This window comes from Sinohyriopsis cumingii, chromosome 18 (assembly GCF_028554795.1).
Source record: "Sinohyriopsis cumingii isolate HCF-2022 chromosome 18, ASM2855479v2, whole genome shotgun sequence".
NCBI classification, from domain to species: Eukaryota; Metazoa; Mollusca; class Bivalvia; order Unionida; family Unionidae; genus Sinohyriopsis; species Sinohyriopsis cumingii.
The window spans coordinates 65,822,175-65,966,353 of record NC_142978.1 but is presented as its reverse complement, the minus strand read 5'-3'; the positions used below and the strand labels follow the sequence as shown (position 1 = coordinate 65,966,353).

General features: G+C 36.2%; 3 protein-coding genes across 5 annotated transcripts; 1 reads left to right on the top strand and 2 right to left on the bottom strand.

Moving 5' to 3' along the window:
* Positions 1 to 25,804: 25,804 nt before the first annotated feature.
* LOC149776821 (glutathione S-transferase theta-1-like) lies at positions 25,805 to 33,008 on the bottom strand. The gene is made up of 4 exons (XM_089942648.1): positions 32,855 to 33,008; positions 31,359 to 31,446; positions 27,892 to 28,045; positions 25,805 to 26,209 (listed from the first exon to the last, which is right to left on the bottom strand). Exons 1-4 carry the CDS (start codon positions 32,964 to 32,966, stop codon positions 25,862 to 25,864), a joined length of 702 nt encoding a protein of 233 aa, XP_089798774.1. The 5' UTR covers positions 32,967 to 33,008; the 3' UTR covers positions 25,805 to 25,861.
* Positions 33,009 to 45,934: 12,926 nt separating this feature from the next.
* On the bottom strand, positions 45,935 to 99,733 carry LOC149776820 (AP-1 complex subunit beta-1-like). 2 transcript variants are annotated; one of them, XM_089941534.1, is made up of 21 exons: positions 99,596 to 99,733; positions 96,954 to 97,026; positions 94,873 to 94,978; positions 94,160 to 94,295; positions 90,721 to 90,966; positions 84,438 to 84,562; positions 79,971 to 80,039; positions 79,442 to 79,508; positions 77,621 to 77,775; positions 70,191 to 70,331; positions 69,680 to 69,845; positions 68,489 to 68,577; positions 68,055 to 68,157; positions 66,113 to 66,211; positions 64,464 to 64,720; positions 63,674 to 63,983; positions 59,025 to 59,170; positions 57,888 to 58,017; positions 53,373 to 53,544; positions 47,558 to 47,712; positions 45,935 to 47,140 (listed from the first exon to the last, which is right to left on the bottom strand). In XM_089941534.1, exons 2-21 carry the CDS (start codon positions 96,988 to 96,990, stop codon positions 47,066 to 47,068), a joined length of 2,784 nt encoding a protein of 927 aa, XP_089797660.1. In that variant the 5' UTR covers positions 96,991 to 97,026; positions 99,596 to 99,733; the 3' UTR covers positions 45,935 to 47,065. The 2 variants fall into 2 exon arrangements, with proteins under 2 accessions (XP_089797660.1, XP_089797659.1); XM_089941533.1 differs by lacking the exon at positions 99,596 to 99,733 and adding an exon at positions 99,287 to 99,433.
* LOC149776819 (peroxisome assembly protein 12-like) lies at positions 99,696 to 132,532 on the top strand. Of its 2 annotated transcripts, none has more exons than XM_089941537.1 (8): positions 99,696 to 99,829; positions 109,017 to 109,125; positions 112,742 to 112,848; positions 118,878 to 118,958; positions 121,005 to 121,225; positions 121,995 to 122,166; positions 123,404 to 123,492; positions 131,080 to 132,532. In XM_089941537.1, exons 1-8 carry the CDS (start codon positions 99,710 to 99,712, stop codon positions 131,195 to 131,197), a joined length of 1,017 nt encoding a protein of 338 aa, XP_089797663.1. In that variant the 5' UTR covers positions 99,696 to 99,709; the 3' UTR covers positions 131,198 to 132,532. The 2 variants fall into 2 exon arrangements, with proteins under 2 accessions (XP_089797663.1, XP_089797664.1); XM_089941538.1 differs by having other exon boundaries at positions 99,818 to 99,842.
* Positions 132,533 to 144,179: the final 11,647 nt, after the last annotated feature.

The window sequence follows — 144,179 nt, the reverse complement described above, 5'->3', positions numbered from 1 at the left end:
GGTGGTATCGGTGTTATCGGTGGTGATATTTCAGGCCAACCTAGTACGGATCTTATCGTGGATTGATAGATATCAACGGCATAATCGGGAGAATGTATCTCAACCGTCGAGGATAGCGTCGGTTCATGAACGTTAATTGATATTTTTGCTTCTTTTCCGGTTATTGATTTTATTCTACGCTGAAATTCCTCATTGATATCTTCAATCTCATAACTACCAGTGGGTATTCCAACATCTATCCAGTCAGGAGAACCATCTGGTTTGTTCTTGTTAGCAAATACAAGCGAATTATTTGCTGGTGTACCATGAAATGATTTTGATCTGATATTTGGCCAGCTGTAATATACCCGTAATTGAGCTAACGCTATTTCTTTTACTGGAATTGCAGTAGGAAAATTAATACTAAATTCAGGATCAGATGAACTTACCGAGATCATCGTTATCTTTGGCGGAGTTGTGTTAGTCACGATCTGCTGCAGTAATTCTGTCATTATTAATACTTATATCTTTAATACCGATACCTTCGTCATATATTTTAGTTATCATTGAAAACTCGAAATCAGATATAATTCCATCACTGAGACTTGCTGATAACAACGAGGATAATTTCGAGTATGCTACCGTCGCTGTGTGTAATTTTATTATGTAATCGGATAATTTTTCGTTCGTGCAAGTACATATTATTTTTGCGATGATATTGAGCATACCTGCAATCGTTGTTGCCGCTGAAATACAAATAGTTACAGCTACTGGTGCCATCATTGTCACCGCTGATAATATAACACCCGTTCCAGCAACAGCAGCGGATACTGAATAAACAATCACGTCGACGATAACTAATCGTCGTCGATATTTTTTTACTTTTACTGTATATTGTTCGACTTGATCTTTTAGCGCCGCCTGCCATTCACGCGCTTGATTGTACCTGTATTGTGCACCATCCATATATTTTTATGCAGTAACCAATTAAGGTGTTTCAGCTACAAATTCCAAACACCACCAGTAAGATGTTGCGGTTAATTTCTTATCAGCTGCTTCCAGAATAAATATTTCTTCAGTTCCGCTATTTAATACAATAGATACAACCCCGGAAAACCTGTCGGTGGAATGACGTCATGGAAACGTTGTGAAGATCTCAAATCGCGCAGCACTGAACACGGACAACCTGTACACGCCAGTGACTGTTGCGGTATATTTGATAGTTTTATTTTGCTGCGACCACGTTGCAAATCCCGATGATACCGTGCACACGATGTTTGTGATATGTCCGGGAGTTATTCCAGCTGGAATTTTAATCAGACCAGTTTTGTTAACGATCTCAGGAATTCCCGCTACGATGTTTTGCTGTGTTTGTTTAATCGTGTCTAGGTCAGTTTTGATATCAACGAGTTTCATGTCAACGGCGTGCGGAGTGCCGAAGAATTTATCTATAGATTCGTCGGTTTTTTGAAAATTTCTTCAAAATCTTCCAAAAGCGCCTACGTGAACATCATACTCAGCCCGTAACGTGGATAATTTATTATCTACGGTACCATAGCTAATGTCAACATACTTTTTCGTTGCAGCATCTTCACCGGATGTTGGATCTCCTAAAACCACTATTTTATTTCCGTTCATACTGAGTTCACCCGTCATTGTGTCGCCGGTGTTTTTCACGCGATTAGCAACGCTTCTTGTAATTTCATCTCTGATGGTTGCAAACGACATACTTGAATCTCTGATTCTGCCGCCGTCAGTAAACACAGGAATATTATCTGCAACTGCACCGAGTACTCGTCGAACTATATCATTCCATCTGATATTGCTCGTTTTTAGTTTACCATATCGATCTTGAAAAATAACAACCTCATCTGGGTCAACTCCAGCCAGGTTCATAATATCAGCAAGTTCATCTTTAGTCGCGTACTTCGACAGATCAACGTCGCCGGATGTTCTCTTAACACGTGAAGAAGATCTTCCGTAAATATCAACCATTATAATAAGACCTGTTGTTTTAAACGCTTTACGCGAAACGAATCGGTTACTTGTATAATCATGCACGACTTTATGTGGTGGTTTGGATGATTTTGATATAGCGTCGAGTACATTAATTACTTCACGGCCGCATATTGGCGGATCTGTCATTGTTTGTGTGGGTAGCGTTGAATACCAAACTTTGGAACCTCTGGTTGTTGCGTGAAGTGGTGCGACATACTTGATAAATTCAACGGGTGGAGCTAACCCGTACGAATCAAAATAAACGATTCCACGTGGATCAACCGCGTATGATACCCAATGAGTACCGGGTCCTGAAGTCGAGTCTAGATTAATAATACCCGTTTCAAGTTTATTCGGTTGTTTTGGTAATTGATCTCGCACAAAAACACCTCTAAAAGCTTATATTTTTAATTTTTTAGCGGCATCAAGTAAATCAAAATTTGATGTTGGAGTATCTAACGTGGAAGCCTCAGACCTCTTCCCCAGCGAGATCCGGGTAATCTTAGACCGCGTCCCTTTTTTTGTATCCACTTCCAGTTGCTTTCTTTAGAGCCATTCCAGCAGCTGTTCCAACAGCACCTAACGCGGCTGCTTTTGCTACGGCTGGAGCAGCAGCAGCTATTAACGCTGGAATAGCCGCAAGAAGTGGAAATATACCACCGGTTTTAAACATGTCTTTGATGGCGCTCGGGGAAAGATGAAATTGAACTCCAGTTTTTGATTCTAGGGCTTTATTGAAATGTTTAATCTGATTATTTGTCAACGATAATTTGTTTGGACCACCACCAATCTGATCTCGTTTTAGTGATATTTTAGTTCCGCATTTGTTGGCGGTTTTTGATTGAAGCTTTTTTACCTGACCAGGAGTCAGAGTAACATTAACATGACCATACGACATTTTTATATAAAATATATTTTTCTAAATAACATGATTAAATATTTTCCACTGGTGCATCAACGACTCTCATTCGACCACTACCGCCTTCAAGTAACATGGCTTTATCGCTAAGTATGACCGCGATTGCTCTGTAGAAGGCACCAGCACCTGGTGGGTTAGTAACACGAGCTCGAAAGTGTATATCAACGACAGATTCTTTGGATAAATCAAGATGTTCCAATGAAAAATAATAAATCGGATATAGACCTGTAAAATCTAATTGTGATATTTGCAAACCATTATCTATATTTTGATCACGTCCCATGAATGACATTAAACGATGATATGCACGCGCTACATGATTTTGATCAAAATTTAACAATATATCTTCAGCTGGTTCTTGATGTCCATTTATCCGTAAGAAAACTTCATTAACTCCAAGGTTGTCAAATATCATATGTGAACGTTCTTGATTATTCGTCCGATCATTATTTTGCAGCGCAATAAAAATATGTCGTGGTGAAGAAACACCCTGTTGTGATGCTATATGCCATGTAAATAAACCATTAACATTGCTTTGAATAGCATCTGTGGTTACTGTTAACCATGATAGCAATGATTTACCGCCTTGATCCATAAAAGAGAGTAATTTTTGTTCCTCAGTAATAGATGGAGTCATTACTGGCATCCACAATGAAAGTTTTGATATATTTACTTTACCATCAGCAACACCAGCACCTCGCCAGATTGCATCATTATCATCACCTTTTCTTACGAGCACAATTGTGTGTTTAGCTCCAAAGATGACCTTTCTAACATTTCTGCAAAATCCAAAGATGTGAGATAATGGAATTGCACATGAAAAATTTCTGCTATCTCCCGACAACGCTGCTCGGCGTGTTGCATCCTAGGTTGTAAGTCGCATTGACGCTTCCTATAATATCAAAATCAGCACCTGGTCTGTCTGCGTGTTCAAAATCAACTGGTTGTGGATTAACTGCAGTATTTTGTGGTGTCCGTATTTTAGTATACTGAACATGATCAGCGTTGTTGGTAATATCCTTAGCAAACATCATTGTTGGACAGGCCGATCTTGTGAAGTCGTCAGAATATCTCGCTAGACCAATTATTGTTGTGGCAGCATCAACATCCTTCTGAATTGATTCAATATTTTTTCCATCAATCATGTATGTGGCGCTATCAAACAACGCCATAATCCCGTTGTTGACAAAACCAACACGCAAGTTGATACCATATGGCGTATTAGCTACAACATTCGTTACAAGTCTACCTTCTACTTCAATAAACGCCTCAGCGGGCAAGAAATATCTACTTGTATCATGAACCTGTAATTCGATTCTCCCACGCTGATTTGGTTGTATTGCGTCATAAGAATAAAACTGATAATCACGTACAGATTCAAGCTTAAGGACAAGGGCCTCCATATCAAAGGCTGGGTCTGATTCGCGCTTTAACATTTTATTATAATTACCATTTTTCCAAATGATGATCATCGTCGACGAAGACCGCTTCCTGCTATTAAATTTGCAGTTATATTTTTTTCTGCCTCTTCAGATATCGCCGCTAGTTTTTGATTTGCAGCCTGATTTATTATTTTACTTACGTCTGCGGGCATCACCTCAGTACTTGCCAGTTTCACCGGTGGTTGTTGTTTTCGTCGCAATAATCGTGCTAGTCTTTCTTTGATCGCCGAGAACGCCTTACCAGCAACATTGACAATTGCTCCAGGCGCTTTATCACGAACAATATCAATAGCTTTCATCGATAATTGTTTTGCAACAGGTATTGCTTTTGGAGCTATCCTTGTAAATAATCCCTGAATAACATCACCAAGTCCATCTCCGTAAGTAGCTCTGTAGATTGATAATCGTGAGTTTACCGCTCTGACCTGCATGGGTTTACGATGATTATCATGTATGATCATCTTATTTTTATTTACCATTTATTTAACAACTAGTCATCAGCAAGTTCATCGATAAGTTCTCGGTAAACGCCGATATCCATGATACCACCTTGAAATAATCGCCGACAAATATCAGATGCTTCATTAATTATTTCTGGTGAATTATTTCCGGCACGTTTTCCTCCTATGAGAACCTCTAACCGTGACACATCATTAATGATATTATCAGGACAAATAAAATTATTTCCCAGACCACTGCCAGTAGCTCCTTCGTCTGATTTCTTAGATGGTGTCGTTCTAAATAGCTTTTTAAATTTTGATAGCGATGAAGAAGATTGTTGTTGTTCCATTTGTTGCAGAGGTTGAGGAAGCTGAAACTGGGAGAGTTGTTCTCGTTCTAGTTGTTTCAGTCTCTCTCTAAGTTTTTTTACTTCTTCATTAAGATTTTTATATTCTTGACCTCTAGCTTGTTTTTTGTTGTAATATACGCGATATATATATTTAATAAGATTATCATCATTTATTTTTTCATGACGGGGTTTAAAAATATCAGATTTATTAAACATACTATTTAATATTTTTTCGGGTAATTGTTCTCTTTTAGTATTTCTAATTTCTTCAACAACTCCTTCTTTGAATCTTGCAATCAAATCTACGTTTTTTTCTACTAGTTCGGGTTCATGTGCATGCTCTTTTTGCACGTCGGCGACTTCAGCACGAAGTTTTCCAATACTTTCAAGTATTTCCTCACCAACAGGTGGAGGTTGAGCCACAGCTATTTCCATGGCTATGCCAGGTGGAAGATCTCGTAAAATCTTCTTTGTTTGTTTAGTTCTTCTTGCTATTTTTTCGGTTTGTTCCGCTGTTTGTTTTGATACCGGAAGAAGATCCTCTTTGATGACTGTTGTAACTTGTTCAGTAGCTGCAGTGACGGGCTTAAACAGTTTTTTAGTGTCTTCTTCGTACTCAACTTGTGCTTCTTGTTGCGCTTGTAGATTTTTTCTAAATGAATCTCGCACGGGAAGAAATTTTTTAATTGCTTCTAATCGTTCTCGTGCTATTCTTGCAGTATGAGATTCTGGATGTACCATTATTTTTAATATAACAATTTTTTAATTAATATAGCATCAGAGAGGGGTGATGATAAAATTAAATTGATATCATTAATATAATGAACAACTGTGCGTGGTTGCGTCAAGGAACCACTAACAAATGTGATAAAAAATGTCGTGGAGAATATTGTAAAAAACATAATTATCTTATAAAGAAAAACCCTCATGTTGGTCCACGAAGTTGTGTTGGTTGTAACAACGGAGTTAGAGGATTATATCAGATTTGCAAAAATTGCGGTGGAGATCGATACAGAAGTTTAATGATATATTACAGAAAAAGAAAGAACATAAATCCAAAAATAGAAAAACCACCATCAGAACTTGAATATTACTTGAAACATAGAACAAATTCCCAGGATTCAGATGAAGATTCCCAAGATTCCCAGGATTATTCTGAATAACATAGCAGCGGGGGGGGGGGGGGGGGGCTCGTCTACAATTCTGTTTGGGACAAACAATAATCGTAGACGTGGGATTGACCTCTATGAAAGGTCACTATTTTTTTGGGTCCAAACACAAGGGTGACCACTCCCTTAAGTGGTCTGTTCGCCCTCCCTGCTGCTCCTGACATTCACGTGAACTGCTCAGCTATTTGTTTTAAAACATAACCTGAAGCCTTTTTATGTCATTGCTTTTCATTCCGTCCCATGCAAAGTTTTTGTTTATGACTCGAACTTTCCAATTATTTATTTTTTCCGAGATCCGTTTAATTTACTACAGCGTGGAATCAGTTTTTCGCAAGGAAATTTTAACGTTTTGAGCTCAAAATGAAAAACATACTGGATATTAATAAAACGTAAGGATTATTGTTCGAATATACGCATACAAGGACACATTTTGTGACTTCAGAAATTCCTTTCAAATTATGTTTTGTTGTACTAGTGCATTATAACGACATTATCCCAGAAGTGGCACATGCACAATTGTGCGCACGCCACTATAACACTGGACAACAAATTTTTACAAAAGTCATGTTACTGAAATAAAATTAGTCAATTCTTATCAATTTTTATGTGCTGAACACGAATATGACAGTCAGATTGCAAAATTGGCTCTAGTTTTTTTGTAATCTGCAAGAAATTAATGTTTACATAACGAAATGCATTCCAATAGTAAAAGGTCAACTGTAATAGCCTACCTATAAAAAATCAAGTCATTGACTACATCTTAGATTTCTTCGCCTGTCTCTTGTACAGCTGTTCGGGAGCATCTCTGAGGAGTGTCCAGCAGTAGTCAGCCAGCATTGTAGTGGACCATTTTCCCTGGTATCTTTGTTCCATTGTTGCGATATCTTGATGAAAACGTTCGCCGTGTTCATCACTAACAATACCACAGTTGCTAGGAAAGAAATCCAAATGGGAATGAAGGAAGTGAATCTTTAGAGACATATTGCAGCCAAGTTTCTTATACTTCATCAACATGTCTTCTACTAGTTCCTTATAGTTTTCTGCCCTAACATTTCCGAGGAAGTTTGTAGAAACTAGGCGAAAAGCATTCCATGCTTGTTTCGCGTCACCTTCCAGCAAGTTGTTGAACCGGTCATCTTTGAAAAGCTCTCGAATCTGAGGACCCACAAAAACTCCCTCTTTAATCTTTGCTTTGCTGAGTCGAGGGAATTTTTCATGCAGGTATCGGAATGCTGGCAAAGTCCGGTCAATGGCTTTCACGAAGTTCTTCATCAAACCTAGTTTGATGTGAAGGGGTGGTAGCAAGATTTTCTGAGCCTCAACCAGAGCTGGGTGTTGGATATTCTTCTCTCCAATGGCTACATTCTGCCTGTGAGTCCATTCCTTCCTCATGTAGTGCATTTCCCTTGCTCGGCTATCCCACTCGCATAAGAAACACATGTATTTTGTATATCCTTGCTGCAGTCCCATTAAAAGGGCAACTACCTTCAAATCACCACAGAGGTGCCAGCTGTACTTGTTATACTCAATGGAATTCAGTAGCTGCCTTAAGTTATCGTATGTCTCTTTCATGTGGACAACATACGCTACTGGAATAGATGGAAGAATGTTTCCATTGTGCAAAAGCACAGCCTTGAGACTCAGTTTCGAAGAGTCCACACATAGTCTCCATTCTTGTGGGTCATGAGTGATTTTTAAAGCATTCATGAGGCCCTCAATATCGGAACAGAATATCAGATTACTTTCCTTTCTGAAGAAAGGCTCCAATTGCTGGTGGCGCTTTCGATATGCAGTAATTGTGACATCTTCTTCTAGAAGATTCCATTGTTGGAGTCTTGATCCTAGCAATTCTGCCTTGTTCTTTGATAAGTCCAAATCACGAATCAGGTCATTTAGTTCTTCCTGTGTTATTCTGTGTGGGGTTGATGATGCACCACAGTGAAAATCTGGATCACTGCATGCTGATGGACCAGCAGAAGAACAGGTCGACTCACCTTTGTCTTCGTCAGATGAATCAAGAGAATATTCTGCTGGAGGTTCTGGAATAGGAAGTCCCTCACCATGTGGAACTGGTCTCAATGCAAAACGGAATGTTTGGGTAGACTATTCTCGACTTCTTTCGCTTCGTTATTCCGCCGGAAAGAGGAGGAACCAAGCAGAAGTAACAGTCATTTAGGTGGTTGCTTGGCTCTCTCCACACCATTGGGACTGCAAACGGCATTGATGACCTTTTGCAATTCAACCACTGTGAAAGCTGTGTTGTACATGTAGCACAGCATATATGCGGAGCCCAAGGCTTGTCTTGGTCACCAACCTTGCATCCGAAGTAAAGATGATATGCCTTCTTCACTTGAGAATTGATACTTTTCTTCTGGTTGGCAAATGTCACTTCCCCACAAATATAGCAAAAATTGTCCGCGGTATTAACACACTTTCGAGGCATTACTGTTCTTTACTGTACGTAAATGGATAAAATAATAAGTTTTATGTAACAGTAGCTTGAACTGTCTCGCACAACGTCTAAAATATTTTAAATGCTGAACCTATCTGATTGGGCTTTATATAGTACACTGCTTACGTCAGCTTCAGCAGCCGCCTGGCATTAGTATAATAGGCCTACACATGTATAGTACACTGCTGACGTCAACTTACTTCAGCAGCCGCATGGCATTAGTATTGCATTGCATCAGAAAATGATGCAATCAACTGTGGATGATGTGAGCATGATGGTATTATGCAATGTTACATCATTATTCCGGATGTTGCTGCAGTCCTACTGGAGAAATTTACACAGTGAAACATAGAAAATGAGGTATATGAATATCTTCAAAACGAGAGCCAATACAAATTTTTCACGGTTATATTCGTGTTCGGCACACCAAAATACTACAGATTAGGGCCTTTTCAAGTCAGTAATGATTTCACTGTTGACCAGTGTAATTAAACTCAACAACAATCCCCAACTTTTATATCAATGAAGCATTTGCAAATTTTTTCATGGTAGAGGACTAAAATCTATCTTAACAATCCGCTAAATATTAATTCGTTGTTCTTGTCATCTGCCATTTGTTTGTAAGCTGATTTCAGGAAGAGTATGATGTAGCATTAATAAAGCATAACACCACAGTAGCATTCACAGTACAGTCCTATTTTTAGATCTCGACGAATGCTTGTCTAATCCATGTCATCAAGGCGCTTCTTGCAATAATAGCTTTGGAAATTACAGTTGCAATTGCCCAAGCAGATTCATGGGACAAAACTGTGAGCTAGGTAAGTTTGCCTGACAATTAAGTGCTATATTAACTTTCTAACAATTTTGACATTTTTACAGTGTACTTTTTAAATACTTTATCAAAATATACTGCATTAGTTGATACAAAAATTGTTTAAATTGTTTACTGTGGCAACATTTTAGTAACTTGGTAAGTTGAACCTGCCTTCCTGATCACTACCTCCCTTGCCTCAATTGAACACAAATAAGCGTGCAACGCGCGCATGAAACACCTAACATAAATAAAAGCAAACATAAATGAATAACGAGTGGCACTATGGTGTCAGAATCCTTACACAATTCTATCAAGAGGCCTACAAGAACTGCCCAGTCCAGCAGCTAGTAGAAGCAGCTAACTACATTTTTACACTACACAGCTACCATTTCCCCGAAATTACCTGAGAGGAAAAAGGACTGAGGAGAAATGTAAAGAAGCAGAAGAAAAACGGGGAACTTTTGCTTAAAAAATCCTTCTAAGGGCTATCAGTATTGCCTAGTATAAAGGGAACCATTTTGGCTTGGTATCCAGTTTCGATAAAACTATCATGTACACTAACTTGATCCTTCAATCCACCGCTTCAAACTTCAGACCCTTTATGACCTAACAGTGACCAAACATTTTATATGTCACTCAGACATATTAGTTATTAAAATATTGTAATTATTTTATTGACATAAACTTTGTTATTAATCAACTTGATGAGATTTCTTCATTTTTGAAGTGATGATTTATTCGGTGTTTATCAATAGTGTCTCTTCAGCACAAATAATAAATGCATTCCACAAATTAATTGGGGGGGGGGGGGCGAGAGGTCTAAAGCGTTCGCCTTTACCGATCACTACCATCTCACCTCTGTCAGCTTGGGTTCGAGTCTCGGGCTTGGCCAATGTGGGTGTATGAGAAACCTTGCCAGTAGCTTCCCGTGGGCCGTTGATTCTTACTGGGTTTTCCAGGTTTTTTTCTCCACCAGTTATACTGACCGCCATGTATGGCCTATCGTTCGCTCAAAAATGGCGTCAAACCCAAAAACAGCAACAACAAAAAAGTAATGTAAATTTTATTTCTGGCGAAAATAAGTCTCTTGACTGATATGATAAGATTTATGTTCCTCATTTTCATGGATTTATTTGAAACAATTATTAGATTGTTGATGCTGAAATGTGGATATGGTCCAAGTAAATTGATTGTTTTTACTTACCGGAAAGCGGATTCTGACCGGTACGTAAAACTATGGAAACACGGAAAACTTATGGTTGTAATTATATATGACATGAGTGTTGCATGTAACTGTGCTCTTAAATGCTACAAAAAGTTGTTATTCTCATGGAAATACCTTCGCACATGAACAATATCTTAATTTCTTTATAGTATATTAAGTAGGTCATAACAATTTTCTATCTGAGGGTTGTAGAGTGTTAACAGTGATTTAGCTGTAACAAATCGAATTTTATCTGCAACATGTCAGCAGAATAAAAGGATTTTTGTGACAGTAAAATCACAATTAGCACCCTTAAATCTTCAAAAACATGACTGTCAAGAAAACCTTAGGACATTATCGAAAATGTTCTCAAACATTGCAACAAAAAACTCTTTTGCGTCATCTTCGAGACAGACAGATAGACAGACAGAGACAAAATCATGTCAACACTATCGTCAAAATTTGCGACAGTAAATCATGGATTGTACTGCCGCTAGTTTCGACTAGCACGCGGTGTATAATGTCAAGCCAATATCATAAATTACTAAAACTTTGTTTCCCGATTGGTTAGTGAGTGACGTCATTTTTGCAACGGTGATGTCATTCACATAAAATATGGTCTAAAATGAGCATGGAAACTCCTCTGAGCTGTAGTGATTGGTCGGTGTCACAACCCCGCTATTTTATTATAAATAATACTGCAGAAGGTGTGCATTAAAACTGGATGTCTCTGAGCCCCCAGTCAGTAATGTTGACACACTAAAAGCATAGAACAACTCAAGGTTGAATAGTTAACAATTTTATCAATAAGAAAGATCAATTCAAATAATTTCCTGGCCAAAAGTCTTCAATTTCAAATTTCAATAACAATTCTAATGTAAAGCTTCAGTTGAATACTATTTTGACACAATAATAACCTGGTTAACCAAATGCCACTTTACATTTTAATTCATCATGTAAAAGTTAAAGGCCCAATAGTGCAGCTTAGGGTGTATTTTTATGATCTTATTTTGACATTTATGTATATTAATTTATTAAATACTATGCACAATGCAATTTTTAATTAATATGAAGTACGTATAGTTTCTCATTATGAAATACGAGCGCTCGAATATCTTCGTACGTTGCCTAGCGGATCTAGCGTCTCCATCTTGAACCGCGCTCGGCCGTGATCGGCAGATCCCAGAAAGAATGAAAGTAACCTATATTTGCATAATTACATGCTATATAGTGTGTACACCGAAGCTAATGGCGTAGGAAACAACCACGCTACCAAACCGCGCAACATGTTCAACAACGGTGAGTACAATATTCTTCTATTTCTGATCCCTTTCCTAATTACTTTGTATTTTGATGGGAATTATTGAAATTTGTTTAGAACTACCTTTCATAGCTATATTTAAATAGTTTATGTTGCACGCGAATGGTTTAAACTGACGTGCTTTGTAAAGTATTGCAGCAAATCCACTGATATTCTTAGGAAGTGACACTTCAGCACCGTAAGTGAATTTGTCCATTTTTGTCATTGATAATTTGCATATATTCAAATATCTTTATGTCAGTAGTGTTTTGCACATATTAGTGAATTGATACTTTCATTGAAGGACTATCTGTTTTACCAAGAAATGCACTCACCCCCCCCCCATATCATTTGATAAAGACCTCATGCACACAGATACCATACAAAATACAGAGGCCACCTCATTTATATGGCAAGTTTTTCTGACACCAAATATAATACATGCCATCATACATTTTGTCTTCATTATGAAAGGCTACCCATTTTAAAAGGTGCAGAAATGGTCTCCTTTTAAGCTGGGAATCAATGTATTGAATGATGTAGTGTTAGTTGACTTAGTATATCAAGAAACCATATTAATCAAAATACATACAATGATGTAAATAAATGCTGCTGGAAATTTAATTCATGTGACCATCTAAATATAAACTTGCTAAACATATTTTGGGTAAAAGGTGTTCTGCACAAGTGGCATACAAACAAATATTTAACATTGGTAAGGTCGACTTAGCCTTTTTACAATCAAAGTAAAAAAATTATAACTTTTATTTAAAACAATGCACAATGGTAACAAATAAAACCATACTATCTTACTTTGGAATCTAGCAATTAGACCATGCTAAGTAGCCTGATTGCAGTTAAAAAAACAAGAACAAAAATTACACCTGTGCAAAATTCATTTATACCAATTTAAGTCTTGCAAAGTAATGACTACACTTTTATTCTTCTGTTTTAAACTTGATGCCTGCCCGGAATATTCCGAAAACCCCAAAATCTATAAAGATAATAGTCTATATTTTATATCATGATCAACACCAGGACTTAAAGAATCCATTTAAATGTCTTACTTACCCAGAATTTAGAATAACATGAAGGCATACAAAACAAATATAATCCCTTCATATGTTATATAACAATATGGATAATGATTTTGACTGACCATTCTGCTGGGCATTCAGTTGTCCACCTCTGAACAGATGATTACTGCAGATGATTTCTGTAATAAGAATTTTACTTGATGCAATGAAAATTTTGGAATTTCTTTCATTCTCTGAAGAACTCGTACGTATTCCTTGAGCCTAACCTTACAGATTTCATGTACACAGTATGTATGGTAGAAAGGTACTCAAGAACTGTATATGGGCTATGTTACACTGCAGCACATTACACAAATGTAACAGCTGCATATGAATATGAAACTTTCCCTCTATACAAATAAAATCAAAATACTGCATACATTTACACACAAAATTACACAACTTTGGTAGCTAATTTTACAATACAACATATGCAACCACTGGGGAATCTATTTCCAATGTGGAGTTACAAAGATTGATACCTAATATAATTACATTATGTTTGAAACGTTGAAGTTTCCATGGTATTATGATTTTAGTTTTAAAGCATTTTATACCACATACATACAGGGATTTTGCATGCTTAATATCTACACCAAATTTCAGATTATAAAAAAAGTGGAGACAGATCCTTTTCTTCAGATTTTGTAGTTACACCCCAGCTTTGTTTTTTGTGTGCCTTAGGTTCAAAGCAGTGCGGTTGTTATCATCCCGTGCCAGATATAGAATGTGTGGAAAATGCAGGGAGATACCGCCAGACCTAAAAAGGTGTGTTATGAGACAGCTCTGTATATCACTTCTGTCGGTAATGAATATATTAGCTTTTGTGTGGAATTTGTACTGCCTCCTAATGAATTATTCATAATATGCTAAAGAGGGTATTTAACATCAGAATGTTCAAAACCTTTTTCAGAGACCAAATGAGACAGATTATTTGTCTATTTATTTGCTATCACTGGAAATGAATTTTGAAATTATCAGATGTCCAATCAGACATACATACATATGCAAAGGTTACGGTTGTTGTTTTTTTTTTACAGTTGACCCCCATCTAGTAGATTCTTTTCACTACCTGGTTTCCATGCAAGTACTGAATTATGCTGAACAAATCTAAGATGCTGATGATAGAATGATAATCAACTTTGTTGTGTAAATATCTTCATATGCAATCAGAGGTTTATATTTGATCCAATCGTTTGAGTCTGTGACTTCCAGAATGCTCAAAAAGTACTCGTACGACTCTATGGTCTTAAACTAAGTAACAGAAAAAGAGCAAAAACCGACAAAATTTGTAAAATTCAACAAATAATTTATTTGCCTAAAATAGAAAGTGAAAATATAGAAATAAATTACAATATTGGGAATTAAATCCTAGATAGTCCTAAAATATTTATCACAACTCCAACGTATAGAGAATTCTAAATGAATTCCAGTTGTGTTCCAAATGAATTACGAGCTATTGTACTGATGTACCAATAACCTTGAATAATGTTGATATGCTAACAATAAATGTATCAAAATGATATGATCCAAAAGATCCTTAAATGAATTCACAGTAATTAAAAGCAAAGTTGATTAGTCCTAAAGTTTATGAGCACCTTGTAATTCCAATGAATAATTGAAATTTTAAAAAAGTCCTCTCAACTGGGCACAATAATTTAACACAACTAAATGACTGTCTCCACTACAGATATTTAAGGTATCTAAAGTAATGATACTTCAGTTATTCACTACCTTTATATAAAAGACTAAAACACAATTTCAGAATGAGGATGATGGTCAAATATTCATTTCTAGAACATTACACTTGTCAACAAGGTTGGGTCTTTTAACAGCCAACTAATCAGAAATCGGGTGAGCCAAAACTTTTTAAGGGGAAACCCGTGACCTCAACTCAAATGATTTGAAATCCCATCAAATTCGTCAACAAGATTAAATTTTACACCTTGAAAGGTCTAAAGGCCACAATAACATGTTTACTCAAATTAAATTACCTCATCCCAAAGTTTAAAAGAAATGGAGCAAAATTAGTTATTTAATGTTTTGTCTACTCAATGACCCCTACAATCTGTAATCATAAAATTAATGCTTAATATGGGCAATCATAACAGTACTTGGAACTGCCCATCTTAACTTAAGCTGTACTTAATATCATTTCCAGCTGTGATGGAACTCTCAGTGCTCATATACACATATATATATATATATATATATATATATATATATATATATATATATATATATATATATATATATATATATATATATAAACATGTGCAATTTTAATCCCATATTGATATATGTTTACTTTAATGTGGAATCTGGTGACATAGCATGAATAAAATTTGAATAAGTGAATATTTCTATTATTGTTTTTATTTATATTATTTTACATTTTAGGAATAGCATATTAAATTGTAATAATTTTTCAGGATTTTCAAGTTCTAATACTGGATGAGGCTGTCCTGCCCATAGCCAGTTTGTAATGGCCTCTAGGCTCGCATGAACATTGATACTTTCTTGTGTTTAAGATTTTTTTATATAAATGAATATAAGCGACATTTCTTTGTTTCGTTGTAACTTTACATAATATTACCTCTTTATTGCATCATACCATAATGACTTCGTTAAGAGTTTTTAAAATACTAGTCTATATCTGCCCTAAAAACAATGTGGGCAAGAAGGTCAGATATAAACACAATACGTTCATCACTAGCCCTCTAAGTACTGATTTACCAGTCGTGACACATGTGCAGGAAGTAGAAGGTGGAGAAAAATAGCTGTGAAGACCAGTTTAACCAGCACAGTATACCGGAACCTATTCCTCTAATGAAAACAATTAAAGTAAACGAGAGAAAGCAAACTTAATGCTATTGTTTTCTTTTTATAAAAATGTGTGGATTCTGCCTACTTGCAGATTTTTTCAAAAAAAATAAATAAGCATTACTTTTGTTACATTATTGTTTTCAATGGAATGACAGTTGTAGCAACAAAAAATAATCAATTAAAAGTTACAAGAAAATAATAATTTTTTACGTTCCTCACTCAGTAAACACAACTTTAGTTACTCAGTGTGTCTTTCACTCTGTGTATTGCAAAGGAACTGGACCAGGAGTTCATGTGAGGTATGTTGAAGTAGTGGCCATTAGTTCTGATTACTTGGTTGAATCTGCTGCTACATTTTTTGTAACTTTGTAACTTAGTAATTTATAAATTCAATCTGTCTCTGCTCTGTATTAGTCAAGTCAACACTTAAAACTGATTTACTTAATTTTAGCAACAGTACATTATGGTAACAAAACTGGCACATAAATAAAACTACCTTGACTGCAGCTCAAAACAATAACTAATAACATAACAATGGCAACCTACCAGCCTGTATACTCTGATAACACTATAATATCCTTTCCTAATCATTACAAGATATCTTTTCATTATTGTTGCAATCTCAATGCTTTATAATGAATTTACTAGTAGTTGAAAGATGTACAATAAAGCGTAGCATCCAGCCTATGATAAACACGAGAGATGAAACATTTACAGAATAAGTTTTGCAATCAGCTTATGAAAACCGTATGAGCAGTACAACATCAAACATGTATCATGTGTTCTACTCATTTACATGCACAGGTTATGAACCATTAGTGTAATCAATGTGCTAGTCCAATTACTCCAAGGTGTGTGTGTGTGGGGGGGTATGGCATGCCACAAATGGACAAAGATATACATGTACATAAATGTACGCTGGCAAAACCACCACCAACAAAATCCAGATGTATCAGTGCCAGCAACATCAGTTCTAAGTATCCAAAGCCATCCGAAAATGTTGGAAAACAAGCCATGCCAGCGGAAACGACCAGCATCAGAAAGGACCAACAAAATATTATCAATGACAAATTGTAGAAATGAATGTCTTAACATATTTGCACATTTATTCATTAATTATATATTTTTCTCTCGCAATTTTTTTATTTTATAACTTGTTACTTTATAATTTGCATGCATTAGTTTATAAATACCTGTTTCATTTAAATCGGCAGACTTACGAAAACACTGGCGTTTAATTGAACACGAATATGTATTTTAAAAGAGTAAATCAAAATTCTTTCCATACCAAATTCCGAATTCGCAAATGTAGGCTGTAGATGGCTGATACAGAACTTGGTTATTCACTATAAAATAGCAAGACCTAGCATCCTATGGATGTACAATATATAGCGTATGTCCGTTACGATTCTCATGCAAAGTCGTATTTCACTATTTCGTCCAACTCATAGAAGTAAGTGAACTTGGTAAACAACACAAATACACATTCATAATGCATCGCAACATTTAATATTACATTTAATTTCAGGAACATGAGCACACACGTTTTCAACGTTTTACTCAAGCATCGTAGCGAAGTTGAACTTGAAACATGTGCTTATATCGCAGACACCTTACTTAGAGACGATATGAATGCAGATCATGAATTTGGTTTAATGCCGAACAAGAGAAAAACTGTCATGTCAATATCTTGTCGATTTCGGTGGATTTGGTATAGATTTTGGTGGATATGGGTGTTTCGTTTCACGGACCTTTACACCTTAAATGGGCATAGAACACAATTAATTTTACTATATGTTCTCTACATTTGTTTCTCAATACTGACCTTTCCACTGTGCGACAATCAATACAAATCATATGTTAATCTAAAATACCTTCAAAGATGACTTCACGGTGAAGTTCTTGTCAAAGGTTCACCTGCATTTTTTTTAAGAGGCTGGATTGTCAACAGAGCAGCATGTAAACAGAACAAGATTCCACTTCCGGATCATCACCAAGGCCTAATTATTCACTGTGCACTGTCGCCGAAATACACACGGAAAACCACATCCAGAGCTCATATTCTCAAGAATAAACAATTACCTTTAAATCTCTACAAAAATGCATAAATATAACTCTTCTATCACCACCAAAATGAGAGAGGAAAAAATGTTCTAAAATTAGGTTAGAACTACATTCGTGGGTACTGAACTGGAAGTACTAATTGCGACCTGATTCCAAATCCTTCGTGCGTGCGACATTTTTGTTTACTATAGATATTTAAATTACAACCATGTGACTCATAACCATCACACTAGACGAAGATGACGTAACACTCTCCTTCCTGTTCGGTATATACGTATCTGTTTGTTTCACCTCGCCTAGTAAGTTGCTTCCTGTGTACTTTGAGCCCCTTCCTTCTACCTTGCCCCAGTCCATTTAGAGGGATCAGCTAATGTTCAAGAAGGTTAGAGCACTGGTGCACGAGAGATTGGTCATGGGTGGCGTTACTCCCGTTTTGGGTCCAGTTCCTGCTTTCAACCAGTTATATCTCTCTAACATATTTCTCTTATTTCGGTAACCTTCGAAAGAACCAAATTGAAAATGCGGAACAAAATAGTATGGGGACAAAACTGCTTGAAAAGGCGCAGGGAAAACAACGTTTCCTTATGTTTAGACCTAAAACAATGTCTTTATCGGGGACGATAAAGAACATACAACACACATACACACACAGTGACGCACGTAAAAAAAAATATTTACATTTTGGCACAGAGAAACAAAACTGCCCGGAATCACGAAAAGGTCTCAACTATTGTTTAATCGTTTATCTTTCCTTGTTATGGACGCTTTTATCCAGTATGTCATCCAAGGAGTTATTATATGTTATGCCTCCTGGATGCCGGAAGCTTAGTGTCTTTGGTTAAGTTCCAGGATGCCCGCGACCCGTTGCAGTATATTACTTCTCTTGTGATTGGAAACAATAACGTCAGAGTCAATCTTGTAACAGCTGCAGCTGAACCGAAAATGAAGTTAAATTTTCAGAACGGCTTAACAGAATATCAAATTTATCAAAAGACTGCGATCCTTTCCATGACAATACATCCTTCAAACCATTCGAAAGCTCTTGTATACGTGTACCAAACTGCATTCACAACCGGAAATGTGGGAAAAACTATAAGAGGAAAGTTATTATGCATCTCACCAACGGGCATGGCATAGAAAACGACACGTTGCATTTGTCGGATATGCTTAAGAGTGATGGTAAAAAGATAATAAAAATAGGACAAGGAAACTATATCGATCACATATCAATGCTGAACCTTGCCTCCTATCCTTACATGTTTTTCCATTTGGGGGAGAATCAATTTACCGATGTAAAAGTTTTGAGATCTCTTAAAGCCCTGTCTGAATACGAAGTATGCAACGCGTAATTTATGCTTTGATAAAATCAGAATCTAGTACATAATGCCATTGCAGACTTCGACTAATTTGACTCCCGAATAATCAGAAAACGCCATGTTATTCAGCAATAAGATAGCATAGAACGTTTGTACCTATTTCTCGTTAGTTCATTTTGTTGTGCACTGTCATTCTGTCGATTGTAAGAGCATTTGAGAGTAATAACGATTTGATTCAATTTTAACATAGTTATTGGTCGACGACAACTACAGGGTTAGCTCCCCTGCAAATACGTTAAATGAAAAGGCGGACATTTTTTTTAATCATTGTTGATTTAAGCAGGAAAACTGAGACATGTTCACGCATTATCCTCCATATTTCTTGAATGCAGCTTCAATGCAGCTTGTCGTATTTACAATACGACAAGGTCGACAGAACCCAATAGTAATCACGTCCGTCCGTCTCTCAGTCTGTCCATCCGTACCAAATGTCAGTCCGTCCGTCAACAACTTGGCTTCTGCAAGATAAATTTATTGGGAATCATTGGATTGTAAACAAAAATGGTATTTAGTTGAAGAGACCTCGAACGAGCTCGATGTTAAACTTTCTATTCCCATTCTTAAGAGGAGTTCTTTCCCCTGATCACATTCCTAACTTTCGTTCTGGCAGCTGAATTTTACCACGGTTTGTTGGATTTCGATCAAATCTGGCATGCATCTTTATACTGATGACCATGCATTATTTCGATTTTCAACGTTTCACCGCGTCATTCAGAGGAGTTATGCATCATATTTGCTTATCTTCCTGACGTTGGTTTCCACAACATAAATTTAACAAGGTCTATTGGTTTTCAATCAAATTTGGCATTCTGATTTACTCCAGCAGGACCTTGAATGTTCTTCGTTTCCAGTGTGATACAATATCATTTACTAAAGTTATGTCCCTTATTACCAGTCCTCGTGACTTAAGTTAATGCAGTATAACTTTACTAAGTGTTGTTGGCTTTCAACCAAATCCAAATATGACACGCAGCTTCGTACCGATGTTTACTTGAATGAGTTTGAATTCCAAATATTCATGACATTATTTTCATGACTTATAGCTCTTATTCGTCGTCTCGACTTTGTTTCCTGCAGCATAACCTTAGCAAAATATTGTTGAATTTCAACCAAATATCGCTTGCAACTTTGTATCGATGAAACATTTAATGACGTCAAATTTCAGCGTTCCCTGGCGTCACCCAGATGAGCTATATCCCAAATCTTATCTGTCTTCCTCATTGCAGCTTCAATTTACCACGGTTTGTTGAATTTCAACCATAGTTGGTAGGTAGCATTATATTGATGAAGCCTTGAATATGTCTGATTTTCAACATTACACGATATAATTTACGGGAGTTATGGCTCCCCCACCAACCCATCGGATTGCTTATACTCCTGACTTTAGTTTCTGCAGCGTAACATTACCAAGGATGGCTCGATTTAAACAAAAGCTAACATGAAAATGTGTCGAGTTTGACACTGCTACTTGATGCAGACGCATATGATAACCTCTATCGGAGTTTAGGTGGCAAGGTTCGGTCTCAATAATGTGGGCTGTATCGTTTATGCTTCCATTTACTCCCATTTCCAATGGGAAATGGAGAAGGCGGATTTGTTTCTGCGTTCTTTCAGTATGAATGTCTGAGTATTTTATCTTCTAATTTGGTGGTCAAAACAGTATGCAGAAAGAGGAAATAACTTTTGGGTGGCTGCTTTTTCGAGAAGAGCATGTATCTTCTCTTGAAGATGTAATGTTTCTGCCTGCATCTATGTATGACATTTATCGCGACATAATTCAATCGTACGTTTCACAAGTTATTTTCTGCACATAAAACAATTTTCATTGCTTATAGTAATATTTTTTCCAATATATGAGTGTGCGCAACAGTTCTTGATGTTTCTTTGAACACACTTTAATGGTTCTGCCGTTCTCTTTAATAAAGGTCCACGTGTCTAGGAGTTTTTGAAATGTCATGGGTTCGGTTAAACGTTGATTAGAACTTCACATCAGTTTTAACGAATATTTTGGCATTACTGAACACACACGACTACATCATCTATAGTGTGATGTTCTGCAGCACTTTGAAGCATCCGAAATTATTCTTGTTTCAGTCTCTTTCTGGATGCTGTACAGATTTTGTAAAGGTACTGATCAAGTAGTTTTTATTTGTTTTACATTTAGTCCACCTTTCTTAGCTGCTTTTCTTAAGAGAGAGGAATTGACGATTCTGAGCACAAGAAGGGTATTAAACATATGCTATTTTAAGAAGAATATACTATTAGAAAAACATCTTCCAGTTTTGGGAAAGCGATTTATCTGGACAAAGTATTTTTATTTCAATGCTGTCTGATCCTTGGCGTCTTGAACCTCAAACGACTTAAAAGCAAGTTTCACATCATATCGATAAAACACCACATCCACATACAATTACATTACCTATCATTCAGTGGCTTCATTACAAAAATCTAGTTTTCTTACCAAGCTCATAAAAGTTGAAGCGCCAGTGATTCCCAATATCTGGATAATACTCCCATTATCTGGATAATACTCCCATTATCTGGATAATACTCATTCGATTTATTTATGATTCATGCAGTCCTCTATTAAACCTTTAGGATCAGCCTTGCTCCACTTATGCATCTTTCTTAGCACTGTACTTTAAGAGTTTTTCTGTGTAATCGATATATTAGGAAGAGTAGAATAACAAGTTCGTATTCAAAGATCATACTGTCCTTTCGCTATTGCAGATATTCAACGTAACAATTATCTGTCAGCCTTTAGTGCTGATGGTGATATTCTTTTCCTATTGGACTATAAGAGAGCCAATGGTCTTTATTTTTATTGTAAATATTCCAGCAAGCAAAGGATCGCTGCTCTCATTTAGTCCGCATCCATTAGAAGACATCATTGCAGTTGTACCTGTACGAATGATATTTAGCATTTCATTGCATGTCTCTTCGCATAAAAGTATAACAGACGTAGTGTTCACTAGCCAAGTTATTCACTACTGAAACTATTTGTCATCTTGCCAACATTTGTTTGAATGATCTTTTAGACATAATCCTTATCTCGTTTTTCCTTTATGAACTTGATATCCGCACACGTTAACTATGTTGTATTCACTAATGTCTGTGGTTGCAGTACACATTGATGCACGTGTTCCTTTCTGAGCCTTGAATTGTATTTTACAAAGTGTTACGAGTCTATGCTCTTAAAATAAGTAACAGAAAAGAGTGAAGACAACAAGCTTTGTAAAATTGAACAAATAATTTAATTCCCTAGACTACAAAGTAAAAATAATAAGAACAAACTTACGGTATTGCGAATTAAATCCAAATAGTAATCCAAGAATTAAAACACAGGTCCTCTCAATGAAAAGTTCTAAGTGAATAACAGTTCGAATCCCGATGAAAATCCAAAATGGAAGGCGATGACGTATGCAATAGTCAGCGTTGTACTGATGTGTCAACAGTCTTTTGGTTAATCACAGAAAATATTATCCCAGATTTTGAATTCCGTATAAATTCCGGTAAATGTCTTTGTCCAAGAATTAATTTAGAGCACTTCAGTATTTCAAGGGAAAGCAATCGCTTAATCAATTAATTTTAATATACATAATAAAGAAAATTCATTTCAGCAAGAAACGAATCCCTACCCCCTACTTAAATGCTACTGTAATATTTCCCTTAAGAAAACTGGTAAATGATTAAAAATATATATCTAGTTACCGAACTAACCACGACATTAAATAACTAGGGTTAAGTAGTTATGACGTCATATAATCTAATCGCTGACCTATTTTAACTGATGACACCCAGCCCCCAACTAGTATACCCCATGCAAGCTATCCATAGAAATTATATATGGGGTGATTCAGAAAAGCAGGCAAGATCAACAGAAGGCCTAAGAGCTCATGTGAACAAGCTAATTTTTCGTGAAAATGTTGCATATGTTCAAGGTCATAAAGAATTTTTCAGCTATGGCTATTAAGGTCACAAAGCGAACGATAGAATAAGTCCGGCTGAAAAAAGGAAGCAGAAGATGTCAACATATTGGGCATTTTGAGAAGTGCCATTGGATATTGCTGGTGTTTTCACTTCTACGGTAAATGTGGATGATGTTGAATTTATCTTGATCGAAAATGTGGGACAGGCTACGGATCTTGGAATTATAAAAATTGCTGTTAATATGGTTAATGCAGGGACTGCCCAATTGTTCAAAAAGTATGAAGATGTTTTCAAAGGTGTGGGAAAACTGAAAGATTTTTCAACTGACAATCCCAACTGACCCTGAAATAACACTAGTCATTCAACATTTCCTAAAAAATCCGTTCATGTTTAGAGACAAATTAAGCAGAAAATTGGATGAACTTGAACAACCTGATATTATTGAGATCGTATCTGGACCTTGTTCATGGGTCTTCCCGGTCGTTGTTGTTCCAAAAGGAGAAAACGCTATTCGTTTGTGTGTGAATATGCGACGGGCAAACAAGGCAGTCAAACGAGAAGTCCATCTGATTCCAACTATCTACGAGCTTATGCAGGATATGAACCAAAGTCAGACCTACAGCAAATTGGAAATACGCTGGACTTATCAGCAGTTGGAAATTACACCAGAATCTCTTGAAATAACAACATCTGTGACTCACAAAGGGTTATATAGATACAGCGTTTGAATTTTGGAATAAGATGTGCACCTAAAATGTGCCAGAAAGTGATGCAACAAATTTTGCATGGTTGTGAAAGCTTTCACAAGATCATGGATGATCTTGTTGTTCATGCAGAAAATCCAGAGGAGAACGATGAGAAACTTGAGAGCGTTATTCAATTGTTAAGATATAAAGGACTTACATTAAACCGGGATAAACGCCAATTAAATATGTCGAAGTTGGACTTCATGGCTCATGTGTTATCGGAACGGGGGTGGGGTTGGCCTGCCGAAGTTAAAGTGTAAGCGGTTCAAGATGCGGGTGATCCAAACAACGCGACCGAGATTAGAAGTATTTCAGGGCTCGTCAACTTTAGTTTCAGCATTTGGCAGAATTTGATGGAGATGATGCTGAAGTTCGAGATCGCGACAATGAAAATAAAGGAAAATGTAAATTATATGCTGACAATAAGTGGAATGATGTGGAAAATGATTTAAAGTATAGGGACTTGGTTCTGGTCAGGCAAGATCCGCAAAATAAACTGACCGCACCGTTTTATCCATTATCGTGTAAAATTGAAGGAAAGACCTGTAATGCAGTTGTGGTAGAAGCCGAAGGTGCGCAATATAGGAGGAATGCAACACGCGTTAAGTGGTTCAACGAAAGAGCGAATACCTCAAATTTTGATGCACGATGTATACAGGGCAAGTGATTTACCAAAACATGCAAAGTTTCTATTCAAACACATCATCTAGTCAGGCGGAAACATCCAATGAACCCATCTCTATGGAACATTTGGTACCAAACGCGTTAGATAAACCAGCAAGTCGAACTAATCCAGTTAATGAAGGCATATTGAAAATCGCAAAGGCTGACTAGCGTGAGGAAAATGCTGGAAAAGTTTAAAGACTGTTTTGAATTAAGTCTAATGGAGCATAAGAGATGATATATTTAATATATTAAAGGTGAACAAAAGTTTGTTTATAACGTGTGTAGATACACTTAACCTATGGGCCAAATAATTAAAGCGGAATGAACAATGATAATACTAGGCAGTTTATGGATGTCATAAACCGTGAATTTATTGCGATATAATTTTGTGAACTCTTTGCATTCAATAACTGATGTATTTTTTTAAAGAAGTGTAGTTTTGTAGATTTAGTTTGGTTCTAAAAATATATAAGAAGGGATGTAATATCTACGAAAGAGTTGTACTCGAAATATCTTGAATATATTTGACAACAAATATAAATATAACATATATAAATACCAATAATACTTTATCTGAATGATAAATACTGAGACAATGACGTGTCCCTAATATCATTTTAATAGTTACTCCCTCTGTCTTGTTGTTGCGCATGTGTATTAGGACAGTGGGAAATAAATGCTATGATGGCGGATCTTCAATAGTGAATGTGTTATTGGTTAAATCTGAAGATATTGATCCAAAACGTTATATAACGATGATATAAAAATATCGAAGTTCAAAATGACATTTGATTGTTCTGAAACTGATAGCATCGCAGCAAGGTGAAAAAGATGGATAAGTGCCTTTGATGTGTATGCGACTGGAATTTCAGATGAAGATAGAAAAGAGCACTTTTGTTGCATACTGGTGGTATGGATGTGCAAGACATATTCTTTACACTTACTTGTTGATTAAATCTGACGATATTGATCCAATACAATATTATCGATCATACGAGAGAGAGAGAGAGAGAGAGAACAAACGTGGAATCAAAAATGACTATGTTCAGAATATTAACTGTATTTCCTCATTTTATTATTAACAGCAGGTTACAAATCTCATAACGCAAATCACATTTTTGCTTTCTGGCTAGACTGTGCACTAATAAATCTTTCTCTCATAGCATACAAGTTTGCATGTGCCGAGTCAAAATGAGGCTGAAGCCTCGATTTGACTCTCTCAATCCAGGCAGCCACGACAGCATTTGACTGGTATACGTCTTCTTCCTGAACCGCCACTAGTTGCATAAGTTCGCAGACGGCCAATATGTCGGTCACGGAGATATCTTGCCCACAGAGGAAAGATTTGCCCTTCAGATAGTAAGTTTCCAAGTGACCAATATTGACGGAAAGCGTGGCTTTGGCTTGATCCACCCTCGTCTGGTTGATGGGCTTCTTCTCTTGCCGAGGAACAATAACCTGAAACAGGATGGGTTTACTGATCTAAAGTGTTTTTTTAGACGTAAAATTCGAACTCCATATTAAAATTTAAATATGTCTACAATGTGTCACTTCATAAACGTGTGTGTGTGTGTGTGTGTGTGTGTGTGTGTGTGATTTGTATTTGTATCGTAGCTTGGACAATGTAGTCATATCGCTGCGACGTCTGCACATTTCGATCACTTGGGGCCTCATGCCACAGATATGTAGTCTAATGTCCAAAACAGACACATAATCCTGACACCAGGCCGACCAGTACTAACACTAGCCTCTTAATGCTGAGCGCCAAAGCGAGTCAACTGCTAATACCGTTTGTACGTCTTTGGTATGACTTGGTCGGGGTTCGATTAAAAGATTAACTAGAATACACGTATCGAGATCATAACGGAGTAATGGGTTCATGATTGATTGGGTGTACTCGTTTTCTTTCTTCATAATATACAAATTGAAAGCAACTGTGGTTTTATATGTTACGTCATAGACTCTAAGATGGAAAAGAGCGTTTATTGTTGGGGCGTATTTTTGTTCTGACATATGATTCACAATTTAAAATCCTCCAGTTGTATATCTGGCTGTTGCCTGGATATGATTCTATAACCGAGTCTCTGGAATCAGGAGACACTCCCATATTTGTATCCATCGTTTTTTGACTCAAGCTCCACTGTTTATCGTACTTACACTGCAATTATCTCAATAATTTTAGCGTTTAATTAAGCCACATGTTAGGTCAAGTAAATGACACAGTTTCTCAATGATGATGTAACACCCATTAATCAAACAATTAATCGCGTCCAGGAATTGAACCTCAATTTATTTTCGTTTCATGGCGGGCAATCTCTCTCTCCCTCCCTCCCTCCCTCTCTCTCTCTCTCGCTATATATATATATATATATATATATATATATATATATATATATATATATATATATATATATATAGAGAGAGAGAGAGAGAGAGAGAGAGAGAGAGAGAGAGAGAGAGAGAGATAGTTTCAAGGATTTAGCCACATTCGATTTCCCATTGGCTCCACTCCTACCGATAAAGTCAAAATACCAAAACTTGGACAACAGGACAACATTCGCTAACCCCGTGTTTCACCTTTCTATCTGTATCGGTATACAAAATCTTTATTGACTTTACACACGTGCGTACGTACATTCAAACGGACGGGCAAACGAGCGTATCCCAATATCATCGCTCTTTCTTCAAACATCGCGGATAAAAAGGCATATCCATTACCTTCCTGTTCTCTAAAATCCCAGTAACATTTGTGAATGCATCCATGAGCAAAAACACAAAGATAACCCATAAAATCGAGAATAGCTATGATTATATTATCCATTGAGCAGTTCAAATAAAGTTCTTTTTCTGCACTTAGATAGACTCTGTGTCATATTTTCTTCATTAGTTAAAGTAAACAATTTATAAAAAAGTTTCGCCTTAACGATAACAAAAATTAAGAAATACATAGTGAAAATCCCGTCGTCAAGCGAACATTACAATTGCCTAACTTCGTCCGTTTTGCTAAATGAAAATAAATTATTAATTTTTGAGGTGAAGAAGATAAGAAAAATTGTCACATTGACGAGTCGTTTCTTATCACAGTCACATGAAAAGTGTGCAAAGAGTATCATCGAGCCCTACAGCTCACAAATACCTACTTTCTCCCGAAAGATGTTGGCCTCGAAAAACCGTATATTTTGATGTTGCCAATTCAAATACTCGTCTACACGGGCCTGTGCCCTGACATCACTCCTGGGGTACCAGTGTTCTGCAACATTGTACTTCAGACTCAGGTACCTCAAAATGGCTACACTAAAAAGTAAAAATTAAGATCGATTATCCAACGTTTTCCACATTTCGTTGAAGTAATCCCTTCGTACGCAATCACCTGTATTTAGTAATCTCTCTCTCTCTCTCTCACACACACACACACACACACACACACACAGAACCACTCCGATGGCCTATTGGTTAGAGTGTCCGCCTCGCATGCGGCTGAGTCATACCAAAGACTTAAAAAATGGTACTAACAGATGTCTCGTTTGGCGCTCAGCATTACGAGCTTAGTGTTAGCACTGGTCGGCCTTGTGTCAGGATAATGTGACTGGGTGTGACATCATGCTTCATGTCTGCGGCATGATGCCCCAGTGCTAGATATTACTATAAACTGCCACAATCGTAGTGATATGACTAAAAAATTGTTGTTGTTGTTGTTGTTGTTGTTATGGGGTTTAACGCCATTTTGCAGCACAAGATAGGCTATACATGGCGGCCAGTATTAATGGTGGAGGAAGAACCAGGGAAAACCCCGGAAAGAACCACCGACCCACGAGAAACTACCGGCAAGCTTTCTCGCATATCCACATTGGCCGAGCCTGAGACTCGAACCCACGCAGACAGAGGTGAGATGGCAGTGATCCGTGACGGAGAGCGCTTTAGACCACTCGGCCACTCGGGGCCCCGCTGAAAAATTGTTAAAGCTACGTTAAAAAGCTCTCTCTCTCTCTCTCTCTCTCTCGCATGCACACACAAACATTTTTCAAGCAACTGTTTACTGAAAATTATAGCTGTGCTTTTTTTAAACTTCCCATTACTGCATTCAGTTCACTAGTCTTAGATAAGTGTAATTTATACATTTATTGTATTTAGTAGGGGGAGATAAGAACATATGTTCTCAAGCAAGGTCATGTTCCACAAGGGCGTTTGTTAACGTCTCATGAGAAATACAATAGCACGAGGAAGTCACCATGATTTGTTTCCTGACACGTGACAATCATTGATACTGCTCATTCTGAAGGTACAATAAAATCGTACTCTCGACTGCAAATCCCAATACTCCCAGACATCCATTAGCACTATATGGGTATACTGGTTCATAAACGATAAATGTAAACATATTTATAATGTATGCAAATCCATTCTGTAACGTACCACAAATGAGTTAGCAAGTAATTATTTTTCACCAATCCACATTTTCGTCTCATGTTGCTCACTCGACCATCTTACACGCACCTCTGGACTTGCACGTGTCCCCCTCCTAGTGAAAGTGCCACATAAACATGTACACTGATAATATCTTAGAAGCACAAGGTGAGATTGAGATATTGCAAAACAAACATGTGAGCCTATTACATTTGTCAGCTAAATGTAACAAAAATAAATAAAAGTAGCAGAAAGAGACCAAAACATCAAATCATTTTTGTTCAAAACAAAACTTATATGCAGCAATTATTCCGGAATTCGATTATAAGTTTATAAACATTGTGTCAACAGCTGTGAAGACCAACAACAATAAAAGGATCCAAAACATCTTTAAAATGAAGCAATATTTAAGATGATATTGAATATTTGTATATTATTTTTTTTTTTGCGCACACACACACACACACACACACACACACACACAGCTTACAAATGCTACGCATGACATTAAAGTTTTCGGAGAGTTGAATCTTGCCCCATCGTCAAACTCGTCCTGAAGTATGCTTGTTAGGGAAGTGTTAATGGATACTGAAACACATTTGTCAAGAACGTGTTAATGGATACGGAAGCACATTTGTCAAGGACGTGTTAATGAATAGATGGTTCCCAATAAGGTCGCTAGCAGACAACATTCTGACAGTTTACCTGGACGACGGGCAATGGGCCATCCCTGTAGTACGTACGTAAAACTCGGGCAAATCTTGACCCATTCCCTCTCCCTGTACACATGCGTATTTTGTACACACCCCCCACCTGCGTACGTACGCTTGACGCACCCCCCCCCCAATTTTATAGAACGGCCTATATTTAATCCACGCAGAAACCATAAAGGATTAATAATAAAGTGTTTGATCAAACAGATAGTCCACCCACGTTGAATGTCTGGTTGCATTAAATAAATAAGCTGCTTAACTTGAAACAGTTTGTCTAGTGTCCGCTAAAATTCAAACGTCGAACATGTTACGTATTAGACAAATTATTATCTAGGTTTCACACCTACACCCCGTTTCCTATGCGTACGTACATTATCAGTAGACCCTCTCCCATACGCAAGCGTATGCATCTGGGTTACCCCCTCCCCCTCCATGCGTACGTACTAAATGGATGGCCCCAAGCTGGCAGTTTCTTCTATATTCGATCACCGAAATAAATCTAGATACTAACAGTAAGCTTGACTTGCGTTCTGTTTATGAATGTAAGTTTCGTAAAAGTATACTGATATTCAATGAATTTATTTCAACTTCCAAATACCATATAAAGTCAACGGTAAATCTGCCAGCTGACCACATATATGACAGATGATGACGTCATTCAGGAACTATCTATACTAAAGCACATTGTGAAGGACGTGTTAATGAATAATGGAACACAGAACCTAGTACCATACATCATCGTCTGCTTGTTTCATCTTCTCCACTTTTTACTGATGTTGGTCTATTCATAATTTGTTGATTTAGCCTAGTACGTAGAGCCTCGGAGTAGTAATCCATACCCGACCACCAGTCGTCTGCCTCGGTGTGTCTTTGAAAAAGGCACTTAGCTCCCATTTCCTTGGCACAATATAGCCAACAATGTAATAAAAGTGTCGTTAAAACAGGCAAAACACTAACTTGATTTGAAGATAACATACAGCTGGAGTGAACTATACAGGGTATATGCTCAACTCGATGGTTGTCAAGGCAGCACATGCTGCGTTTCCATCCTGCTAATTTCTTTCCGAGTGTCCTCGTAGCTAAGACGCATTCAGCAACATTTACAATCCTTGTAAATTGAGGAAGTTGGTTGTTGTTTTGAGTTTAACTCCATTCTTCCGTGCACGATATTATATACATGGCGGCTATTATAACTGGTGGAGGAAGAACTCTGGAAAGAACGGGAAGCTACCGGTAAGATTTCACACATGCCAATATTGACTTGAGCCCGTAGGTTGAGAACAAATGACGATTGCTTTTAGGTCCGAATTAGCAAATTTACGCATCTTCTCAAAACCAAATTGTTGCCTCGGTGCACCTTATAATTACATAAAGTTCATAACAATATTGGCCCTAGTTGAATCAACCATGTTTTCCGTTGACCTTTCTAAGTCAAAATTCAGTATAAACACGAGACTAATCCCTTCAAGTCAAATGAGAAACATGTTTACCTCTCCGTCAGAATAAATCCATCGTCGATTATGAATGGAACCTTTGAAAATGGATTCAGTTTCTTAAATTCTTCTGTATATTGTTCGCCTGCAAGCATAAATGATTCATTTTTGTAGTACAATTTAATTATTTAAGATATTACTTTGTACTTTGGTGAAAGGTGTTTGCTATTGCTTGGTTTAGGAACTGCTTGAAAGACGTACATTTAACATTCAGAACAAAGTTATTTATATAATTTCTTGAATTTAGCCAGAAAAAAAATTCGACGAATGTGACAGAATTAAAGTCTTTCTCTGGATAATTTCCTCTGAGATTTACTTTTTTATCAAAATAAAATACTGGCATATGAGAAGAAAGTATGTTTTCAAAATTAATGTTGGAATTGCAACACGGTTTACTCCTGTGGATAATTGGCAGTGCCAAATCTAGTCACAAGTTTCCCATACATTTCCAGACTCGCACCCCCTACATTTTGCGACATGTGTCATAACCTGTTCATATATAAGAAAAAGCAAATTTATTAAAACTAATGTAATTTTTTAAACATGCTAATTTATTTTCAGTGAAGCAGTAAGGGTGTACTACCAGCACGGATGGAATCAATAGAAGTTTGAACTCTTTAGAACTTCATTAAGGTTTTGACCTTACTCCCTATAATCTAGAATTAATAGTAATTATAAGCCATTCTATGAATGTAGATTATTTTATACGGTCAATCGTGATATCTGGTGTATATGCGAATTGAGACATGATGGGGGCCTTCCATAGATCTGTCAATATTTTAATATCTGTTTTTCAATTTCTGCAAATAAAACATCTTCTTGAAACTATTTCAAAAATCAAACTTATTAAACTATAATACGACTGTTTTTTGTATAGTTTTGAATGTTTCTGTGTATTTTGTGTGTTTTCTAAGACCGATCCCACCCACCCCAAACAAAATTATCGGGTGATGTGTCTTACGTTGTAGGACTAACCCACCTCACACAGTGAACGGCGTTCTACTTAACATTTATCCGACTTCAGATAGCCGCTTGTAGCTAACTCATCGGGTCAGAAAGTAGGACCGCCCGTGGAGCTTTATGCTACTGCTAGTTCCACATCCCTGAACCTTACTTGGCACTTCATTGTCTCTTGAATTATGAACAGATGCGTGACCACATGACTATACTTAGTTATGAAATACACGTGGAGTTGGGAGCAAAAAGTGGCCAGGTCCGACAAAAAGAGACTTACATGTAGAAAATATATATTAACTTTGACCCTGAATACCTCCAAAAGTATTTACCAATTGATCTCCAATTTTTCAAGATAACTCTTTTTTATATTCAAAACAATAGGTCTGCACAATTCAATATGCAATTAGTAAAGATTAGTAAAGATTTTTCAAAGCAAACGAGAGTGAGCGGGGATAAGTACAAAAGTGGAACTATTGTCTTGATGATTAAGAAAAGGTCGTTACTTTGTATGATTACCATCCCTGTATATATCTTACCTTTCCTCAGCGATACTTCCTTTGCCTCAAACTGGATCTTGTTCACCTTAAGGAAGATGTATATGGCGCGGGATGGTTGGGAAAGTAAGTCAAAGTACAGTTGAAGCACCATGTTTGGTTGTGGATTGAATAACTAGGCCTGTGTATTTAAACGAATCGCATGCAGTATGTGGGTCAAGGTAATAGGTGAGCGGTTCAGATAATGAACGTGAAGACGAATGCATTTAATATACGCGATGAAAATATTTTTGTTTTTATATCTAGCCCCTGCGTGCCTGTCTATCTGTACGTATATGCTACTTAAATATGTATGAGCGTATGTTGAACGGTTTGGCGGTACATTTAGCACGTTATTTATATATTTTTATATCAGATTGATAGGTGGGTAGAAGGTGAGTAGGTAAGTTCAGATTGTTGGGATGGTTTATGACGTATAGGCCACGATAAAACCATAAACATGGGTAGGTAGGAAACTTTATTATGATGTACCACCATTGAAAACGGTGGACTTTTTACGAAATGCAGTGAATGCACATTTTGATCTCATATGTTATAGATTTTATACATTTTTTTTACATTTATCGTTATTATATATATATATATATATATATATATATATATATATATATATATATATATATATATATATATATATATTAAAGATTTTAACAGGTTTATATGTTATCTTTGCAGTTATTCGTTACTAAGTTTATTTGGATGGGCTGATATTCGTATAATTTTATTTGCAATTCTTTATATTTAAATTTTGTACTTTTGTACTTTTATTCGGCGCCATATGTCTAGTTTGTGTTGACGTGCCGCTCAACCATAATACACTGTACATACTCTTATGCTTATGTATCTTTTTGTTTAAAATTAAACCTTCCCATTGACATAATGTTCAGAGTTAAAACAAGCGTAGCCAATAAGATGCCAGATCGCATCATTCATTTACATAGATGTCGCTCATGATCAGACTTGTCCAATATGTGGATGGCATAAGCGTACATTCCAATTTGGATCAAAGCCTGTACAGTTATGCATATATAGGCTCCACCAATCAGACACCAGACTACCTATTGGTATGCATATATTCTAAATCAGAAACCAGACAAACTTATAAGTATATATCTATATATTAATAATAATAATAATAATAATGAGGACTTTCTATAGCGTTTAATCTTTAGGCGCTCTAAGATCTTTACAACATAAGACAACACCTATAACATAACAAACATATAATGATATTATTACAGAAAACAAACACCATGAAATTAGAAAACATTAAACATGCTGTAAATATTTAAGGTAGGGAACATTATTAGGTCTTTAAATTTGTTCTTACAGTCGAAATAAGTGAGTGTTAAGAGCACTCTTGAATGGTATCACTGTGTCTTTGTGTCTAAGTTCAAAAGTTCAGTGGGCAATTCATTCCACGTTGCTGGGCCCTGGTATGCAAAAGAACGTTGTCCATATGACTTCGTTTTCGTAGTGGGAATAATGAGTATACGATTGTCAGAAGAGGAACGTACGTATCTTGCTGGTGTATACACATGGGGGAGGTCGGATAGGTATGTTGGACTGGAGTCCGTCAGTGAAACGTAGCACAGAGAACAAATTTTGTGTTTGATTCTGGATCAAACGGATAGCCAGTGTAGGGTACAGAGCAGCGGGGAGGTGTGCTCTGAGCGTTACTCTAAGTATGATCCGAGCAGCTGTGTTTTGAACTTACTGAAGTTTCTGAAGTAGATATTGAGATGAACCAGACAGAATTGAGTTACAATAGTCCAGCCTTGAAAGTGCTAATGAACATATAAGTGTTTCAGTGGCATGAACTAAAAGATATTTGCGAATGAAGCTGATGCGTCTCAGCTCAATATATTCAGCCTTGCATATGTTCATGACATGTTGGTGCAACGTGAGAGTACTGTCCAGAGTGACACCCAGGGTTCGTACTGACTGTGTGAATTTAATGTTGGTGTTGCTGATATTTATTGTTTGCAGTAAAGGGTGTGACTGAGAAAGTCTTTGTGTTGTGATCAGAATGGCCTCAGTTTTATCATCATTCTTCTGTAGCTTGTTACATGTCATCCATGATTTCACATCAGAAATGCACCTCTCTACACCTTGGATGGTAGCATCAACTTCAGTTGGGTGGCTAGATTTGTATATTTGGGTGTCGTCAGCGTATAATTTGTGAGACATTGGATGGTGATCTATGACACTTGAGAGCGGCTGAGTGTATAAAATGAACAGAGCAGGTCCAAGAACAGACCCCTGTGGAACACCACAACATAGATTAACTGGGTTGGAGTGTATTCCATTTGCCGAAACAATTTGTATCCTGTTGACCAAGTAGGACTTGAACTACAGTAATGCCAAATACATGCTGGAGACGGTGAAGTAATATATCATGGTCTATTGTCAAATCGTGCAGACAAATCAAGGAGGGTGACGACTGTAATCTTTCCGCTATCCAAAGCAGAGAGAATGTCACTAACTACGTTTAGAAGAGTAGTTTCACTACTGTGGCAAGGGCAATATACAGATTGTACACTGCTAAAAAGACTGTTTGAATTCAGATGAGATACAAGCTGGGATAGAAAGACCTTTTCTAAGATTATTTTATGTATGAATGGGAGATTAGAAACTGGGCGTTAATTCTTTAAATCGTTATGGTCGAGTGTTGGTTTCTTCAGCAGAGGCTTTACAATGGCGGTTTTGAAAAATGATGGGAATTCCTCGGATTAGAGAGAGAGGTATTAATAACATCAGTTAGTGAAGGCAATACTGGATCTAAGCACTCAAGCAGCAACGATGTTGGAATTGGATCAAGTTCACATGACTTTGGTGCACTCTTCATCACGATTGTAGATACTAAATCCATAGAGACAGACATCAAATGCTGCTAATGGTTGCCGCTGAATTCTGTATCCCAACTGTTACGTTTGTAGGCTCGAATAAACAGCAACACAGAAAGAGTGAAAACAACAAGTTTTTCAAATTTAGCAAATAATTTATTTCCCTGGAAAAATTCTGTACAATGACAGCAGAGAACTTATGGTTTTCTAGAATCAAATCCAAAATTAATCCAAGAATATCCAAAAATAATCCAAGAATAATCCACAAATTAAATTGCAAACGTCCTAGTAATAAATGTTCTAATAATTTCAAGTTCGAATCCTGATGGAAAATCCAAAATGGATGACGATGACGTATGCTGTAGTCAATACTGTGCATTATGTACAGTTCCTTGTAGAAATACAAATAATGACATTACAGTGTTGGAAATCCAAATTAAATTTGTAAGCAATGTCTTTCCAAAATTTCTGAGTGAGCACTCCTCAAAGTATTTCCAGAGAAAAAAACAATTAATCATTTTGAAATCCAACTGATCTGAAGAAAATTATAACTCAAAATCTGGCTACAACAAAATAACTTGACATCAGTGCAAAAAGCCCAAAACTGAGAAATCTGTCTCCACGCATCTCTATTAAAACTAACAAATGCGCAGTAATGGAAAAAATCGGAATTGCAAAATTCAAAAGGGGAGGGTCACGTGATCGGGTTTACGTCAGTTACACCAAAAATGCCCCTGACGAAAGCCAATCATTTTAAAATAAAATAGAACTTGTTTACCAAGGTTGCTACAAATTCTGAAATAAGGTCAGCGTTTAGATCAACACCTAGTGTGTACAAAAAGAACGATTCAAGTCAACCGATTTTCTGGAAAAATATCATTTCCAATGAATAAATTTACATTATAATAGCATATAATAGAATAAAATTGTAAAATATTCAAACAATTAAATTAAAATAAATATGAATTAAATCAGATATATATAGCACAACTATATGATGACGACGAGTCAACTGAAATTGTGTTGTCAAGCTTATCTCTAATGGTTTGTACTTTGTCACGGAAGAAATTTGCAAACAGGTCCGGAAGGTCGACTTCTCTAGTTGGAAGTGGTGTACATTTGTTCCTTGACATTAACTTGTTAGTAACCACGAAAAGCTCTTTGCAGCTGAAACTTTCCATAATCTTAGTACTGTAGTGGGTTGATTTTGCTGCATGGACTATGTTTGTGACGTTCTTCTTAGCGGCTTCATAGATTTGCTTATAAATAGTGAGTCTGGTGGAAAGCCAAAACCTCTCAGCTTTATGGCGGTCTCTTAGCAGTGCGGAGCTGGTCCCTAACATTGCTATACCATGGAGAACACTTTTGAATTGATACTCTGCACTTGGTGGCTGGGACATGTTTGTCGAGCAATGAACGCAGGCAGTTATCGAGTTGTTCTGCTGTAGGAGGTAGGCAAGTTGTTTGGTTTGCTTGGATGTCATTCATTAGTTTGGTTCTATTTATTCATCAAAGAGGTTTCTCTTAGTAGAAAATACAGGGTTTAGGGACTGATATGTCAAGATGGCATATAATGCAGAGATGATCTGATGCAAGTTCGTGGGATACCAGGGAGGAACGTATAACATTATCATCAGGTCTAAGAAACCAGTCTAAAATGTGACCATGTTTATGGGTGGGTTGGTTAACTGACTGTTTGAGGTTGAAGACATTAATTGAATCTAGAGGTTTTTATGTGTTTGGGTTTCCGGGACAGTCAAAGTGAACGTTGAAATCTCCAAGAATAATCAGGTTGCCACCTATCAAATTTCCATACTCCAGGAGATTCAGAAACTGCTCCAAAAAGAGATATTTAGTCAGCTTGTTTTTTCTACTAGGAGGGCGGTATAGGCAGAAAAATGGACTGCCCTTTGTTCCAGTGTAAGTGTGGTTTGGATTAGTTGAAACGATGTGTTGTAGAAATTGAAAGTTCTGGTGTGGTTAAGACGTTTGATCATGGAGTTCTTTATGAAGACAGCAATTCCATCTACGCGAGAGTAGCGGGGGAACGACTTGATGGAATAACCAGTGGGTGTTATATCCGTGCACTTGGGATCATCGCCTGATGTTTTAGCCATGCTTCTGTCAGGAAAAATACGTCGATATTCTGATTGTTGATAAAATTAAATATTTCTGTGGGCTTTTCCGGTGATCCTACTGATTGGGCATTGAATAATGCAGTACGCAGAGTTACCTGTTGGATAGTTGACACAAAGGTTGACGATTTAATAGGGATTCGAATTAGGTTATCTAAATTAACGGGCGAATTTTTAAATTGTTGAGCCGGAAAGGGCATAAGGGAGATAACTGGAATTTTTCGTCCTGTTCTATGCCGGCCACTTTGAAACAACGTTTCTTTTTTCGCTTCTGTTTACATTTAAGTAATGATGAATGTAGCCCCAGTTCGTTTAGTCTAGAGCACAATGTAGTGTGGAGAGCCAAGGAGTGATCATTTAAAGCAATTAATGAGGGTCCATCATATCATAAACGGGTTGACTGGCGAGTATCATGTGATGGCGGTTTGTTCAACAACAAAGGAAGTTGTAGCAGTGGAGCAAGACAGCTGAGAAAAAGTCTAATTGTTCTCGTTTCCAAAACAAGGAGATGAAGAAATACATACGAACTGAACAGCCAATGCATGATGAACACAATAACGTAGACGAAGACAGGCAACAAGCACATATATCATGAAAAACGGCACAAAAAAAACCAAAACAAAATAGAACAGCTACTTCAAGCGGGTTAAGTGATAGCGGCCATCTTGTACAATTATGTATCATATTACCATAAAAGTATGCATATATACTGTGAACAATTTTAAACGATGCAGCTTATTTATTTTCATCCCCTCAACATTCACCATCGGCATGTACCGAATTTGGCAGGGTAGTATGATAATGTAAAAGGTGTTGAAAGGCTGTTCAACTTGCTATATAAATTCGATCAAAGTTTATTTAGAAACTAACTCAACTGCCCGTCCTAGGACGGGAGAGATAAAAGAAACTTTCTACATAAAATGTAAAAATGTATTTAAAAAACATTAAAAGCTTTGGATGAGCGAGTTTAAAAGAAGTTTGGACATAAAATAAAAAGAATATTGTTAAAGAATAGGACCAAATTGGGATGCCGCCGCGAGTTTCGAACTCGGGACCTCTTGTTTGGCAGCTGGGACACCGAAAGAGAAATGTTGGGCTTTAGATATAAAGAGATAACCTGAATGTCTGTCTCGAGTTGAATCAATCAGAGGGCTATCACCTCACTTTCATGACATTCATAATAATAATACTCATCAGAAGTCAAAGCAATCATGCCAAGTTTAATCAAAAACTGTTCACAATAAAGTCTCTTGAATTGCAATAGTTGTTCGTGAACAAAGGTCAAACACAATGGTCTAAGGATCTTTTGAACTTTTTCAAATGACCAAACATGTATTTTTTATTGGTTTCAAAAGCATTTTGACCTCCATTATGCACTGCTTCTACTCGCTTGCAAGTCCAACTACAAACTGTACAGACCCGACTTTAACTCGCATAATGAGCTGGCAGTTCTAGGTCTATGAAGTTTGTAAGGAGTAATCAGTAAAACAAACTACATTGACCTTGATCTTCCTGTGCATTATGCGACGGCAGATCAGGGTCTTTGTCGCTTGCAGTTGGACTCGACTTATAAATAAGTATAAGTGCATTAAATCACGTGTAGCGTTCTATATTTCTTAGGGTGTTTCACTAAAAGTCTCATATTGTTCCCTTCACATTAATACTGTTGAAAATCTTATTCATTGATTGGTTTTTCAAAACAATACAACACTAATAAAGAATTAACATTGTCATAAAATCCAGAAATCTCTGGACAAAAACCAGAGTCCCATATTGTTCAACACCAGAAAAAGACTGCCAGCTTTTCAATTTAAAACTCAATTGTTTCCATCTTTTCTACGATCTCTACATGTAACGAAATCTCCAATATTATCAAAAGTGTTACAACACAAATATTGTTGAATTTCAAGTGGCAGAGAAACTGAGAAATTCTGTAATCCTTGGACTTAATTTTGCAGAACCTTTTGTCCCATTCAAAACTGTTGGGAAAAATGTATGTCATTTTTTATTGGAAGTGGGGGTGGGGAGGTGTTGGATTGAATCCTGTTTTAATTACCCATCGTTAGCACAAAGAGTCTTAATTCACTCAAAGGGTGAATTACAGAACTTTCTCAAAGGCGATCTTGCGTCGCTGTCCATGTATAGTCACTTTCATCTTTTTCGAAGACGCAGACTACTAGTGGGATATCAATGCGAGGTGGGTGGAAGGAGGGAATCTGGCAATCCAACCCCCGCCCCCAACAAAACAAAAAATAAGAAAGAAAAAAAATTCAATGTCAGTAATAAGACCTACTTCTAGTTCGGTGGGAGACCGAGGACAAAACTGGTAACATAAAAACATGGAAATACCCTTACGGTAGAGGTGTTCACTAATGAAAGATCGTATTGACTTGGGACACCTTTTGTGTCATGAACATAGGTCGTAGAGAATATATTATAACTTCGCTTTGGTACACCAAGGAACAAATGTAGGAAGAGGTTGTGCTGGATCGCCAAAGTGCGGCTATCACTTGATCTCCAAAGACAAATGAGTAAGATAGGCCCATGAAGTAGCAATAGTTAAATTTCAGGAATGAAGGGTTCGTCTTGTAAGGGACTGATAAGCTATTTGGTTGTTGTTATAATCCACCTCGAATAGTACATGCCGCAATATCAGCCAAACGTTTTAGAGGACGGAACACAAGCTTCCTATCCGTTCTTCTCCCTTAGAAGCTGCCAAGTAGATCTGCCTAATTGGGCATAAAGTCAATCTTAATCACCCTAATAGTGGAGCTAACGAAAGAGGCTGGTTTTGTACTACAAAATCTGGTTAGCAGAGGAGAAACCAGCTCATAATTTGCATTGAACCGCAAACAGGCCGACTCCAAACGTTAAACATGTGGCTCACTCCTTCGTCTCGCGGAGAGCAAGAAAACAGTTTTGAGGGTAGCTTCACCCCAAGGTTCAAAAGAGTTTTTGTTCGGTAAAAACAAGCACACACCTGAGATATTTCATATATACATTAGAGAGCTAGACAACAGTCTATGGAGCTTTAAATACATGATCAGACCAACAATACGAGAATCCAAACCGGTTGCAGGACCTAGCGAAAATCTGATCGTGTTGGAAAGGGCTGCCCTATAGCCCGTGACAGCAGAAAACGAGTATTGCCTCTCATTAAAAATGAAGAAAAGAAAATCTGCCAATACAATCGTATAGAGGCAAGGAGAGTTAACACATTTGCTACTACACCAATCGCGAAAGATTCTGCACTTGGCATCACAGACCTTGGGCGTCTCCTGACCTGAATGATGCAACTGGCAACTTGCTGAAAACATATTCTGGTGGATATATAGTTCGTGATAAGCCAAACTTCAAGGTTAAGCATTTGTGGGTGGTTATGCAGGCGGTTGTGTTGCGACAGAATGTCCATCCTCTGTGGCATTGTCCTGGACTGGTCTAAAAGAAGGTCTAGAAGTTTCTGCTTATATGGGTTTAACGTCATTTATCAGCACATGGTAGGCAATACATGGCGGCCAGTATATTTGTTGGAGGGGGAACTCGAGAGAACCACCAGCCAAAAAAGAAGCTACTGGCAATCCTTCACACATAATCACGTTGGCCTAGCTAAGAATATGCAGAGATTAAATGGCTGTGATTTGTAAAGGCAAGCGCCTTATACCAATTAGCCACCCGGGGCCCGATAGGTCGAAAATGAGCTCATCTGCGAACATAATTACTTTCTGAAGTTCTTAAGGGATCATCCTGATGGGTGGAAAGCCGTAAGCGATTAGACGATTCCACTTCAGGTTGAAAGCGTCCACTGCCCAGGTTCTCTGGTCTGGGACTGGGCAAACGTTGTTGTAGGATTTAACGCCATTTTTCAACACAAGATAGGCTATACATGGCAGCCAGTATAACTGGTGGAGCAAGAACCCTGGAAAACCCCGGGAAGAACCACCGACCCACGAGAAGCTACTGGCACTGGGCAAACGTAAAAAGAGAGCTTGTTGTTTAGCCTTGTTACTGTAAGCCATTCGTGCCCCACATCAGGCGCCATTGTAGTAGGTGTAGCATTATTTGGGAGAAATAACAACGTTACGTTTCCGTGGGTTCTTCTACTTTAATCAGACTTGATGATGACTAAATAAAGACCATGAAGATGAAGACAATGAAGAAAATGAAGACGAAGATGAGCGCCCTGTAGTACTTTGGTGCGCAATAGTAATTTTCTTCGATACAGTTCTTCAAGTATCGAGTAACATGTTGCACTCAGAAGTTGAAGCTGACTCCTGGAGTGTCGTTGGAGGAATGAACAATGGAACGGGGAACTTGTTAAAGTAATCGTCAGTTGCATGTTAGACATGTACAATGCAAGCAACTCCCTACTCACTCACCACGCGTACCACAGAACATGTATATGGACAATATACGTTACTGTATTGAATCTGTAACACCAAAATAATAACTGCACACAAACAATACCAGTGTTTTCCATCACAAACCACCAGCGGTCTCCTCCAAAGTATGAACAAAGAATCTGCTACGGATTGTTGCAAAGGCCATTCCGTTAGGACAACCCTGCCTCTACTGAACATCTTCTGTTTGTGATTGAGCTGACTCACCAATCGTCCATTATCCTTAACCAAACCTCTAAAACGATAGATAGTTTGGCACCTACTGGAATTAAAAGAAGAGAGACACGCCTTAGGTGAGAAAACGAGTCACCAGGTTTTTTGGCCCCTCCCCCCTTTTCCTTAGGAAAAGAAGGGCCAGTAAAAATTTCCCTTCGCCTCTCAAGCAAACCGTGCTAAGGCCCGTACGCCTAGGTGATGTCCGAATTCGACATTTTTTCACTCGGGCTGCGTGGCTTCGAGGAATTCACTGCTAGCCGCTAGGGGGCGGTCAGGGTGACCCTGCTTCTTGGCCGGTTTCGACACGTCATGAGCAGATGCGAGAACTGGTGTGGCCGATTGTTCAGGTCCTAGCAATCCATGAGGGTATGCGACCTCAGAATAGGGTCTCTGCATCCAGAATAGCAGCCCGCAGAAGGTTCTTACTGTGTTCCAGTGAGATTTTGGCGGTGATCAAAGTAACATCCCTGCTGAGGTGGAGTAACTCTGCTGATAATACCATGAGTATGGACAAGGGGCAAATCGAAATACCTCAGTTAATGCCACCAGCAAATTCTGATGTGCGGTTGGCAATAGCCTGTCCTCTTTCAGCCTCCTTCATATTTGACCTAGTCTTATGTTATATGGCCTCCAGTGGCTGGCTCGAAAGTGGGCCCATGTCCCAGAATAAATATTTCTGACACTCTTGCTTCCAAGGTGGGAGGAGAGTGAACTCTATAACACTAGATGCAGAGATTGGAGGTCTGAACGTGAAAGGGGGGGGGGGGAATGACCATCCCCTATGCTGCCTAGCAAACTCCTAGCCCTTATTAAACCCCAGAGAAAGCTTCTTGACCATGGACAAGCGGGGAAGTAAAAGGAGATCTATGCAGGAGGCAGCAATGGAGAGACTTTTTGTCTTCGGACCTAGAGGGCTTGGGACACAAGGACGATAAGCGTCAATGACCACCTAGGATAATTATTAGGAGGGGGAAGAGGATCGGAAAGGAGGCGCACTGAACTTGCATGATTCCATGTCGACTGACAGGGAAGTCTTCGCCTTGTGCTCACTTCTGGGAGTCAGGACTTCGTGGTCAAGTGTCACTCTGCTGCGGGGAAGACCCGAGTCATGGGGAACCACGTCCTATAACTCCCGACTTGGACAGAGGGGATCGTGTCCGGTGACAGACTCAGCAGGAGATACTTTTATTCTCTCACTTTTTAAAGAAAAGGTGGGCATTGTTATTCTGCCCATCCTAAATGGTGACAGACTAACAGACACTTGTTTGGCTAACACTGTCATAAATAGGAAGCTCCATGATGGCTGCCTGTCTCCATATTTAAATAGAAAGTTCCTTATACTTGTACGTAAAATTAGAACAGATATTTTATGTGGACAGAACTTGAATACCTCTGAATTGTGCAGTAATATGGGGCATACAATTAATGTTCCGATGCATCTGCAAGCTTCTTCTGCACCTCTGCATTCCCAGGTCTGAAATCAGGTTATGGTACATACGTGGGTACATGATATACAACCAGAAGGTTCTCCAGTTCCCTCCATCTACAAAACCACTTGCTGTCAACTACTGAGCAGTCAATGTCATCATATGTTTGTTAGGACTTGTAGCCTAAACTGATGCGAAATAAACTTTCAACTTGTTTTTAAATTTCCTTGTCAGACTTTATTTCACTTTACTATATGATACATTCAACGCTATATATCCATGATTGTGCTGATGTGTCATTAACTTCTATACATAAATACATGTGATTCACTTTGCACTACATAGCCAGGATTGTGTGGATGTGCCATTAGACACTCTATTTAAATAAACATGTAAGACATACAAATGGAACTGTAATCTCAAATGGACCAGTACCCTCAAAATTGTTCAGCAAGAAATTGAAACAATCTTAAAACTTTCACATATTATTTATAATATTTTCAAACAACTGTGATTCGACTTGTTTTTATGATAGGGAATATCAACATCTAATAACAACATAAATGGCATCATAGCATCATGTAAGGTTAATCCAAATTGACCAAGTATGTAAATGTATTTCAAAAGTCATTTCGCTAGAATAATCATTGTTTTGTTGAATAAAATCTGGATTTTTGGACACATGATAAACAGGATCTTACATGCGATCATTTCAAATGAAATTTATTAAACGGGCCTAATATTTCATCTGAATCACTTGTGCAAGATCCTCCATATAGATGAAGTTTGCTTGCACACCTTGGATCGGCTAAATTTAAAAAAAAAAAACCTGCTGTCCTTTAATACTGTCCTTTCAAAACTGATCCATGCAATCTGTTGGAGTTTTATTCCATACATAGAGAAAACTAAATACGTGTTTATTTTCAAGTGGGCACAAACAAAGAGGTTTTTTGCAATACACAGACAAAACTAAATATGCATTTTGTTCAAGTATACAGAAATAGTTTAATACAGCATAGGATTATGTCAAGGCTGGTGGGCTGAAACGTATATTCCTAAGCTGTATCCAGCAAGTTATTTCTGCAAACTTGGAACAAAGGACTTGTGTTCTTTTATATTTATCAATATCTCCTTTTTATTCACACATTCTCTTAAATTAGTTTAATGTATACTTCTATAAATTGGATTAGGCAATTGGCAACTAACTCTAACTTTCTTGGTGGCTGATATCACTACTTACAGTACTTAGCTATTTTCACAGCAGCAAAAGTGGCCAGTTTCACCAAATATAGCAATAATCATTCCCAATAATTTATAAGCGGAAAAATGTTGAATATTTAAAGTTGTAAAAGTAGTCATAGCCTGGGTGTGTGATACAAAATCACAGACTGAACATCTGTACCAAGATCAGCCATGTAAGATTAAATGGGTATGTAATAAAAATTCTACTCTTTTTAAATCATGAAATTCAATAAGTTTTCAAAAAGAGAAACAAAAATTTATGAAAATCTTTAAGCTTTGATTATTTAAATTGAATCAAAATAAATTGACAAAATATCATTGCTTTGTAATTATCAGCTCAGGTTCAAGTTTAGTGTTGTGAATACATAACATGATAACATAATAACAGATGCACATGTAAAACATGACCACATAACTTAATGTATCATGAAGAATGTTACTACATAACCTAATGTAATTATTGTGATGAAAATGATCTCCTAACTACATATTAATGCATTATGTGAACCTGGTCACATAACTAATTATTAATATAACTGTTATGAAAATCATGACCACATAAATAATTATAAATGTATTATGAAGAACATGACCACATAATTACAAATGTATGTGTTTTGTAGAATCCAGAATTCATGTGTATTCTTAACACATCTAGTTCTGCAAAGCTTCGTTCAAGTGATCCTTGATGCTTCAATTGTCTCTCAAAGACAGGTGATCTTAAATGTTTGTGTGTTTGTAGTGTTTGTATGTGCATGCATTTTGACTGGTTCAAAAGAAATACAAAAGGAGGCAAAAATGATTTCTTGTCAATAACATTTATTATTACTCACCATTGAGTACAAAAGCATACATTTGTCTACCTTACCGCATTTCGCCATATAAATTTAGGCAGACTGCATACACTTATCCGAATCACTAAAACAGGTTCTTAATTCTCCATAGATATATGCAATAAACATATGGCAATGATTGCTACTCTGACACTTCTATAGGTATTACATGAAAATGGAATGTTTAACCCAGATAGTGAGAAAAGATTACTGCTAACTACAACATAGACCCTGGTCTGCCATCACACAATGACAGCAGATCAGGATCTATAATATTTGTTCTATTGATTACTCCTAACAAACTGAGTAGACCCAGATCTGCCAATGCATTATAGGATGACAGATCTGGGTTTGTGAAGTTTACAGTTTAACTGGATTTACAAGTTGAGTATATATGGCATTCTTACCAAAAGAATACAAATATAATTTATGATTTACTGTAAATAATAATGTTCCTGGACAACATTATAATAAATCGATATGATCTTTAGATCTGAATCTAAGACAGACTGGCATTTCATACAAAATGAATAAGTCCAAAGCCTTAAAAACAAACTGCAGGTCCCTGTATATTTGCTCTGTTTAGAATGCTTCGAAAATCTATCCAGTTTGTTTTCTATATCCAATTAAAGGCAATATTACAAAAGTTTTGCTGACTTCCAAACTGCAAACTATTCACTGAAATATACAGTTCAAACATAAAACACAGATAGATAAAAAGATTAAATATCAAAATTTTCATGAAATCATAATGGTTGAGGCATTTCAGCTGCCATCCAATATTAGGAATATTTGGGAATTTTCTTTTATGCAAGTGTCTTAGTACAGTATACATCATACATATATAACAGAAAACAGATAGCACATTTATGAAGGAAATGGACACAGATAAAAAAACCACCTATATATTCTTCAGTTAAGTTCTGTACAACATTTATCCCAGTGTCTCATGTAATACAAAGATATCTCAACCCTCTAATTTTCTTTTCGAACTAATCTTTTCTTATTAAGTCAAACTAATCACAGAATTTGGGTTGTAGAAAATCCAGTTATTTTTCAGAATATATGAATAGAATCCCAAAATTGAAATAAGGTCATTAATTGTGAAGAATTGTTTCATAAGCTCCATGAATTCCTGAATAGACATCCATTGCTCTTCCTTTCAGGGACAGCTGAAAAAGCAAAACAGAACCTTAAAAGTCATGCATATCAATCAGACTCCATACCTGAATAAACAACCTTTAAAGAAATAATATTGTTATAATGAATCTCTATAAACAATTCAAATTTGATTAATGAGATACTTGAGAAATGGTTGCAACACCAAGATGTAAAGCCTGAACAATTATAAAGTAATTCAATGGTGAATTCTACAAAAAACAAATGTTGGCAAGACATAAATACCAAGGAAATTATCATAAATGAAAACCATGACCATTTACATTTTCAGTAAATATATACTTTTAAAGAAATTGTAAAACTGAAAATATACAGTTCACACTGTTAAAGATGATTTGGCATGAAATAGATGTTGCCTTTAATACTAATCGGAAATGGATTAATATAATAATTATAAAGCTTGGTCTTACCGTAAAATTGGGATTTCCTGGTTGTATCTTCAACTCGGCTAGAACCCAGATTCCATTTGTCAACTTGAGTGATTGGTACAACATGTCTTGACCTTCTACATTTCGCTTCGCTATTGTAAAGATGTTATTATTCCTTAATTTCTGGGAAACAGTATCTGAAATAAACAGACACTAGGTGCTGAATATATTAACACAGCCATTTCACACTGAATTGGAATTGATACAGAACAATTCTGTGATGTTGCTATATCAGCAAAGAATAAAATGAAGATATGTTCAGATGCAACATCTAATGGAAAGGCCTTAAGGATGCATCTTTATGAGAGATCTTGAGGTATGTGATAAACTGATATTGAGGATGGATCAAGTGTCATCTTAGGGATGCATATTTACAACAAACCAAGAGATATGTACTGAAACCAATACCATGAGATGTAAATAAATTTGTATTGAAACAATCAGAGCTATCAAAAAACATGTAATGAAAGCAATCTAAAAAAAAATAGGTCAGTGTTGTCCTTGAAGATATATCTTTATAAGATATCAGGAAACATGTACTGAAGCCAATTTCATGGATGGGTCAGTGTTTGTCACTGAAGACACATCCATACACATGTAAACACTAGTGGAGTTATATCATAAATAGAGGGTTTTAATAAATACTTGTAAGTATTTCAAATGAACTTTAATAAATGTGTTGAACAAAGTCTGTCCTATGCAAGAGCTGATGACCCCCAAAAAGAAATTGAAATTAGTTAACAGATTTTTTGTTTCATTTGAGCAAAATTCTGTTAATTACATGTCAAAAAATCATTTCAATAATAAAAAAATTAATAACAAATTGAAATGACTTCTGAAGTACACTTGGATGACTAGGACATTGTGCCTTTGCATTGTTGTTAGAGATGAAACAAGTAACGGAACATTCCAATCAGAATACACTTTTGACGACATTTTGTACAAAGACACATAAGGCAAAATATAACCTATGATGAATTAGTCTGCGAAGGAACCTAAAACCTGCTACATCATCTAAAATACAAACACTCACAAGGTAATCGTAACATCAAAAGTCTGAATAGTCACAGAGATCACTATATTACAATTTCTATTTATTGTTATTCAAGTGCTCTGGTATAAACAGTGTTTAGAAAGACAAGTTGATAAAGAAAATGCTATCAAAAAAGCCTTTTTATGAATCAATGTATCCAAATTTAATGAAATTGGTAACATGTCAGTAAGATTTTTATTGCTCAATAAATTACTTCCAAGATAGTTTGTTCTGATAGTCTTGCATTTAACTTAACAGGTTATCAAGCATTACTGGCCATATTTATCTACCATCCATCTATATCATTGAAGGAATACTTTTGGTCATACTGAGTTTGATGGTTATCATCGTTGTGACTCAGTCTTGGGAGACCATGTGAGTAGTGCCCTTGGAGTTTCGTCTGTCTCTGGGGTTTTGGCATCATCTGCTGTGGCTGTGCAGGCCTATGCATGAGTGACAGTTCCTATTGCAGTTGGTGCAGACATATTGGGAAGTCTGAGTTGCTGCCACACTCTTCTTTCTGTCACGTTTCTCTGCTGCCAGCTGGCCTCTCCTCATGTCAGCGACTGCTGTGCCCTTGTGGACTGTGCCACAGTCCTCGGCGTGCACTTTCCAGCCGTCGGGTGAAATGTTGCATGCCTTCATGTCCCTCTTCTACAGATCCTTGAAATGGAGTGAGGGGCGGCCAACTCTTCTGGTGCCAACGGCCAGCTGTCCATATAGGAGGTCCTTTGGCAGCCTTCTATCCTCCATGCATTGGATGTGTCCCAGCTATTCAAGGCGGCGTTTGTTCAGCAGGGAGTACATGCTGTGCATTTGTGCATGCTGCAGGATCTCGCTGTATGAGGCGCGGTCTTGCCAGCTGATTTTCTGGATGTGTTTCAGGCACTGTATATAGAATGAGTTGAGCCAGCACTCTTGCCTCATGTAGGTGCTCTAGGTCTCACTTCCATATAGGAGGATGCTGAAAGCGCAGGCCTGGTAGACTTGGATCTTGATGTGCCCTGTCAGCGTGTTGTTTTCCCACACCATCTTTGTTAGTCAGGCCATGATAGTGTTTGCCTTTCCAAGCCTTCTGTCCAGCTCCACATTGAGTGTCAGAGTGTTGCTGATGGTTGACCCCAAGTATGTAAAGTTGCTGACTGCTTCCTGGGATAAACCATCAATTTTGATGGTTCAGTGATGGCATCTTGCGTACTGATGTTTTTTTTCAGGCTGATGGTGAGCCGGAACTGCTTGCAGGCATCAGCAAAACGGTCTCCCAGTCTCTGGAGGGCATCCTTTGCATGGGTCACAAGAGCATGCAGGTCGACAACAGACATATCTTTTCCCTCCGTCAACTCCAAGAAAAGAGCAAAAAGCAAGGTCTTTGCAACATGATAATCTCTTTCCATGCCAATATGAAGGGAACAGTCCTGTATGATGGATCCTTCTCAGACTCCTTCCCCATGAACAGCAGCATAAAGCAGGGCTGTGTGCTGGCGCTGACCCTTTTTGGGATCTTCTCCCTGCTCCTGTCCTATGTCTTTGGCTTGTCCACTGATGGTGCTCATCAGGGAGATACTCTCTGCTGACGACACACCTCTTGAGACTCAGTTTGATGGTAAAGAAGGAAAATTACGCCTATATTCATTTGAAAATTTCATAATCACAAAATACAATTTATTCAAGACCCATAATATGTGATTTAATTGATTTAGATGCCTGACTTTACTGACTGTATTTTGAATAATGCAGCTTAGTGAGTGTGGGGATGTCAATTAATACCAAAAATGGACAAAATAAAAGAATGAAAAGAGATGGATTGTATAGTTCTTTTTTAACATCAGCAAATATTTAAATTCTACATTCAATGAATATCTGAATAGGAAATTTGATATCTGTTCCAACTCTATGATGTCATCTTTAACAAGTATGATAACCTTGGAACATGTGGCATGTTTTTTGGTGTGGTGGTTATAACATAACATAATAGTTTTACAATGGGCCCGAAATACACAATAATAATGCACATATTGCACCACTGGTCAGATAAATATTATACACTCCAAGGTAGCCTATTCCTGTTTATCAAATGAAATTAGTTGCACTAAAACTTGGCCAATAATCAAACAGCACTTCTCAAATCTCTTTCAAGATGATTTCTTGTGAAATGTTAAGAGTATTTTAATTTCTAGCAATTTAAGTTTTTACATGGCTTAAAAAGCACTCCAAAGTCATTAAAAAAAGGTTTAAAGGTTGGTCTACATTTCCTTGTACTATCTTTAGTTTGATATCCATCCGAAAAGTAATGGTCATTAAATCTAAGCACCCCAAAATCATTAAAAAAGGGTATTAGGTGGGTCTACATTATCTTGTGCTATCATTAGTTTAGTATCTATTACTGAGTAAGGGTCAGTACATAGAAAAAGTACCTTGTCACAGGTTGTCTATAAAACAATACAGTATAGACAATACAGAGCTGCGAACCATCCAGACTTGCAATTAGTGAAAAGAGGGATAAAAATTTGTGTATTGTCAAAACAGTGTAAAATTATACCATGACACTAGCTCCATCCACTTTGATGGCCAGTACTGCATTATACGAAAATCCCAAAACAAAAATAAAACATTTTTTACACTAATTAAATGTACAAATTTTTTGTAGCCAAATTTACAAAATACACAAACTTCACACTATTTGTCATAATGCTGTGGCAGACTTGAACTTCCTCAATTTGGCTATGGTAAATTTGTTTTCAAAACAGTTCAGACTTCTTGCCTGTTGTTTAATCTTGGTGACTAAATTTGTTGCAAATTTCAGCACCTAAGAAGGCACTAAAGTTTGTCTGTCTTATTTTCCTTACAATAGGAAATACTCTTTCACTGTCACTGTTGATGTCAACTGAGAAAGGCAGGTTGTGTTCAACAAGAAAACTCAAACAATGCTTCAACATTTGCTGTTGCTGTTGTTATTGGGTTTAATGCCATTTTTAAGCACAAGATAGGCTATACATGGTGGCCAGTACAAATGGTGGACAAAGAACCTTGAAAACCCTGGAAAGAACCACCAACCCACAAGCAGCTACTGGCAAGCTTTCTCACATACCCACATCAGCCGAGCCCGAAACTCAAAACCACGCAGACAGGTGAGATGGCAGTGATCCATAACGGAGAACACTTTAGACCACTCGTCCACTTTCAGCATTTGTAGCTTGCAGGATTTGAGTAGGTGGCTTAAACTACTCCAGAGCTGAAATCTGCTTTTCATTTTTCCAATATCTGTGTGCTTTTTGCAGGCTGAGTGCTTTTTCACATTGTTCTGCACATGCCCACTGGGGCTTGTATCGTTGCCTACAATTTGTCATACATGTACTATATACGACAGATAAATTATCAGCAACAATGAGCCTCTGTGCATATTACCTATTCTAAAATTTGCGGCATACTACTGTACGAAAAGCATAATGTACATTGACGTCTGATGGCTGAATGTTAAGGCCAATTTTTGGTGTACTCCAATCTATATTTCATTTTTTGTGGAATGCATATCTTTTCCGTGGAGGTGAAAACATAAAACTGTCGTGTAGCTTAATTACGAAATGGTAATAATCCATGAGATGAGACGTCAAACAATTAACGATTAGTGGGGTTGGCACATGCGTGGAACCATATAAACTCGAGCAAATTATGATACATGCTGATCTTTAAATATTTAAAAAATTCCTACACTCAAAAGGCTGTCTTCATTTGGTCTTTGTTTAAACAAAATTACAGTTGCTGCGATTATGTACGTGTACATGTATTGAAAACAAAAATCAGTTGGGCCCCGATTTTCTTTATAAGTATATGTAAAACTTCTCTTCTAAAACACAGATTATATCCTTTACAATGCTTGTTTCAGGGCAACCCATAACAACTGGATATAGTTCTACTAACATCGCAACTAGCAATACGGGACTCTTATGGGTATCAGTGACCACTGCTGCTATTTTGACTATCACTTAAAGGGATAAAATTTATTTTCTTCATGGTTTAAGCCAATTAAGAATTCAAGAATTCATGATTCTTTTGCATGCGGCGTGAATCCATGAATTGCTACCTTGAGTCCTGACATTCATGCCAAAATCGTGAGGGCTGGAAGGTCTGATAATATCTGAGAATGAGAATTTCAAAAATTCACTAAAACTGCACAGGTTGAAGATTTTGCAATCATCCTTGTCAAATATATCTAGAAATTAATATTTTGGTGAGCAAAATTCTTCAGTATAGTACAATTACCGAGATCACATTGGACCAATAGCCTGCAATGCTGAGTTAAGGCAGGTGTAAATAAACAAAGATTTCCCCAAGGCCTCACCAACTTCTTGTTGACTTTGTAATTTTCTTTCACAAGACTGTTACTGCAGTTAGTGAAACCATACGAGTATTTCTCTTTATATTACTTAATAAAAGGCAGAAGCTGCAACCAGGTTAATTTACATCAAGTCTTGCACAGAGCTCATAGTGCTATGATACAAATAGGTAAAAAGTGACATCAATGAAATCAAAATTTGCCATCAAAGACTGTCAATAATCCTGGAAGCTGCAATCATTCCGCTACAAAATTATTTTACTTACTATTTCAAAGCAACATACCTTAGCAACAGTGCAACAATGTTTGTGCCAAACAGATAATACATTTTGTAGCATCTGCACTTTCCACCATATTGTAAACTTTTAATAGCAAACTGGATTTCATTTTGTGAAGGAACAGAAGATGGAATCAGCAGACTTATTACCTACCTCCATTATGTTGTACATTGTTAATAGTAAACTGAACTTCATTCTGTGAAGGAATATCTTTCCATGTGGCAAGGAATACCCGTTTGTCCATTTCCCCATCCTCTACAAACATGACGTGCAAGGGGACAAGACAGCTCAAGTAAAATACATCAATATTGTTCTTCACAGCAACCTGAAAAATACAAAAGCAAACTTGTCTCTTAACAAGAGATGATGCTGGGCCATTTTCTTATTAAAAATGGTATCATCAGTTCCATGTTTGCATACAGGACTTGCAACCAGAAGGGCAAAGGCTTGAATCTTCAGCCACCATGGTGTTTCTGTGCAAGATACATTACACCTATTGTCTCTGCTTTAGTTCGTCTCTATATTTAAATCTGCTTTGCTTACGAGTGAAATTTCTAATTTTTTCTAATTTTTTATTTTATTTTATAGTTTTAATGCCATTTTTCAGCATATGACAGGCTGTACATGATGGTGGAGAAAGACATTATGGATTGAACCAATGACCCCATAAGCTACTTGCTAGCTTGGACAAGCCAAGACATGAATTTGTGCAGACAGAGGAGATATGTGTGATTGGAAAAGGTGACTGCCTGTAGACCACTCAGTCAGCTGGGGCACCTGAAATGTCTGAAATAGGGAACTTAAAGAGCTCTAATACACATATATGCCAATAATACTGTAATATTTTAATTTTGATAGGTTTTATGCCTTACTGTATATACCTGTGCATAGTTCTTTTGTTGTTTAATGCCATTATTCAGCACAAGATAGGCTAAACATGGCGGCCAGTATTAATGGTGGCAGAAGAACCCGGGAAAACCCCCGAAAGAACCACCGATCCACAAGCATCTACTGGCAAGCTTTCTCACATAACCACATTAGCCGAACCCAAGACTCGAACACATGCAGACAGAGGTGAGATGGCAGTGATCCTTAACGGTAAGCACTTTAGACCACTCAGCCACTTGGGGCCCCTACTTGTGTGTAAGTTGGATCCAAATGCGAACTGCATAAACCCAGATCTACCATTGCACAATGCCCCAGCAGATCAGGGTCTAAGCTGTTTGAAGCTGGACAGGACTTATCTGGTGTTTTCCAATCTTTAATTTTCAATTCTAATAATTTTAGGACACTAAATACAAAACAAAAGCAAAAAGAACAGATCTCCATAAGAAAGAAGACATGCCACAATAAAGAGTGCCATGAGGCAAATGAGATTTAGCATTCATAATTAATAATTCATTATGACATTATTGCAAATATGACCATTCATAAAGGCCTAGTTTTGGACCAGTTTCAAAAATGATAACCATCACTTATCAAACACTTCATTACAACATGGTTCCAACTTTGATTTTATTAAGTGCAACTTTATAATAACTAAATTATCATCACAACTGAATGGTATAACAACAAAAAGCAGAATTAAAAACCAGAACAGTTTACTGCAACAACAAAATCACTGTGACCAATTGCTATGACTTCATAGATCTTGTAAAACATTTTCTTGCACACTGACTAAAGTATTCAATTATTTTATTTACTATTTCAAAGCAACATACCTTAGCAACAGTACTAAAATATATGTGCCAAACAGATAATACATTTTGTAGCATCCACCCTTTCCACCATATTAATTTAATCTGCAGGATTAATCTGTGGTCCAGAACCAGTGAATTAAATCTAAAACAAGTAAACAAGGCAACATCTTGTTTAAAAAGATAATAGACTGTATTTACATGTGAGCCAAATAAGCTCAATTAAGGTGCTGTCTGACACCATATCAAAACCATATCTTAAATATCTCCCAAAATCCTACAAATTAGGCTGCGTGTTTCTACTTGGGTACTTGTTCTATCATGAGTATAATTTCAACCTGGAGTTGGTCACTGATAATAATAATAATAATAATAAAAGTAGCTGTAGTATCAGTATCAGTTATTTTTGTGGATCTAAATTTTAGTGGTTTTGTTAAAAAAAGACAAAACTTTTCATGGGTACTTAAATTGATTGCTTTGCTTATCAAGTTTCCATATGTGTAGTTATTTATTTTAAATGTGTGCGTGATTTGGAATTTTAATGTAGCTTTTTTTATAATTTTTCAGTCATATCGCTACAATGTCTGCAGTGTAACAGTTTATAGTGATGTCTAGCACTGGGGCATCAGGCCGCAGACATTTAGCATGATGCCCCACCCAGTCACATTATCCTGACACCTGGCCAACCAATCCTAACACTAACCTCTTAATGTTGAGCACCAAGCAAGGCAGCTGTTAGTACCCTTTTTGCAAATCTTTGTATAGCTTTTATTTTCAATTTAGAATGCAAAATAAATACAAAACTATGCAACAACAAATGGTAGTCACTTTAGTGAGTTAAACAATACTACCACCTATATGAACACAAATAAAGCACCTGTCAAGATCAATCACTTACACTCAACATCAAAGAGAATTGACAGTAAGCTAACTGGTTCCTAAAGTACATGTGTAATATCACTTTCTTACATCAATGTTCATAAAGCTGACCCAAAAATTACTTACTTATGACCATGGGATTAACAGAATCGCTTAAGAGTAGTAAAATACAACATAGATCCCCATTGGTTTGGATAAAGTCACTGTTCAAAAGGTGAACCAAACACATGAATATCTGATGTGTTCAGAGCCCATCAAAGTGTGAAAATGATAACTAAACTGAAATACAGTGGAATCACTCCTTTGATCCTGCTACATGCACAAACCAAGATCAACTGCTAGGCTTGTTGTTGTTGTTGAGTTTAACGCCATTTTCAGCACATGATAGGCTATGTATGGCGGCCAGTATTAATGGTGGAGGAAGAACCCGGGAAAACCCCGGGAAGAACCACCGACCCACGAGAAGCTACTGGCAAGCTTTCTCACATACCCACATTGGCCGAATTCTAGACTCGAACCCATGCAGACAGAGGTGAGATGGCAGTGATCCGTAATGGAGAGCACTTTGGACCACTCGGCCAATCGGGGCCCCAACTGCTAGGCTTGAGGCTTCATGAATCAAGCCAATTCATCATGAATGGCTAATTACAGTAAGCACAAAAAATGTGTGAAATATCTGACTTAATTATCCAGGAATTTGAGAATGTTGGACTTGTTTATTCCAACAATTTAAGTAATATTTACCAATCATACATATGCAGACCTGCCACTTTGACTGGAATGAAAATCAAGATGCCAAAGAAAAAAAAGGGGATCTGGAGAAAAAAATCATTATGCACAAAATATTTAAAAAGGAATTAACAGCTATACTGTCTTATGCTATTTACTCAAGATGAAAATGTATGCAACAGTTATACCATGAAAATCTATATATTTTCCATTTTTATCATTTATGCGGATATATAGTGTTAATACAATTAACACTTTCAATATCAGCATAAAAGATGAAACAAAAATGATAAGAGTTTCATGGTATGACTGTAGTGTATTCGTCATGGAATTTCTGCATCACTTTAGCTTTCTTTGCACAGCCATCGTGAATCAAAAGGCAGTTTTAAAACTTTTGTTTTGGCATTTTATAAAATTAGGATTTTGGGCACAAAAGTCTGGAAATTGGGCGTTTCAGATTTTTAAACAATTATCCCAAGTAAATGAAGATAAGTGGCAGGTCTGCATATGTGTATCAACAGGCTTGATGGGCACAATGTTGATTCAGTGGTTTTTGTTGAAAAATCAGTTCAGTGTGAGCTTTAATGCTCTGCATTAATTAATGTACATACATAGTGTTTGTACTTCAAGCAATAGCTCTTCTATTGTACAGCCATATTGTTCAATGGAATTAAACATGCATGCATAAATGGGATACGCTTTTACAAGGATTTAAACTTTCTGACAAGTTTTGTTTCATGAAGAATCAATCTGAATAACTATTAAATCCAATTTTCATATAAAAGGATCATTTAACATTCTTTCACTTCCAGTAATACTAGTGTTTGAACACCTTATGCCTTTTCTCCTCTCTATTCTTACCCATGTCATACCATGTCAATTTAAGAAAGCGAGCGTGAATTAAAGCTACCAACACCATGTAGACAGATGTGCATTGAAACAATATAAAATGCATTATAATTCTATTTTTAAAGGGTTAAATAAAAGAAAGATATAAAAGCTAATATTACCAGATTACAGAAATGACGTTGATTTATCAAACAGCTTTATTTATCTTGAGGAATGACAGAAGTAAGAATAATAGACGGTTCTTTACTATTGGTGGCTATTTATTTTTTTAGGGCTTGAAATTCGTCATTTATGACAACAACAAACTCCATGAAATTGGTACCCCATGAGTGATACTACAGTAGTAGTAAAAAAAATTTAAATAATAAAAATAATAACAACAACAACAACAACAACAATAATAATAATAATAATAATAATAAAATAATAATAATAATGATAAATAAATGAATCTTTTAATTTGAAATAAGACATATGTAAAGGAAAGAAGCGGGATACAGAATGTCCTGTTCACCTGTAATGATGTCAGGGGATCCATCTTCTGCACTGGGCCGTTGGTACTCAGTGGCAGAGATGTGCTTCCACTTTGGTTTGGAGGCAGTGGTGAGCGTATGTGTAGTGGTTGTGCTGGCATCAAACCAAAGCTGAAAGTAAATACAAGTACTTCTTTTTAATCCCTTTGTTATTACACTTATCTTCTCTATCATAAAATCACTGACAAGGCAAAAAGTTATTATCTATTGATCTGTACGATGAAAATGGACAACTATAAACCAATTTTGGGGGTAAAATGTTTTCTCATTAACACTTATCTAACCAGGATACATTAGAAGTATGTCCACAACTTCACAAATCAAAGCCCTTCCATGTGAAAAAAAAGACATCAACCATGTCTTTGGCTTGTTTAATCAATGAAAGTGCTAAAACATCATCTGCTTGCTGAGAACAAGTAAGACCCCCACTGGTTATGGGAACTGGTGTCAAACTTTGGCATTAGGTTATGGGGATTGGTGTCAAACTTTGGTATTAAGTTATGTGGATTGGTGTCAAACTTTGGTATTAGGTTATGGGGATTGGTGTCAAACTTTGGTATTAGGTTATGGGGATTGGTGTCAAACTTTGGTATTAGGTTATGGGGATTGGTGTCAAACTTTGGTATTAGGTTATGGGGATTGGTGTCAAACTTTGGCATTAGGTTATGGGGATTGGTGTCAAACTTTGGTATTAGGTTATGGGGATTGGTGTCAAACTTTGGTATTAGGTTACTAGGGAACTAGGGAAGCAGAAGTGCACTTAAGGATGTAACTGCATGGAGGAGTTGGGAGAGAGTGCCTATGTTATGACCAGGTAAGTATTATCAAAAAAGTATATTTTACTCCATAAACTGACTTCTTTTGCAAATATACTACCAGATCATAAAACCTCAGGGATTATTAAGTTTGAAAGAAAAATTATATTACTGTGATTTACACATATGATGATTAAAAATCACTGTAAACTTTCCATTAAATGGTTTCAGATTCTCTAATAAAAAGAAACTCTGTTCATAGCATCAAACATTTAATATTTTTAAGTACATTCTATGTACACAATCAAATATTTTCACAATTTGTCCAGTTGTTTAAACTCTATATTGATACATTATAATTACCTATTTTTATTAAACTGTATAGCAAAATCTCCCATGTTCTGCATTGCTTTGTTCGTAAATGTTATTTCCATAAATATTTGATTCTGTTTTCTAGCAAAGGTTCCCATAATTTCCATTCCTTTGCCTTTATTAGCTGGTAACCAGACCTGGAAAATAAAAAGATATCTAGCATTAAAACCTGTAAATGCAAATAAGAAAAGGTGACTAAGCTAAAACTATGCTATATAAATCTACATGGTGGGAAGGAAAGACCACTTTTCTTCAGGAATTCCAACACAATAGTCTGAAAAGAATCAAAATCTGGGAAAAAATGATTCCCATACAAATTATGTGCATTCCCCCTCTTCAGAAAAATCTATATGGAATAATCCTCAGGATCATCTAATCCCATTTGTCAGATTTCAAATTATCTACCACATTTATACTAGACTATTGTTGCAAATATCAATTAATTAAGGTTACACATATCAAATTATTGTGGTGCTTGTTGGGTTAATCTGATGTTCTAATTTATTTGGTTTCTACAGAACTTGATGACAAATCACCACAATCTAGAATATATAGTGCCATTACCAACACAACAAGAGTCCCTATCAGAGATGGATGCTCTACTAACTGCCAAGAGTTTCCAGGAATCAAAGACGGTTTCTACTGTCCTTTTTATTCTTTTTCTTTTTTAATGCAAAACATTGAAACCTTCTAAGATATTCTGAAGAAAGCAGATCTTTTAGTAATTGTAATTCTTCAAGATTGCATTAACATTTAGGAAATAAATCCTCTCATCTCTTGAATCCAACCCTATCGCCACTAGGTGGCTAACATATATAATAAATATTTACCAGTTGAAGCTTTAATGAAACATCACTAAGGGTGACTGCAAGGCTTGAAAAACTGATGTTTATGTGAGTGCTATACTGTAATCTGATCGTATTAGTATTCTCAAAGAAATATTATTTGCTAAAAAAAATTATTTTGTTCTATTCCACTGAATACATTTCCAAATCACATTAATGTTAGAAGAGTAGGTTAGACAGACAGAAATGCATGAACATCCAACCTGTACCATGGGTCCTCAAAAGGAAATATGACTGCAGCCCCAATATGACTGACAAACTGTTCCCCATACATCATGGCAGCATAACCAATGGTCACATAACACACAATGTCAATAAACAGGTAATGAGAAATAAACAAAATTTTCTTACCAAGGAAAGATCAAGGCAAAACCTGTGAAAGCTCTAAACCCATGCCTGCGAGAAGGCTGTACTTCGAAACACACCTGCTTCAAATCCCATCTCTGTGACACTAGATCTGAGACAGAAACTCTTCAAGGTTAACTGTGCATACCTGCTAATGGCTTCAAAATCTATTGTATTGATTATGGGTGCCTATTGCTAGAATGAGCACATCGTTCACCCAGAACTTGGCAGGGTGGGTTGGGGGGCTATCAGAACCATTTTGCAGGTCTCGCTCCTTGTTTGTATTTATGCTCAGAATATGAACAGTTTGAGGAAATGGTATAGGTCCAAAAGCTGTCCTCTGCCCAAGCCTCTAAATCTGGGAGGAGAGATAATGGCATACACCTTGCCATTCCAACGGATCCCAACTTATTCTGTCTTAAGCTGTAGGGATGCGACTGTTGCTGATGGCAAGGCTTGAAGAGTAGTTGTATATACGACTGGCACCATTATCACTTAGGCCTATATAACCCACCCAGCCAGTCACAATGATCATCTATTCTGGCTGAGTAGTGACATGACTGTGAAGATAGTAGTTGTATATATGAATGGCACCATTATCACTTATGACTACAAGAAAACCACAAGTCACAATGATCATCTAGTCCGGCTGAGTAGTGACAAGACTGTGAAGACAGTAGTTGTATATACGACTGGCACCATTATCACTTAGGCCTACATTAAAAACCCCAGTCACAATGATTACCTATTCTGGCTGAGTAGTGACAAAACTGTGAAGACAGTAGTTGTATATACGACTGGCACCATTTTCGTTACTAGAAAAATTCAGGAGGTGTATATACAAGATCCTCAATATGTCTCCTGTGGTAGCCATATTGGATGTTTGAGTGGCATGGCACCATTGTCATTTAGGACCAACTCTAAAACAAACACGTGTGTAAAGTTGTATCAAAATATTCCCAGTAGTTTAGGTATAGCGATAACAAATGTGTATAAAGTTGTATCGAAAAATCTCAGTAGTTCAGGTATGGTGATAACAAACATGTGCTAACAGATAGATAACATAACACGCCATCTCATAAAATTAGAGCTAACAATGCCATCAAAAAGTGTAAAAGGAGTCATAAAAGTAAAATGTGAAATGAATAAAGATAAAACTTGCAAAGGTATAATAGAGTAAAAAAAAGATAAACACTCCACAGATTTCAAAATACTACATCCAGTGTACAAGATTATGCATCTTATATACAATAAAATCAATGTATGTTAAGTGGAGATTAATATGGTTTAAGGTAATCATCAACTGAAAAGATCATTTTCTGGTCAATGCCAGTCACACATAACTGGACACAATGGAGGCAAGATAACATCTTGTGGCATTCAGAACTGGTCCTCGGTATGGTACAGAATCTGTAAAAAGTCCATTCCATCAGCATTTTCTGAGAGTTTATGCAATCACACATCTGTAAAGTACCTTCTAAGCCACAGATGCTCTTTAATTGCAGTTTTGATGGCAGAGGAAACAGATTTCTTAATTTTGTGTGTACAAGGTTTTACAAAAATCTCCAGATCATGGTCTAAGGGTATGCACCAAGTCTACTGAAAACAACATTTTTAGTAAGCTATACATCTGCTGCAAACACATTTTCCTGCAAGCCTACTTTATCACGTTTTAACGGAATACTCTACATTTCTCTTTCAACATTTTAATGTTTCACAATTGCTGCTGTATATAAATTATTCTCCTTAATGTGTCCTCTTGTGATTGAGACAGTTTGAATTTGACATTAGCTTGACACAGTACCTGCCAATCACGTTTGAAGTATCAGTGTTCTTACCATGGCTTAATTACAGATGTATCACAGTAATATTTATGTTTGCACACACATTCTGACATAACAACTTTCAGTCATAATAGCTTAACTTTAATTTTGTTACAAACATAATGTTCTACAGCTTCATATACCCTGGGATGACAAACTGAAAGGTAAACCAACTGGCCTATGAATAACTTATGAAGTATCCAGACTGCTCCGAAAATTCTAATTGCCCACCAATGCTTAAAGGTACCTTGATGAGATCAGTGAAAACATTAGACACTCACACTGGTTATCTAAAAGATAATCTGGTTTTGGTGACACTATCATCTTCATAGCTGCCAACCCTCCAGGCTTGCACTTAGTGAAAATAGGGATAAAAATTAGTGAATTTTGACATGAATTTGTGAAGCGATCTTTGAGTTCGGGAATATTTATCAGAACAAATGCTTAGCATGGTCTCCAGTTGATAAAGGTAGATTGTGTTCAACAAGAAAACTCAAAAACAATGCTTCAGTGTTGGTAGCCGCAGGTCTTTCGTAGATGGATTAAAATATTCCAGAGCTGAAATCTGCTGCGAGTTCTTAATTTTCCCAACCTCTATGTACTTTTTGCTACCAATGTGCTTCCTCACATTGTCTCTGCCACCATGCCCAATGCTAAAATTTGTGGCTCACTGCTTGCAAAAAGCATGATGTATGTCGGTGTTTGATGGCTGAATGCACAGCCAATTTTTGGCATATTCCGACATTTTCAAGATGTGATGCCGAATGGTAATTCAAATCAGTGTTTGTGGTGCATGTGTGAAGCCAAATTCCAGTTAGGCCCCAGTTTCTCTCAAAAGCATTTGCAAAACTACTCTTGTACATATAGATTAAAATATGCTAAAATGCTTGCATCGGGACCAACTGTACCAATCAACTATAGTTCCACTAATATCGCGACCAGCAGTACCGGACCATTTTGGCAACTGCAGATATCACAACTAGCGCTTAATGGGAAATCGGTTATTTTATTAAAGATTTAAAATAACTGAGAATTGCAGAATTTGTGATTTTTTTGCATGTGGGGTGAATATGTGAATCGCTAAAAAAGTTGTGAAATTCATGCCATGAGGGTTGGCAGCTATGCATCTTTTTGAATCAAGAAACATTTTCTTATCTCAATGAAAAATGAGCAGTAACTTAAATGTGAAAAGTTGTTGTTGTTGTTGTTGTGGGGTTTAACGCCATTTTTCAGCACGATAGGCTATACATGGCGGCCAGTATTAATGGTGGAGGAAGAACCCGGAAAACCCCGGAAAGAACCACCGACCCACGAGAAGCTACTGGCAAGCTTTCTTACATGCCCACATTGGCTGAATCTTAGACTCGAACCGCCGCAGACAGAGGTAAGATGGCAGTGATCCATAACGAAGAGCGCTTTAGACCACTCGGCCACTTGGGGCCCCAAATGTGAAAAGAAATGTTGGCCAGTTGATTTTCTACATGATGATATAAATGTATACTATGCTGAGAAATGATGAAGTTGTGTAGTTCCTCATGTATTTGATGCATTTTCTGAAATAAGTTGAGCTATCATTTTTGTTCAGTATACATCCATACATACATAAATTAACCAGAAATTCAAATACCTCCTGTGGTGGTACATAGGATTGTGACTGAGGCATTCCAAATATATCACCAAGTCCACCCAACACATCTCCTCCCAAGGGAGATGGTCCCAGCAGGCTATCCAATCCTTCTCCAAGCAGATCCATAGCAACTGAACTCTGGATTGGGGTTTGTGAAGTTAAGCCAGAAGGAGGGTACATCTGTTGCATGGTTGGGCCCCCAAGGTCCATGTCTAGCAAGTCCCCTATCAGGGAGTCAGCCCCAGGGATGACTGTGGGTTGTGGCTGCTGAGGGACCTCTGCAGTGACATTTGCTTCATCCACATTTCCACTGAAAAGGAAAATGATCATGAATTCACTATGAATATAACAGTCATGCATACAAGAGCAATGACTACACAACAATATATAGATATATTAGACATTTAAACATGTCTTTCAAATAAGCACTTTTTAAAGCACAGCAACCATTTCTACAGCTGATGATACTTCTAAATGCATAGGATTTCAAACTAAATGTACATTCTCAAGTCAAACCAATGACTGTATTATTTTAAACAACACATATGCTCATTTATATTTGTATCAATGATCATTTTCTGTTTACAGCTGATGTGTGAATTTCTTTTAATCTACACCTATAATTAAGGGGAAAACAGATCCTTATATAAAAAAATTGCTAAAATCGATAATTCTGCATAATATTAAATATTTGTTTTAAAAAACGTAAATATTTTTCTCCACGCAAAAAGAAGCTAATTATAAGCCATGAAAGACCCTTGAAAAATAAACCTGCTTAAGCTAAACTTACGACTGAGATCTTGGTGGAAGCACACGTCTTAATCCAGCTTTACCCTCCACAAAAGCACTAGGGGGTTTGTGATACACTGAAGCCAGACTTGCTATGTGACAGATTAACTCATCCAGAAGTGTTGGCTCAATGAGGTCTGTTTCTTCAGAAATAAGTGGCTTCTCTGCTAAAACTACCTCCTTGGCAGCAGCAGGGTCAGTGGACAACAAACGCCAGTAGATATATCCACGATCACGAAGATCAGGGTTGTCACTGTCCTATAACATCAAGAAAACATTGGAATAATTAATTACAAAGTTCTACATTTTTTATTCATTGACATTCAAGTCAAGATTTGTATGATACTTGGATACATTTTATACAATCCAAAACACTTATCATACACATATATAAAATTCTTGTTTCCTTGCTGGCAGACACAAGAAAATTAGTTCCTTGTTGAAAAAATGGATATATGTTGAATGATAATAATGAACTGTTGGTAAAGATGTACATATACAGTGTAAAAAATTTCTTCTATTTAATTATTATTTAGATTCTCTGAACTGGCATTACCTAAGTTTGTATTTTATTCTAATCTAAGGCATGTCCCTTAAATTCTGTTGCATAAAGTAAAATTATCCTTATCAATCATATAAACCACAAGTATCCAAACCATGTTACTTTACTGTTTCTTGACAAGATCTGACAGCAGTAGAGTTTACGTCACTTTATTGGTAGGAAAACTACATGGTCTGATGATCTTGAGACAGGACAGGGCTTAATGGTAGGAAAACTACATGGTATGATGATCTTGAGACAGGACAGGGTTTAATGGTAGGAAAACTACATGGTCTGATAATCTTGAGACAGGACAGGGCTTAACGGCACATCAGCACATTACTGATTACCTGGTGTTGATTACAAGATTTCTGGAGATTTTTTAAAACTTTATTTGCTTAATGGCACTTTTAATGTTGCTGGCTGTATCATGCCGAGGAAATGGGAGCTAAGTGCCTTTCCCTAGGACACCGAGGCAGCTGACCCAGGATGGCCTAGGTAGGTACTGAACCTGTGACCCTTGGATTACAAGTCCAACAGTGTACTGAACTACCAGTTCCCTTGATTAAAAGGTACGTTGCAAAAATTATAAATATTAAAAATCCCATCCCCCCTTCACAAACCGTAGAGCAATAAATGTGTGTGTGTATGATTTGGATTTTTAACGTAGCTTTAACAATTTTTCAGTCATATCACTACAATGTTTGCAGTGTGACTGTTTATAGTGATGTCTAGCACTGGGGCATCATGCCGCAGACATGTAGCATGATGTCCCACCCAGTCATATTATCCTGACACCAGTCCTAACACTAACTTCTTAATGCTGAGCGCTAAGCGAGGCAGCCATTAGTACCATTTTGTAAGTCTTTGGCATGACTCGAGCGGGAGGGCAATAAATACAAATAAACATATACACAAAAAAGAAAGGTAAATGGTAAAGATGTTGAAATTCTAAAACAAAATAACAGTGAAAAAACATACAATTCTTAAAATGTATAATCACATTTTTTTAGTATATAAACCAAACAGAAATCCAATACAAACTGTAAAGTTATCTTTCTAGTGAAAGTGAACAACAGGTAAATTGAAGCAAACATTTTAATACATACCTGGGTGGCCAGACTGAGTACTTGCTGAACAAGCTCCTGGGTATCTGTTGGTCTCTTGAGGAATAACTTGACAATAGCTGTTAGCAGCTGCAACTGAACCTGAAAAATTTAGTTACACAAAGCTCTATACAAGTTAACTTTTGAGGCTGGTTGGGAGGATAAAAAAAATTCAACATCGTGCATTGTGAACGTCTGTGTATATCAAAAGTATGTTAAATGCCTTGTAGAAATTTTATGTTATTAAACTAGACAAAATCCTGAATCAGATACATTTCACATCAACAACAACACTATAATTAAGGATAACATTACTTTACATTTTAAGGGCTGTTCCATTTAATATCTTGGAAATAAAAGGCATTTTCCAATTTGGACAGCCAGCCCCAGGTGTAATTAAGGACCTATTATCAACTTCTTCAGAACTCTAAATTATTTGGTACCCTTTCATCTTCAACTAACAATTTTCCCAAGTCTTCTAGAGACATAAATTTTGTCTGGGCGATTCGCTGTCTGGATGACCATTAAGTCTGAATAGAATAAACTGCAATGAGTGGATCACAGTAACTGAAAGGTCTTGAGAACTGGCACCTGGCTAATTTACAGTTTAATATCATTATTACTATTAAAATAAAACTGAATCGTTATATATTAGCCTGGTTTATTATTATTATAATTATTATTTACTATATAAATGTAACTATTATATAGAAATCTATTATAATTATTACTTTAAAATTTTTAATTACTATATATAATCCAGGTTTATATTACTATTACAACTTTGATCATGTATATACAAACCTGGTTTATTATTATTATTATTTTAAACCTGGTTTATATTACTATTACAACTTTAATAATTCATATGCAAAACTGGTGTATTAAACCAGATTTAAATAACTATTACAACTTTATTTATATACAAACCTGGTTTATTATAACTCAAAATTTTAATTACTGTGGATAAACGTGGTTTATTATAACTATCAAAATGTTTAATTACATTATATAAACCTGGTTTATAACTATTGTTATTATTACTTATATTATTACTACTATCATTATAACTATAAAAAATTATTATAATTACCACTATCAGTACAATTATAGTGACTAAAAGTTTCCTCTTTGTTTGGGTCTCATTCTCTTGACCAAAAAAAGTCCATATTTAAAAGAACACAGACTGACTCGTCACATCTTTAATACTAAACTTTATTTTGCTAGTAATGAAATCTGTATTGTTATGTCTCTTGAGTGATTACTGCTGCTTTCTTTTAACAATTAAGAATGAACATTTTATTTAAAAAATAACCATTAAAGAAATCACAAGCTGACCATTTGCATTTATATATTATTAGATGTATTAAATTCAAATATGAATAGACCAGTTTAGTCCCTGTCTGCCTGTCAATTTATACAGTAACATTAATTAGGTCCTTTACCAAAATACGCTAGCTATCTGTATGAAAGCTAATCATGGTAACAGTAAATAAATTCATGACCTCATTAGCACACTTCTTTTAGCCAGAACTCATACAACAATGATTCATTTTTAAGTAGAATGCACTACAACCAGGCATGGCTCTTTGCTGAAAGCACTAGCTAAAATCTGCTTCAAAAATCAAGATTTTTCTTGAAGACTACCATAATGCATGCCTTTTATCTCATTACCACTTAACTTTTGTGGGTCAAATTTGAATCAAAATGGATTTTACACTGGTCTAATTGAATGTACATATATTAGGAGGAAGAATCTCAATGTAGATAAAGGCAGATTAATGTTCTAGTATACACATATATGTTGCACACAATGTCTATGACATTGCAGGCATGCTTTTATCATGATTAAATGTAATCTTTTAAAATGAACACAAATAATACTGTTAAATAAAAAGTGCAAGAATAACACTGTGTGTACACACACACACACACACACACACACCTGAGGATTCTCATCTTGGAATCCCTCAAGGAAGCTCTCCAGAAGTTCATCAGCATTATCAATTCTTTCTGCATACTCGCCAATGATCCAGATCATGGAAGCCCTAAAACAGAAATGGACAGTTTGTTGCTACTTATTATCCTACTTTATCGAACATTTGAGCAACATATCCATATATCTTTTCATAAATTTGGATTCCCATATCAGGTCAAGAAATTACTTGATAATTTCACCATAAAGCTTCAACATGCGCTACAGATTTATAATCTAAGATACTTTCACAATAGCGGAAATAGCATCAATACTTGCAAAGTAATTATGACCGACTACCTTGCTTTTGGCTCAAAGTATGTATGACTGATTACTCACATCTGACTGAAAGTAATAATGGTTGATTACCTTGCTTCTGGCACAAAGTAATTATGACTGATTACCTTGCTTCTGGCTCATCTAGGGTATCCAGATTCTCACACAGTGTGGCAATGATGCTCTCATACTTGTTGGGATATTTTCGGAAAATGTCCTGAAATGACCAATTACAATGTAGTAAATTAACGATTTTTAACACACAAAATTATAATTCCTCAATGTATGTGCTTAAATGGATATCATGATACAGAAGATAAAGGTAGCTGCTAATGTTATGGTCTTTCCATTTAGGTCAGATTCTAATACTGTTGCCTGAACAGTCATGAAATTTGATAGGTCCATTCAGCGTGGAAGGTACTGCTCTTACAGGCAAAAGAAGGCCACAGTGAATTCTTATGGGGAAATTAACTTCCAGTTTTTCAATCGGTCAGCTGTGCTATGCAGGACTTTGCATGTTTGTGTGTGTGTGTGTGTGTTTTGGATTTTTAACATAGCTTTAACAATTTTTCAGCTGTATCACTACAGTATCTCCAGTGTGATAGTTAATGTCTAGTATTGGGGCATCATGCTGCAGACATGTAGCATCATGTCCTACCCAAACACCTTAAACTGATGCCAGACACACCAGACCTAACACTAACCTCTTAATGCTGAGTGCCAAGAGTGGCAGCTGCAAAACTATTTTTATAAGTCACTTGTATGACTCAGCTGGGGTTTGAACCGGTGACCTCCCACAGCTATGCCATATTAGATAAGTTTATTCTCTTCATCTGTTAGGACAAAAATCACACCTTATTCACTTCAAATTTTACACTTTCTGTCTTCTAAACCTAATGTTGCTGTAACTTTTATATAAAGATGCATCTTATGAAAAATCGAAACCAGTTACTTACTTTCCTGCCTTGTCTATACTATTTTTGGATTACCATATTTAAAGATAACACTGTATGTACTCACTTATAAGCAAGGTCAAGCTGCAAACAACAAAGACCCTGATCTGCCACTGCAAGCAGATCAGAGTCTATGGTGTTCATTCAACTGATTACTACTAACAAACTGCACAGACCCAGATCTGCCAGTGCATTATGAGACAGTAGATCTGGGTCAGTGCAGTTTGCACTTGGACAGGACTTTTATGTATGGATGGAATTTCTGTTGGAAAATAAAATGGTTAATAATGTTGCTAATTATACCAACCCACCAAAATGACCTCAATAACATGAATTATTTACACATGAAGCATGTAACTGCCTTACCTTGATGACAACAATAGCCTCCTGTACCACATAATTGACCTTGGTCTGGATCAAGTCCAGTAAAGTGCTGACACAGCGTTCTGCAGCCTGCTCCACCTTGATTGCGCATCGACCAATGGCTCGCACTGATTTACGCACAAAGTCGACATCCACCTCTGTGGCATATCTAACAACAGGTAAAAAATACAGTGCCTACTTTGCAATGTTAAGATATATGATAAATGAATCTTTGACTCTAAATGAATGGATGAAAATTGGCAAAGAAATGGATCTATAAATTTCTGCTATCATACCAGGCCTTGTGTATAATATCAACATTCACTGTAGAATCAAGCATTCAATTTGCTATGAAAATGGAAGTTACATGATTTTGCACCTACAGATCACACCACCAAAAAGAATAAAAGACAGCAAGAGATAGAAATATTGGGAAAAACAGCTCAAATTAATGTGCTATATTGTGTGTTCATGTGTACATATGCATGCATGCGTGTGTGCCAGCCATACTTACTCTTTTAGTTCAGCCAGAACTTGAGCTATGTTGCCCTGGTTGGTGAGTCGAATCATAATGTCCAGTTTCTCAAGTTTAACATAGATGGGGTCATTGTATTTCACAAAGAAGACTTTCATTTCATTTTTCAAGATTTCAGGTCTGAAAAAAGTACAAAACACTGATGTACATGGATCGGCTGATATGTTTTTACCATAACCTAAATACTTCAGAATAATAAGGCAATTGTTTATTATCAAGATTATGACAGAATGCTACTTGAGAAGTAAAAGCAAGTAAATAAATTCTTATATAGGATCTTATGACATAAGCCATTTAAAAATTGGAATCTTATGTCCAATTTGAACAGATTAAACCAGGATGTAGTTCAGGATAACACAGCTTGTCTCTATGAAGCTTTAAGTAGTCTCCAGCAGTGATTCTAAAAAATATTACGCAAAAAGAACCCCATTCAAACAATGATGATCTTGAGAACAAAATGTTGACCTCTGTGACTGGATACTGAAGACATGAAACAATAAGGATACAGATACTATAATGAACTTAATATATAAAATGAAAATTTTTCTTGTAAATTTGGTTCTCCATTAATAGTTACCTGATCACAGTAACATTAGGGAAATAATCTTCCTCCTGAATTCTAAACGACTAAAATTAGTATTTTCTGTCTGCAACATAAAGACAAAAATCAATAACTATTGCCCAATACCTCCCCTTGCTGCTATTAGGCATTACTATTTTTAAGCTGAGAAAAATAACGAGGGCGCTTGCATAGTGGGGTCACTGGGAGGGTTTTTAAATACCGTGAACAGGTAAGTATTCTCAAAGAAATATAATTTACTAGAAAAATGTGCCTTGAATACATTCCCTATCACAATGACATCTGAAGAATAGGTAATAGGAGGGAGAATGCTGAGCATCTTATCTATACCTCAGGTATCCTTCTAGGTAAGACTGGAGTCCCAAAGTGAAATCTGTCCTGACAAGAGCCAGGCATAAATGGTCTGCGCAGTGGTGTAACACCTGCAACTGCGGTTGTTTGAGAAGATTCAGTTTGATCATAGCCTTTCTGGGTAGGTCTACTGCCGAGGACTTGTCCCAACTAAGAAAGGCTATCAAACTCATCCAGCAATTCTGACCCCTTATTTTCTATATTATATTTGGTACTAAGACTTCAGGTGGAGTTTGCAAAGGCCCATAATCCTTATAAACTGACTGAAAGTGCATCCATGTCATATAGGCCCCTGAAGTGCACAAATCTAATTAAAAAAACAATGTATGAGGCAAGCATTCCATATGCATAGTATAATTCTTTCTGAAGAGAACATCGGGCAGAAAGAGTCTGCCAGGAATGTGTCTCATTTGAATGGAGATATTTAGTTTGCAGAAACAATGGAGAAATTCCCAACTCAGCACACACAGGTCAGGCTATTGGTATCCCTATTTGAGGAGAGAAGACACCACTCAAGAGTTATCTGACGTAATCAGGACTGATTTCCTGCAGAGATGGTTCAACCAGAAATGAAAGGCATTTATAATAGTTTTTGTTTTGGAAAAGGTCCCTATTTGTGGCATGCCCTATCAAAATCTTACTCTTCTAATTCAGATGTCTTTTTCCTAATGGATTCAAATTCTGACACAAGCACATGGACATATTTTTAAGTTCCATTGGCCTACATTTCAATTGTGAGATATTCCTGAAATTTGGCTTCTCATTCCCCTGCCAAGTCGACCAGGGACAACACTACACAATAAAGTTATTTAGGCAATAAGATGCCAACCTAAACATAAGGTCAACCAGTGTGGCAATAACCAAGACACATCATCAATTTCATGATATGGCATGAATACCAAAGAAATGAACATCAAGCACAAAACTTAATTCAACTTAGTGATATGTTAAACATGTGCTATATTGATCTACTTCTGTAATGAGAGACTTATGATTATAGATTAGACAGTATGTGTAAAGCACACATAAATAATGGAAACACAATCATAACAAGTTAAACAGGGGTGTGGTATTAATAGAGATGTATCCGATCATTTGGTTTAATGACTCTAGCATGAATAGTTAAAACAAAATTCAACCAAGTCAGTAACGCATGAAATATGGATCACAGTGATTTATTTCTACACCAAAATGCATTTCTTAACCAAGTTTTAGGATTCCAAGTGTAGCAGTCCATATGGACTCTGAAACAGGTAACTTTGACCATATGTGCATTTAGTTTGCATTAAATTTGTGTACCATTTGAATTACATCTGCATTCTATTCACATCTGCATTTCATTTATCATCATTTTTTGTTGATGGTCTCAAAAATCAATACTGATTTTACATTCATCTTTTTTATCTATTGTTTTTGTGCTTTTTTCATTTGGAACGACATGGAAATGCATTTACCATAGTCAGGCTCTCAGTTTTCAAAAGTGTTAGGAAGAGAAAGACAGCTTATATATATTATTAAAGGTGTGCTTTGAAGAAATAGCAAGTGCATACAATGCAAAAGAGAGCACTGAATTTACAATAAATTAAAATGTAACTGCATTAAATGTTAAAGTGGTTGTAGAGTATTTGTCAGCAAATGTTATTTACTCAGCAAATGTTATTTACTTTGCATTTCATTCACAAAAAAAGGAAGTACAGATAGAACCACAAGGGATGAGGTCATCATATCTATGAGGTTTTATTGTTTGTTTGCAACAAAAAGAACAATCTCACAGCTAGTAAGGGTGAAACTTTCACTGCAATTAATCTAATCCTGGATTATCATGACTTTGAGCTATTGAGACTGGAAATTTTACAGCAGCTTGAAAATAGTCCATTTTTAATTCCAGTCATGAATACATCTGCATTTCATAGTTTCAGTTTATGCATTCTGCATTCTCAGTTTTCTTAAAACTGCATTGATTTTGTTTGTGTTCATCCTGTATTCCTTTTTTCTTTAATTGTGCATTCTATTTGCAAACTGTTTTTGTTTCACTGTCAAAATTACCTGTTTCAGAGTCTATATACAGGATACTAAAACCCAGTGTGGTCATTAGTTAACTTTAGCCAGTAAAAGTGTAATATAATATCTTCTGCTGTTAGGATCTGGCACTCAATGAAATACAAAGAATCATTAAGATTTATAATTAAGATCTGAACAGTGACTGGAGAAATACTCAAAACACAAAATTGAAGTCAGTGAAACATTAAATACAGATCAGTGACTTGCTTTTGTAATGACAGTATAGCATTCATCAAGTTGCATATAGGTGTTTTTGTAATGACAGTACAGTATTCATCAAGTTGCATATAGGTGCTTTTGTAATGACAGTACAGTATTCATCAAGTTGCATAGAGGTGCTTTTGTAATGATGGTATAGCATTCATCAAGATGCACAGAGATGCATTTGTAAAGACAGTATAGTATTCATTAAGTTGCATATAGGTGCTTTTGTAATGACAGTACAGTATTCATCAAGTTGCACAGAGGTACTTTTGTAATGACGGTATAGTATTCATTAAGTTGCATATAGGTGCTTTTGTAATGACAGTACAGTATTCATCAAGTTGCACAGAGGTGCTTTTGTAATGACAGTATAGTATTCATCAAGTTGCATATAGGTGCTTTTGTAATGACAGTATAGTATTCATTAAGTTGCATATAGGTGCTTTTGTAATGACAGTACAGTATTCATCAAGTTGCACAGAGGTACTTTTGTAATGACGGTATAGTATTCATCAAGTTGCATATAGGTGCTTTTGTAATGACAGTACAGTATTCATCAAGTTGCATAGAGGTACTTTTGTAATGACGGTATAGTATTCATTAAGTTGCATATAGGTGCTTTTGTAATGACAGTACAGTATTCATCAAGTTGCACAGAGGTGCTTTTGTAATGACAGTATAGTATTCATCAAGTTGCATATTGGTGCTTTTGTAATGACAGTACAGTATTCATCAAGTTGCATAGAAATGCATTTGTAATGACAGTACAGTATTCATCAAGTTGCATAGAGGTGCTTTTGCAATGATGGTATAGTATTCATCAAGTTGCACAGAGGTGCTTTTGTAATGACGGTATAGCATTCATTAAGTTGCATATAGGTGCTTTTGTAATGACAGTATAGTATTCATCAAGTTGCACAGAGGTGCTTTTGTAATGACAGTACAGTATTCATCAAGTTGCATAGAGATGCTTTTGTAATGACAGTATAGTATTCATTAAGTTGCATAGAGATGCTTTTGTAATGACAGTATAGTATTCATTAAGTTGCATATAGGTACTTTGTAATGACGGTACAGTATTCATCAAGTTCCATAGAGATGCTTTTGTAATGACGGTATAGTATTCATTAAGTTGCATATAGGTGCTTTTGTAATGACAGTACAGTATTCATCAAGTTGCATAGAGATGTTTTTGTAATGATGGTATAGTATTCATTAAGTTGTATATAGGTGCTTTTGTAATGACAGTTTAGTATTCATCAAGTTGCATATAGGTGCTTTTGTAATGACAGCATAGTATACATCAAGTTGCATATAGATGCAGCAAGACAGATATACACATCTAGCTTGCAAATTCTAGAATGAACAGAGCATGATAAATAAACTTCTAACAAAGTTTAACCATACAAAGTATGAAACATATGACCCACCTTTGTAATATTGGTAAGACAAAAAAAATGACATGTATTCCACAATGATACATAATTCCAGGTACAACAGTATATTTTCGAGGTTAAAAAAATAAGCTAAACCCCAAATCTTAATCAAGACTATATTAAGAAATGGACATGTGTGAACAAAGTTTGCCTCCTGCACCATGGTGCAACACAGGTCATTATCCACTCCAAATTGTTAGCTAAGACTCATAAAGAATAAATGTCTGAAGTGAGCTAAAACTCAGATGTTACATGGAGCCTGGTTTTTCCTCTGTCTGCAAGCTTGTCAGTATAGCCTACGTATTGGACTTTCATAAACTTCTCAAACAAAGCTTTAACACTGTTGACCATAATGCTTGTATAGGAGATGGGCAAGACAGAAACTTCTCAAATATTAGCATATAATCTTTAAACCCCACAGGTACAGAATCCAAAATATTCAGCTGAATGCAGCCACTTAAAAAAACAAACGTGACTCTCAAAACTTCAATGCAAAACTTGAATTCTGTTTCCTGTGATGCATAAGCTGGTGTTTCAAGCAACATTGTTGACAATCATGATGCTGCTGATAAGACAAAATAAACCCAACTTATTTATGCTGGTAATAAATTGTTTTTCTGGTGACCATTGGTCTACAAATAACAATGACAATTAGATTGAAATTATGTCACATATTTTGCACCAAAAAATTTGATTTTATTTTTAAAAAATGTTTTTGATCCACATTTTGTTCACACTAGTGGGCAGAGATTGGGTATGTAATTAGTACAAATACATCTACAGTGTGACCCTGCTATAACACGGTAGTTGGGAGTCACAGAACCTGACCGCGTTATAGACTGGACCATGTTATAACAACCAGGTCAGTTAGCTGAAGAAAATGTACCCAAAAAAAATTGTGGTGGGTGTAGGTAATAAATGCAGGTAGTAAAATATGTGCTTCATTGGCATGGTTACCATCTTAAATTGATCCATATTAAATGAGAAATACACCTGTAGTGAAAACAGAGAAGACATATATAATAGTTTATTTTATTTAGAGAACCATGAATTGGTACATATACGTGAATCCTGTTTATATATAAATGTCTATGTATAGCATGAACAGAGTATCAACACCGTGTACTTACCCGCGCACCTCATCATATACATTGAATCCACAATACAAGTGATTCCATCGAAAATATGCACACACACAGCTGTAAAATTTTCAATAATTTTTTAACAGGTCATATTGGTCTGAATTCAGTGGAAAAACATAGCACAATCACATAATGAATGACGAAGCACATTTAATTTTCAGTACGTTACAAGTCGGTAAAAGTTTGTGTTTTAAGCAGCTGTTGGTAGCGTTCGTAAGAATAAACTTTTTCCCTACAAAAGGAAACTTTCACACACTGATAATGTGTTCCAGTCACGCTGGAAAATGCAAAAATCCACCAGACTGACTTCCTTTGAAGAAAAGTTCTTTGCTGTTATTGAAAGACTGTAGACGGCTTTCTTTGATGAAGGGTGCATGCGCTATTGAAGTCACCGCTAAAGGACAGCTTTGGAGAACCAAACAAATGCCCATTTCTTATTGTGGCGGCAACATCAAATAATTGTATTGCATGATTGAGACTTATTTTTTTCCATTTGCTGAGTACATTTTCATAACAGCCGGTGTTTAAAAGATAATGTTTCCTTTGAAATTTCAGCAAACTATTTTATCTGGGTACATTTTTAAAAAGGAACTGTCATTTGGACTATTCTAGTTACTATCCTTCCATGCCTATTGAAAAAACCAATAAGAGGATTTTTTAAAATACTTTTGTGGTAGCAGCATGATGCTGCCTTTCAAGCATGAATCTGAAAATTAACAAAGGGTCAACGGACGATAGAGACGCAGGTATTCTGATGACAGGGATTATTACAGGAAATCTGAGTGTTCTGAAGGATTTTATTCTGAGTGAAAAGAAGGGGAATATTCCACATACAAATGTCAGTCTTTGTAAATATATTAATTACTAGCGAGCGGCCATAATCCGATGAAAGATAGATTATGAGACAATGCCTTGTCCGGTTGATCTCCGTTACCAGAAATGTCAACAACAAAAAAGCAGATATTTCACAACATAAAAAACTCATGCTAGATGTTAAGATAAGCGGATTATGATATAACAATGCACTGTTTAGATGGCTTGTCAACATGGACAAAGAATTTGTTTATGTAATAATAGATAAATTTCAGTGTATTTTATATCCAGTTTGTGGCTTCCTTTCATGGGGCCTCAGAATTTCTGCAATGGTTGAATATAAAAGTTTAAACAGCCAACAATGTCGCCAATAAAAAAAGCCACATGGTATGTTTTTCAGCCAATAACGAAAAACAATCTAAATTTGGCGAAGACCTACACGATCCCAGAATAAACTCTGTATGCGTGTTTTTTCGTAATTTTAAGAATAAAATACTTTTTTTGTGTACAAGAAAAATACATATAAAATTTCAGAAGCCGAGCCATGATCGTCTTGTATTATTCTTACGCAATCTCTTCCCCAAAATGATAACAAACTTTTTACGTCTTTTTTTCTTCGTACCTTTTAAGAAAGAATTTTTTTTGAACAAGAAAAATACATGTATACGAAATTTCAGGAACCAAGCCACGACCATGTTATATCCGAATTCATGCTATAACTGAGCGCACTGTGGCGGGGTCACACTGTACTTTTGTTCCTCAATAGTAAACAATGAACCTGGAGTTAAAGCCATTGATGATTATGCAACTAGCTAACATTACCTCTTTTGCACAATCAGGTTGATATTCCTAAGGGCCACATACTGAATCTCAGGCTCAGCCGACAGAAGGGTCACGAGAGGAGGTGACAGTTTCTTCAGCAGGGTGGTGTAATAATCTCCAGTCTGTTCCAACATCTCCATTAACTTCATCACAACCTGGAAACATATTTCGTCATAAATTATAGTCTTACAATTTATATAGGCTACAATGTTAAATTAATGCCTAATGCATATGAAATTGAGGGTTCAATCTAGAATTTAGAGATATGGGGTGAATGACCCCTTAATACTATCTAAAGGGGCCAATTCTGATTCTGATAGGCTAATACTATGTGTGATTATTATTGTTTAATATAAAAATAGGACCAAATTTCACTTAATTAGTATTTTCAAACTTAGCAACTTGAAAAACTGAAGGTAACCCCCCGCCATTAACATTTGTTGTAAATTCCCCATTTAAGTCTAGTATATCTGTCTATATGTCACATTATTACATTTAAATCTAGTCTATCTGTCTATATCTCACATTTTTACATGCAATTAAAAAACTATGCACTATTTAATTCACAGTAAAATTAGGTTTTGTGCTCCTGCCTTTCAAAGTCTGTCAGGAAATGCTGAAAAGTCAGGAACTTCTCCAGTTCTTACATTAAATTAAGTTTACTTGGGTTGCTTTACACTTGTGTCAACCAGTACATATATGTTGCCATCATTACTAAACTCAGATATGTTTCTTTTACTTGGGAAGTTTACATCTTAAATTAAGTTTCTCCAACAATACTTAACTGATCACATTAAGATTAGTTACCTCCCATAAGGACAAAAGAGTTGTCTTTCTCATGAATATGCAATACAGACAACAGAAATCAAATCTTTGGAATGAAACAGTTCCAATATACCATTACAATTAAAATTGCTAACCAGTGGTATGTAGCAACCGTAATACCACAATGTTCCCAAGTTTAGTCTTGAGTGACACATCAACATGGATGCTCACCTTTGTGGGCAGATGTGGAGTTTGATTTGGACTTTTAACAGAGCTTTAAAAAATTTCCAGTTATATCGCTTCAATGTCTGCAGTGTGGCAGTTGATAGCGATGTCAAGCACTAGAACATCATGCCACAGATAAGTAACATCATGTCCCACCCAGTCACAATATAATTGGGGAAGACTGACAGAATGTTTTCCCAGAAGAAATTTAAGTAGCGCGGCAATGGCCTGCAAGAGTGATCACACTCCTGAAAACACAAGCCTTGGACCTGTGATCAAAGGCAGCAACAGCCAGTCGGCTGGACTAGCCAGAAACAAGGATAGTGGCAGACTGCAGTGAAAACATAGGAAAGGTTAGCAGAGAACCACAGGCAAAGACTCTTACAGGCACTCCAGCCCAGTTCCAGCATTTGGTTTAACTTTTAACACCCAATGGACTGCCAAAAACAGGGAACAAGTTCTCAAAGAAAGTATTGGAAAGGCATGAATATAGCTGAGAAAGAAAAAAACTCTTTCATTTCTTGTGCTTGGTGTATCTAGTTGCATCTGTGCACCTACAGTGTGTGTTTGTGTGTGTGTGTGTGCATGTGTGAGAGAGATTTGTTATTCTGCATAGCTTTAAAAAGTTTCAGTCATATCGCTACAATGTCTTCAATTTTTCCATTACAAAAGATCATATAAAAAAATAAGACACAAATGAATAACCTTGATGAGAGCCAATAGTTCACTTCTAGAAAAATCTAAGTATAATTAGGTCTGTTACTATAATTATAAAAAAGAACATGGTAAACATAATGTCCAAGAGAAGGAGAATTAAAGTAACTGACATACCCTAACCGCAGACAGCACAACAGCTGCATTTGCATGGGCCAAACGTGGAGTCACTCTTTCACAGATGCTAAAAAGAAAGTAAAAGGTCACAATTTAGAATTTTCAGTATAATTTCCATGTATGTTTTTCTCTGTAAATGATTTTGATGAAAATGTAAGAATATAAATAAAATAAACATCCTAAGGATATCAAGTTCACAACTGTTCATTTAACCATCCAGCTAATTACTGTGTGTATAAAATTGAAAGGTAAACAGTCATTTTATTGATGCTTGACAATAATATGCAGCTTTCCTCTGCTCAAGTTCTGAAATGTCAACTTGGAACTTGTTTGACAATCACAGGTGAAGCTGGAAACTGAGCAATTACACTTTAGAGAACTTACTGTAAACCAAGGTAGGAAGTACACTTTAGAACATTAATTGGAAACCGAGTAAGAACATTGTGAAACACTATTCAAATCATTATTTACTACATATTCATGCAGAATAAATTTATCAAATGGCAGGCGAACATAGGAGATGTTTTACCTTTGTGCTTCTCTTTCCTCTTTGGGTGTACTGTTTGAAATAGCATCCAATATAAACACCTGTCCCCACCTGTAGAATGAGGGTTAAAACAAGATTGATGCAACAATAAGATTGGTGTGTCATAACACAAAGGGTATACCTATAAAGAGGTGATAGGACATAGCTTCAGTGCATTAACTTTGAGCTAAACATACAAACAAGCAAAAAAAATTTGTTTTTACATTCACAGTAACCTCAGCAGTAGTACTGTATCTCTAAATAGCTGCATCTTTCTTGTGACCCAGACTTTAACTCAGCCAAATAAAAAAAACCTTTAAATTTGTGGTTAATCTTGGGTGTAGATGATTACAAGGCCAAAACACACAGGTACCAACGTGATCATAATGTCAACTTCTTTTTCACCCTGTAATTTTAAATATTATTGAACCTTTTCTTTTTTATTTTAATATCAGAAAGGGATCTGTTCCTTGATTCTGTCATATAAACTAAAATGTATGCCTATTACTATAAAAAAAAACAATGCCAAGTCCAGACCGGAATCACTTTATTTAATGATTTTTATAAGAAAATTCATTCTTCTTTCTTCACTAAGAAAAGTAGATAAAAAAATGTAAAAGGAATATAAATACACCATCTTAAAAGGAACATATTATATATATATAATAATTTTATTCTCATACATGGTTGTTATCATTAGAAGAAACAAAAACAACAGAAAACACCAGGGCATCATATGCCATACTTACTCATTTAAAACACACCCAAATATTAACAGCATAGAACCAGATTTCTCCTGGCATCATACACCAGCACTTCCTGCAGGATTCAATTAGGATTCTACCAGATGGGGCCACTGGCCATTAAGAGTTTTAAAAGGGGCAAACACACATTTAATATTGGTCACTACTTTTGCTTCATGATGATTAGATAATAAATGTACCATATATTCATGCTTCAAAAGTTCATTATTCTACCAACAGCTGATTGTATATGAATCAATCAAAATTAATTGATAATCAAAAATGAAAAATATTCATTACTGATGATATAAATACATGAATCTGTCACTTTAATAGCACAAGGATTTCAAAGTCATCACAATTTTTTATTTGGAATACTGTTAAGAATTTCACTTGTCTGTGAGTAATAGTTATGCAGCCATGCAGATTTTGTTATTCATTACTGATTACACTGGACAACAAATTTTTACAAAAGTCATGTTACTGAAATAAAATTAGTAAATTCTTATCAATATTTATGTGCTGAACACGAATATGACAGTCAAATTGCAAAATTGGCTCTAGTTTTTTTGTAATCTGCAAGAAATTAATGTTTACATAACGAAATGCATTCCAATAGTAAAAGGTCAACTGTAATAGCCTACCTATAAAAAATCAAGTCATTGACTACATCTTAGATTTCTTCGCCTGTCTCTTGTACAGCTGTTCGGGAGCATCTCTGAGGAGTGTCCAGCAGTAGTCAGCCAGCATTGTAGTGGACCATTTTCCCTGGTATCTTTGTTCCATTGTTGCGATATCTTGATGAAAACGTTCGCCGTGTTCATCACTAACAATACCACAGTTGCTAGGAAAGAAATCCAAATGGGAATGAAGGAAGTGAATCTTTAGAGACATATTGCAGCCAAGTTTCTTATACTTCATCAACATGTCTTCTACTAGTTCCTTATAGTTTTCTGCCCTAACATTTCCGAGGAAGTTTGTAGAAACTAGGCGAAAAGCATTCCATGCTTGTTTCGCGTCACCTTCCAGCAAGTTGTTGAACCGGTCATCTTTGAAAAGCTCTCGAATCTGAGGACCCACAAAAACTCCCTCTTTAATCTTTGCTTCGCTGAGTCGAGGGAATTTTTCATGCAGGTATCGGAATGCTGGCAAAGTCCGGTCAATGGCTTTCACGAAGTTCTTCATCAAACCTAGTTTGATGTGAAGGGGTGGTAGCAAGATTTTCTGAGCCTCAACCAGAGCTGGGTGTTGGATATTCTTCTCTCCAATGGCTACATTCTGCCTGTGAGTCCATTCCTTCCTCATGTAGTGCATTTCCCTTGCTCGGCTATCCCACTCGCATAAGAAACACATGTATTTTGTATATCCTTGCTGCAGTCCCATTAAAAGGGCAACTACCTTCAAATCACCACAGAGGTGCCAGCTATACTTGTTATACTCAATGGAATTCAGTAGCTGCCTTAAGTTATCGTATGTCTCTTTCATGTGGACAGCATACGCTACTCGAATAGATGGAAGAATGTTTCCATTGTGCAAAAGCACAGCCTTGAGACTCAGTTTCGAAGAGTCCACAAATAGTCTCCATTCTTGTGGGTCATGAGTGATTTTTAAAGCATTCATGAGGCCCTCAATATCGGAACAGAATATCAGATTACTTTCCTTTCTGAAGAAAGGCTCCAATTGCTGGTGGCGCTTTCGATATGCAGTAATTGTGACATCTTCTTCTAGAAGATTCCATTGTTGGAGTCTTGATCCTAGCAATTCTGCCTTGTTCTTTGATAAGTCCAAATCACGAATCAGGTCATTTAGTTCTTCCTGTGTTATTCTGTGTGGGGTTGATGATGCACCACAGTGAAAATCTGGATCACTGCATGCTGATGGACCAGGAGAAGAACAGGTCGACTCACCTTTGTCTTCGTCAGATGAATCAAGAGAATATTCTGCTGGAGGTTCTGGAATAGGAAGTCCCTCATCATGTGGAACTGGTCTCAATGCAGACGGAATGTTTGGGTAGACTATTCTCGACTTCTTTCGCTTCGTTATTCCGCCGGAAAGAGGAGGAACCAAGCAGAAGTAACAGTCATTTAGGTGGTTGCTTGGCTCTCTCCACACCATTGGGACTGCAAACGGCATTGATGACCTTTTGCAATTCAACCACTGTGAAAGCTGTGTTGTACATGTAGCACAGCATATATGCGGAGCCCAAGGCTTGTCTTGGTCACCAACCTTGCATCCGAAGTAAAGATGATATGCCTTCTTCACTTGAGAATTGATACTTTTCTTCTGGTTGGCAAATGTCACTTCCCCACAAATATAGCAAAAATTGTCCGCGGTATTAACACACTTTCGAGGCATTACTGTTCTTTATTGTACGTAAATGGATAAAATAATAAGTTTTATGTAACAGTAGCTTGAACTGTCTCGCACAACGTCTAAAATATTTTAAATGCTGAACCTATCTGATTGGGCTTTATATAGTACACTGCTTACGTCAGCTTCAGCAGCCGCCTGGCATTAGTATAATAGGCCTACACATGTATAGTACACTGCTGACGTCAACTTACTTCAGCAGCCGCATGGCATTAGTATTGCATTGCATCAGAAAATGATGCAATCAACTGTGGATGATGTGAGCATGATGGTTTTATGCAATGTTACATCATTATTCCGGATGTTGCTGCAGTCCTACTGGAGAAATTTACACAGTGAAACATAGAAAATGAGGTATATGAATATCTTCAAAACGAGAGCCAATACAAATTTTTCACGGTTATATTCGTGTTCGGCACACCAAAATACTACAGATTAGGGCCTTTTCAAGTCAGTAATGATTTCACTGTTGACCAGTGTTATATAAATACATGAATCTGTCACTTTAATAGCACAAGGATTTCAAAGTCATCACAATTATTTATTTGGAATACTGTTAAGAATTTCACTCGTCTGTGAGTAATAGTTATGCAGCCATGCAGATTTTGTTAACCATTCAAATTTGAACAATTTCTCAAGCTTTGTACTGAGATTCGGCAGATTTATAGCTAAACTGTTCCTGATCAATGTGAGACCTCTGCCTGGAATCTACTGTGTTACCAGTATAATCATCTATGGGCAAATTGCAAGATGGTCTTGCTGACTTAAGTAAAAAAACAAAAGCCAGCAACATGCACTTGCCTTCTCTTCATTTTGGATGACTGGTCTTGCATCATATATAACAGCTCCAGTTGTCATGTAAAGATGAGTGAAAACGATGCAATTACCCAGCAACCTGTCATAATAGGCAACTTGCTCGTGTCATATAGTCCTTCAATAAGAACATCACTAATATAGATGCTTTAGCTATCAGTAACTGTACAGTTCAGGAAAACTTAAGTGGTGGTGCATTCAAGACGAAAAAGTGCATAACATAGGTTTTATGCACCTCCCTGGCACATCAGCATTTGTTAAGTTTTTTTAACTAATGCTTTGTTTACTGTGACCATTATGCAAATAGTACAACAAACTTAACCCTATTCAGGGTCTATATTGCTTGCTTGAATTCATAAGCAATAAACCAAGTAGGCCCTCATCTGCTGGTACATTATATTATGGCAGATCAGGGTATATACTGTTAATAAGCTAAACAGAGTAAGACCCTTATCCACCAGTACTTTCATATGGCAGATCTAAGTCTATACTGTTTGTAGAGGCATGTATATATAACCAAAGCAAATACAACACTTGAACTTACTCTGTGCACTCATTGAGAGCTGTCAAGAGCTTGTTGGTAGTACTGCTGTTTAACTCCAGGACCTGTGCAGCTGTTGCGGAGGACTCCATAATCTCGGAAATAGCAGCCACAGCGTTAGCCACCACCTAAAAACAGACACACGAATAAAATGGAGACTCATATAATTCATGAAATGGTTTAAACTACCTGTATGTCTTATGAGTATTGCTGAGCAAAAGAGAAATTAATGAACTTAAAAAATATTACACAATACAAAATAAACACCAATACAAGATTTTATTCATCAAATATTATCATGCATAATTTTTTGTTCAATAAATTGCTATGAAAGTTCTGTGGTATAACAAAATCAGATCCTTATAACCTCAGACATTAATCATTTACCCTCTATAATGTCACAGCCAAATAAAAAATTAACACTGACATATTAAATACGGAGTTTATGAAACTCCATAATATATATCATGTTGTAAAAAGAATTATTCACTTAATTTATTAACCCCTAGTGATGCATTAATGAGGTTGTACCCTACTTCCAAGCTCTTTATTGTCAAGGACCTTCAAGACACACCAAATAATCTGGACTTTCTACTCGCATTGCAAAATACAGATGGAGAGACATAATTTTTAAGACATGATTTTTTAATAAAAAATTTACCGGTTGTCAGAACTAGATTTTGTGTATGGATTTGAGACTTTTTAGTGTGAGATCTAAGGCAGACAATCTGAACTGCACACGGACTGGCGAGCCTTTGCAGAAAGTATGAGTCTGAGACTTGGAGTAAAATGTGACCAGGACATGAAAATGATGGGTCAACAACTTTTACCCATCTGCAGATGTGTGAGCAAAATAGCCAATAAAAACAAAGACATATTTAACACAACTAGGCATCTGGATAAATGAAAATCTCTTGTAAGCAGATTATTTGGATGTATTCCCATTTCAGGCAAAAATGACAGAAATCTCCCGAGGTTCACGAGTTAATGGTTGAATTCTGATGACATCAACAGATTTGAATATTCCTTATGTATTTAATCATTTGTGCATTGATTTTGCATATAAATTACATAAATAGTAATTGTCTGACAATTTGTTATAAAATTTTCAAAAACCTTGTTAACTGATTAATGCCATATGATGCTTTTATGTCATAAGGTTGTACCCTACTTCAGAGCTCAGAAGCATCAAGGTCATTTAAGATACATCACAGTGGGTGGTATAACAGAAAAGCAGACAGATGTAGTTCTACAATGATATTAAATAATCTGGACTTTCTACTTGCATTACAAAATACAGAGCGAAAAACATCATTTGTGAGACCTGATTTTTATATAAAAATTTCACCCACTTTACGAACTGGATTTTGGTAAGGATTTTAGACTTTTTGGCCTGTGATCTAAGGCAGACCAGTCTGAGCTGCACACAGACAGTTGAACCTTTGCAAAAAACTATGATAAATTTGAGATTTGGAATGAAATGTGGCCAGGACACACAAAAAAATTTAGGTCAGATATGTCCCTCCCTCTTTTCCCTACTGCAAATGTGCTAGAAAAATATCCAAAATCATAAGATATCTCCCTGTTGTAAATACAAGCCATACATATATTTTGGCCAAGGTAAAAAAAAAAACAGTTATTTTGCAGATACCATTTATTTTCTTCTTTTGGTCTTGATGACATTGACTATTAACCCCCAAAATAGGTAGGTGTATTCCTTGTCTCAATTACAAACCATCTACACAATTTAGCTATAACTTGTGGTGAAGAACTTAAGTAGTTCTATGGAGAAAAAAAATTCCTTCTTTCAGTCACTGTGATTTTGGCCTTTGATCCTAAAACTTAATTAATGCATTTTTCATCTCAAATGCAACCTATTGACAAAGTTATTTTAAGGTAGGTTATAATATATGTTGCAGAAAGCTTTACACTGACTTTGACCTTTCACCTTCAAATGTCTTTCAAATCTCAAAATCAAGCAACTGACAAAATTTGGTCAAGGTATCTCATATAAAAGTCCAGTCCTTATGTGGAAACAATCATCCTTCTTGCTGATCCATGCGACTTTGATCTTTGACCTTTTGAGCCCAAATCATCAAGTTTCTTCACCAAATGCAAGCTACTTACAAAGTTTGGTAATGGAATATGGTAGTGAACTTGAGTCATTGAGAAGAAATGAAATAAGAAACAGACGGATGGCTGAATAAGATCAAAATCTATGCTTTATGGTGGGCATATATAAAATAAACCCTGGTAAATAAATTGTCCCCATATACAGCAAAATCCATGAGTATACTTCAAAGAAAGAAAGATGGGTAGACCTGACAAATTAACAGACCCTGACCTAAAATAATTACTTCTGTTAAGCTTCCATCAGTTGTGCTATTATCACAAGAAATGTCTCCATCTCTTTATAATATACAGCCAACTTAAAATACTATTTCACGTATTCCAATATATGAGATACAGTATGCCAATGTGTGAAAGCCATGTGGGATATGCTATGAATGCACTTACTGTAGAAAGCATCCTTCTGCTTATGCCATTATGAACATCTGCAATGTATCTTGTAGTTTTTAAAATCATGAACTTATTTCACAAGTCCATAATCAACCATCCTTGTTTACAATTTTTTTTTTGTTGCAAACTAAACCTTCATGTGTAAAATCCATCCAAAAATACCCTGTATTTGTTACATCTGAAATGCATGCACAATTTTCAAATTTTAAATTTCAATGGATGTATTCAGAAATGATTTGAATATTCATTTATGTTAATAAAGGTATCAAATTCAACCTCTCTCCTGTGCTTACTGGTATTTACTGAAGCCCCATACTCCCCTGCCAAACTGCATTGAATATCCAAAGATCTCATCTTAATCTAATTAAATGACATCACAATGGTCTTGCATCATTTTGAAGATTACGACTAAAAATCTAATGACTGCAGGGTGCTTATTTTTAAACTGACCTACAAACCCTATATGGCCATAAATGCTCCTTTAATACTGAGGATGGACGGTAAAAGAGTACAGAAACTAACCTAGCTAGTCACTTAAATGTCGGAATAATTAAAATCACATAGATATATGACCAATTTAATTAAATTAAAATTTGCACTTGTTTGCAGCTCTCTGGAATTTGTCACATATGCTGGACGCATTTCCGATAGGATAGAATTTTGGACCAACTATACAATGCCAAAACCAGTCATTGGCAGTTTCTGCTAAGTTAGGTGAAACTTGTATTACAACTTGGTAAACAATAGTTTTAACTGAAACGATTATTCACCTCATCTTATACATATGATGTATTTTGAAATAAATGTAGAATGACCTTAGGACTTCTGTAAAAAGTAAAATGTAACCTTTAGGTACTAGAGAACTAGTTCCCTTCCCCAACCATGTTTGGAAACAGACCATTTGGTTTCATGGGTAAACAGGGTCCCCCAGAAACATTCTGGTCATTTTCAATAGGGCAAAGGAAAGAAAAAGTGAAATAATCCCAGTAGATATTAAATTATATCTGATAACCATGGCTTTTACTAATGCACAGCAATGCCAGAGAGCAGCCAGCTTTATTGTAACTGCAAATGCCTTGAACCATTACAACTAAGAACTTGCATGGCTTTGTTCCAAAGTCATGCCAAATGGCGCATGTACACATTAGCTACCTCCCCAGTACAAAAATACTGACTACATGTTTAAAATTTTAATGCATATGTTACTATTTACAACATATACAACAATCAGTAAAGTATGACTTTGACTTACATAATTATTTCATGTCAAAGATGCATGTGTTGCACACTTGTACCTTCTGGACAGGCACCATGTTCCATTCAGGTGCCCATTCAGAAGGCACAAGAGTGCAACACACTCAGACACAGACTGTTTATAGGAGCCTTTTCCACACCAAGATTCTTTCTCCCAAACATGATCGATTCCAACATGTGAGTGTGTGTGTGATTTGCATTTTTTAACGTAGCTTTAACAATTTTTCAGTCATATTGCTTCAATGTATGCAGTGTGGCAGTTTATAGTGATGTCTAGCACTGGGGCATCATGCCACGATATGTAGCATGATGTCCCACCCAGTCACAATATCCTGACACAAAGCCGAACAGTCCTAACAAAAACCTCTTAATGCTGAGTGCCAAGTGAGGCAACTGCAAAACCATTTTAATAAGTCATTGGTATGACTAAGCTGGGGTTCGAACTGGTGACATCCTGCAGCTATGCCGTATTAGTTAAGTTTATCCTCTTCATCCCATCTGGGACATAAGGCTGCACCAAGTGAGGAAGCTGTTAGTGCCATCTGTGTAAGTGTTTGGTATTACTCAGCCAGGAGTTGAACCCATGACCTCCTGCACCCGAGGCGGATGCTCTAACCACTAAGCCACCAGAGTGGTCGATTCCGGTGTAACAACTCATATTGATGATCTCAATTCTGTGCAATTTTCTTACTGAACTGTTTTTGTTCTAGCATACGAGTAATCCTTTGCGATTTTACTATCTGGAAAACGTGTGCAAAATAAATTGCCAGCAACACTAGCAACTGAAAGAGGAAGGTTCATTTCTAAAAGAAATTTAATCAACCGAATTTCGATCAAATTACATCATGGTTCTCTCTGGTATTATATATGTCTTAAGTTCAGGCTGAGTTGAGTATGATGAAGCAGCATTGATGTTTATTTGCTTTTTTGTGCTCTTGTATTTCATGCGTGTCTCCATGCCCAATAGCAAAATCACATTACACAATTTGCTAAATGTAAAGTTGTCTCCTTAATAGATAGTTTCACCAATCTAAACAAGACAGATAAATTGTCCTTCTAGTTCTGTTTTCTTCTGTTTCCTGAAGAAAATTCTGAATATTCTGCTTCCCTATTCAACATGATTAGAAGTTGAATATTATTATGCTGATACTGTGACAGCGTTAACTGTTTGCAAAATCCAATATGGTGAATAAAGACAGGAACAGTAGCCTCAATTTCAAATGAACCAATCATACTGTAAAACTGTATTCCTATGTACATGCGCTACATTTCAGTCAGAATGGAACTGAGTGCCCGTTCTAAACTGAAAACTGCAAGGATTTTTTTTTTACGATTTTGTGAAATTAAAAACATTTTTTGTAAAATAAACGTACACCCATATTCAGGTAAAAAATACGGGACAAATACGTAAATAAATGGGAAACTTGGCAGCTATGGGTAATTCCATAATTGTGTAATGACTCTGAAACTTGAATAAAAGACCAAATGTGAATATATATCGGAGGTAACATTTCAGGAGTGCCTTCATGACAGTGAACAGAAATGGTGATGCTGTGAGCAATGTGACTCTTCAAAATTTGGGTACTGAGTGTATGAATTTCAGGTAGTTGTTTCCACGTAAACTTTTGCTTCTTTTATAAACTGATGCAAACTTAACTAGGTTGTTGTTGTGGGGTTTAATGCCATTTTTCAGCACACGATAGGCATTACATGGAGGCCAGTATTAATGGTGGAGGATGAACCCTGGATAACCTCGGAAAGAACCACCGACCCATGAGAAACTACTGGCAAGCTTTCTCACGTACTCATGGTGGCTGAATCCGAGACTCGAACAAGCGCAGACAGAGGTGAGATGGCAGTGATCCGTAATGGAGAGCGGTTTAGACCACTCGGGGCCCAAAAATTAACTAGGTAAACAAATGAATATTCAGTTAATAATTTCCTATTCAAACATTTGTAAAAAAAGAGTATTTTGATTGTTTAGTTATTTGTTTCAGCTCTAATTTATACCATACAAATGATACACTACTTTTTGTCTTCAGCACTACTTGCTTGTAGGAAATAAAATTAAAATAATTCATCATATGTTGAATCATGCTGTGAAATCGAAACCGAGGATCATGATGTAAAGCCAAGAATTGTTCCTGCATAAAAGCTCTGAACTTAAGGTTGAGGTTCAAGCCAACAAATTCTGACCTTCAGGTGTGATTTCCTGTCCCACTCCATCAAATATTTGATGGGTACTATTAATCTCACCTATGGGTTATATTAATCTCACCACTGTCATGACGAACAACCACATAAGATCACCATGACCCATGTTTTGAAAGCAACTAGTCAGTCATCATGATGAATGTGCCCATAAAACTTCAAAAGTGAGCATGCAATTGAGCTTAATAGATAAACTTAATGTTCCACCTGCACAATCAAAGGGAAAGCAACTTTAACAAAGCCATTTAAAAAAGTGACAAATGTGTCTATGTTTTAAATGCAAAAAACAAAAAAAAATTACCATGGGATTGGAGTCAGAGAGTAGGTCTTTCAGAAGATCAAGAAAACCCTGATCTTCAACAAGCTGGGCATTGATATCATGAAGTTTGGCCACACAAACAGCAGCTGTTTTCCTGACATATGGGTCCTCATCCTTCAGACACTTGCGGAGTGGTTCACAAAGGTATTCTGTAATCTTATCAACGCGGATGCAACCCATAGTTCTCACTGCCAAAGCCCGAATCAGGGGATTACTGTCCTCACAGTCCTACAAGCAGAAAAAGGAAAAGAGGATAATGATTATAAATCATGAAAATTCACTACAATTTCAGAATGTATACAACATTGGTGACAGTTGTTGTACATTATACTGCAGTCTCAAATATTTGAATTCTTAGCCATAATTCTGATAATTATAAGACCTCCTTTGAATTCACTTATGAAAAACAAATTATTTCAGAAAACTATCACAAGTGCTATAAATTCCAAAATAAATCCTAAGAGACAGAACTAATGAAAAATAAAAATAAAATCAGTTTTCCTAGCTATCCAAAGATAACATTTTGGTTGGAAGGAAAGACTAAATGGCAAGAAAAGTTGGAATATAAATACCTAAACAAATCACGATTTTCATTTTTAAAAATTATTATAAACATGGCCCTAAAAAGGTAGATACAAACAAAATTATCCTTTTAGATAAAATCATAGAAAAATGGACCAAAACCAGTGCCCTTGATAAGAGTTCATTTCATTATATGACATTTTTGAGCAAGTCTTCTCACAATGATTTAGTACTGCCATTTCAAACATACAAATAACACCTGGACCTTGAACCAATGGGCTGTTTAATGACTGAATCCTCATTTTACAATCACGTCAATAATAATTTTTAATAATGCGCTTTTTCTAATGAAGTTGTTTATTATTCTGTTTAAATAACATTTTTTTCCCTCAAAATATCCAAGATATGAAAGATCATTCCAACTGGTTTCAACAACCATCACGTGTACACGAAAAAATCTGTGTATTATGTCACTACTTTTTGTTTTCTTGATGAATCTGGTCCCCGTAGTGGTATTTAATAGTATCTTGCCAAATCAGTAGTCCACAATTTGGGAACTGGACTAACTGTTGATAGACCACCAAACAAGACTCCTTTTTTTTTTAATGTCGAAACTCAATTTTTTATTGTTCAATTAGTACAATGTTAATGTTGTGATTTCATTGGAAGTAATAATTAAATTTCTTATCATCCCTGAGGATATCTCTAAATGCCAGTTCAAGATTCTCTGAAACTCGCTTGCCCACAATGGTCTGTATCTGTCAAATCAAGCTCTTTATTCTACGAAGTATTCTTTTCGCTTTGCTGCCTTGTTATCTTTTATTACAGTTATGAAACAAGTCGGTTAATTTACGGTAGTTTCTGTTACATACACATTAACGTTTATTACAGTGCTTGATTTATCAAATGAAGCGAGTTCACCCAACATCCGACCGAGGCCGCTATATTTTAAGTTAGTCTGATATTTGTGACTTTTCCGATATTTGTGACTTTTAACTTTTCTTTTATTCCACCTCCTATTTTTATTCAAAAGACATAATTAACGTGATAGTATAAAGGAGGCCAGCTTTTAATTCAGTGCAACAATACAACAAATACTTCCGCAAGTCAGTTATCAAAACACGGTCGGCACTTAATTAGGTTCTCAGAGAAAAGCTCACGGACATAGCTGTTATGGTAGATTGACGCATTTTATGTTTAATTACAAGAGGACACATTGCACTTATGATGATTACACTTAAAAGGAACTAAAAGATGGAACTAAAACACAAATTTCAATTGATAAAAATTTATTTAATTTGTATTTATTTATTAAAGTACTGCCTCCACTTGGCGTAAGTGACATTTTCATTGATCGAAATTTCCTTACATATCGTTAATTGCGGTGTACTAGGAATGTCGTTCGGAAAGAAAATGTAAAAAATTATACGAGTTTTTTTAAAATTTGATGTTTCATAGCGTTGATTCAAATTTCCTGGTCCTATCTACCGTTTGCAACGATAAAACGAGCGATATATCAAAGTTTCCTTTACCAATTTTGATCACGATTTTCTTCAAGTTCAACAAATAGGGATACATTTTTGGGGTATTTTGGGGTTTAAAAAATGGGATCCACACCTGACACCACGTTATATGAGGGTTTGCGAGTTATCAGGGCGCGAGTTATCAAGGGAGTGGTGTACTTTTCATTCAAAATGCTAGTACAAATTAACTAGTGGTTGTCAAACAGGAGTCACAATTTAGTGGAATTTTAATGACAAAAGATGTAGATTAAAATATGACCATGAGTTATTTTAATATTAGGCCCTATACTACTTGATCTAGATCCATAAAGTCGGTCAGAAGTTGTAACAAGAAATGAAATTTATAATACTAAAGGCAATCAGAGGCTATAAATCTGCATGCTTCTGAAATACAGAGAAAGCTGCCTTAGCTGACATTGGTCAAATTCTGGAGTAAAAAAGGGTTGCTGTTGTCATTCTTTAGGGTCCAACACCATTTCTCAGCACAAGATAGGCTATACATGGCAGCCAGTATAACTGATGAAGGAAGAACCTGGGAAAACCCCGGTAAGAACCACCGACCCACGGGAAGCTACTGGCAAGCTTTCTTACATACCCACATTGGCCTATCACGAGACATGATTCCACATGGACAAATGTGAAATGGCAGTGACTGACAATGGCGAGCACTTAAGACCACTTCGACAGCCTATGCTTTCTCCCCTCCAAAAGGTGACAATAAACTTGGGTTTTCATGATAGAGCTATATATTACATTTTGATTTCAATCCATTAAGATACATAACTGCAATACATGGTCAACTTTTACAATAAACAAGTTCTATAACTCAGTCAAATTTTGAAGGGAAGGTATGAAGTGAAAATTTAGTTTGATCTAAGTGTTCTTGATATTCAACCTCATATAAAGTAATAAAGTGTTGTTGTTGATATTAGGCTTTAACATCATTTTTCAGCACACATGGTGGCCTGTATAACTGGTGAAGGAAGAACCTGGGAAAACCCCTTAAAGAACCACCGACCCATGAGAAGCTACTGACAAGCTTTCTCATATACCCACATTGGTCGAGCCTGAGACTTGAACCCACTCAAAAAGAGGTATGATCCTTAATGTTGAGCACTTTAGACCACTTGGCTACTCGGGGCCCCAACAAAATTAGTTATGTACTGGACAATGCATGGGAGGAAAAAGCAAGTGATACACATAACTGAATATCTACTAATACTGGCATAACAAGACACTTTTAAACTGGCAAGTATTTCTTTCCAATGTAAAATCTTAAGCAATTTCTATTTTAACTTTTTCTGAGCAACTCAAACTTAGCACCAACATACCGTAAATTGTTCCTAAGGAAGAACAAGCATATTAATGCAATGTACCTTTACAAATGTATTGACTGCCATGATGGCCATATCTGGCTGACTCTTGGCATAGTTCATCAAATACAGGTACACCAGCTTCTTTAGCTCCAGATTGTCTGTCTGCATGCAGTTCACTACATCTGGAAACAGGGCACTGAAACAACGAGAAAAGTCAGTGGACTGCTCAGGAGTATAGCATTCTGAAGAATGTTACAAATTTAGTGCAGACCACGTTTTTCCAAAAAGTGAGAGGCCAGTCTACAGATATATAGAAAACTATAGACTAAATTTTAGAAACTTCAAGTCCAGTATTAGAAAACAAAGGTCCTGCAAGAATGGTGAGACTTTTGAGACTGGTGCAATTGTTTTCCTTCCTTCAATAGAGATTGGCAGAGGTTAATTATTTTTATTGGAAAAATTATAAATTGCGAATAACATGTTATAAAAGGAGAACATGTGGAATTCTGTATAATATTTTAAATACAATAAAACACATTTTAAAAGAACACCTGATAACAGAAGTCAACATTCATAAACCTTTTATTTTAATGACACACAAGTTATTAAGGCTCAATACATTAATGACACCTGTGCATAACTGACACACCAGTTGTATTCACTTACAAGTCCAACTATAAACTGTATAGACCCAGATATTCCATCATAATTCAGCAGCAGATTTGGGAGTGTGCAATTTATTTAAAGTAACAGTATAACAATTAATGACATACCTCACATCCTTCCCTACTGTCATGCTGGCAATAACTTTCTTTACTGCTTCCTTCTTCTTTTCTTTCTTGTCACTATTGAGTTCTGCTTTCATCTCAAATATTTCACCTGAAACAAATGAGTGAATTATTGATATGCCTTAAGTAATCAAAACAAAACACCTTGAAGAAAATGTTGATCATAATTTGAAAAACATCACTGTAAAATTATTCAAACAATGACCTATTTTCCCTCTTAGCATCTAATACCCAGCCCAACCCAACCCAAAAATCTAAGAGATAATACAATAAAACTGGACCCAAGTGACCCCAGCAACCATCTGTCAATTGTAACTAAAACTGCAGTACATGGATCAATTTTACTATATAAATGCATTTGCATGAGCATCCACTTGCCAAACACAAGGGGCCACAATTATTAGGTGAAGTAGGTGCACTGTGAAAATCTGCACAACAGTGACAATGTCACAAGAAGAGGTCCTCTCACCCAGCCTTTACTGTAGTTCACCAGGTACTCTAGTAAATCATATAATATGTAATAACTGGGGTCAATGGATTGTTCGTCTTTTTCTCTTAATAAGCTATTTGCATTTTCCAATGAATAAACTCTAAGCAATTATAAAGGTTTGTATTTTTTTTTTGTTGCTTGAATGTTACCATTTTTAAAACCCACATACAATGCAAAAAAAACCCCAAAAAAACAACAAAACATGGTTACATACTTTTGTCATTCAAGCTGATCCATTTATTATCTCTCTCTTAAATTTATTAAGTTTTATTATAGTTACCTTAAATAATTTATTGACCAGATAAATAAGTATAACCTTAGTTAACTTTGCAATTCATATCTTTGTAGACTAGTGTGAACTTCAAATATAAATAATGTTTATGATATATGAATTTTAACAAGAACTCTGAATAAAATACAACATATTTACAGAAATTGTTTTGTTTTCCTTCTTAATCCTGTTGAATTTCGAACTTGAAAACTGGACCTCCTACAAAGACCCATTATGAGAGCCTACTTGTCTAGATAATGCTTTTAAAGCAAAAGTGGCAGTCTCCAAGGATATATTTTACTGTCCACACAGAATTTTTGTTACTTGTCGATGAACAAAGTTATGATCAGAAATTACACAAGTATAATGTGGGGGATACAACATTGACTGATTCAGAGGTGTACCTGCGGTTGAAACAAAACTAAGAACTTGAACTATTTGAACTAAGATAATTTTGGACAGTTTTCAAAATGCATTCAATTTCACTGTATGAGAAAACATTTCAACTAAAGAACATACATATGTTGAAGGCTAATATCTGTAACTGGTAGACAAAACATGGTGTGCGGAACTCTTTTATGCTAATGCATCATACATAGGCTTTACATGTGCTGTTTCATTATCATGTCATAAAATTATTTGTGAAAACCATATTAGTTACTCAATCTTATTGTGTTCAGTACTATCTACTGACATGTCAACTACAATACTCTCATAATAAGTGCATATCTGTGATCATAGGTACCAAGTACCAATCATCCTGCAAATTATGTGTGAAGTGCCTCAACAACAGCACCTGTCCCATTCTATAAATATTTCTTACAGCATCAAATGGAGTGAAACAACAGAAATGATCATGAAAACTAACATTAACTGAACAGGTGACAACTTCAGAATAAGACCAGATACCATAATCAGCATTTATTGTGTCTCCAAGGTCTTCAAATATTCTCTAACAGTCGATGTCTCATCCTCAAAAGCAAAAGGCAAGGTAAGTTTTACAAAACAACTCAAGGTTATCAAAGACAAAATGTCAACATATGATGCTCACAGCCAATTGACAAAGCCATCCCCTATATCATGTTTGTTTTTCAATTGCTTATGTGTAATGCCACAAGGTTAACTTCTATGAAAGATTTATAATTTCATGGTGTTTGTTTTTGCAATCATATCATTACATGTTTTTTATCTTATAGCTGTTGTCTAATGTTGTAAAGCGCTTAGAGCTTCTACAAATTAGGCGCTATACAATGTCCTCATTATTATTATTATTATTTATGTAAATTTATCTTAATTATTATTTACCCTTTTTGGTGGTAGAAAAGTATTTGGAGTCTGTCATCTTTGCAGCTGAAGTAATTTATCCTCAAATGTAATCCTGAAAAGAGAAAATTACGAGTTTCCAGCAATTTATTTGATAAACATCTGATGAACTCTTTTAATATAGCATATGCAGGAATAAAAGAAACAGCATTTGGGATCTATGAAAACAGCTAACAAACAGATTTGCCTTCTATGATGGTACCTACGTGTTCTCATAATGTATGCCACCTTGACAAAATAGGGGATCCTGATACATAAGGTTGATCAACTTTTTACAACTAAAGTAATATAATGATATTGCCTATGTTTCTAAAACTCATGATCAAAAGTAAACAAGAACATCTACATGAATGTAATGATGACCTGAAGTAAACTTCATCATTTCAGAATGTTTTATGTAGGCACAATAGTCAATAGTCTTTCAAACTCTTTTTGCAATAAAACAAAAATTTATGAGACAGAAGATTAAATCACTTTGTAATATCAAGCTAGTGATCACATAAACTCATTGAATCAGGCCTATTAATAATACATATTTATATTGTTGCCAAGTCTATCTTTGAGATATATAATGTGTTCTGCAAAACTAGTTGTAATAATAATAATATTAATATTATTAATTATAATAATAAAATGTCAAAGAATAAGTTATGAACTAAATATCTATTTATCAATTTTTATCACGAGTGTATATATAACAGTTGAACATAGTATCATTAGAATCATAAGGCTGTTTTAACAAAACTGTTAGATGCACCTTGTATTCAAGAAAGACATGTCTAGCAAATTGAATTCTGTCATAATAAGACATAAAGGATGCACAGAAAATTAAATAATTGCACTATTTTGGCTGTCATAAACATTGTAAACACTTTGACATTAAACATAACATAGTGGCAAGATGACAACATATACAACAATTAAGCTATACACACAGCAAAATACTTATACTACTATATAATTGTGGCATGTTTTCTTTTGGCATGACAGACTTGCCAAATTGGACCAAAGAATGATTAAATTATCCAAAACTGATTACAAGTTATGTGCGAGACAGGGCTTTCTCTAAAGCCAGTAGACAGCAAATGTGCCACCTGTTTTGCCATTAAGTCAACAATTGTTTCATTTCAAAACGTATGTTTCAGTTAAAATACCCAAGGTATACCTGAAATTGTACAGTTTTGCCTTAGGTGAATTACAGTTTTTGCATAAATGCCTGTATGTACTCCAGAAAGATTTTAATAACAAAAATCTTTAATTTGATAACAAATGCACAGAACTTAGTCATTTCATCCACTGATTTATAATTTCTAACCTGACTGTGACCATAATGGCCTTAACACTTTCATCATCTGCATGTTTCCATACTAACGCAGTGTCATATTGCATACACTAGTGGCGAGTTTATTTTCCTCTGACAAGCAAGTGACATAGTTCATTCTGTTCAGTAACTGCCAGATAATCCCGTAAATTACCATAAGGATACAAGCTGAGAGTTATAGCCCTTGGCACATATGTACATAGAAATTACACCGCCTGTTAAATCCACATTAAAGGCAAATTGGCCATTCGCTTCCTTTCCTTGACTCCACATTGTATAAAATATTAGAAGCAGACATATTTTCCTTCTATAAACATACATGTGTAGCTCTGCATCCACCCCTTCGCTAAAATTGGACAAGTCCAGGAACTGGAAATGACCAGTGAGCAGGGTTGTCTTTTACACTGTAAACTTGATTGGTATGAAACACACAGAAGATAATGGTGTCAGAGCCCCCTGGTCATAATCAGGTTTCAAATTATAAATCAATGAATGAACTGACTAAGTTCTGTGCATCTTTTATCTCATTTGTGACGGGTTTTCTCAATTGGTAGGGGGTAAAAACAAATGGGGGTATATTCAGACTATAGCCCCACAGTCCCCTCTCCTTTCTTAAGCAAATTCAATCACTGTAACTGCTCGTCTATGTTGCCACCTGTTTTTATGACCAGACACCTATTTGGAAAATCAGAAAAGCCCAGGTGACAGTAAAATAAAGGACCAGGAGGCATGTACGAAATTGGTCACTTCAAGTAGTCATAAACACTAGTTTTTAGGCCTATTGTTTCTCTCACCTCTTTGTGTTATTGGTAACCAGTAAAGTTAATTACATTACTCTCAATGTTTATTTTTTTACGGTAGGTGGTATAGTAATTGGTCTTTACCCTGTTAGCTGAACAAATTTCTAGCATGGGGGTGTGTCACTCAAGTTATTGGGGAAGTAGCATTTAACATAAAGCTTTAATTCAGTTAGCCATAACTAAAATATACTTACAATCTGTAATCTTTGAAATATCACCATCAACTAAAAAGATGGACTCTTACCGACATCAACTTACTGCATATAACGTACAAATTATATGTCATACAACGTTCATTATTATGTTGACATAGCTCAATGAGAACCGGAAGTTGTCATCATCCAAATGTATATTAGCTAACTTGTTCATGTACATCAACTCTTTTCATTCGGCATATGAAATTGATTGCGAAATTATCAGCCTAAATCGATACAAATTTAATGAGGTCAAAATTGTATTCTTTTAAATATGGATGATTTAGATGATTTGAGGATTGTACTTACCGGCCTTCTTAATAGTAGAACTCTATGCTAACACCGTTATATGTCACCTTTGACCTATGTTGGCAATGTCCTTTGTTTTGCACATTCGATTAAACCATTATCTTATTTTTCGCCATGGCAGACGCAGCACATCTAACTTCAGCTGTATCAACAGATAAACCATCAATATTTGAAGTGATAGCACAAGAGAGTTTGATGACAACGATAAGACCAGCTTTAAAACATGCAGTTAGGGTAATGTGATATGGTATATTCTTTCATTGTAAATTACATCCTACCTTAAATTTTTTATTTTGTTTTAGGAAATTAAGCTAGTACACCATTTTGTCTTGTTTCGTGCAGGATATAATATTGCTTTTTGAAGTTCTCTTTTTCGTTACAGCCTGTTATATGCGTACATGTTATATCTCCGGGATAGTTCTACAGGGTAAAACAAGGCATGTTATTTTTGTTTTAGTGCTGATGCCCAAAACATAAATATCAGCGTCGAGGACTTACATGTAGGACTAATCTCCAGAATTGTACGATTTCGTAGAATAATCTCGAGCACTCCATCATAGGAGACAAGATATCCACCATTTATACATTGTAGCAAATGATGTACGATACAGTATTTTAAATATCCAGTAATTTAATAACAGTTAAATGTGTTCATATATAACATTGATGGGCTTAAAGAAGTAACACCATTAATACCAGAAACATCTCCAGCCTCAGCATATTTGGATTCCTTGTATTGAAATATAACATGTATACAATTTACATTCATAACTACTTTAGGAGAACACTGTTGGTTGTTAATGATTTTTTTTTGTTTTATTTTTATTTACTAAGTTTTGCTCTATCTCCAACATGTTTCAACATCATCTCCAGTGTTGACATGAGAACCTCTTTCTCCTTTGTCTTTAGAGTACTAATTGGATTCTATATCTATCAGCTGAACAGCTGGGTGTCATTCACACACTAATGTTTTTCATCCACATTTTCACTAATTTGCGTAACAGTGCATACATACTATTACAGCCTGAAATCGAATAAAATTTATTCCAGCAAAAAACAAATGCAAGATCTTACAAATATACTCTAAGTGTCCTTTGAACAGTCCAAGCTTAATATGCTAAAGAATATATTGCTGTGTTAAATACAGCACCTGGTTGATAAGCACAACACAGAACATATATGCTGCTCCTGTAACTACCATCGGATTGCTTCATAGTCTCAACATGTCTGCAACATTTTTCTTATCAATTTATCATCAATGTGAGCATAATAAAATATCAATATTTTGAGTTTCTTTATGATATTATTCCCTGCATATAATTATGTAAAGAAGAAATTATATGTAAACTGACAACAGATGAAGAATTGTGCCTGGAATGGCATTCCTTAATCAGCAGTTAATTAAATAATAACATAGATCTTCTTGTAAGGCTGCAGCATTTACCAATGTGTCTAGGCATATAAACAGTATTTACCAATGTGTCTAGGCATATACAAAGCATTTGCCAATGTGTCTGGGCATATACACAGCATTTACCATTGTGTCCAGGCATATACACATTTACCAATGTGTCCTGGCATATACACAGCATTTACCAATGTGTCTAGGAGTATACCCAGTGTACAATAACGAAAACAATGCCCTTAAATTGAACTGATTAAAAACTCAACCATTATTCTTATCGAGAACTGGGGCCCCGAGTGGCTGAGTGGTCTAAAGCACTCTCCATTACAGATCACTGCCATCTCACTTCTGTCTGTGTGGGTTCGAGTCTCATAATCGGCCAATGTGGGTATGTGAGAAAGCTTGCGAGTAGCTTCTTGAGGGTTGGTGGTTCTTTCCGGGCATTTCCTGGGTTCTTCCTCCACCATTAATACTGGCCACCATGTATAGCCTATCATGTGCTGAAAAATGGCGTTAAACCCTACAACAACAACTTATCGTGAACTATTACAAGAGCTATTCATATATAAGCCTCAGTCAACATTCCTACCATACATTGTTCAACTTGTAATCATTTCATTTGCAGTACGTCTTTTAATTCTGATTATAACATTTATTGAATATACTGTTTGTGACCAGTTTAGGTAATTTATCCTTAAGATCAACATAATATAGTTTCAGATGGATATATATATATATATATATATATATATATATATATATATATATATATATATATATATATATATATAATGCAACTAGACTTACTACCTTGACATATGTATCTGTTAACACTAAATGCACTTTACTGAATATACTGTTTGTGACCAATTTAGGTAATTTATCCTTAAGATCAACATAATATAGTTTCAGATGGATATATATATATATATATATATATATATATATATATATATATATATATATATATATATATATATATATAATGCAACTAGACTTACTGCCTTGACATATGTATCTGTTAACACTAAATGCATTACTTGCATGTTCAGTTACATGATATGTCAAGATTTATGAGCAGTTTCAAATGCAAGCAATTTACACCAGTTAACATTGCATGGATCATTACTGAAGGAAAACCAAACCAAGAACCAAAGAACTTGTGCAGTTAACATGCATGAGTAAATCATCTCTACAGTTGACATGCATGATTAAATGATCCCTACAGTTGACATGCATGATTCAATGATCTTTACAGCTAACATGCATGATTCAATGATCCCTACAGTTGACATGCATGATTCAGTGATCCTTACAGCTGACATGCGTGATTCAATGATCCCTATAGTTGACACACATGAGTAAATGGTCCCTACAGTTGACATGCATGAGTAAATGATCCCTATAGTTCACATACATAAATAAATGGACCTTACAGCTGACATGCATGATTAAATGATCCCTACAGTTGACATTCATGATTAAATGATCCTTACAGCTGACATGCATGATTAAATAATTCCAACAGTTGACATGCATGATTAAATGATCTCTAAAATTACAAAAGGAAAATCAATTTAATTTTTTGTTTCTGTTTTGTCGGTTAAGACTGCACTTTTAAGATATTATTGGTTATGTGAAGGTAAGTGCCTTTCCCAAGCACATACTGATGCAGCCAACTTGGGTGAGCTTTATCAGTTTACCATGGCTTCTTCAGGTGAAGGTAAATCACTCTGACATTCTTATCTTTTCAGAGATTTCATGTATGGAATGACAAGTGACAAAATGTCAAAGTAATTAGAATAAATATGAGTTAATGTGAAACACAAGCCAAGAACATACTGGCACATCTTGACCCAGTAGAGTTAAAAAGGCACAAAACATATTGACATATGAGGGGAGTCAATATTCTCTTGAGTGCAGTGAGGAGCAAAAAGGAGCATATTATCCAAAAAGAAAAGTAATTTATCTCATCACTCATAAGAGATTTGTTGTCATGAGTATGTCGGAGAAACCCCAACAATAAAGGGATCAATCACACATAAGAGATTTGTTGTCATGAGTATGTCAAAGAAACCCCAAAAATAAAGGGATCAATCACACATAAGAGATTTGTTGTCATGAGTATGTCGGAGAAACACCAAAATTAAAGGGATCAGTCTTTATAGATTGCATGACAAAGAAGTTGAACAGAAGTCCACTAGCAGAACACTTCTCCTCCCCATGCCACATTTTCCATGATATTATACTAACTGCAGTCCCCACAAGTGCAGTTGCTGTTCTGTGTACAGAAAAGATGAGAAATCTTGCTAGAAGTGCCACCTAGGAGCTATTAAACCAAGTTGCTCATATAAAGAAAACAATAAAATGGGCATACATGCAGATAAAATCCTTTTCTGTTTAGAGCTCCTATTTCTTAAAAAAATATTGATTCATTTATTTAGTTCATTAGTTATTCACTTATCTATAATTACCACAGTTTTTGTAGTTCTTGTTGTATTATTGTTATTGTCATTTGTTATGTACATGTATATATTTTGTCTTTCACTTTTGGTGCATCACTGTAGATTGCATATGAGCTATAAATAGGTGTTTGCAAGTATTAAAATTAATTGTAATGATGAGCTAGTGTACAAGTTTGGGGTGGTTTTGCATTGGATAGTTTAGTCCGGTGTGTTCTGTTATGACATGGGATGTTCTTACAGGTCATATAGAATTAGCATTGCAGCATGGATCAGATAGGAAAATGTAGAGCTGTATGGGTATATATAAGGATAAGATTTGATAATTATTTCATTTTTATTTCCTGTTGTCTTGTTTTAATATCAGTCTGCAGATGTGTTTAATGTTGTGTTTAGGTATAATTTGAGAGGAAACATTTGTTTGGATTATTCATTGAAATTGAAGAATGCTTCTTGACTCTGAACTGAAATATTATCCTGGGCCTTCCAGGACTATTGTGAATTTATGCAAAGGAGTTCTGGACAATATTATTGTGATATATCAAGACTGTTGGCACATCAGCACAATTGAGGATGTGGAATTCATTTGGAACACTTTTCTTTCGTGCTTGTGTAGAACATTTTAGGATTATTTTGGATTTAATTCATAATACTCATAAGTTCCTCTGAAATTTTCATTTTAAAACTTAGAGAATTAAATTATTTGTTAAATTTTACAACACTTATAGGTTTTGCCTCTTTCTCTTGCTTGGATTAAGACCACAGAGTTTGTATAACATTACAGAAACATTTTCTATGGTTACAATACTTTATATTAAGAAAATAGATGGCATAATTACCCATCCTTTTGTAGGGCAATACCAGCTAGGTTGCATGTTTTTCATTGAAGTTCAAACCAAACTATTGTGTATAGATTTTTTTAAAATTAAGCTCGTTCTATTGCGTTTATTGTTTGTCTCCGTTTTGTAATTGCCATCAACAAAGACTTGCTCAGAGTCAAAAGTGCATAGGCTTCTTAAAAACTATTTTTGCACTGTTCGTTGTCAGCTTTTACATTTATCTTATCAATCCCCAACTCACCACCCCTTGCAGGATCCAGTGTACTTGAAAGGACTACAAACCTAAACTGTGGTTGTAAAACATGCAATATAGGCCACCATGACCTTCTTTTGTAGTAAGGGTGTCATTCAGACAGAGATAATGTTCTCTCCATTTTTAATACAGTACCTGACTCCATTGATGACTCTAGCATGTGCAGAGCTTGAGAAATAAACTTAAAACATGAAATTAAACCAAAGTCAATAAAGCATGAAATAAGGATCATAGTGACCTACTTTTGAGATTAGGACATATTACTTATCAAGATGCATCCCCTCACCATGTGTTATTATTTCCATTAATATAGTGTGCAAAAAATATAAGCCAAATGCAAAAACGTGACTAATAATGTACAACTGATGCACATTTGTACAAAGTTAGCTCACTCAGCCCCTTCCCCAGGCTGCTATGAAACTCGCTCCAGTCTCATGTATAGAACCTACAAAGAAAGAATGGCTGAGATTCAATAAGCCTGTACATGTGTACATGTTCTTATCTGTACAGGAACCATCACCAGGGTAGTACATTGTCTCTCCGCTACTTTGTAGAGGTGTGGAATTAAATGAGAAGTTGAAAAAAAAATGAGTGAAAAGGAGTGAATATGATCAGCAAGAGGAGGAAAAGTAACTCTTAGTGTTACTAATTAAAGGATACTTAGTGTTACTAATTAAAGGATACTTAGTGTTACTAATTAAAGGATACTTAGTGTTACTAATTAAAGGATGCTTAGTGTTACTAATTAAAGGATACTTAGTGTTACTAATTCAAGGATACTTTTAATAGTTGAAAAGTTCTAAGAGTTGAAAGCCTTACTATACATCCTCACAGAATTTTGTTTTTCATTTTTCTTTCTTTTCTTTTTCTACTGCTTTGATTATGTCTTAAGTGACCCTAAACTCTGTATAAATACATTTTTCAATATTTTTTTCAGTGAAAGCCTTTTTTAAAGTATGTAATCTGATATAAAAAATAGTGCCACAGGGAAAGTTAGCTCAGGAAAATTACTGCCAACTTCTAAAAAAAGTTTTGCTTTAATAGAACCTAAACTTTACAACACTGATCACAATAGTTTTGCACATTTAACATTTGGCATAAAAATGAAGTCTTTAATGTTGCCCATTACCTACTTAGTTTTTGATGAGTTATTACAAATTATTAGCCTTTACATCATATGCATGGCTGTATTATTTACTCATGATTGATTCATTTGGGCTATATGGGAACTTGTACATTTATAACTGTCTCTATTATAGCATAGTAACTTGTTTTTAATGCAACAAATGACAAAAACACTTTAATTACTTTATGTGCAAAATAGTTATTCAAACATGGATGCAAGTTTATATTTTATACAAAATAAAACTTCGAGAAGTTGAAGATAGTTGTCCTGGATTAACTTTAACACTGCCACTTTTCTCTCAGCTCAGAAAAAATAAGTTATTACCAGAAAAATAATGTTTGAAATATATTCAGACAGAGTTTAGTCAGATATCTGCAGGCATACAACCATAATCAACCAAGTACATTCAGGAGATATTCAAGCTTAGCTCTAAAATTATTTCCAGTTTCTCCAAGCTTCCTTAGTGCCAGTTTAAATGCTGACTCCTCCACTATGTAAGAAATTTTCATAGGCAGTTAAATAACCAGTTGCTATATTACTTGATTTATTAAGTTTTCGTATTTCTAATATCTCATAATAAGACACTAAGTAATATCAATGAAAGTACTGTTAGGTTACATAAAACCTTTTTTTTTTCAGACTTCATTTTCAGTTGATTTGAATACAAATGTTACCTTGACTAAACATAGTTCTCAAACACTGGTTGAAAGCAGGAAGGGGAAGTATAATATCTGATTATCACAGCCATCACCCACTGGGTGATGGTCCGAAGAAGAATTATTATGCATGATTATCACAGCCCTCAACCAGTGGGTGACGGGAGGAAGATTATTTCTGCCAAGAACTTATAATTCGAAGCTGTCCAACTGGGCTGTAACTTTGAGACACATAGTTGCCTGAAGCTAAATTTAGTAGTGGACTCAGGTATTGATGTTTTCTGAGCTTATGTTCCAGTCTTCATTGTCATGATACATTTACATTTATGTCAGAGACAAACCTAGACATTGCTTAAATGGAGTTGGTGGGTGGAGAAGAAGAAAAAAAAAACAAGCATTAAATAAAAGAAGAATCAAAGAAGAAACAATTGAAAATGATCTTAAAATTTGTAAACTACATGTAGTTTTGTATTTGGTCAGATTAACAAACTTTTATGACAGTAATCATGGATGTATCTTTGAGTGTTGTATAGACAGCCAAATTGTTTTGACCTACTTCCAGGAAGAAGATAGAGGATGGAAATTATGAATCATTGCCTTCTTAGACCACACATCATGTATATTGCTTATAAGTCAAGTTAAACTGCAAACAACACAAATCTAGATCTGCTTTTGCATAAAGTACCTGCAGATCAGGGTCTATGTTGTTGTACTGATTACTCCTTGCAAACTGAACAGACCCAGTTCTACCAGCACATAATGAGACAGCAGATATGGGTCAGTGCATTTTGCAGTTGGAGTCGTCTTATAATATAGTATATATGGTACTGTTATTGTATTATACCTCACTAAAGTTATGCATGGAGGAAGTAGTAAAGAAAATGTCATGAGAATGTTAAAGTGTGATATGGAACACAACATAATAGTAACAAATATTGCAAATGGGTGATAAAGGAAGATTAGATTGGTTTTTTATTTAGACTAACCCCCAAAGAGTTCCCAGTTGCATATTGTATTCAGTCCAGACTCATTCAGTACGACTCGTTCATTAGCATTTCAAGGTACTATACTGTATATGTCCAGTTTAACAGTAATGGCTGGCGAGTGTCACATTGATTTTGTTTTAATAGTGGTGCTTGTGGTTATTCGTTTATTTTCTGAATATTTCACCAGCATCATGAGTGGCACAGATTAGCATATCTTGATATAGATTACACTTTTTAGTTTGGCATCCTAACTTCTGGCTGATAGTAAAGCTAACCCCTGTTTGCCAATATTAGGAACAAGTTGATCTTGGGCATATTTTGGCAAATCAGGCAGTGATTGTCATTGCACATGTATGTGCATGAATTTGTGGTTTTATTTGAACTTGCCAGGTCTTTGAGATCTTTTTGGTCTATGGTATGTTCCCATAGGAACTTCTTCAGATATGCCTTCCAGATGTTCAGATGTATATGTGTGTGTGTGTGAAATATGTGAAATAATTGGTGTAATATTTTTTTAAAAATCATATTTGTTCATTTCTCAGTTTGCACAAGTGAAAGGAATAATTATATTCACCATCATGCTCTATGTTGTTTGATGTGTTTGCCCATCAGAAGAAGAATTTGCGACAATAAAAAGTAGCATTTTGTGACCAATAAATGGATGATGCATTAACCTTCAGGCATGGAAATTATGTTTTACTGAAGATATTGGCTTGTCACCATTCACTCCTGTTAAGTTCCGCTGTACTACATTTTCAACAATGTTAAAAACCAAGTGTGATGCTTCACTCAGTTGAACATGCTCTGTGGATTGATACGGTAAAATTGTTAAAGTATGTACAGAATGAAACTTATAGCAACAGATCATGTCATTCCACACCTACCTTCTATTCATTCACTGATATTTGTATGATCAGAGAACAGTTGAAATTGAGGTGAATTTATAAAGGGGGTCATTTGAAAAGTGAGTTTATCTTCAAAGCTTTGAGTAAGGAAAACATGACTAGAGTATAGGAAAGAAAAATATGTATTTTCAAATGTAAATACAAGATACAGTACATTACATCTAATTGTACAAAAACCAATATATTTTCTAAAAATAGTGTTTTTGTACAATATGATGAATGTAAAGCTGGAAAAGAAACTATGTATGTACACCTATGTACTTTTAATATGAAGTGTGTGTGTATGTATATATATATATATATATATATATATATATATATATATATATATATATACACACACACACACACATACATCCATGAAGAAAAGACAGGGATAATTATAATTAATGGGGCAAGGGAAGGGCATTAGGGACAGAACAAAGAGGCAACCATCTGCTTCTGTCATTAGTTGGAGACAAAGATCAGTTACTCTAGATGAACTAGATAAATTTTATATAACAGCATCATCAAGCCTTTGTGTCTTTTCAACTTAAGACATTTCATTGTGTCTTTACAACTTAAGACTTTTCATTGTGCCTTTACAACTTAGTCATTTCACTGAGTCTTTTCAGCTTTTTGTCTAAAGACTTTTCATTGTGTTCTTCCAATGTGAGACTTTTCATTGTGCCTTCCATTGTAAGGCTTTTCGTTGTGTCTTTCAAACTTTAGACTTTTCATTGTGCCTTCCATCTTAAGACTTTTCACTGTGTCTTTCCAACCTAAGTTGTTTTCTAAACCTCATTGTAGGTCCTAGCAGAAAATAGACCAGAGAGGTTTGGATGGCTTGCAAGATTTTATGATGAGATCTACACCGTCCTGGATTTGGTAGTTCAGAGTCACTATCTGAGAAAAACCTGTAAGCTGTAATTCATCTTCTCAACATTTTGATTTTCTGTCCCCACTGGGCCTGTCAGTCCATATGTGCATTTATCTGTCCATCCAGAGAAACTTGTTAGAAAAATTGCACAGAAACCATTCAGCATAGACAGATGAAATTCACATTTACAAAGCACCATTCACTGAGTGCAGTTTTGCCAACTGTAAAATGAAATAAAAAAATTAAAATATTTTATCTCTGAATATTTTTAAGATTTCAAATTTGTTTGCACATTATATTTACAATTTATAAAGAATTTTGTTGTCTTCTGACTGACCTTCATGTTTCCATGATTTTGGGGAACTTATTTTAGTTTTGCTTGATTGCTAAAGCTGAATATTTAAAAATTGCATAAAATCAGCCAACATGTACATGTCAAAAATGTATATATCAACCATTAAGGATGGTCCCATAATATTTAATATTAATGCTGAATATAACTGCGTATCCTACCTCAGTAATAAAATAGAAAAGGTCAGAGTTTATATTCATTAGATGTCCAACATTTGTTTTACAAGAAAAGTTTCTTACTATCAGCTTCTACCTCGGGAGCACACTACTGAGTATTTTATGCCAAGGGAGATGACTCTTCAGGACTGAAGCGATCTATTCTGATTTGTGACCTGAGGAAACCTGAAGCGAATAACCACTTATTCACCTTGTTATAATAATTCAGTTAAAGTTATTCATTTCCCTGAAGAATTCTGTTCATGTCTGGAATGAATCATCTTTGTATTAGACTTTTTCCATACATAAAAAGTATAGTGAAGTATTTTTCTTATGAGGGAGTACAACATTCCCAGGTGCCACAAAGATGGTAAGAATTAAAATAAATTGTTAGAGGTTGTATGTTTTGTTTTCATATTTTTCAGTCAAACGATCATTAATGTCACTTATTTTGGGGATGTACCCATAGGAAATACATATGGTTAAAGATGAAAACTCAGCTGGTCTCTCTCTCTGTCTCTGTCTCTCTCTTCCTTATTGATACAAGAGGTGAATAATCCATACAAAAATGATACCCTATACAATTAATTTAATCTATGGCAGAAAAAATTATTAGTTGTTTGCAGTTTATTCTTTAAATTAAGAATTCATCTGAGACAGCCAATGTAGGAACATGCATCTATTTGTTTCAGTAACGAAGAAAAACTATGGACAGCAACCACTTGCCTTCTACAAATTAGCAAACATTAGGTGAATAACTCTTTTGGTTTGAAATCCCTTCCCTGAGTTCCATGAATCATACATGGCATGAACGGTGTTTGGAGGTGGCAAGTGGGGCGACTGCTCCAGGCCCCACTCTTGAGGGGGCCTCGCACTTCAGGCCTAAGGTCATCCTTATGAGTTTGTCAAGCTCTATTCTCCGGTAAATTGGAAACGCTAATACAGGCCACACATAACGCATGCAAATTATTGTTCTTAATTCGTGTCTTCATGTTACTTGAAAAATGACAATAATAATCAGTTTATTAGGCCAAAGGCATTGTCGTCATGTTATTATTTCGATTAAAAAAAACCATTGTCCACAAACAGGATTTTGTAATATGAATAATGAAAAAACTAAATTTGTGCGCCAAATCGCAGAAGTTGATCTAGTCTAGAGATAATCATGGTCAGCCCTAGGCCCCATGTACACCTAACACCGCCTCTGGTACATGGAGAACATGTTTGGAATGTCTCTTTTTATGCTGATATATGTAATTAGTGACTGAATATACCGACAGGATAAAGGAAAGTTTTTGCACAGAATCAGCAAGGAGGTAGGTAAGAAGCTGCAAGAATTATAGTCACCTTGTTAATTTGTAGAAGGGAAGTGGGTGTTTTTAATCATCTTTGCAGCAGTTATTTTGAATTTACAGGCGGTACATTGCAAAGGATATGGCTGTTAGTTAGCTCTGTGCCCTTATTCAGCTTAGAGATGACATTTCCCTTGCATGAGGAAATTGCACTATTTCTCCTGTTTTAAAGATAACAGCTTGATGCCATAACAATTTAAGCGAAGACATGAGATTGGTAGTAAAATGTTTTGAAAGCATTTATGCATTACTAATTAACTGGCATGGGGCCAAGATGAAGCATGTAGATACTCAAATGGAGCAGCCTAAAATGGCACGAAAGGCTGAATAAAAATGACAGACACCTAAATGGTAGTCTGCTTGGAAGTATTCTTTTTATCTTGTCAAAGATGAGGATGGCATATGAACAGATGATAAGACTGTCTGTCTATAATCTGCATGTTAGAAATACAACCATGATGCTAACATATATAAAACATCACCATCTTAATACTGTGAGACCTTCAGAAGATGAAAAGATCATTGAGTTGATATGTGTATTGATGATGTATTGTTTTGAGGCTGTGTATCATGAATCATATTGATATGCATCAGACGTGTATCATTTCACCCGTTATTATATGACTACTGTGAGAAGTGATAGTTCTTCATGTCACATGGTCATTAATGTTTACTTGACTTGTTATTGTCTTAGCATCGTGGCATTTGTACGATACTGAAGCAAATCAGTATGCAAGTTTTTCTCTGTAACATGTAATCAAACAATGAATGACCTTGAAGTTTTATTAAATAGTAAATCTATCTTATTAAGGTCAGATTGAGGTTTACTGGTTCATACAAATTTATTATATTCACCTCAGTATAGACCAGTACTTGTGTACTATTATTTTGTATACATATAACATTTCAGATATTTTCGCAGTGCATGAGACAGCATGCATTCTGAAAACAGGCATGTTACAAAGGTCAGTTTTCAATTGCGTAATACAACATTTCTTTGTTTTCTTTGACATGCATATTCTAGGTGTTGAAAGTCTCCGACTTTCTGCACTTTATCGTCATAAACTTTAAACAGTAATATGCATAGCATCTTGCATCATAGATAACATGAATAGTTGAAATTGTAAAAGAAAATGTCAAGTAAACTGTTCTTTTATAAATACCATATGTACTTACTTCTAGGGGCCCAGAGTGGTCTAAAGCGTTCTCCGTTACAGATCACTGCCATCTCACCTCTGTCTGTGTAGGTTTGAGTCTCTGATTTGGCCATTGTGGGTATGTGAGAAAGCTTGCCAGTAGCTTCTCAAGGGTCGGTGGTTCTTTCTGGGGATTTCCCAGGTTCTTCCTCTACCATTAATACTGACCGCCATGTATAGCCTATCTTGTGCTGAAAAATGGCGTTAAACCCTACAACAACAACAACAACAACTTACTTCTAAGTTGAGTCCAACTGCAAACAGTACAGATCCTCATCTGCCATCATGTAATGTACAGGTAGATCAGGGTCTGTGTTGTTTGTTCTACTGATTACTCCTAACAAACTGGAGAGACTCATGTAATGGCGCATGATGCAAGACTAGATGTGGGTCTGTGCAGTTTGCTGTTGGACTCGATTTATATATGAGTATATACGGTACTTGAGTGTACAAAACAAGTTGTTTTGAAAAATGAAGGTCTTACATTTTTAACAGCCTTAAGAATGCTGACAGGTTTTGCAATATCCAGGTAAAGGGTGCCTAAATATAGTAGGAAGGGAAAAATGCCTCATCTTATTTCTGATGTATTGTGTATTTCAGGTGCTTCCTTTGCAGAGAATTTCTACGGATTACAGAGGGTGCCAGGTGGAGATATGTCATGCTCAAAACTCCCTGGGAAAATATACTGGAAATCTCTTATTTGTCTTGTAAGTTAGAATAGTAGATCAGAACCAAAGATAGAAACCATGGACTGTAAATCAACATGCACTTAACTGTAAATGGCTTGCATGCAGATATTTCTAGGACTGCTGGTATATCAGGGTATATATTGTTCTATTTGTAATTAAATGTGAAAAGTATGGACCCTGATCTGCCAAATGAATGATGCCACAGTATGTCTGGGTATATGTTTCAAGCTGCTTGTGGTAATTCCTAAATAATTTATAAATTTATGAATAAATAAAGGAATAAATAGTTCCCAGTGGCATGAATAGTTTATGACTTTCCTTTATGCATCTCTTTCATAACCTTAGCATTGTGTTAATATGATATTGCAAATTCAGTACATACAGCCTTTTCGCAAAATCAAATTTTCTTAACTTTCTTATTGGCAATATTCATATTGCCATGCTAATTCATGCGTGTAAAAAATTTTGTGATTTACACAACTTCAGTACCGAATAATACAACATTACAAAATTCAGTAAGTTTAAAATAGTTATTTTTTCTTTGTTTGTATGTTTATTAATTGACCATTTAAAATTTTGCTGTTCTAGCTTTTTAACTTACTGGAAATAATCAAGATTGCAGATGTGCATGAAACTATAAGCACAGAAAAAAGAAATGATATTCCATATGAATCAATTTTATTTGTGTGTCCATTTCATGAACGGGATTGTTTGTAACCTACTTCCACATGATCTACAATAAAGGTTAGATATCAACAGAAGGCTTTCATAATGTTGGGATTATGGATTAAGAAGCAGTTTTTCTTTATAATGAAATGTTTATCAAATGATCATGATAAAGTGTTTTAAGATAGTTTAAAAACAAATAGGTATCTGTTTTATATGTTTTCTGTATTGTCGATTAGTCAGTTCCCTATTTTGACAAACCAATATTTGATATGCAGGAGGTATCACATACATTCAGTGTGTATATGATGCAGTATTGATGGTTTACCTTGCAAAATAGCAATCAGTTGTATTAGAACAAATTTTAATTAAAAATTAGATTTCATACCTTTCTTGAGAAATAACAGAAGTTGGAATGTATGCAGGAAAAATAGTGTTATTGTCCCCAATAATTTTCCTTGTTTGTAGCTTAAAAGGCTTCATCTTTTTAAATGTTTTACTGTAACCCATAATCGTCTATTTGATTCCAAGGTGAAAACACTAGTCATTACTATGTAGTCTAAAAATTAATCAGTAACATGACATTTACTAGCATTGGTTACTATGTCACTTTGTAAATTCTGTATTCTGCTATGAAAGTTGTCTCCCTTAGACTTACTGTGCTGTGTCACACATGTTGGATGAGGCAAATGGTGATTGTTATAACCAACATAAATGACATTTAATTTTGGTTCCAGTAATATCTGGTTTTGGGAAGTTCATCTGTATTATGTCATTCTGTCATAAATAATAATTATAATATTCAAAACTTTATCACCAATGCAGAAATTTTATTGACTCAAGTATCTATTAAATGTTCTGCAAAACTACATAATACAGTCAAACCCGGTTATCTCGATTACGTCGGGGGTGTAAAAAAATCGTCGACATAACCGGGTCCCGAGATATCCGGGTTCATAAAAACCGGTAATTTTAAAAATGTCCTTGAGCATTACTCCTGTCTCTTGCTGGTGTTTACTGGACTCCCCTCCCACTGCATGTTACAATAAAATAAACAAAACGCTTAATTGATAATAAAATGAAATGAACTAACCTGGTGTTGTTATCATTTATTCCTTTTTTATCATCATAAGTAATTTATTAAAGAAAAAATATATCTATGAACTCCTTATATCACATGTAGCGTATGCATCCATTACTGTAGTGTGCATCACTTATGTCAGATAACACACGACGCATTTTTATAATTGATGTGAATATTGAAAAACAAATCATGTTTGGTTGTACTCAGAGGTTTGAATATGTTATCAGATTGAAAAATGGATCAAAGAAAATCACAAACGAGAGAGTGAGAGAGAAACATCCACCGATTGCTTTCAGGCACCCGCCATTCACGCATAACGCGGTGTTAGGTGCAAAATAACCAAGATTGTATTATATCCAGGTTAATATATGACAGTATCTCGCAGATAAAGATCAATAAATGTTTTTGAAAATACATGTACATTGACTGTGAGTGCAAATGACACTCCTTTCGCTAGCATGGGTTACAAAGAGTATTTATTAAAGCAAGTTAATGTTGAGTAGACTACTTACCCCGCAGGCATCAATGCGAGTTTGTATCAATTATGATTCCAGATGGTATCTTTACCAGCTGGTTACGCAAGTTAGATCGCCACTTACAGTTTGAAAAATGAAAGATCGCATTGATAATAGACAACTGCCGTGCTCACCCACGTGTAGAAGGGTTACAAGCAATCACAGTGTATTTTCTTCCTCCCAATGCTACCAGTAAGCTTCAGCCACTCGACCAAGGAATAATTCAGGCTTTTAAAATCCATTATCGGAAAGCTTTAGTTTGCAATTATTTGCTTGCAGTTGAGGAAAAGCGATCCTATAAACCAACTCTGCTAGACGCCATCATGTATGCCCGTGCAGCTTGGAACAGTGTATCGCCGAAAACCATTCAAAACTGCTGGTTCCATTGTATTTTTCCGGAAATTTCTGATGAAGAATTTCACCAGCAGTGTTTAATTGCACAAGAAATTAAAGAGCCTCAATCAGAAATAGGTCTTGAAGCGATGGCTGATGAGATTGCGGACTCCATAGGCATTGCTCGGGATGAATTTTCTAATTATGTTCACGTGGATGATGATGCCAATGCCTATGGTGAACTTACTGATGAGGAAATAATCCAATCGGTGACAACGAAGCAGATACAATCATGCAAGCAAGATGATGATGATGATGATGATGATCAGCCTATCACTATCCCAAGCTACAGTGAAATGGCTGAATGCATTAAAAAAATGAAATTGTTTGTGGCAAGTGTCGACGGTGCCGAGCATATGTATGAAAACATAAGTGCTTTTGAATCGTTCGTTACAAATCAGCACCGGAGTAAACAAAAGCAGACTGATATTACTTCATATTTTCTACAAAAATAATGTAGTGCACATTATGATATGTTTATGTACTTGTGTGTTTTATAGATGTATAGATTCAAAATGAAAAAAGTATTCATTTTTTTATTCATATATAGTATGCGTTTATTGTACATGTACGTGTAGGTAATTTTACCGTATATTTTTGTATTTCCACTACATTATGTTCAGTTTATAATTCCTAGATATTTTGAAAATATTGCTGACATGTTTGGCTATTTTGTCATAAAATGCTATACAATAAATCGTCATGATATTACGTGCATATGGAGCAATTTCATGACCTGAATATTCAGCCGATCAGCACTTTTCCGTCTGCACATTGATTATTAATGTGTACATGTACATAATATTTCATTACTTGTATCTCCTTGATTGTTGTTTCTTGTATACATGTACTTCGGAACATAATTCATATCTGAAATGTACCTTAAGAAATAAAAGGGAAATGATAAAATACACATGTAGCTGACATCTAAGATTCTGCGTTTTCGTAAAATAAAGTTACATTGTAATTTGTACACACTCTTGTCTTTGTGAATCCTTGAATATTTTATGTAGTGAACATGATATATTCTTAATAAACTAATCGATTAAGCTACTCTTACGAACCAAAAATAGAAAGAATATGAAATAAACATGTGACTACTGCCGTAACGGACCAAAATTGTGCCTGAAAATCGATCGCTTTTGCTGACTATTTCTTGTACAATTTCTGTGAGATTGACGTTAAAAAGTTGCATTTCGTCGAATTAAGCGGGTCCACATGTTACTTCGGACCGAAACTTATGCCCGACATAACCGGGTTATCGACTTAACAGAGGTCGAGATAAGCGGGTAAAAAATAGCATAACAAAGAAGAATTTTTCGGGACCGGACCAAAACGCTCGACATAAGCGGGTTGTCGAGATAACCGAGGTCGAGATAAGTGGGTTTGACTGTATTAAAAAAGTTTGTCATGCACTTTCAGTCTAGTAGAACTACTGTTGACCAGTTTCAGGTACCTCCACAAGACTCAATTTCACCATCATAAATTTTCAATATTGTCTGGATTTAAAACATTTGATTGGTCAATTTTAAGTCAGCCGTAACATTCCACCAATCCATTTGCTGGATCCTAAATTTAAATTTAAGTATAGACTTAGTTCTCTTTGTGAAATTGGGACCAGAGCTTGTAAAACAATTTGTGACTGGAACCACTGCTAAAGTTAGTATTAAGTCCAGAGCTGGTTAAACATTTGTAACTTTGAAGCAAGCCACGAAGTCCTCAAATCCTTAAAAACAAGACTTGTATTCTCACTGTAGCAAGCTTTTGGACTTTTAGAAAAGATATCCAGAATGTAAAAATGTATGGCACTATGCCACAAGGTGAGTATTAATATCACCATGATGGCAACGTTTCTGACAGACATACAGTATACAGTGGTCCCCCTCTTATACGGCCACCCCTTCTGCATCGGGAAAATGGTCATATAAGTCTGGTGGCCTTTCCAGAGGGGGACTATATGAGATTGATGTGTATGTATATAGTAAGAAATCTACATATAACTTAAAGCAGTTAATATCTTCATTTAAAAGTATCATTAATTATTAAAATATTGTTTTGAAAACAGACTTATTTCAGCGTAACATAAGTTAATAATTCTTATTCTTAAGCACGAATGTGATTTGGGTATTGTTGGCATGCACATTGCAAAACCACTCAAAAGCGTTATTTAAATCTTGGTACTTACACTGTTTCTTATTTAAAATAACTCTCTTTCTATTTATTCTATTTGCCACTGCTGCAGAATATTCTCCTTATCTGTGATGATGCTGTTTACTGGAGTCTGCCCAACATAAAATTTATCGTCATGTGAACTCTCCCCATTGTTGTAAAGTTGAATAACTTTTACTTTTCCTTGTGGTGACATGTTAAAGCTTTGTAACAGTTTATTCCTATGTTGCTAACTGTACAGTACTGCAATTTAATTATGCAGATGAAATGTTTGTAGAGTGAATGAAATTCCTTTTTTATCAAGGATGTGATACATGTATTTTAAAGTCTTTTTCTGGTACCCTGTTTTGTTCAAGGTTAATTTCTCAGTATGTGTTAATCCACAGTTTCTATATTTAGCCTATGCTGCCTGTGTTATGATCTCGACAATTACATCTGGTGGTAATTATTATAAAAAGACAAAACTCTATCAAAACACTGCTGATCCCATTTCCTCTAAATGTCGGTGATAATAATCCTAACCTTAGCGGTAAATGTACTTGATCCAGCACTTCTTTGAGTAACAAAAACCTGACATCTGGAAACAGATATTGGAAAAGATAATTGGATTACTTATCTTACTGCATGAGTGAAATATTGGTTCTGGACACATATTAATAATAAAATGGGGATGCTTGTGAGGGGTAAATTTTAAATTTTAATGTGTTGTCTGCTGGTCAAATTAGAGGGGTGGCCTTTCTTGAGTGGTAGGTTTGAACACAAACTCCTGGGTACCAAGAGATTCTGGCCTTAGCAAGTGTGTGGCTGCTGATCAGGGGCCGTTTATGAGGGGAATCACTGTATAATGTAGTATGGCATTTTGATGTCCAACCATTTAGAAAGTGCATTGCTGTCTTTTCTTGGTTATACATTGATTCCAACTGCATACTGCACAGACCCAGATCTGCCATCACATAATGTGCGTACAAATGTGGCTCTATGCAGTCTGTCAGGAGTAATCAGCAGAACAAACAACATAGACCCTGATCTGCCAGTGCATGATGTAAAAACAGATCAGAGTCTCTGTTGTTTGCAGTTGGATTGGACTTAAAGTATCTGTGGCATATATATGTGTTATATATTTCAGACTATTTATATTATTCTTTTTCTTCAAGCTGTTTACATGCAGCTTATTTCATGCAACTATGTCCAGTTTGTTAAGCCAACTGTTTGCACTACAGGTGATTTTGCCATACATCAAGGAAAAGCTGGATAGAAAGTTTGAAGATATGAGGCATTTGTACAATTCATCTGGTAATAAGGTATGTAGCAGCAGTAAACAATTCATCTAGTAATAAAGTATGTGATAGCAGTGTACAGTTCATCTGGTAATATGGTATGTGATAGCAGTGTACAGTTCATCTGGTAATATGGTATGTGATAGCAGTGCAGTTCATCTGGTAATAAGGTATGTGATAGCAGAGAACAATTTATCTAGTAATACAGTATGTGGTAGCAGTGTACAATTCATCTGGTAATAAAGTATGTTGTAGCAGTGTACAATTCATATGGTAATAAGATATGTGATACCAGAATACAATTCATCTAGTAATAAAGTATGTAATAGAAGTGTACAATTCATCTGGTAATAAGGTATGTGATAGCAGTGTACAATTCATCTGGTAATAAGGTATGTGATAGCAGTGTACAATTCATCTGGTAATGAAGTATGTGATAGTAGTGTACCATTCATCTGGTAATAAAGTATGTGATATCATTGTACCATTCATCTGGTAATAAAGTATGTGATAGCAGTGTACCATTCATCTAGTAATAAAGTATGTGATATCAGTGTACCATTCATCTGGTAATAAAGTATGTGATAGCAGTGTACCATTCATCTGGTAATAAAGTATGCTGTAGCAGTGTACAAATCATCTAGTAATAAGTTAATTAGTAGCAGTATTAGAGGCAACAGAGGTAAGCACTTTCTTGTTCCGTTGTTGGTGTACATGCAGCTGTTTGTGTTTTATAAGATACAAGGAATAATGGCTGTCTCAAGTCTAATTAGGTCGTTTAGAACATTAAAAAGACAGCATGCATTTGTAAAAGAAAAAGCTCGACTTACGGAGCTGAAAAGAATAAGCTGACTTTGTCAACAGCTATTTACTTCTTTCATACACTGACACAGCTGACTAATAGATAAATTGTCACTGGCCGTTTACAATGCATGAAAGAATCTGAACGCACAGTACCACCACATTTGCAGCAATATTTTTGAAATTAACTTTTAAGTTCTAATCTAACACACATTTTCTTGTCCCTTCAGTTTCGTTATGTTTTTTTTTCATCCTTTGGATCAATATGTAGTGTTCTGTGACATTGTGAGTATGTACGCTGATTGTAATGACAACCCAGACATGTACTCAGTCATTTGCCATGTGATATTGACAGAATAGTTTTTTGTGGCAATGGCAGTTACTGTCTTGAAGAATTAGCCAGTACAAATGTATTGACAATTTCAGCTTCATTGGTTAATGAGTGTAATTCAAACTGTCAATTTTTAATTCATTTGTGCTTTACTTGAAATGGATACACATGTTCTGGTCCTAAAAGGGAGACAATTCCATATTTACTGTTGCATGGCTTTGTCAGTACTGCACATCAGCTTCATGTTAATTAAAATATTTTAATCATTTAATTGATTTAGTTAACTTCTTTAGAAAGCATATCCATAGATATCTAAATTCATGTGGCTAAATTTTGTTTGGGGAAATGAAAATTTTAATTTTCTTTGCATTAAACAAGGACAGTTACTGTTACCATCCCCAACAACAACAACAACAACAAAAGCAGTTAGTCAGAATTTGAGTCTTACTTACAGTCTCACATCCTTATTTATGCTGTGTTCATTGTTCATTGAACATCACTCGTGAGATATTAAAGGCAAGGTGTACATGCATGTACATGTAATTCACTTGCACTAGGTGTACATGCATGTACATGTAATTCACTTGCACTTGACAGAAGTTAAAAACTTATTAAGATCAATGTATATTGCTAAATTAGACTCACATGTTGTAAATTTTTAGTCACTTGAAATGTATGTTCCAGTCAATTGTAAAGTATTATTTTAACAGTGAAGAAATCAGCCAGGATTGTCAGAGGTATTACAGGAACAATGACTCTTATTTCGACTGTAGCAAGATAAACTGTTTCAGAATACACATAATTCTAAACAAAGATGACATTTTTTAAAATTAGCTTACTGCCTTTCACTTATCATATGGTTTGATATTCAAATTTGTTAAGTATGATTCATATATTATTGGTCAAAACTGGAAAAAGATGTGTTTTTATTGTTTTAGGAGGGGTTTTCCAGACTATTTCAAGCCTTTGTTGCCCTATATCCCTATGTTCATGCCAGCTGGGAAGCAATCATATTGGGATACCAGGCTACCTACATGTTTGGGAAGAGTGACTGGCACTCACCTCTTTTGCGTCTTTCTGGCTGCAGACTATACCACAGTCTTGAAGAGGATTTGCAGTCAAGTCAGCAGTCTAGTCAAATCAACTGGAAGGAGGCAAGGTAAACGCAGCCAAATCTTGTTTATCTGATATAAATTGTTACCACTAAAATTTGTTAACTAAACACACACAGCTTATGAATTGCTCTTAAGAAGTCCTTCCCATCTGTGGTGTAGTTTAAAAATGATGGTGAGATGAACTTGTAAGCTTTAATAGGCTGTATAAAGTTTAATATATATTATAACAAGATTATTTTACCATGCAAACCACAGATTGATCTGTGTATGTGTAACAATGGGCATATCTAAATCTTCAAAATAAAAGAATTTAGAGTTTTTCACTATATTTGAGAACATAACCAAAATAATATAGGTTAATAGAAAAGTTTTTCACTATATTTGAGAACATATCCAAGATAACATAGGTTAAGAGGAAAGTTGTTCAGCCTATAACCTGTGATCTGACTTCACAATGAAAATTATCGTTTTCTTTTCAGCATTTTGATGCAGACAAAGTGTTACTTATAGTTATAATATTCTATTACAGTTCAAGATTTTTTTCTCATAAAATGGTGCTAAGAGCTGCCTTGCTTGACGCTCAGCATTAAGAGGTTAGTGTTAAGATTGGGCCTGGTGTCAGGATAATGTGACATGGTGGGACATGATGCTACACGTCTGTGGCATGAAGCCTAGTGCTAGACATCAGTATTAACTGCCACAATGCAGACATCATAGCGATACGACTGAAAAATTGTTAAAGCTACATTGAAAGTCCAAATCACACTCACACACTAAAACAATTTTTCTATTTCTGTTTCCTTTCCAATTCAGTTTACTAATCAGAATGCTGTACGTCTTGAAGTATTTATTTAGCATGACAGCAATAGTCGTGTCGAAAGGCCTATCGGTGGGCGTGTTCTTCTTACAGTTTCTTGATTGGTGGTATACAAATGACACTGGTGCCACCTCACTCACAGCTCTACCCATCCCTGAACCACCCAAGGTCAGTATTGGTAATGTTTTACTTTTTCTGATAAAGGCATGCTTGAGATTGAGTTGTAAAAATGTGTCCATTAAGTGGATAAAATAACGGACTGTGATTCTGAACTGGCCTAAATTTTTTAATGATAAGCTCATGCTTGACAAGAAACCTGCCCCCATTTATTTCATGGTTTTATCAAATATTTACTCAATGTATAGAAAACTTAACTTCGTGGACAATGTTCATTACTCACTGATTAGTTATCTGTCAAAACCCGCTGGGCTTCACATATGTTTGTACATTTGATAGAAACTGTGGCAATTTTTAAGGGAGGCAAATCCATGCCTGTGTTAGGTCACTGTCCATTATATGCAACTTTGTTGACTTGAAGCCACTGTGTGTTGTCTGTTTTATAAAGATGTCTGCTTTACAAAGGAAATACTTTGAGGGATTTTCACGTAGGATAGCTTAAATAATGTATATGAAGTTGTCCGTTAAAGCAGATTACATTGTAATCTACATGTAATTTAACCTGACAATGGCATGAAGTTTGAGGTTACTATGAAAACATGCACTTTTGCTGTTGTAGGTTTTAATGGTATTTTAACATATATTAGTATATCATGGCAAGGAAATGGAGGCTAATTGCCTTTCCCCAAGCAGCTGTCCCAGCTGTTCTGGGCAGGTATCAAACCAGTGACCTTTCAATTGCAAGTCAGAATCTCAATGAATGGAACTACCATGGCTCCCAGCAATTTTGCAAGGAGTTCACACAGATTTAAGTCAATGATAGAGTCTGTGTTTAAGTTTCTGATATTAAAATTAAACTTTTTATGTCAGGTTTATCTTATCACTAATTATTTGACTTTTGATAACTTAATATAATCCACTTGGGTTCAAGTCTCGGTTTGGCCAATGTGGGTATGTGACAAAACTGTCAGTAGCTTCCTGGGGGTAGGTGGTTCTTACTGGGGTTTTCCTGGGTTCTCTTTCCACCAGCTGTATTGTTTGCCATATAAAGCATCTCTTGATCAGAGAAATGTGTTAAACCCTAAAACAAGACGAACAAGTTCAATTTAATATAAAACATAACATTGTAATAAATTTTTCAAATTAAAACTGATATTTCTAAGTCTGGCTGTTGGATTTAACAGAGTTTTTTTTGTTGTTGGAACTTTAGTGAGATTGTCAAAATTATTTTGTATTCCTTTATTTTCTTAAAAGATAATTAACTCCTTTCTAACTTTTTTATTCATAGAGGGATATGGAAGAAATGCACAACATGTACGGGGTATGTCCTATTTGTAACAGGACTAGGACAAATGACACAGCCCTTTCAGTCTCTGGGTAAGTATAAGAACAGTGTAATGCAGTAATTTAAGACAGCTGTCATCATGGATCCAATATCAATAATGAAAAATATAGATTGTAACTGCAGGATGAAGTCATAAATAACTCCCTTCCATTGGCTCTTTTAGTAATTGGCATAGTTTGACATAATCATCATTTGACTTCTTTAAGTGAAATTCGCATTTTTTTACAATTATTTTGCAAGAAAAGTAAACTTTTTAAGAAGTAAATCTTTTTGGGATAAGAAAAAGTTTGATTTAAGAAGAAAGTCAAAAGATTTGATGCTAAAATTTTGAACAATCTGATCCCTTTAGGCAGGCATTATGATTGGATTTGTTAAATTTATCTAATTTGTTGGTCAGAGCCTTGTTGATCTTGTACTTCTTGGTAATTTTATTAAGTCTAAATTCATGGATTACTTATTAGAATGATCTCTGAATTTTTATAAATAACTTAACATTCAGATTACAGCATCACTACCAGTTCTTACCGTAAATACTTTCTTCTAAGTCAAACTGCAAACAACATAGACCCCAGTCTGCCATTGCATTATGTTCTAGCAGATCAGGGCCTGTGTTATTTGTTCTACTGATTACATCTAACAAACTGCAAAGATCCAGATCTGCCAATGTGTATATGATGGCAGACCTGTGTCTATGTAGTTTGCAGTTGGACTTGTAAGCTTATATACACTATCAGGGGTCATAAAGCCTAATCTGTAACACATGTCATGCATCATCTTGCAGTGTCTGCATAATTATATAAAGCTTGGTCAGAAACATTCAGCATGTTTTTTTGAAAATATCCTTGAAATTGACATTTTTCTACGTGTGACCTTTGACTGTCTCCCAGAAACTCCAAGGGCAGGTGTAAAGGTATAAATTACATTGTACACAAGTTTCCTAAATTTACACCTGGAAGAAGATATGGTATAAGACAGATAGATCAAAAGACAGACCAGGACTATGACAATGTCATCAGTGCCTTTTAAAACATTTGTGGGGATAAAAATGTGAATTACCATAAAAAGTCTATTCCAAGTGGGAACTAATTTCATAGTCACAAAGCATGGCATGTCAGCTGAAGTACATTTCTGTGTATAAAATTAATTGGTCACAGTCTTCAAAAGGTATTGTCAGAGAACAATTTAGTCACTACAGAGTGCTCATGTATACAGTAATTTGCCTTTCCCAGCATAGTCTGTATGAAGAACTGTGGATGCTAAATGTACATGTTGGTATTTATTATCAATCTATCCTTTAATTCAATTACATAGTCAATGATACTTTCCAATCCATTAATTCATTTACATAGTCAATGATACTTTCCAATCCATTAATTCTTTTACATAGTCAATGATACTTCCCCGTCCATTAATTCATTTGAATAGTCAAGAATATTTCCCAATCAGTTAATTCAGTTTCATAGTCTAATACTTCCCCATCCATTAATTGGCATGGCATTGTCAAAGATATGTATCCATCTATTAATTAATTTATATAGTCAATGATACTCCCCCATCTATTTAGTTGAATAGTTGGTGATACTTCCCCATCCATTAATTCATTTGAATAGTCAATGATACTTTCCGATATAATTATTCAGTTACATAATCAATGATACTTCCCCATCCATTAATTCAGTTACATAGTCAATGATACTTCCCCATCCAATAATTTAGTTGAATAGACTATGATACTTCCTGCTCCATTCATTCAGTTACATAGTCAGTGATACTTCCCCATCCATTAATTCAGTTACATAGTCAATGATACCTCCCCGTACAATAATTCTGTTGCATAGTCAATGATACTTCCCCATACATTAATTAAGTTAGTCAATGATACCTCCCCATCCAATAATTCATTTACATAGTCATTGATACCTCCCCATGCATTAATTCAGTTACATAGCCAATTATACTTCACCATCCATTATTGCAGTTACATAGTCAATGATACTTCCCCATCCATTAATTCTGTTGCATAGTCAATGACACTTCCCCATCCATTAATTTAGTGACATAGTCAATGATACCTCCCCATGCATTAACTCAGTTGCATAGTCAATGATACCTCCCCATCCATTAATTCAGTTGCGTAGTCAATGATACTTCCCCATCCATTAATTCAGTTACAGTCATTGATACCTCCCTATGCATTAACTCAGTTGCATAATCAATGATACTTCCACATCGATTAATTCATTTGCATAATCAATGATACTTCCACATCAATTAGTTTTAGTGCATAGTCAATGATACTTGCCCATCGATTCATTCAGTTCCAGTCAATGGTACTTCCCCATCGATTGATTCAGTTGCATTGTCATTAATACTTCCCCATCTAATCAGTTGCATAGTCAATGATACTTCCCAATAATTGATTCATTTGCATAGTCAATCATACCTCCCCATCAATTAATTCAATTGCATAGTCAATGATACTTCCCCATCCATTAATTCAGTTGCATAGTCAATGATACATACTTAGAGCTTGAAATTAATGCTATCCTGTGGATAGCGATTTTGCTGGCAGATCAGTAAAACCCAGCAGTCACTAATCCATTGCAGCAGTGAAAATAATTACCTGTCATCTGTCACAGCAATTAGGAAGTGGTCATGAGTCAGCATTGGCTAGAATGGTTAATTGATATGTTTATTGTGTTAATTGAGTACCTACCAACATCCTTTGATTGACAAGGTACATTAAATGCTCATTGTGCAGATGGGCTGGTGTTAAGCCACTTATCCACTCATCAGGTAAATGAATGTGATTATTGTAAAAACAGTTTTCATGAATGTGAACTAGCCTAGGATACTACCCCCAAACGATGATTTTATTATTCAGGATAGAACTGAACAATTGGAAATGGTTCAACAAATCCATGAATAATTAAGAAATATATCAAACAATGAGTTGTAATATTTATATCTTTGCTGATAGATTGTATGGTGATTTTATACATGTGATGTGTTTGCAAGGTGCAAAGAAGCCAATGAAGTAACAGAAATTTTATGATGATAAGAGAGGGTGTTGTTGTTTATATTTAACACTGGTCAACAGTGAAATCATTACTGACTTGAAAAGGCCCTAATCTGTAGTATTTTGGTGTGCCGAACACGAATATAACCGTGAAAAATTTGTATTGGCTCTCGTTTTGAAGATATTCATATACCTCATTTTCTATGTTTCACTGTGTAAATTTCTCCAGTAGGACTGCAGCAACATCCGGAATAATGATGTAACATTGCATAATACCATCATGCTCACATCATCCACAGTTGATTGCATCATTTTCTGATGCAATGCAATACTAATGCCATGCGGCTGCTGAAGTAAGTTGACGTCAGCAGTGTACTATACATGTGTAGGCCTATTATACTAATGCCAGGCGGCTGCTGAAGCTGACGTAAGCAGTGTACTATATAAAGCCCAATCAGATAGGTTCAGCATTTAAAATATTTTAGACGTTGTGCGAGACAGTTCAAGCTACTGTTACATAAAACTTATTATTTTATCCATTTACGTACAATAAAGAACAGTAATGCCTCGAAAGTGTGTTAATACCGCGGACAATTTTTGCTATATTTGTGGGGAAGTGACATTTGCCAACCAGAAGAAAAGTATCAATTCTCAAGTGAAGAAGGCATATCATCTTTACTTCGGATGCAAGGTTGGTGACCAAGACAAGCCTTGGGCTCCGCATATATGCTGTGCTACATGTACAACACAGCTTTCACAGTGGTTGAATTGCAAAAGGTCATCAATGCCGTTTGCAGTCCCAATGGTGTGGAGAGAGCCAAGCAACCACCTAAATGACTGTTACTTCTGCTTGGTTCCTCCTCTTTCCGGCGGAATAACGAAGCGAAAGAAGTCGAGAATAGTCTACCCAAACATTCCGTCTGCATTGAGACCAGTTCCACATGGTGAGGGACTTCCTATTCCAGAACCTCCAGCAGAATATTCTCTTGATTCATCTGACGAAGACAAAGGTGAGTCGACCTGTTCTTCTCCTGGTCCATCAGCATGCAGTGATCCAGATTTTCACTGTGGTGCATCATCAACCCCACACAGAATAACACAGGAAGAACTAAATGACCTGATTCGTGATTTGGACTTATCAAAGAACAAGGCAGAATTGCTAGGATCAAGACTCCAACAATGGAATCTTCTAGAAGAAGATGTCACAATTACTGCATATCGAAAGCGCCACCAGCAATTGGAGCCTTTCTTCAGAAAGGAAAGTAATCTGATATTCTGTTCCGATATTGAGGGCCTCATGAATGCTTTAAAAATCACTCATGACCCACAAGAATGGAGACTATTTGTGGACTCTTCGAAACTGAGTCTCAAGGCTGTGCTTTTGCACAATGGAAACATTCTTCCATCTATTCCAGTAGCGTATGCTGTCCACATGAAAGAGACATACGATAACTTAAGGCAGCTACTGAATTCCATTGAGTATAACAAGTACAGCTGGCACCTCTGTGGTGATTTGAAGGTAGTTGCCCTTTTAATGGGACTGCAGCAAGGATATACAAAATACATGTGTTTCTTATGCGAGTGGGATAGCCGAGCAAGGGAAATGCACTACATGAGGAAGGAATGGACTCACAGGCAGAATGTAGCCATTGGAGAGAAGAATATCCAACACCCAGCTCTGGTTGAGGCTCAGAAAATCTTGCTACCACCCCTTCACATCAAACTAGGTTTGATGAAGAACTTCGTGAAAGCCATTGACCGGACTTTGCCAGCATTCCAATACCTGCATGAAAAATTCCCTCGACTCAGCGAAGCAAAGATTAAAGAGGGAGTTTTTGTGGGTCCTCAGATTCGAGAGCTTTTCAAAGATGACCGGTTCAACAACTTGCTGGAAGGTGACGCGAAACAAGCATGGAATGCTTTTCGCCTAGTTTCTACAAACTTCCTCGGAAATGTTAGGGCAGAAAACTATAAGGAACTAGTAGAAGACATGTTGATGAAGTATAAGAAACTTGGCTGCAATATGTCTCTAAAGATTCACTTCCTTCATTCCCATTTGGATTTCTTTCCTAGCAACTGTGGTATTGTTAGTGATGAACACGGCGAACGTTTTCATCAAGATATCGCAACAATGGAACAAAGATACCAGGGAAAATGGTCCACTACAATGCTGGCTGACTACTGCTGGACACTCCTCAGAGATGCTCCCGAACAGCTGTACAAGAGACAGGCGAAGAAATCTAAGATGTAGTCAATGACTTGATTTTTTATAGGTAGGCTATTACAGTTGACCTTTTACTATTGGAATGCATTTCGTTATGTAAACATTAATTTCTTGCAGATTACAAAAAAACTAGAGCCAATTTTGCAATTTGACTGTCATATTCGTGTTCAGCACATAAAAATTGATAAGAATTGACTAATTTTATTTCAGTAACATGACTTTTGTAAAAATTTGTTGTCCAGTGTAATTTGCATTGTTTGTTAGGGTTTTTGTTTATTATATTCTATGTATTACTGTATTTTGGACTTGACCTTGTCCAAAATCAAGTCCATATTCTTGACTAGAGACACTGATGTTGTCTTTATTTTTTTTGTACAAATAATAGTTAATATTTCTCTTCGAGTGTGGGTTAAATATTAGGATCAATATCAATAGAAGTAAACATATTTATTTGGGTCTGGGTCAAAGACATAGGTATTTCCCATAAAAATACCTAGGTGACCTGATGTTTACCATATCCTTATTATAATTTTAGTAACAGATATTTTTGCATTGTAAACAACCAAGAGTGTTCTAGAATGGAAAATACCACTAAATAGACATGTAAAATGTTAATTGTGACCTGGGTCAGGTTGGGGGTTTATAATCTTGTTAACTTGAGAAATGATTCATTAACATCGTGAAACAGGATCAGTCTTATTATTGTGTTCACCATTTCTTTGGGTGGAATCTATGTATTCAATTTATTTATTCACTGGAAATACAAAGTGCTCTTAAATAATATTCTTGGACAAAAAGATTAATTTATAATTATAGTGAATTCAGACAAGGATGCCTTGGATTATATTATTTTTATTAATAGGAAGACTGCACATCATCAAACTTCAGGGCACTTGTACATTAGTACATTCAAGATTACAGGCACATTGGTGCCCTCAGCACTGGATCTTATTTCAAATACCACTGAATCTGATTATAACTTTTTTCAATAGGACTGTTGATAGAACTTTTTGGACTCTTTTAGATTTAATTCACAATTCTGTAAGTTCTTTGTAAATTTTCACTTTCTATTCTAAGGAAATAAATTATTTGTTGAATTTTACAAAACTTGCATGTTTTTGCTCTTTTCTGTAACTTAGTTTAAGACCTTAGAGTCATAATAGCGTGATCGCAAATGTGATAAAGGAATGGGACTAAGAAAGTATCAGACATACTGGGAAAAAGAAAAAATGGCTGGAATATGACCCAGGAGAGGTTGCGATGTTAGACACATTCTGCAAGAGTATTTTCAGAGATATTAAACTGTGTTGGGTGCTTAATTTGGTGATAGGTGTAAAAAGTTTCATAAATTGTTCCTGGAATCATATAGTGCAAGGTCCTTGCACATAATGGCAGAGTGGAATATGTCATAAAAACAGAAAATTGATCTCTCAGAAGCAAAGCCAATGTTGAATTACAAAATGGCTTTTGTTTCATTTTTAGCAGGATCAGTGAAAATGAGGCAGGACCAGAAAAAATTTGCTGATCCTGTAGGTTAATTAAAAAAATCAAAATTTTGAGCCTTGCATACCCATCCTTTAATTTAGTTGCATAGTAGATTCTACTTATCTATTCATTAACTGAATGGCATCCATTAAATCCATACATAGTCAATGATACTTGCTTATCCAGTAATTCAGTTGCATGGTCAAACATACTTGATTATTCATTAAATGCATAGTCAGTGATACTTAATTATTCATTAAATGTATAGTCAATGATACTTGCTTATCCAGTAATTCAGTTGCATAGTCGATGATACTTAATTATTCATTAAATGCATAGTTAATGATACTTAATTATTCATTAAATGCATAATCAATGATACTACTTTAATAAAAACACTACCAGTAGTTTAAAATGACTCCTTAGGTGAAATGATGTAGATCTTTTCTCATGTATTAAAATTAATCTCCTGTTCAAAACTTGATTTATTGAAACATGTGACAAAATTGTGTTATGTTTTGTCCTTTTCAAAGAAGATTTAAATTTTATTTCATTATATAGTAATAAATACTTGAAAAACATTTTGTTAATAAGAATCAAGTTTTATTTTTATAGTGGGAATGGCTCTTCAGTATTAAGTATAAATCCAGAGTAAGTGAAAAAGCTTAGGTAATTGTTTAATTATGTAGTAGGTAATCATGTGTATATCATCAATGAATTTATAATTTTATAATCTTGTTAATTCGATATTGGAAAGTAATTAATTTTGGACTCTTTGATCCTTGAACACTATCCTGATAACTTGATTGGTAAATTTTACCTGAATATTTCAACATAATCTGTTACACACAGATCATATCAAGATTTTCATATATTTAAATTGTTTTTCAGCTATGTGTTCTGCTATCCCTGCATCTATGACCATGTAAAAAAGTACTCCAGTTGTCCCATCACATTTTACCCAGCCAGAACAGAACACTTGATAAGGTTGTACAAGGATGATGCCTAAGAGAGTACTTTTGTTTCATTACATATTACACAGCCAGGACAAAATGTCTGTTATCATTCATGGATGATGCCTAAGAGAGTACTTTTGTTTCATTACATATTACACAGCCAGGACAAAATGCCTGATATCATTCATGGATGATGCCTAAGAGAGTACTTTTGTTTCATTACATATTACACAGCCAGGACAAAATGCCTGTTATCATTCATGGATGATGCCTAAGAGAGTACTTTTGTTTCATTACATATTACACAGCCAGGACAAAATGCCTGATATCATTCATGGATGATGCCTAAGAGAGTACTTTTGTTTCATTACATATTACACAGCCAGGACAAAATGCCTGATATCATTCATGGATGATGCCTAAGAGAGTACTTTTGTTTCATTACATATTACATAGCCAGGACACGTCTGATAGCATTCATGGATGATGCCTAAGAGATGCTCAGTACTGAGTCTTATTGCTTACATCTAGTCAGATCCAGATTCTTACTCATCGGCAAACATACTTTTGGTTTGTTACATTTTCAGCTTCATATTCTTTGATGCACAGTCAGAAATGTTGAGGACATTATGATGAACTGATTCATTTTATAATGTGGTGCCCATGAAAATTGCATTTTTGCCATTTTTTGTTGACACCATTTTTAAATGTATATTACAGTTGGGATAACTCAACTATATTTTCAGATTTGCTCAGTTGTTATACTGTCACAAAGTTTCCATTTTATGAGCTATGCATATTGGCTGTAAGCTGTGCAAAGTAGTCATGGATACAACTAAATTTGTTTCAGTATAACCACAAATATTTGTCAACAAATCTGAACAGAGTACAGTTATATACTAAATGTTATAAAGTGACTCTTTAACCAAGGATTAAATTTCATTGATAAATTGACTGACTGTTAGCCAAAAGTACAATTTATTTTTAAATCTAACTAAATTTTGAACAAACATTATAAGTTCCATGTTTCATTCATGGTGAAGAAGTGTTTAACTGTATTTAATCGACATTTATCTGTATCTTGGGTCAAATATTGGTATCTCTTACAACCAGATCTTCCTAATTGTGTGACTTGTTGTAGCAAGGGTTCACTGCATTTGAAAAAAGTCCAAATTCTTTTGATACTGTGACTGAAATTTGTTTTGCTCCTGTTTTTTTTATAACTTTCTAAGAAAGTTGTATATAAATTGCTATAGCAGTATTCATGTTAAATCAGTGTTTATATTTTATACCTAATATATTGTATGATTCCAATTATATTTTTGAAATTTTATACAAGTTATTTGATTGTTTTGTGATAGGTGATTAATAAAGACATGTTTCATGTACTTGCCATTTTATTTTTCTTTTGGACCTCATTTCTTGCTAAAACACTGGTAATTACATTTATACATTGTATAACCATTTGAGTCTTTCGATTGAGAGGAAAATCTCACCCTTGCATTAAAGTTACCTACCATATATTATCACTGATAAATCAAGTTCAGCTGCAAACAACATAGACCCTCATCTGCCATTACATAATGTATAGGCAAATCAGGGTCTCTCTTGTTTGTACTACTGATTACTTATAAAACATTGCATAGACAGAGATCTGTCAGTGCATTATGAGACTGGAGATCTGGGTTTATGCAGTTGGCACTTGGAATTGACTTGTAAATAATTGTATAGGGTATATGTGCCAATTGTTATTTTGACCAATGAATATCCTGATTCTACTTTAATTATATTGATTTTAGCACAAAGGTGCAATTTGTGAACAATGTTGCTTTGGAAATAAATATTTTTGTTTTATTTTAATCAAAAATATGGAGACGGGCCTCTTATCACATTTCCAGTTTGTGTTAAGATTCTATATTCAAGGATTTTAAAGTCTTATATCTTCTACAGTGTATCTCGGTTGCTGTATTCTGCAGACAGTTGCTATAACATTACATTTTACCTAATGATTCTGCCTTGATATCCTGAGGTTTCCTGTTTCCCCACTAAAGTTTGTACCCTGATTTCTTCCACCAGAATTTTGTACCCTGATATGCTGAGGTTTCCTGTTTCCTTCATCTTAAGTCTGCAGATGTGTTGAAATTTCATGTTTCCTGTACTAAAGTTAAAGGCTTCTCTGCTCCAGTGGTCTAGTGGTTAGAGCCTCTACCTCAGATGTGGGTGGTCGTGGGTTCAAACCCCGTCTGAGTCATACCAAAGACTTACAAAAATGGTACTAACAGCTGCCTTTCTTGGCGCTCAGCATTAGGAGATTACTGTTATTACTGGTCGTCCTGGTGTCAGGATAATGTGACTGGGTGGGACATCATGCTGAATGTCTGCGGCATGATGCCCCAGGGCTAGATATCACTATAAACTGCCACATTGCAGACATCATAGCGATATGACTCAAAAATTATTAAAGCCATGTTAAAAATCCAAATCACATCACACTACATTTTTTATTGACATTCGCTGTGTTTCTTTTTATTACCACTATATGCATTCAGATGTTCAAACACATATGTAAAGACTTGTACAATGTTAAGAATTGACAGATAAATTACATTAAAATCATCATAAACTTGAACAAGTAACATGTGGCATTTCTGACCACAGGTGCGATGATCACATAAATGACACTCATAAATTATTCAATAAAGACCTTATACCATAAATTGACTGGAAGCTCAAAGGATCCTCTATCATACAGAAAGCATAATACAATTACTTGAATCAGAACACATGATATGATTAAACAGGACAGAAACTTTATTCATGCAGATAAACAACCGGAAGGACCATTTCAAGTACTTAATAAGCCATGAAACTGACTTTAAGATATTAATTCTCTGGAACTGTTAGAGTGTATGCAATAGCTTTATTCCACAACGTCCAAAAGAATTAATACAGTACCTGGATGTTCTCATCTGGGTAATTCTACTCCATTTCTAACTGAATATGACCTAGATTTTCTCATCCTGGGAAGTTCTGCTGAATTTCTATATATAAAGGAGCAAAAGTTAATACCGTAATGTTCTCACCTTGGTCATTACACTTCCCATGATGTTCTCATCTGGGTGTTTATACTTACCCAGATGTTCTCACTAGGGTAATTGTACTATATTTCTGTGTCTAAAGGAGTGTGAAATTTGCTTAATGTGTATAAACTCATGTACATTAATTGAAGATTTCCTATTTATAATCTTAAAAACTGGTACTGAAATTGATCTTATCCTGGTTATTTTAGGAAAAGGTATGTTTTAATCTTGCTGGCAGATTTTCATATGAACTTGTATTGTCATCATTAGTGAATGTAAGAGATCTTTCATGGATTTTTTTCACCTTTCTACCTTATACTCTCCACAAAAATACTAAAGGAGATTAATTATTGTTTGTTATAATGAATGAGTAATACATTGTTAGCTTTGGTAATCGGTACTTGCCTATTATTTTTAGAACTTTAAGTTATTTGGTTGCCTTACGCAAGTCTGGTATCTACATATTTAATCTGAATTTCTTTTCTTGACCAATGTGGAAATGTGACGAAGTTTTCCAGTAGCTTCCTATTTGTTGATGGTTCTACCTGAAGTATTCCCAGGTTCTGCATCACAAAAATATACTGGCCACCATGTGTTTCTTATCATTTGCAGAAAAATGGCATTAAACCCCATAAAATCAAAACCAAAATTAAATCTGAGTTGAATATCCAGTTATTCTTAAGAGTTCTCTTTCACATTTTTGGAGAATTCCTTGTAGGTTAAAAGAGATATTGAATATGTGTCTTAAAGCCAATAGCTAAACTTTTCCATGTTATTTGTAAACCATTCAATATGAGATGCGTCTATTTGTCATAGACAAGAGTATAATGGAATGGGCCATTGTCCATCCATCCATTAGCAAAAGTTATTGCTACTTAATCTGAAACACCTTGGAAGATTTTCTTGAAACTTTACTTTCAAATTCATCCCAGGATCTAGTTGGTCCTAAATAAAAACTGCCCACATTGAAAATGTTGTCATATCTACTCCATATGATTGAATGGTCATATTGACATGGGGCTTTCACCAAAAGATAATTGCATGATGTCTAGTTTGGTCCTAAGTAAAAATAGGACTGATCTGACATCTAAAATGGGCACTAAGCCAATCGACTTGAAAATCTTGTTACAGCTATTTCTCTGGAATGGAAAGTTGTGTCGATATGGGGTTTTCACCACAAGACTGCATTAAAATTTTTTGTTAAATCTTCTTTCTTGTAATCTGATTCTAAAATGATGCTGATCAAATGATGCAACTCTCAGAATGGCTGCAGTGATGGCCATCTTGAAAATCTTAATATGACAACTTTTCCTAAATGGACGGTTTTATGGATGTGGAGTTACTAAAAACATTCTAATGGTAATATGTGGCTGGTTCTGAGTCAAAATGGAACCATAGTTACCATCTTAAAAATCTTCTTATCATTATTCTTACATGAATGATAGTGTTGATGTAGGGTTTTCACTAAATTATTCTTGCAATTTTTAATTCATTCTAAATTAAAGTGGTAGTAGTGAAGGGGGGCACTTTACCGTCAATGGGAATTAGCATTACAAGACCCCTTGGGCAAGATTACCGTCAAGGGAAATTTAACATGGAGAAAAATCGTGGGTTAGATTACCATCAAGGGAAATTGACATGGAGAAAGAAAAAATCGTGGGGCACTTTAGCGTCAAAGGAAATTAAACAGGGTGGGTCTTTATAGCGTCAAGGGTTTTCACTAAAGTGGGTCTTTATAGCGTCAAGGGGAATTGAACATGGGATTTTTTTAATATTTTTAAAAAAAATTAAAAAAGGGGTAGGCAATGGAAAGACTATCTCTTTTCGAGAAATATGGCTGGCCCTGAAAAGGGCCTTTGGGTTTATGTTAATCTATTCATTAACATAAATGGCACCGTATTGGTCTTCTTCTTGTCCTTAGGCTGCGTCTCACTGTTGGTCCGTAAATCAGCACTCTTTTCAGGCATCCTTGTCTTTCAACGTAGATCCTACGTATCCACAGACTGGTGTTTGTCCTGTGGACAACGGTCCACTTGGATCGGACATACATGAGCATGTCCGTCCGAAACATCATGGAAGACACAAGGGTGGATGACTCAACTGTAGTCCACATCTTGAAGCGACGAGAACAGGTGAATCAATGCATTGAACGGCGCTTATTTATAGGTAGAGGAAGGATTGAAACGGATTGAGTTCATTCACCAATCCGAACACGCGTTACAGAATTCAGTCAGCCCGCATCCAATCCGAAGAGAGCAGTCTGTGACGTCACGTAGTCTATTTAGATTCGCTAGCGCTTATGTGCAGTCAATCTATGCGACAGTGATTCAACATGACGGAAACTCAGAAAACGATCCAATGGGGTGCACCAGCAGCGGAGACCGCCCAAGGGAACCCGGACTTACTTTCAGAAGAGGTGAATTGGGATTTTGTGGATTTTCTCTCCTCGCAATAATTTGTTCCGGAACCTTCGTTACCTTCTTCATTACCGCAAGTGGAGAATTTTAGACAGAGACAGAAAGAAGAATTGGAGAAATTTATACAACGACAAAAGGAAGCGGAACAGGCTTTTCTCCTACAGCAACAGCAACAATAAGAAGAGGTAAGAAAAAAACAACAGCAGCAACAGCAAGAAGAAGTAGCAGCAAAGAAACAAGAGGGTGAAAATCAAACGGTCACGGTACTGTTGGACATTTTAGCGGAGTTAAGAAGTCTGAAACAAATGTATCAGACTTCTTTATCACGACCGAAGAGAATACGACCTTCCCGAGCTAAACACGTCAACCCTGTGACTAAGCCTATCATACCACCCTTAGTGATTTCAACCCAATCATCAGAAGTAGGCCTTGGCCGTGGCAAAGGCATAAGGCAGTTAAAGTTGATTGCTTGAACTCACCCCTTCACCATGAAGAAAAAAGGCCCTATTTCTCGAAAAGAAATACAATTTCAATTTGCCAATAACTCAAAAAAAACCCCACCCATTTTGCCCTTATAGTACGTGTCTGTGTATGAGTGCGTGAGTGTACCTTCTTATTTTAAAATCAAAACTCAAAGACACTTACCTTTTATCATTCATTTATTCTTTTCTCCATTTTTTACAATCCAATTCACAATTCACAACAGAACACTTTAATTAAAAGTTCATTGACTTCTTCTTTCTCCTTGTTTAGTCTCTCTGTTTTTTTAATTTCTTCACCGTCTTTTCCTCATTTTCTTCCCTTCTTCTTTTCTTCTTCTCCTGTTTCTTTGCCTCTTGTAAATAGAATTGTCTTTTTTCTTCCTCTGAAGAATCCCTCTCTTCTTCCGAAGAATCCCTCTCTTCTGAAGAATCCCTCTTTTCTTCTGACTCCTCTTGTTTCTTTTTTGGGCAATCTGGAGACCAATGTCCTTTTTCTTTACAATAATAACAGGTATCTTGACTTTTGTCTTTTTTAGTCCCTGTTTTTGTTCTTTTTTGACGGTCTGGACACTCTGAAGACCAATTCCCTTTCTTCTGACAGATATAGCAAGTATCTTGACTTTTATCTCTAAAGGAAGGAGAGTAGTCCGTAGGCTGGTCTGAAGAGAATTTTCTAATGACCCCTCGCAAAGCTCTGACGAAACGTTCCATCTGGTTAGTCTCTTCCATCGTTGTGCTCGGCTTGAGAGTGAAATGAATAGTGAAAGGACAAGACACACACCCTTTTATATACGCTAGTCTGCTATGACTATAAAGTAGCTCATGGTGTTTGAACTTGAGTCATTTGACTTTTTGCTTTCAAGATGAAACGATCCCATTCATTCGAGAAGAAAGAAGAAGAAAGTAAGAGGCAGAAACGTGATCTATCGCCTCGTACCAGGGCTGAAATCTTGGCACAAATTCATGCCAGTGATTTTGAAGAGGACATGAGTGAACCAGAATCCGAACCCTCTAAACCAAGTTCACCACCCTTAGTCAACCCTGAAAAATACTATTCCATTCGAGAGACGGAAAAGCGCTCCTCTAGAAAATTTAGAACCACGGCTTACAAATACACGGTGAAGTTTAAAGATTTCAAGTCCGAAGTACCGTTAGAGAAAGCAGAAGGGTTCATCACCGGAGTGTGGGATTCTCTGCTCACTGCACTCGAGCGACAATGTCAACCCAAAGAAGACGACCGCTTGAGACTTTCCATACAACACGACGGTTTGAAATCCCCTGTTTGGATCGAGTTTAGCAGCCCTGCAGAATTGACTGCTTCCAAAGTCATGGACAAGATTCAACACGTGCAACAATCCAATGACCAGTTTGACATCACCGATGGAAAAGCCACATTGGACATGACCCACGTCTCTCCTCCTCAAGGGACCGGACGCAAAAAGATGTTATTGGTGAATGACCTTCGCAGCATTAAGCGTAGCCTTGTCCAAATTCACAATCCTCATGACCAGATGTGTTTAGCCCGTGCCATCGTGGTGGGACGAACCTATGTCAACAAGAACGACACGGCAGAATGGAAAAGAGACTGGGAGAACATTCGACAATCGGACCGAGGCAAACAACGAAGTGAAGCAGAACTCCTGTTACGACAAGCTGGCATGTCCAAAGACACACCCTGTGGCATTCCTGAGATGCAAAAATTGCAAGATGCCCTAGCTCCACGATACACTTTGAAAGTGCACCCTCAAGAAGTGCGCGGGTCTCTGTTGTTTCGAGGGCAAGATTTTAAGGACGGAAAATACATTCACGTTTATCATCACGATGACCATTTCGATACCATTACCAGTATCACCGGATTCCTGGGATACGGTTATTACTGTGAGAAATGTGACCATGGTTATAATAATCGAGAGCAACACAAGCATTGTGGATCGAAATGCACAGGATGTTTGGCCTCTTCACCCTGTCTGAGCGAAGAACCAGTGCCTTGTTCGACTTGTCTGCGCACGTTTGTCAGCCCTACCTGTTACCAACAACATTTGAAGACGCAAGGTTCACAGAAGAAATGCGCTTTTCAACTGCTGAGATTGTGCTCTACGTGTGAACAAGTCATACGTACCAATAATACCAAGGCACACGTATGTTCAGGAAAGAAAAAATGTCACATTTGTGACCACATCGTGGACTTGGAACACCAATGTTACGTGCAAAAATACCAACCCCCACCAGAGAAAGAGGACGGTCACAAGAAGAAAGGCAATTTCATCTTTTTCGATTTCGAATGCATGCAAGAAACCGGCATTCACATTCCTAATTTCGGCGTGGCTCATCGAGCGTGCGAGAAGTGCATTCAAGAACCTATCTTCAGTCATTGCCCTCACTGCAGCAAGATTCCCGGAGGGCGTGAAAAAATCTTTCGGGGACCCAACACGTTAGCCGATTTTGCCCAATGGGTCTTAGACCCCGTCGACAAGACGTGGAGCCAAGAGGACATCGAACGTTACGGAGATTGTCATCGTCATGCCACGGTGATGGCTCACAATTTCTCCGGATACGATGGACAGTTTCTTTTGAGATACTATACAGAACAAGGCACCGAACGTCCTAAAGTGACTTTGAACGGAGCCAAAATCATTTTCATGCAAGTGGGACAAGTGCAGTTTAAAGATTCGATGAGCTACTTGGCCATGCCTTTGAGTCGAATGCCTAAAACGTTTGGAATGACAGAAATGGCTAAAGGGTACTTTCCACACTTTTTCAATACGGAAGCCAATCAACACGCCGTTCTACCCCATTTGCCCGAGGCTCACTATTACGACCCCGACAACATGCGTACCGAACAACGAGAAGCTTTCTACGCTTGGTACCAGGCTCACGCCTCGGACCCTTTCGACTTTCAGGAAGAAATGTTAAAGTACACTGGTCAACAGTGAAATCATTACTGACTTGAAAAGGCCCTAATCTGTAGTATTTTGGTGTGCCGAACACGAATATAACCGTGAAAAATTTGTATTGGCTCTCGTTTTGAAGATATTCATATACCACATTTTCTATGTTTCACTGTGTAAATTTCTCCAGTAGGACTGCAGCAACATCCGGAATAATGATGTAACATTGCATAATACCATCATGCTCACATCATCCACAGTTGATTGCATCATTTTCTGATGCAATGCAATACTAATGCCATGCGGCTGCTGAAGTAAGTTGACGTCAGCAGTGTACTATACATGTGTAGGCCTATTATACTAATGCCAGGCGGCTGCTGAAGCTGACGTAAGCAGTGTACTATATAAAGCCCAATCAGATAGGTTCAGCATTTAAAATATTTTAGACGTTGTGCGAGACAGTTCAAGCTACTGTTACATAAAACTTATTATTTTATCCATTTACGTACAATAAAGAACAGTAATGCCTCGAAAGTGTGTTAATACCGCGGACAATTTTTGCTATATTTGTGGGGAAGTGACATTTGCCAACCAGAAGAAAAGTATCAATTCTCAAGTGAAGAAGGCATATCATCTTTACTTCGGATGCAAGGTTGGTGACCAAGACAAGCCTTGGGCTCCGCATATATGCTGTGCTACATGTACAACACAGCTTTCACAGTGGTTGAATTGCAAAAGGTCATCAATGCCGTTTGCAGTCCCAATGGTGTGGAGAGAGCCAAGCAACCACCTAAATGACTGTTACTTCTGCTTGGTTCCTCCTCTTTCCGGCGGAATAACGAAGCGAAAGAAGTCGAGAATAGTCTACCCAAACATTCCGTCTGCATTGAGACCAGTTCCACATGGTGAGGGACTTCCTATTCCAGAACCTCCAGCAGAATATTCTCTTGATTCATCTGACGAAGACAAAGGTGAGTCGACCTGTTCTTCTCCTGGTCCATCAGCATGCAGTGATCCAGATTTTCACTGTGGTGCATCATCAACCCCACACAGAATAACACAGGAAGAACTAAATGACCTGATTCGTGATTTGGACTTATCAAAGAACAAGGCAGAATTGCTAGGATCAAGACTCCAACAATGGAATCTTCTAGAAGAAGATGTCACAATTACTGCATATCGAAAGCGCCACCAGCAATTGGAGCCTTTCTTCAGAAAGGAAAGTAATCTGATATTCTGTTCCGATATTGAGGGCCTCATGAATGCTTTAAAAATCACTCATGACCCACAAGAATGGAGACTATTTGTGGACTCTTCGAAACTGAGTCTCAAGGCTGTGCTTTTGCACAATGGAAACATTCTTCCATCTATTCCAGTAGCGTATGCTGTCCACATGAAAGAGACATACGATAACTTAAGGCAGCTACTGAATTCCATTGAGTATAACAAGTACAGCTGGCACCTCTGTGGTGATTTGAAGGTAGTTGCCCTTTTAATGGGACTGCAGCAAGGATATACAAAATACATGTGTTTCTTATGCGAGTGGGATAGCCGAGCAAGGGAAATGCACTACATGAGGAAGGAATGGACTCACAGGCAGAATGTAGCCATTGGAGAGAAGAATATCCAACACCCAGCTCTGGTTGAGGCTCAGAAAATCTTGCTACCACCCCTTCACATCAAACTAGGTTTGATGAAGAACTTCGTGAAAGCCATTGACCGGACTTTGCCAGCATTCCGATACCTGCATGAAAAATTCCCTCGACTCAGCGAAGCAAAGATTAAAGAGGGAGTTTTTGTGGGTCCTCAGATTCGAGAGCTTTTCAAAGATGACCGGTTCAACAACTTGCTGGAAGGTGACGCGAAACAAGCATGGAATGCTTTTCGCCTAGTTTCTACAAACTTCCTAGGAAATGTTAGGGCAGAAAACTATAAGGAACTAGTAGAAGACATGTTGATGAAGTATAAGAAACTTGGCTGCAATATGTCTCTAAAGATTCACTTCCTTCATTCCCATTTGGATTTCTTTCCTAGCAACTGTGGTATTGTTAGTGATGAACACGGCGAACGTTTTCATCAAGATATCGCAACAATGGAACAAAGATACCAGGGAAAATGGTCCACTACAATGCTGGCTGACTACTGCTGGACACTCCTCAGAGATGCTCCCGAACAGCTGTACAAGAGACAGGCGAAGAAATCTAAGATGTAGTCAATGACTTGATTTTTTATAGGTAGGCTATTACAGTTGACCTTTTACTATTGGAATGCATTTCGTTATGTAAACATTAATTTCTTGCAGATTACAAAAAAACTAGAGCCAATTTTGCAATTTGACTGTCATATTCGTGTTCAGCACATAAAAATTGATAAGAATTGACTAATTTTATTTCAGTAACATGACTTTTGTAAAAATTTGTTGTCCAGTGGTATTGTCGTTCCGACGTGGACATTTTACGATGTTGCTGTGGAAAATTTCGAGAACTGTTCATGGAACACGGAGGGGTCGATCCTTTGAAAGAAGCTTGCACCATTGCCAAAGCGTGTTCCTTAGTGTATCGACAACGATTCATGCCTGAAAAGACCGTGGCTGTCATCAGTCCTCAAACCACCCACTTTGTCAAGCGTCAATACTCGGTCAAAGCCCTACGTTGGTTACATTACTTGTGCGACAAGGAAGACAAGTGGATTCAGCATGCTCGCAACGGAGGGGGCGAAAAGACCATCGGAACGTATTCGGTCGATGGCTGGGACTTAGAAAACCCAAAGATCGTGTACGAGTTTAACGGTTGCTTATTTCACGGATGTCCCGTCTGTTACCCTGACCGTGGCACTAAAAATCAGTTTCTGCAACGAACCATGGAAGACTTGTACCAGGACACTTGTCAGCGACGCCTAAAGTTAGAACAGCAAGGATACCAAGTGGTGGAAATGTGGGAACACGAATACGATCACCGTATGAAAACCGATCCCGAGTTTAAACGCCTCGTGAAAAGTTACCAGTTCATGGACCCGCTGAACCCGAGGGATAGTTTGTACGGAGGAAGGACCAATGCCACATGTTTGCTGTACCAAGCCGACGAAGAGAAAGGAGAAGAAATCAAATACTTGGACGTGTGTTCGCTGTATCCTTACGTGTGCAAATATTGTCGCTTTCCTGTAGGGCACCCGCAATTGCTGACGGAACACATCGACCTGGTCAACATTCGACAATACGAAGGCTTGATCAAGTGCAAAGTTTTGCCTCCCACGAACCTATACCATCCCGTCTTACCTCACCATTGTCAAGGCAAACTGATGTTTCCCTTGTGCCGTACTTGTGCCGAAACGTGCAACCAAGACCAACCTTGTCAGCACAGCCAGGAAGAACGGGCCTTGACGGGAACCTGGGTCAGCGTAGAATTGTTCAAAGCTCTGGACATGGGATACCAACTGTTAGAAGTGTACGAAATTTGCCACTTTCCCAAGACACAACAATACCGCAAGGGTGACCCTACTCAGAAAGGCATTTTCGCCGACTACGTGGATGTCTTTTTGAAACTGAAACAAGAAGCCAGCGGCTATCCTTCCTGGTGTCACACTCCCGAAGACCAAATAAAATTCAAAGAGAAATACTACGAACAAGAAGGCATCACTTTAGACCACATCGAGAAAAACGAAGGCAGGCGATCGTTTGCCAGAGTGATGTTAAATTGCTTGTGGGGTAAAATGGCACAACGACCGTGTTTACCCAAGACGGAATATTTGACAGAACCTTCCCGCTACTTCCAGATGATTCACGACAAAACCAAATACATGAAACACGTGGACGTCGTTCGAGAGAATTTGATCTTGGTCAATTACGAAGAAGATCTGGACTTTGTACAAGACGACCCTTTTGGAAATGTCATCATTGCGGCTTACGTGACAGCTCATGCTCGCTTAAAATTGTACGAAGCTTTAGAACTGTTAGAAGAACGCGTCCTGTACTTTGACACGGACAGTTGCATTTACATCCATCACCCGATTCAACATCACCCTGACATCGAAGGAGACCGTTTAGGAGCCTGGACAGACGAGCATCCCGACGACAAGATTCTAAGTTTCGTCAGTGGCGGTCCCAAAAATTACGGCTACGAATACCGGGACAAACAAGGAGAAGTGCACACGACGTGCAAAGTGAAAGGAC

What these genes read in the sequence shown, in the direction of transcription:
- LOC149776821 (XM_089942648.1), bottom strand. Translation starts at nt 32,966, where the DNA reads ATGGTGCTTCAACTGTACTTTGACTTACTTTCCCAACCATCCCGCGCC. An exon ending in GGAAGTATCGCTGAGGAAAG is followed by an intron (nt 31,447 to 32,854) that starts GTAAGATATATA and finishes TTATGCTTGCAG; the next exon opens with GCGAACAATATACAGAAGAA. An exon ending in CCAACATCTTTCGGGAGAAA is followed by an intron (nt 26,210 to 27,891) that starts GTAGGTATTTGT and finishes ATCCTGTTTCAG; the next exon opens with GTTATTGTTCCTCGGCAAGA.
- LOC149776819 (XM_089941537.1), top strand. Translation starts at nt 99,710, where the DNA reads ATGGCAGACGCAGCACATCTAACTTCAGCTGTATCAACAGATAAACCA. An exon ending in TCACTATCTGAGAAAAACCT is followed by an intron (nt 109,126 to 112,741) that starts GTAAGCTGTAAT and finishes TGTGTATTTCAG; the next exon opens with GTGCTTCCTTTGCAGAGAAT. An exon ending in ACAGCCCTTTCAGTCTCTGG is followed by an intron (nt 123,493 to 131,079) that starts GTAAGTATAAGA and finishes ATTGTTTTTCAG; the next exon opens with CTATGTGTTCTGCTATCCCT.
- LOC149776820 (XM_089941534.1), bottom strand. Translation starts at nt 96,990, where the DNA reads ATGACAGACTCCAAATACTTTTCTACCACCAAAAAGG. An exon ending in ACAGTAGGGAAGGATGTGAG is followed by an intron (nt 94,296 to 94,872) that starts GTATGTCATTAA and finishes TCGTTGTTTCAG; the next exon opens with TGCCCTGTTTCCAGATGTAG. An exon ending in AGGCTATTGTTGTCATCAAG is followed by an intron (nt 68,578 to 69,679) that starts GTAAGGCAGTTA and finishes TGGTCATTTCAG; the next exon opens with GACATTTTCCGAAAATATCC.